Below are 144179 nucleotides of genomic sequence, written 5' to 3' on the forward strand. Positions count from 1 at the left end.
ACAATCAACTTGATGAACCCTGCATCTGTGGAATACCTGGAAAGACAACAAAAGTTCCCAAATTTGAGGTGGTGGACTTTGGGAACAACTGTAGACTTAAGGTTTGCTGTCTGTGACAGATTTGTTTCTGATTTTTATGTTTATCTTAGTTTAGTTTTAGTGCTTGTTATCATTGGTGAATTTGTTTATTGGTTTGTTTGCTCTCTTCCTTTTGTTTTTAATTTTTCTCATTAAATTTTATTATTTTTAAATTTTTATTTATTTATTTTTCTTTTATTTTCGTCCTTTTCTCCTGAGCCAAGTGGCTGACAGGGCCTTGTTGCTCTGGCCAGGTGTCAGGCCTGAGCCTCTGAGCTGGGAGAGCTGAGTCCAGGACACTGGACCACCAGAAACCTCCCGGCCCCATGTAATATCAATCAGCAAGAGCTCTCCCAGAGATCTCCACTTCAGCACTAAGACCAAGCTCCACCCAACAGCCAGCAAGATCCAGTGTGGAATGCCCCATGCCAAACAACTAGCAAGACAGGAACACCACACCACCCATTAGCAGAGAGGCTGCTAAAATCATACTAAGTTCACAGACACCCCAAAACACACCACCGGACGTGGTCCTGCCCACCAGAAAGACAAGATCCAGCCTCATCCACCAGAACACAGGCAGCAGTCCCCTCCACCAGGAAGCCTACACAACCCACTGAACCAACCTCACCTACTGGGGGCAGATACCAAAAACAACAGGGACTACAAACCTGCAGCCTGCAAAAAGGAGACCCCAAACACAGTAAGTTAAGCAAAACGAGAAGACAGAGAAATATGCAGCAGATGAAGGAGCAAGGTGAAAACCCACCAGACCAAACAAATGAAGAGGAAATAGGCAGTCTACCTGAAAAAGAATTCAGAGTAATGATAGTTAAGATGATCCAAAATCTTGGAATTAGAATGGAGAAAACACAAGAAACATTTAACAAGGACCTAGAAGAACTAAAGAACAAACAAACAATGATGAACAACACAATAAATGAAACTAAAAATTCTCTAGAAGGAATCAATAGCAGAATAACTGAGGCAGAAGAATGGATAGGTGACCTGGAAGATAAAATAGTGGAAATAACTGCCCCAGAGCAGAATAAAGAAAAAAGAATGAAAAGAATTAAGGAAAGACTCAGAGACTGCTAAAACATTAAACACACCAACATTTGAATTATAGCGTTCCCAGAAAAAGAAGAGAAAAAGAAAGTGTCTGAAAATATATTTGAAGAGATTAGAGTTGAAAACTTCCCTAACTTGGGAAAGGAAATAGTAAATCAAGTCCAGGAAGTGCAGAGAGTCCCATACAGGATAAATCAAAGGAGAAACACACCAAGACACATATTAATCAAAAATTAAACATTAAAAACAAAAAATATTAAAAGCAGCAAGGGAAAATCAACAAATAACACACAAGGGAATTCCCATAAGATTAACAGCTGACCTTTCAGCAGAAATTCTCCAAGCCAGAGAGAGTGTCAGGACGTATGTAAAGCGATGAAAGGGGAAAAAATACAACAAAGATTACTCTATCCAGCAAGGATCTCATTCAGGTTTGATGGAGAAATTAAAGCCTTTACAGAAAAGCAAAAGTTAAGAGAATTCAGCACCATCAAACCAGCTTTACAGCAAATGCTAAAAGAACTTCTCTAGGCAGGAAACACAAAAGAAGGAAGAAACCTCCAAAAACAAACCCCAAACAATTAAGAAAATAGTAATAGGAGCATATATATTGATAATTACCTTAAATGTGATGGATTAAATACTCCAACCAAAAGACACAGACTCACTGAATGGATACAAAAACAAGACCCATATATATGCTGTCTACAAGAGACCCACTTCAGACCTAGGGACACATGCAGACTGAAAGTGAGAGGATGGAAAAAGGTATTCCATGGAAATGCAAATCAAAAGAAAGCTGGAGTAGCAATTCTCTTACCAGACAAAATAGACTTTAAAATAAAGATTATTACAAGAGACAAAGAAGGACACTACATGATGATCAAGGGCTCAATCCAAGAAGAAGATATAACAATTGTAAATATTTATGCACCCAACAAAGGAGCACCTCAATACATAAGGCAAATCCTAACAGCCATAAAAGCGGAAATCGACAGTAACACAATCATAGTAGGGGACTTTAACACCCCACTTTCACCAATGGACAGATCATACAAAATGAAAATAAATAAGGAAACACAAGCTTTAAATGACACATTAGACAAGATGGACTTAATTGATATTTATAGGACATTCCATCCAAAAACAGCAGATTACACTTTCTTCTCAAGTGCTCATGGAACATTCTCCAGAATAGACCTCGTCTTGGGTCGCAAATCAAGTCTTGGTAAATTTAAGAAAATTGAAATTGTATCAAATATCTTTTCCAACCACAACGCTATGAGACTAGATATCAGTTACAAGAAAAACTGTAAAAAATACAAACACATGGACGGTAAAAAAAATATGCTACTAAACAACCAAGAGATCACTGAATAAATTTAAAAAATACCTAGAAACAAATGACAATGAAAACACGATGACCCAAAACCTATGGGATGCTGCAAAAGCTGTTCTAAGACGGAAGTTTATAGCAATACAATCCTACTCAAGAAACAAGAAAAATCTGAAATAAACAACCTAGCCTTACACCTAAAGGAATTAGACAATGAAGAACAAAAAAACCCAGATGTTAGCAGAAGGAAAGAAATCATAAAGATCAGATCAGAACTAAATGAAAAAGAAATGAAGGTAACAATAGCAAAGATCAGTAAAACTAAAAGCTGGTTCTTTGAGAAGATAAATACGGTTGATAAGCCATTAGCCTGAGTCATCAAGAAAAAAAGGGAAAAGACTCAAAATCAACAGAATTAGAAATGAAAAAGGAGGAGTAACAACTGACACTGCAGAAATACAAAGGATCATGAGAGATTACTACAAGCAACTATATGCCAATAAACTGGACAACCTGGAAGAAATGGACAAATTCTTGGAAAAGCACAACCCTCCAAGACTGAACCTGGAAGAAATAGAAAATATGAACAGACCAATCACAAGTAATGTAATTGAAACTGTGATTAAAAATCTTCCAACAAAGAAAGGCCCAGGACCAGAAGGCTTCACAGGCGAATTCTAGAAACATTTACAAAAGAGCTAACACCTATCCTTCTCAAACTTTTCCAAAATATTGCAGAGTGAAGAACACTCCCAAACACATTCTATGAGGCCACCATCACCCTGATACCAAAACCAGACAAAGATGTCACAAAGAAAGAAAACTACAGGCCAATATCACTGATGAACATAGATGCAAAAATCCTCAACAAAATACTAACAAACAGAATTCAACAGGACATTAAAAGGATCATACACCATGATCAAGTGGGGCTTATTCCAGGAATGCAAGGATTCTTCAATATACATAAATCAATGAATGTGATACACCATATTAACAAACTGAAGGATAAAAACCATAAGGCAATCTCAGTAGATGCAGAAAAAGCCTTTGACACCCATTTATGATAAAAACTCTCCAGAAAGTAGGCTTAGAGAGTACCTACCTCAACATAATAAAGGGCATATATGACAAACCCACAGCGAACATCTTTCTCAAAGGTGAAGTCATTCTCAAAGGTGAAATTTCCTCTAAGATCAGGGACAAGACAAGGTTGCCCACTCTCACCACTATTATTCAACTAGTTTTGGAAGTTTTAGCCACAGCAATCAGAGAAGAAAAAGAAATAAAGGAATACAAAGCAGAAAAGAACAACTAAAACTGTCACTGTTTGCAGATGGCATGATAATATATAGAGAGAATCCTACAGATGCTACCAGAAAACTACTAGAGCTGATCAATTAATTTGGTAAAGTAGCAGGATACAAAATTAATGCACGGAAATCTCTTGCATTCCTATACACTAACAATGAAAAATCAGAAAGAGAAATTAAGGAAACACTCCCATTTACCACTGCAACAAAAAGAATAAGACACCTAGGAATAAACCTACCTCAGTAGACAAAAGACCAGTATGCAGAAAGCTATAAGACACTGATGAAAGAAATTAAAAACAATACAAATAGATGGAGAGATATACCATGTTCTTGGATTGGAAGAATCAACATTGTGAAAATGACTATACTACCCAAAGCAATCTACAGATTCAATGCAATCCGTATCAAACTACCAATGTCATTTTTCACAGAAGTAGAACAAAAAAATTCACAATTTGTCTGGAAACACAAAAGACCCCAAATAGCCAAAGCAATCTTGAGAAAGAAAAACGGAGCTGGAAGAGTCAGGCTCCCAGACTTCAGACTATACTACAAAGCTACAGTAGTCAAGAGAAGATGGTAATGGCACAAAAACAGAAATATAGATCAATGGAACAGGATAGAAAGCCCAGTGATAAACCCACACACATATGGTCACCTTATCTTTGATAAAGGAGACAAGAATATACAATGGAGAAAAGACAGCCTCTTCAATAAGTGGTGCTGGGAAAACTGGACAGTTACATGTAAAAGAATGAAATTAGAACATTCCCTAACACCATACACAAAAATAAAATCAAAATGGATTAAAGACCTAAATGTAAGGCCAGACACCATCAAACTCTTAGAGGAAAACATAGGCAGAACACTGTATGACATAAATCACAACAAGATTCTTTTTGACCCACCTTCTAGAGAAATGGAAATAAAAACAAAAATAAATAAATGGGACCTAATGAAACTTAAAAGCTTGTGCACAGCAAAGGAAAGCATAACCAAGATGAAAAGACAATCCTCAGAATGGGAGGAAATATTTGCAAACGAAGCAACTGACAAAGGATTAATCTCCAAAATATACAAGCAGCTCATGCAGCTCAATATCAGAAAAACAAACAACCCAATCCAAACATGCTCAGAAGACCTAAATAGAAATCTCCAAAGGAGACATACAGATTGCCAGCAAACACATGAAAGCATGCTCAGCATCACTAATCATTAGAGAAATGCAAATCAGAACCACAATATACAAATATCCAATCCTTATGTTCTATACTGAAGTGAATATAATGTTTTATGTAAAAAAAAAAAAACCCACAATGAGATATCACCTCACACCGGTCAGAATGGCCATCATCAAAAAATCTACAAACAATAAATGCTGGAGCGGGTGTGGAGAAAAGGGAACCCTCTTGCACTGTTGGTGGGAATGTAAATTGCTACAGCCACTATGGAGAATAGTATGGAAGTTCCTTAAAAAAGTAAAAATAGAACTACCATATGACCCAGCAATTCCACTATTGGGCATATACCCTGAGAAAACCATAATTCAAAAAGAGTCATGTACCACAATGGTCATTGCAGCACTACTTACAATAGCCAGGTAATGGAAGTACCCTAAGTGTCCATCAACAGATGAATGGATATAGAAGATGTGGCACATATATACAATAGAATATTACTCAGCCATAAAAAGAAACAAAACTGAGTTATTTGTAGTGAGGTGGATGGACCTAGAGACTGTCATATAGAGTGAAGTTAGTGAGAAAGAGAAAAACAAATGCCGTATGCTAACACATATGTATGGAATCTAAAAGAAAAAAAAGGTTCTGAAGAACCTAGGGGCAGGACAGGAATAAAGACGCAGATGCAGAGAATGGACTTAAGGACATGGGGAGGGGGAAGGGTAAGCTGGGATGAAGTGAGAGTGGCATTGACATATATACACTGCCAAATGTAATGTAGATAGCTAGTGGGAAGCAGCCACATAGCTCAGGGAGATCAGCTCGGTGCTTGTGACCACCTAGAGGGGTGAGATAGGGAGGGTGGGAGGGAGATGCATATGGGGATATATGTGTACACAGAGCCGATTCACTTTTTTATACAGCAAAAACTAACACAAATTTTAAAGCAATTATACTCCAATAAAGATGTTAAGAAAAAAAGAGAGCGTGCTTAGAATGGAATTTATGTGGAGTGGTTGCAGGATTTTGCAGTGAGAAGTCATACCATGAAAACGTATGTCAAAGGTAGGGTGAGGACAAGATCATTGGAAGAAAAAACGTCCAGAGCTTGAGAGACTAGGTATTGGAATGATAATCTACATTAAGAGTTGGCAAACCACAGCCCTGTCTGGCCCATTCTGGCCCAGTGCCTGGTTTAGTATGGCCCCCGGCGCTGCTGGAACTGGCTAGCATTGTGAGCCACAGCCGGTGCATTCCTTCACTCTGCGCACCTCCACTCCAGTGCCTGCCACCCAACTGGTGACCACACCCCATCACTGCTTAAGACTCATGCTATTCATCACCTACCTACTGGACACTTCACTGTTGGCAACTGCCAGGCACCAGGGTGTGGAATCTCAGCCCAGCAGGCAGAGATTCAGTGAGTTCCCTTACCTCTGGCTAGCTGCCCAAGTTGAAATGGCTGGGCTCTCCAGGAAGAAGAGGATTCTAGGATCTGGGTCACTGGGGCAGAGGGTGAAATTGACTCTGATGGCATCTCAGGTAGGAGTTTTCTGCTTTGTTACATAAGTAAGTTGTTTTGTCTCTTGAGCCACAAAGCCTGCAATATTTACTACTGGCTAGTCTCTGATCTACAGACTTCACCAAGAATTGAGGTAAAAATAGTGCTGGAGGGTGTGACAGTGAGATAGGAGTAAAAATCTTCAAAAAATAAGGGAAAATGGACTAATTGACTGCACCAAGGAGGGTAGTAGATGGAAGAGTCTAATGACATGAGATTAAAACTGGGTCCTGGGTCCCACACTTTTTAATATTTTTAGAAAACCTGGAGGGAGAATGGCCACGAAATGTCAAAGGTTATTACCAGGAATAAAAATAGAGTTTCAAATGAGCTTTAAAAAGTCACCGTCTCGCCATTATCATTATGAAATATAAATGGTTATTGTGTTGAAGTAGAATTCAATAGACACTTGAAAACTATAAAATAATTAAGTATATAATCAAGAGTGAACCATAAATGTAGAATTTTTAACAAATTTTTATGCAGTTCTGAAACCAAACTGTCCTATGAAACTATTCTAAGTGTCCTTGGATTCAACTCTAGTGTCTTGCTCAGAAGTAAACTTGCCATGCAAATTATTCATTGCCTGAAGAAACAGGGACCTCAGGAAGCCAAAAGTAGAACCACCATCCAAGGAATTGTTATTAAATATTTCAAACAACTGATGCTCTCCTCCATCTCAGTCACGACAAGGTACTTAGAGGGACAATGGAATAATTTTTAATGGATGGATACTCTTCTATGCTATTTTTTTTGGAAAATTATTTCCAAAGGCTGAATCACACTAATGAGAGGCAGCATGAAATGGTGAAAAGCCCTGAATTTAAGTAGGAACCCCCAAACCACCATTTCCCAGTGGTACAATATTGGGAAAATGACTAACCCTCTTTGAATCAAAGTTTCCAAAACTGTAAAATGGGGATAATATTATTAAAGCACATTGGATTTTTGTGAAGAAGAAATGAAAAGTCTGTGAAAGTTCTTAACGCTGTGTCTGGCATATGCTGTGTAAACTCTATGAAGTAAGCCTGAATCTGAACCAACAAGACGTTTCACTGATCCTTAGACAATATTCTTCCAGGCTCATGACTTTTACAGATGAGTTTAAAGATTCCTGGGAAGAAAAAGCATTTTGTTAAAATATTTCAAATGGCTATTCTGTGTTGTTTAAGCAATAGGGTAATATAGTTAATGGGTGTCTTTAGGGGGAACACAAAATGTTATGTATAGAAACTTAATTCTTCATACTCATTTATTCTATTATGTAATAGGCCAATGAGCCAAAATTCCAAAAAAGAACGCCAGTAGCTGAGGTATCCTGGAGAGTCCATGTCTATTTAACAGATTTCAAATGCTTTTTGACAATATGTTCTTTCCTCCCCCAAATCGTAAGACTTAGCTTGTGGGCCATAATTTTGTGACTCTGTGTAGACCCTTGGTTTTGCTGAGAGAAACATCCAGATCTTTATGAATCTCCTCTTAATTCTGTTGAGAGTCACAAACTTCCTATGCAGCTCTGTCACTGATGCTAACTGCATGCATTTTTTTTTTTTTTTTTTTTTTTTTTTTTGTGGTACGCAGGCCTCTCTCTGTTGTGGCCTCTCCCATTGCAGAGCACAGGCTCCGGACGCGCAGGCTCAGTGGCCACGGCTCATGGGCCCAGCCGCTCCGCGGCATATGGGATCTTCCCGGACCGGGGCACGAACCCGTGTCCCCTGCATCGGCAGGCGGACTCTTACCCACTGCGCCACCAGGGAAGCCCTGCATGCATTTTTAACTTTCACTAAAACTTGATCTTTCACTGTATGGCCATTTGTCATAGAGAAACAAAGCTTTTGTCACCTCTTGGGAATTCTGCACACCTCCATAATGAGCAGAGAACAGCAAAGGCCCATTGAGATATGACTCCTGGGTTAAGGCTGACTTCCTAGCTAAGTGGTTTGTTCTCATAAGTTATGCCCCAAATTGTTTGAGACTCAAATTTCTGCCTCAGCAAAATAGAGTGACTACAGTATGGCTGAAAGTTTGGGATCCCTGACTATAGTCATGGGATCTGGTTCAGATCCTGGTTCCTTGCCTTACTGTCTGTGTGACTTTGGATGAATTGCTTAATGTCTCTAAGACTTGTTTCTTCTGGGAGTTTCAGCTTGGTCAGACCAGTAATCAGTAGTAATGGCCAAAAGGGGTGAGAGGTCAGGGTGCATTGTGGCCTTTGAACTCAATTTATCTAGGGGAAAATGAGTTCAAAGCAGAAAAATAATATTGTCAATGCAAAAAGCAAGAATGGGGTTAAAAATCTGAGCTACAACCACAGAGATCAAGAGCCAGATAGAAGCAGGAATGGAGTAGGCAGCAGAGTGAAGGTGGGGCAAAGCAAAGCAAGGGGTGCCAGGCATTTCCCAAGAAGCTTGAGGCTATTCTCTAAAGCTTGGTTTTATAGGCTGCTAAGTGCTTTCTGATTTGAATCCCAGTTGCTACAGTTTAAAGCAAAAATTGCAAATTGAAGCCCCAACTTTCAAATTCAGCCCACCAAGCCAGAGGTAATGAGAAGAAAAGTAATGGCTAATGTATATTGAACACTTACTACACATGAGGCATGTTCTAAATATTTTATGCATATTAGCTCATTGACACCACTCAGCAATCCTTTGAGTTGGATACCACTAGTATCCTTAGTTTACAAATGGGGGAACTGGGTAAACAGCCAGTTAAGTTTTAGTGCTGGTCTTTAAACCTTCATAGACTGGTCCAGAATCTATGCACTTAACCACCATCCTACAATAGGGACCATATCCTAATGTCAGGGGGAACACATTCAGGGGATGTGGTGGCAGAATGAGACCCATACTCTGGGCTGGTGGGATGGTGTTCCTACTGACCACTGTCATGGTGACTGATGGAGCAGGTGCTATTCCCCAGAGCCCTGCAGTCCCCACCCATGTCTGCTGCATTGTTCATTTATGTCACCCGCATTTCTTTGGTAGGTCTTTGTGACCTCAGGTTTAAAGGTCTCAGGTGGACTGGAAACATCAGTGGTAGTAGAGTGGTGCCAGAATTATCCAGAGGGCCATGAAGAAAGCAGTTGAATTTAAAATTAAAATAGTGGTACTTAAGCAACTGAAACTAAACTACCCAGCTATGAACATCTACTTATATGATTTTAGAGCTTTGATTTTTATAAATAATTGCTAGCATCTACTGAAGTCTTTCCAGTGACAGGGAGAATGCTATGCTCCACTAAACTGGTTCACTTTATACCAGTGCACATAATGACGGATCTGTTGACCAGTTCCCTGGCATCTAGGAAGAGTCCTGAGACTGGCTCACATGTCATTACTAGGCCTAGCTCCTAAGAAAAGCTTCCAGATATAATTATCCTCTTTCTTCCCCTTCCGTGGAATCTTGGATACCAGGTGTTAAAGATGATAGCATTACAAGATAGGAAGAGTTTGATCCTGGAGTCATTACCTGGAGAGCAGCCATTTGGCAAGGACCATCTGTGCTGGAGAAATAACTTTTATTTTGTTGAGCACTTTATGTATAAACACACACTGAATTCTCACAGCTATCTTATAAGTTCTCTGTTATCCCATTTTGCAGATGAGGAAACTGAGGCATGGAGCAGTAACTTACCCAAGGTTACAAGGCTAGTCAACAGCAGAGTCAGAATTTGAACACAGGCTGACTGGCTCCAAAGTCTTACTATTGCCCATACTGCCTCTTAAAAAACATCTACTGAGCATGTATGAAGGTCTAAGCAGGAAGTAATGCTCTGGGCATGCAAAGTCCATAAACACACATCATCTTTGTACTTAAAGAGCTCATGGTAAAAAAAAGTGGAAACAGCCTTGTGAATGACTTCAGTGATTTGACATACTTATTGAGTGCATACTGTGCATCTGAGTGTTGTAGGGGAAGAAGCTCATCCACTGTGAAAGCTGGTAGAGGTAAGTCAGGATGGAGAGACAGAGAAGGGAGGGAACCACTTCACGCAGGGCACACTTCTCTTGGGAGACAACAGTCCACTTGGCTTCTGAGGGTTGCTTAAGGTTTTGCCAGCATTAGAACAGTTCTAGGGGCCTTGAGGCATGTCCTATTTCTTCTCAAGTACATACACCGGCACTTCTTTCCCCTATCACTTATGTGAACATTTTCTTCATCCAGTGAAATGATCATCTTTGCTTAGTTATTTTAGGAATAGGAACAGAGAACAATTAAAAAATTATCAATTACTGTAAGTAAACTTGACAGTCAGTATCCCTCATGATACCATAAACCCATGCAGCTATTGACTCACTAACAGGTGAATAATTCTCTAGGATCAATGGTGACAATAATGCTTTGCTAAATTTAGAACCGTCAAAATAAATATACAGGTACATAGGGTCAAAACCATTCCTCATGTCCACAAGGGAAATTTTCATCAAGTTAATGTGCCATGATAAAGCAAAAACAAGTAGAAAAAAATCCACTTCTCCTTGAAATGTACTTTTTTTCCTGAAGAGGATTCTCAAATTATTTTCTTTGTTCCTAAACTGTATGATATTCTGTGCAGCAATGATATTAGCTGAGAAAAATGATGACGAGTCATTATCAATACAGAGGCACTCCTTTTTAGATATTTGTGAAAGAGTTCAATAATCTTTTGCATCCCAAGACTTCAGCTTGGTGATTGCAACAGTTGTTTGTATTCCTTTGTTTTGCTATTTTCCTATTATAGGTCATCGTGGCATTTTGGATATTCCCTACCTGAAATATATAGTGTTTAGAAGTTTTTTTTTGACAGTGGGGTTTACAGTAAGCTGAAATTTATATGGGTTTATATATTCAAATACTTATTACCATACATTTTTATGTACATAGATGCACGGAGTTATGCTCTGTGATTGAGTGAGTCCAGAGAGACCTGAGTTCTAATCCCATCTCTCCCTGGCTTTGACCTTGGGAAAACTCCTTTACTTCTCTGTACCTCCTTTTCCTGATTTATTAAGTGGAGCTAATAAGAGAAGTTTCCTCATAAGATGGAAGAGTATAAATGAATGAAAGGATAGGTTTATGGAAAGAATATAGATAAGGATGAGCATAATAAGGAAAAAGGAAAGGCACCGAGACTTGAGTTGAGAGAACCCAGAAGACTCATGACATTTCCTTCCTCAGCATCTTGAGTAATTTTCTGTCACTTACAAAATAAATACTGAAGTCTAAATTCCTTAGCTGGACTTCAGTATTCTCACTCCAGTGTACTTTTTGAGCTTTATCTTCCTGTAGTAGTCCAGGCTTAGATTGAAATATCTGGGTTTTAGCCCAGAATCTGCTATTTATTAGCTGTGTGGTTTGAACAGGTTGCTGAACCTCTCTGAACCTTGGTTTTCTCAAATGACTAATGTAGATGATGATTATCTTACAGGTGATGAAGAGGGTTGAATAAAACATTTAGCATAGAATCCCACACGTCATATGTACCCAGTAAAATATTCTCCCTCTTCTTTCCTTGTATGAACAGTCCCTATAAACTGTAAGGCATTTGGAAGAGCTATGTATCATCATCGTTCTGACAGAGCAGCTGGCTAGAAGAACACTGCATTTATGCTGCTTCATAGACACTGTATAAATACATAAATGCCTATGTAGAATGCAGATAGATTTCACTTCCTAGTGTCATCGAGTTTCTTAAAGTCAGCAGCCATGAGGGAAAGACTATTCCAGTAGGATACACATGAGAACAATGTTATTTCAAAACTTAATTATGACAAAAGTATGGAACTGAGAAGATTAAAAATTCCATGCAGCAGAACATTGTAAATTGGTCAGAAAGTATAGTGGGAAAAGAGTGAAAAAAAAAATTCTGCATAGCACAGATTTTCCATTTGGGAGAGAGCAGTGACTTCTCCCTGGAGAGCCCTCCCTACAGATAGCACTTTGGTCTTGGCCTGCATATGCCTTCAGCTCTGCCAACCTTTCCCTCTCATGAACTCCTTAGATTAAATCAATTGTCACTTCTTCCTAGACCCAGTAAATACATTTCTCCACCATCTTTTAGAAAAGCAACTTTGTCCACCATTCAAAGCAACTGCTGCCCAATCCCATTATATGTATGGGTGTTGGTCAGATTTCATTTAGTAGCTACAGACATCAGTATTTTAAGTTCTTTTAACATCCCTTTGGTTCTGTTCAAATGACCTATGAAAAGTACCTACCGATCCTTGATCGGACAGTCAATTTACTTTTTCATTCCAACACCAAAAATTTTCCATTTTGGTATTTATAAAAATTACTGTGATAAATCATGTTGAGTCCCAGTTCCATTTCGGTTCCTATTAGACCCCATGCCAAATCTTGTCAGACCGGCATTCAATCTGCTTTCACATAATAGAAACCTTGTGCATTTGAGGAAGGAAAGTGGTCTCTATTTTTCTGATGGTAAAAAAAACGAACTGCTCCTTCTCACACGTGTCAGGGGAAGCGGGTCCTCTTACAAATCCTCCAGATCCCCTGTAAGAAGGTGGTTTATGTTCCTGCTGATAAGTGACAAAAGAAATACAATAATTCAAAAGTTGTTATGAGACAACTTCTTTTGAATACTTATATTTTTAGGCAGTTTAGAATCACGTTCTTTTAAAAAATAGTAATAGGCTAAAGAGACATACTACTTATTAAGTCCATACCAGGTACAAATAATGTGTTCAGCACTTATGAGATTTATCTTATTTAATCTTCCCAACTTTATGAGGTGATATGATGGATATTAAGTAACTTCTCCAAAGCCATGTACTTGTCAAGTTGTAGAGCTGATTTTGAATCTAGGTCTGGTAGATTTCAAAGCCCAAATTATTTTAACTCTACTCTGCCAGCTCCCTCTAACTAGAGAAACTTGTAAGTAGAATCAGCTTTGCATTGGAAAATTTCATATCAAACATTTTTTTGCCTGGCTGTCTTTTTGATTCTAAAAAGGCTTGGTAGGGCTTCCCTGGTGGTGCAGTGGTTGAGAGTCCGCCTGCCGATGCAGGGGACACGGGTTCGTGCCCCGGTCCAGGAGGATCCCACATGCCGCGGAGCGGCTAGGCCCGTGAGCCACGGCTGCTGGGCCTGCAAGTCCGGGGCCTGTGCTCTGCAACGGGAGAGGCCACAACAGTGAGAGGCCCGTGTACCGCCAAAAAATAAAAAAAATAATAAATAAATAAAAAGGCTTGGTAAGTTATGGTGAATCAGAAAGAAGACAAACCTGGTTTTTTACTCCAGGCTCTGTAACTTGCTAGCTGTGTGATCTCAATCAAGCATCTTAGATCCTCGAATCCTCAACTTTCTTGTCTGTGAAGTGAGGGTAATGATATCTGCATCGCAGAGTTGTGAAGTTTTTTTTTTTTTAGTTTATTTATTTTTGGCTGCGTTGGGTCTTTGTTGCTGTGCGTGGGCTTTCTGTAGTTGCGGCGAGCAGGGGCTACTCTTCCTTGTGGTGCACCGGCTTCTCATTGCGGTGGCTTCTCTTTTTGCAGAGTGTGGGCTCCAGGTGCCCGGGCTTCAGGAGTTGTGGTGTGCGGGCTCAGTAGTTGTGGCTCACAGGCTTTAGAGTGCAGGCTCTGTAGTTGTGGTGCATGGACCCAGTTGCTCCGCGGCATGTGGAATCTTCCCAGACCAGGGCTCGAACTTGTGTCCCCTGCATTGGCAGGCAGATTCTTAACCACTGTGCCACCAGGGAAGCCCAGTTGCTGTGAATTTATAGATAATACATGCAGCTCTTCCAGCTGAAGATCTGGTGAGTTGTTCAACAAAAGGCAGCCATTCCTCTTTTATACTGAGTGGATATTTACTTGGTGCTATTGAAAACAGTTACTCCAATTGATATTAATGTTTTGAACCAGAACATTAGAATGACTCATTCATAAAGGCTCTGGACAAAGAAATGCTGAGAAATAGTTTCTTCATACACATAACTGCTAGCAATTTTAGTAGATGTTGAAGAATTACTAATGCTACCTGCAAGACAAATAGGTCTGTAAAAGGTCAAAATAACAAATACATTCTTTTACTTTCTCAAGTTTAAAATGCTTAAGGTAAAAATAAATTTGTAGTTTTCCACTGAAACTTTTTATTCATTCCTTTTTTTAAAAGTCAGGCCATAAATTTAACAGGTCCTAAACTATAAGTTAGAGTAATTTTTAAAGTGGTAGGCCAAATTACAGGCTTGCCACCTAGTAGCATTTTTCTGAAAACACTAATATTGCACTAAATAGTGTCAAAATGTGCAATTTCTGAAAAGCAGAAAAGAAATGTTGCAAGCATTTTATTATCACATTTGATAGTCTCTCTGGCTGGAGACTTTCAAATTGGGATTATTCTGGGTAATAAAAGTAAGTGAAAGCAAACAAACATTACTCTATAGATGGCTTCTCTTTCTTCTTATTCCTTGGGAGCAGCAAATATCAGAAGACACTGAAAATTTCAATAGCAGGCTTTCATCACAGTGAAAATCACTCGGTACTCTGCCTAATGGAAATTACTGCATCCAACTACAGGAGATCAATGGGTCAAAAACTTTAACCTTGAACTTTAGAACCTTTTGTGACCCTCAGAAGTACATTTCCCTATATTGGTGTGTAATAACACCATGGGAAATGGAGGTTCGTGATTTCGGGCAGTCTTCGCCATTCCAAGTCTAGCACAAAGTCTAGAGTGGATGTTGGCATTTTAACCATTGTCCTCCTTTCAGTTGTCTGAGACAACATGCATTCAGTGTCTTAATGGGTAACAATCTCCATCTTTCTCTCTGACAAAAATTCTCAGAAACACAGTGGACTGAAATTTACATATGAATTTGAGACGCTAAGCCATCTAGTAACTTATTCAAAGCTACACAGCATCTGAGATAGAACCAAGACTCAAAGCAAGTCTTTGGACCATCAGCCTATCACTTTGTCTTCCATGAGAACCTGAAAAGAGAGTTAGTTTTGATAAGAGGAGAAGCAAGAGCAGCATGTGAACTGGATCCCTAAGCAGGTGCCAGGAAGAGCAAAGGATGAGGTGAGACTAGTCCAGTTTTGTCCCAGTTCACCCGGAGCAGCTCAGCTTCTGGGCAAATGAGATCCAAGGTGTACTATCTGCAGAAGCCAGCAAACTAGGGGAGCACACAGGGATGAGCAGATTCGCCCTAGTGACTTGGTGAGACTGAAGAGAGCAGGACTGTCTCCCTCTGGATGTTTCTCACCTCTGATGATAGTTGTACCCATCTCACAGGATTTTTATGAGGATTAGCTGATCCACATAAAGTTCTTTGAACAGGGCCTGGCATGGAAAAAAAGTACTCAATTAGGGGCAATAATCATTGCTTTATAAAAGAATATCCCTTCCTTTCCATTATAGGAGTGCACATGTCCATGATTGCAGACTTGGAAAGTATTTTATTTAACAAACACTTAAATAGTGCTTAACATGTGCTTCACAAATATAAACTCATTTCTTTATAAGTAAGTATTATTACATCTTCATTTACAGGGAGGTTATAAAACTTGTTTAGAAGTCCCACAGTTGGTGAAAGAGCTGGTTTCAGTGCCAAGAAAAGCCATGAGTCAAACCATTACCTTATGTTGTCTCTCAAATAGAAAAATGAACCCACAATATTCATAATCTCACCACCCAGATATTTTAATTTTGTTTCTATATTTGTTACTTTCTTCTCTCTTTTGGTAGTTCATTTTAAAGACAGGTCATTTTTTAATTTGATTATTTTACATTTTCAGGATTATCATGACGTGATGGAACAGCACATCTTGGTGACCTACAACATCCCAGACATCATGCTAAGTACTCTGCATGTACTTTCCAATTTGACCTTCACAGCAATCCTGTCAGGTAAGTCTTATTTTCTCCATATTATTGATGAAGAAGAAAGGAAATTATCTTTAAAAAATTCTATTCTTATAGGCTTCTCATTCAAAAATAGCTATGCAGCAGAGATTAACAGCAATATAGAAGCAACAAGGAAGCATAAGATGGCCTGGCCTGATTTTACAGATGAGCATGGAGAGGGTGTTTTGACTTTTTCTGTGTCATGCATCGGGTTGGGGACAGAGAGAAGACTAGGACTCCAGATCTATTCATTCTGTTTGAATGCTCTAAGACCACCCCATATCTCCCCTTATCCTCACTTGCATAGTGATTTAAATAAGAGCTTTTTGTTATTGTCCCTTTTTTTTTTTTGCCATTCATTTCTTCTAAGCAGTGTGTGACAGAGAGTCAATGTTTCTGAGCTGATTGGTCCCTTAGCATTCTGCCTTATGATGCATTTGACTGTCTATTTGTCTGCAAGAGCTTCCACAGTGCTGTTGATTCTCATGACTGCTTCCATCTCCATGAATCACCCATGATATCAACATCCTTCTCTTGTGGGACCTACATTATATGCATAGGGAAGTTAACTTTGAGCTGAACAAATTGGATTTGGGAGGATATATCTGATCCATTTTAAGGTAACAAGGACTTAAACAAAATAAAGAAAATGCAGTGTGGTTGAGCAGAGATAATATGGGGGGACATGGTTAGAATTTTGTCAGATATAATACAACAGAGAATTAGACTGTGGACATCTGACTGATTAGGTTGAGAGTATATAAAATACATTTTAAAAATAGTGTGTATAATGTCTCTGGAAATAGGAGTGAACAGAAATGTAGTAATAATAATAATAACATCTCATTTATATTTAGGGCTTATTATGTACTAGGCCTTGTGCTAAAACACTTTACCTATATTATCTCTTTTCACCTTTATAACCACCCTAGCTATAATCACTACCCTTATGAGAAAAATGACAGTTTATGTAACTTTCAGCTTATGTAACTTCTAAGCACTTAGAGCTTGTAAATGACAGAGCTGGGAGCCTTTTTTTTTTTTTTTTCTGTACGCTGGCCTCTCACTGTTGTGTCCTCTCCCATTGCGGAGCACAGGCTCTGGACGCACAGGCTCAGTGGCCATGGCTCACGGACCCAGCCGCTCCGCGGCATGTGGGATCATCCCGGACCGGGGCACGAACCCGTGTCCCCTGCATCGGCAGGTGGACTCTAAACCACTGCGCCACCAGGGAAGCCCCCCATATTTTTTTAATGGACGCATTTACAGGCATACCTTAGAGATACTGCAAGTTTGGTTCTAGGACACGACAATAAAGCAAGTCACACGACTTTTTGGTTTCCCAATGTACATAAAAGTTATGTTTACACTATTCTGTAGTCTATTAAGTGTGCAGTAGCATTATGTCTAAAAAAACAATGCACATAATTTAAAAATAATTTATTGCTAAAAAATGCTAACCATAATCTGAGCCTTCAGGGAGTCATAATCTTTTGCTGATGGAGGGTCTGGCCTCCATCATGCTGATAGCTGCTGACTGATCAGGGTGCTGGTTGCTGAAGGCTGGAGTGGCCGTGGCAGTTTCTTCAAGTAAGACAACAATTATGTTGGCCACATCAATTGACTCTTCTTTGCCTGAGTGATTTCCCTGTAGCAGGCAATGATGTTTGATAGCATTTTACCCACAGTAGAACTTTTTTCAAAATTGGAGTCAATCCTCTCAAACCCTGCTGCTGCTCTATCAACTAAGTTTATGTAATATTCTAAATCCTTTATTGCTATTTCAGCAGTCTTCATAGCATCTTCACCAGGAGTAGATTCCATTTCAAGAAACAACTTCCTTTACTCATTCATAAGAAGCAACTCTTCATGCGTTAAAATTTTATCATGAGATTGCAGCAATTCAAGTCACAAATTCAGGCTCCATATCTAGTTCTCTTGCTATTTCCACCACATCTGCAGTGACTTCCTCCACTGAAGTCTTGAACCCCTCAAAGTCATCCATGAGGGTTGGAATCAACTTCTTTCAACCGCTGTTAATGCTGACATTTTGACCTCTTCCTATGAATCATGACTGTTCTTAATGGCATCTAGAAGGATGAATTCTTTCCATATGGTTTTCAAATGACCCTGCTCAGATCCCTCAGAGGAATCATTATTTATGGCAGCTATAGCTTTACAGAATGTATTTCTTAAATAAGACTTGGAAGTCAAAATTACCCCTTGATCCATGGGCTACAGAATGGATATTATATTAGCGGGCATGAAAACAACATTAATCTCGTGTGTATCTCCATCAGATTTCTTGGGTTACCAGGTGCATTTTCAATGAGCAGTAGTATTTTGAAAGGAATCTTTCTTTCTAAGTAGTATTTCTCAACAGTAGGCTTAAAATATTCAGTAAACCATGTAGTTAGCAAATGTGCTGTCATCCAGTCTTTCTTGTTCCATTTGTAGAGCACACAGAGTAGATTCAGTATAATTCTTAAGGGCCCTGGTAAATGAGCATTGGCTTCAACTTAAAGTCACCAGCTGCCTTAGCCCCTACCAAGAGGGTCATTCTGTCCTTTTTTTTTTTTTTTGCGGTACGCGGGCCTCTCACTGTCGCAGCCTCTCCCATTGTGGAGCACAGGCTCCGGACGCGCAGGCTCAGCGGCCATGGCTCACGGGCCCAGCTGCTCCGCAGCACGTGGGATCTTCCCGGACCGGGGCATGAACCCGTGTCCTCTGCATCGGCAGGCGGACTCTCAACCACTGCGCCACCAGGGAAGCCCCATTCTGTCCTTTGAAGCTTTGAAGCAGGCATTGATTTCTCCTCTCTAGCTATGAAAGTCCTAGATGGCATCTTCTTCTAATAGAAGGCTGCCTTTTCAACACTGAAAATTTGTTTTTTAGTGTAGCCACCTTTATTAATGATCTTAGCTAGATCTTCTGGATAACTTGCAGCAGGTTCTACATCAGCACTTGCTGCTTCACCTTGCACTTTTATGTTATAGAGACACCTTCTCTTCTTAACCCCCATGAACCAACCTCTGCTAGCTTCAAACTTTTCTTCTGCAGCTTCCTCATCTCTCTCGCCTTCATAGAACTGAAGAGTTAGGACCTTGCTCTGGATTATGCTTTGGCTTAAGGGAATGTTGTAGCTGGTTTGGTCTTCTATCCAGACCACTAAAACTTTTTCCATATCAGCAATAAGGCTGTTTCACTTTCTTATTATTCTAACTGCTGCAAGAGGCCTAGCTTTCAGCCCATCTTGGTTTTCAACATGCCTTTCTCACTAAGCTTAATCATTTCCAACTTTTGATTTAAAGGGAGAGATGTGTGACCCTTCCTTTTACTTAGAGGCCATTGTAGGGTTATTAATTGTCCTAGTTTTAATATTGTTGTGTCTCAGGGAGTAGGGAAGCCCCAGGAGAGGGAAAGAGATGGGGAAATAGCTAGTTGGTGGAGAAATCAGAACACACACATTTATTGATTAAATTTGCTGCCTTCTATGGGCGTGGTTTGTGGTGCCCCAAAACAATTACAATAGTAATGTCAAAGATCACTGATCACAGGTCACCATAGCAAATATAATAAAAATGTTTAAAATATTGTGAGAATTACCAAAATGGGACACAGAGGCATGAAGTGAGCAAATACTGTTGGAAAAATGATACTTACTTGATGCAGGGCTGCCACAAAACTTCAATTTGTAAAAAATGCAATGTCTGCAAAGCACAATAAAGTGAAGCATGATAAAATGAGGTAGACATATATTTCCCTTTAGAATATAAGTTCCATGAGAGTAGGAATTTTTTTTTTTTTTTTTTTTTTGCGGTACGCAGGCCTCTCACTGTTTTGGCCTCTCCCATTGCAGAGCAACGAGCCCAGCCGCTCCGCGGCATGTGGGATCTTCCTGGACCGGGGCATGAACCCGTGTCCCCTGCATCGGCAGGTGGACTCTCAACCACTGCGCCACCAGGGAAGCCCCAGTAGGAGTTTTTTAATTGCTGTTTTGTTCACTGCTGTGTCCTAGAGTCTAGAATATTGCCTGGCATTGATTCACAGTTAAAAAGCCCTTAGCGCCTGGATACTGTTATTCAATAGATCTTAACAGAGCTAAGCCATGTTATTTTTGTTTGCTCTGTAGAGCCAAGAATGATGTAGTTGACTTTTTTTTTTTTTTTTTTTTTTTTTTTTTGTCAAAACTATTAAGTACTCCTACTGGTAACAACAACTTCAGGGAAGAGATAAAACTCTTAACTAGGAATAATTATCTGGATAGACCCAAACAACCAGAGAGGTTGTAACTATATCATCATAAGCCTGTGTTAATGAGGTGGACAGAATGTGTTAGAGGGATGTCAGTATGAGCGGAGGTCAGCTGCCATTACATAATGGAGGAACCATAGCAGTGGCCAGATGCATTTGCAATGCATAGTTTTATAAAATGACAACCCAGCACAAATTGCTTCTATGGAGATAATAAGGATAATGGGAAGAGCATCTCTTTTACTCACTCTCTGTTTCCAGAATTTAAGATAATAATGATTGCATGCAAAGCATTTTGAGGGGCTACTTACTGCCATTCTGCCAAATGGGATTCCTCAACTCTCTGACTCCTGTGGCTCATCTAAATGGATACAGATCATGGCCTACAGAGGAAACTGTGATTGAATGTTTCATGAATCAGTCCAGGCTCTTGGACCTTGACCTTTTATAGATAACTCTCTGGAATTTTTTCATTAAAACTATAGTTAGTATGAGAGGGAAAGGAACTGGCATAGTAGTAAGATTTTGAGTCCACAGAAAGAGAAAGTGCACAATATGGGTGGGACAGACTAGGTATGATCTTTGGACATTGACAGGAGGATGGAATTTGGCTCTGAATGCTTGAGATTGCATGACTATTTCTTGACTGTAACATTCCATGATTCCTATGGTGAGATAACTGCAACATTTATATATAAGTGGCTTGTTATTCTCTTTTAGCATACAATTATAGTGGCAACAAAAAAGCCATTGGCACTTTGAACTGTTTCTTTATTTAAGAGAAGGCTGCATGTTGCAGTGATAAGGACATGGGTTTTGGAGATAGACAGACCTGGGTTCAAATTCAGCTCTGTCATTCACTTCCTGTGTAAACTTCAGTGAGTAACTCCAATTAATTGTTCCTTCAACTACAATTTGAAAGCTGTAATACTAGTACCAGACACACACTGATGGCATATAAGTAAGTGTATCTGTCCTTTGATGGCTGTTTTAAGGATTAGAGAAAAATATATATACATATATTTATACACATATATTTGTTTGTTTGTTTTTACCTACTATATAAAAGAAACATTAAGAATAGAAATGTGTCATTTCCATAAATAATAGTGCCGAATTCAAAAGATTCAAGAAAATTCTTAAAATTTTATGTTTAAAATAAAATGTTGGACAAAGAACATTGAGAAGCAAGTCATAAGAAAACGTAAATGCATAATATACTTCCAAAAGATTCCTCAACCTTACCTGTTGCCTGAGGGATGCAAAAATTTTAAAAAAATACTATATTTTATTAAATATATGGGAAAATATAATTTGATAACATATTACAATAAAGACAATATGGGAAATGGCATTATAAATTGTGTTTTTAGGGAAAGTGATTAGGCAATATCTATTTGAAATAAAAATGAACATATTCTTTGACATAGCAGTCTCACTTTAGAGATCAGTTCTATAAAGAAAAAACATATGCTGGATCATAAAAGAACACTTTAATAAATTTGAAAGGATTGAAAACATAGATTATATTCTGTGACAAAAAAGAATTAAATTAGAAATCAACAAAAGAAAAATATCAGGAATATCACTAACTGGAAATTAAATAACACACTTCTAAGTAACTGATTGAAAATGAAATTACAAGAGAAAGCAAAAACATTTTAAATTGAGTTGAGATGGAAACATAAAATATCAAAATTCATGGAACAGAGTTATCCAATTTGTGTGAAATTTGTAACATGGAACATTTATATTAGAAGAGATTTAAAAGATTTCAAAAAATGATCCAAGCTTTAACTGTAAGAAATTAGAAAAACACACACACAGAATAACCCAAAGTAGGCAGAAGAAAGGAAATAATGAAGATGAATGCAAAATAACAAAATAGAATTAGATAAATAGAGAAAATAAGTGAAACCAAAAGCTGGTTCTTTGAAGAAATCAATATAATTGATAAAACTTTAGCTAGACTAATCCAGAAAAAAAAAAGAGAGAGAAAACAGAAATTACCAACCTCAAGAATTAAAGTGAGGACATCACTGCAGATTCTATAAACATTAAAGGATAACAAATGAAAAATATTACAATAAATTTGACAACTTACACAAAATGGATAAATTTCTTGGAAAATACAAACTACCAAGCACACCTAAGGAGAAAAACAGATAACCTGAATAACCGTATATCTATTAAAGAAATGACATTTATTTTTAAGAACTTCCCCAAAAGTAAACTCCAGGCCTAGGTGGTTTCACTGATGAATTCTGTCAAGCATTTAGGGAAGAAATCATACCAATTTTGCATACTCTTACAGAGAATGGAAGAGGTGGGAACAGTTCTCAATTCACTTCATGAGGCCAATATATCAAAACTAGACAAAGAAGGTATCACAAGATAAGAAAACTACAGACCAATATAATCAAATCCATCACTATGTAAAATATATAAAATTATATATCATGATCAACTGAGATTTATTCCAAAAAAATTCAAGGTTCATTTAACATTTGGAAACCAATCAGTATAATTCACTATACCAACAAATTAAAATTTTTTTAAAGGTTTAATTTCAATAGAGTAGGAAAAAGCATTTGAAAAAATTCAACACCCATTCATGATTTTTAAAAATAATTGTAGCAAACAAGGAATTGTGAGAAAAACTTTCAACATAATAAAAGATATCTATGAGAAAAACCACAGACATCATACTAATGGTGAAATACTTAATGCTTTCCCCTTAAGATGAGGTACAAAGCATGGATGTCCACACTCACTACTTCTATTGAGCAAAATACTAGAAGTCCTTATCAGTACAATAAGGCAAGAAAAAAATGCATACATATTGGGAAGGAAAAAGTAACACTATCTCTTTCGTATAATCACGAGTTTATATATGAAAAATCCCAAGGAATCTACAAAAAATCTAATTGAACTTAGCATGGTTTCAGGATACAAGGTCAATATTCAAAGACCAATGTATTTTTACATACAAGCAGCGAGTAATTAGAAATTGAAATTTAAACATATTGCAATAAAGTAAACAACATAAAATTCTCAAATTTAACAATACATGTGCAAGGCTTTTACACTGAAAACTATAAATCCTTGCTAAAATAATTTAAAGAAGATCTAAATAAATGGAGAAGCATATGGTGGATTGGAAGACTTAGTACTCTTAGGATGTCAATTCTCTTCATATTGATCTGTAGATTCAATGTAATTCCAGTCAAATCCCAGTAGGCTTTAGAAAAAAATAAAATTGGAGAAATTGATTTCAAAATTGTATGGATGTACAAAGGACTTAGAATAACAAAGGTAACCTTGTAGAAAAACAAAGTTGGACCGCTTTTATCACCTGAATTAAAGACAAAGCCACAGTAATTGAATATAGCATTAGTATAAGCGGAGTCCAAAAATAGACATATTCGTACATATTCAACTGATTTTTGACAAAAGTACCTAGACAATATATTCTCCTTAATAAATTGTTCCATAATAAATGGATATCCATACTGTTAAAAAAGAAAACTCAACCCTTACCTCACTCCATACATAAAAGCCAACTCAAAGTATATTAGAGATCTAAACCTAAGAGCTAAAATTGTATGTCTTAAAAGAAAAGACATTTGTGATCTTGTTTTAGGTAAAGATTTGTTAGATAGGACACAAATATCACAAACCAGAAAATAAAAATTAATAAATTGTATTTCTTCAAAATTATAAATTTTGCTCTTCAAAAGACACTAAGGCCATGAATAGGCAAGACACAGATTAGGAGAACATTTTTGGAAAACATCTAGTTTATTATTTCTAAAACCTAAGTGAAAGAAGAAATGGCACAAACTATAGTCATAAAAGCAGATCAGCAGCTGTGGAGGGCTAGGGCTGCAAAGGGACATAGGAAACTTCTTGAGGGTGGTGGGTGTGTTCTACATTTTGCTTTTTGTGGCTTTTACATGACAGTACATATTTTGTATACATATTCTTAAAACATATCAGTCTGTGCACTTTAAAGGGGTGAATTTCATTGGTTATAAACTATACCTCAGTAAAGCTGATTAAAACAAACAGCACTTACAATGAAAGATAGATGTAAGGGGATTTTTAAAGACGGAAACAAAACAAACAAACAAAAAAGTAAAATCAAGGCTATAACCTGATTGTCTGTAATTTATCATTCAATACATTATGATATATTCAACATATACAACATAATGTATTTTTTTAAAGGATTACATGCATATTGTTGGCCTGGAGGTATATGCATGATATTTGTAGGATTCCAAAGTATGTATAGTGTACCCCTCTTTTAGTATTAGGAAAATTAAACTCTATATATTGAAGCAAACTTAACTTTTATTATTAAGAATATTTCAGGATGCTAAGACTAAAGATAGGGAACAAGGGAGATTATCATGTTTTTTATTAATATATCTGTGTATATATAATATTACTACCACCAATTCTCACTTATAGTGCTCATGTATGTGCATTGTTCTCAAAATCTATCACATTGCATTTTAGTTGTTGGTTTTCAAGACTGACTTAATGGATCATAAGCCATTGGAGGGCAGGGAAGAAATGTATTCATCCTTGAATCTCTGGGACTATTCATTTATCAATTATTTGTTGAATACCGACTAAGTGCTAGTCTGTGGCCATGCAGTAGTCATACTTCCCAACATGTAATAGAGCTGCAGTGCTTCTTAGTTGCTGAACTGAATTTAGGTATGTTATTTCACGGTGGGAGGAAAAGGAAGGCATTAAATGCATATACTGCTTTCTCTTCTAACAAATGTTAAAAAACAAAAAAACTGAACTGTAATATCTGTCCACTTATCATCTGGTTTAAAGTAGAATTTGGCTCTGCAATTTGGGTGTGAAAGAGGAATTTGAGAAATGAAAAATTACATAGAAGTCCAATTTAAATTGTTTTTTAAAAAGCCGTATGTTCGATATCTGGTGTTCCCTGTTTCCTCCCGTATCCATACAACTACAATTTAAGATCATAGATCACAAACCTAGTAAAAAATTAGGGCCACCTAATTGCATTAGAATTCATGTTATTATAAAAGTGAAGTATATAAAACTATCATTATCTCGGTAGGAGAGGTTTAATCCTTATGAACCAGTGTGCAAGAATTAACTCTTGAGATGGAACATTAATGCTTTCAAATTCTGCAGGCCGGTGTGCCCAAAGAGTCCTGAATCACATTCACAGTCATTGTACTTCTAATGCCAGTTTCATAAATGCCATATAGTCATAAGTGAAAAGCCAGCAACACTGACACCCCACAAATAAACACTGGCATAGAGGTTAAAATATGGATTCCAGAGCTGGCCTAGGTTCATAATTCATGCCCCATCATTTACTGTCTCTGTGCCCTAGGGTAAATTGCTTAATTTCTTTGTGTCTCAGTTTCCACATATGTAAATTAAGAATAATAAAAGCTTCCATCTCATAGGGTTGTTATGAGGGCTAATGAATTATGTTAATTAATTATGAATTTCCTGAAGCAACCCTGGCCCATGAGAAGTATTTGGTAAATAAAAGAAAATATAATCATGCCTGGTGAACCAGCTGTGCTGGCTTTACATCTTTGTTAGGGACATCTCAGAAAAGTGGGTAAGTGGGAGGGGCTTGGGGAGATCATCTCAGACCCAACTTAATTTCTTCCCCACTTTGCCTTGAGGTTTGATATTTTTACCTCCCTGCTTATAATCAGGGGTGCCTACACCAGAAACACCAGTGAAAGAAACTTCTAAATGAAAATATTCACAAGAAGAGAGTGTAAACAAGTCTATCCATGCCAAATTTCTTCATTCTAGGATTCTGGGGCTGGGACTTTGTCACAAATTTGAGCAATGGTGTTATAAAACAGACTGACAAGGCTGCGAATTGCAACAGTACATCAAGCTGGAGTCCTAAACTGTTACACTTTTTTTTTTTGCTTTGAGTTTTTACCCCATATGCTTACCATTTCTGCAGACATAATTTCATGCATTAAGATTTCTATTTTCCAAGGGAAAATGTACTGGGGTTTTTAAATCAGTGAGGATTTTGCTAAGTCTTAGGACACGAGAGTTATGGCATTTGGGACTTAGCAGAGAGACAGCTGTGGGAGGACAATCTATGTCTCTGTTCCATTCCCTTTCCAAAATCTGCCTGTACTGGCATTAGTTATGCCTGTTTCATTTTCCCACTGTATCTTGAGTCTTCTGAGGTAGAACTGTCTTACTTATCTTTGAACAATAACTGGTAACGAAAATAATGACGACAGGCAATATGTACCACGTGGTAGCTAGCATGCTGAGTGTTTTACACAAATTAGCTTGTTTAATACTCACAATCATTCTGGCTATTGCTTTTATTCCAGTTTAGCAAATGGGGAAACTGAGACTTGGAAAGGAAAATTAATAAGCTCAAGGTCACATGGCTAAGTGGCACAGTCAGGTTTGGGACTGAGGTTTGTCTGGCTTTACAATGCATTCCCTTGATCAATACCCTGTGATTCTCATGTGGGATACAGCTTAATGCTGGGAACCTACTAGGAGCTCAAAAAATAAATGTTCCCTCCTTGGAGGCAGCTGGATGAAAAGAGTGAGATTGAGAGAAGCCTGAGGTGGGAGCTCAGTAGAAAAGTTTGTGTTCTCCATCCTTTAAAAAATATATGTACACATATGTATGCATTCCTTTATAGAATTTCAGTTATTAACATTTACTAGTTTTTATTTTTTAAAAAGCATTTCCAAATAATTGGACAACAGAAAGTTTATTGTATCATAATTGCAAAGATTGTGGAGAAATCTTTTCAAACCACATTTGGCTGGTTTACTGACTATGTGATGCTCTTCTATGGGGATATCTGTGATGTCTTGGAAGGGCCCTGGAGCTGCGGTTGGGAGGACTTAGTTTGGGTCCTGAATACACTACTTACCTTCCATGGTCCTCAGGCAAGCGATTCAACTCTGTGATTTTAATTTTCTCATCTGTGTAATGGAGGTAAATACCTTATAAAACTGAGGATCACACAAATTGGAAAAATATGAACGAATTGTAAGTTATAAGGCACTTTATCTAAGTAAACCATAATCAAGTTCTTCTCCCAGGCTGCTATGGCACTGGGAACAGTGCAGATTCTTGTCTTTGATGAACCAGAGAGAGTAGATCAGAGATATACAAGACAGGTGGCAGAGATGTACAAGAAGAAAAAGGAGGAGGAATATTTCCCTGGAATGACACAAAATGCAACACGATCACCCCTTTGATCATGCACACTGCCCCTTTTCTGACCTCCTGGGTAACAACTGGCAGTTTGATGGGGGAAGACAGGAAGGGAAGAGAGCTGGAACCTCCTGGATGAATGCAGATGTGGCTGAATGGAGCCAGTGAAGGTGCAGCTCTGGTGATGGAGGAGGTGGATTTCTGAAGGATTCCTAAGAGTCTGAAAAGACAGAAGGAAGATTTACCTAGGTAAAGCTTTTGTTGAGTATGATGCACAGTTTAGTTCAACTCTAGTTTTACTGTCTGTTATGGGCTGAATATTTATATCTCCCTAAAATTTACATGTTAAGCTCCTAATCCCCAGTATAATGGTATACGGAAATGGGGACTTTGGGAGGCAACTAAGGTTGGATGAGGTCAGGAGGGTGGTACCCTTATCATAGGATGAGTGCCTTTATAAAGAAAAGACACCAGAGAAGCTCTCTCTCTCCTACATTCATTCACTAGGGGAAAACCATGTGAGCACATAGCCAGGAGGTGAGTCTGCAAGCCAGGACGAGGGACCTTACCAGAACCTGACCATATGGGCACTGGAATCTTAGACGTCCAGCCTCTAAAACTGTGAGAAAATTAATTTCTATTGTTTAAGCTCCCCCAGTTTATGGTATTTTGTTATGGTGATCCCAGTAGATTAAGTCACTGCCACAAAACTCAGGTAAAATTTGGGAGACTTGTATCAAATGATACAATGATACAGTGGAAGACTTGTATCAAAATGACGAACATGAATTTACCTCTTTTGTACTTAGAATTATCTCTTTTTTTTTTAACGTTTTTATTGGAGGATAATTGCTTTACAATGGTGTGTTAGTTTCTGCTTTATAATGAAGTGAATCAGTTATACATGTACATATATCCCCATATCTCTTCCCTCTTGCGTCTCCCTCCCTCCCACCCTCCCTATCCCACCCCTCTAGCTGGTCACAAAGCACCAAGCTGATCTCCCTGTGCTATGCGACTGCTGCCCACTAGCTATCTATTTTACATTTGGTAGTGTGTATATGTCCATATATACACCACCACTCTCTCACTTTGTCCCAGCATACCCTTCCCCCTCACCGTGTCCTCAAGTCCATTTTCTAGTAGGGCTGCGTCTTTATTCCTGTCTTGACCCTAGGTTCTTCATGACCATTTTTTCTTTTTTTTTTTTGGTTTAGATTCCATATATATATGTTAGTATACGGTATTTGTTTTTTCCATGCCCCCCTAGTGTGTGGAAACCTTTCCTCCTTCACAGCTCCCTCTCACTGGTGCGGGTTCTGTCCCTATTCCTTTGTTTTTTCTTTTTTCTTTTGCCCTACCCAGGTACGTGGGGTGTTTCTTGCCTTTTGGGAAGTCTGAAGTCTTCTGCCAGCGTTCAGTAGGTGTTCTGTAGGTGTTGTTCCACGTGTAGATGTATTTCTGATGTATTTGTGAGGAGGAAGGTGATCTCCATGTCTTACTCTTCCGCCATCTTGAAGCTCCTCCTCTAGAATTATCTCTTGAATGGAATCTCCCCCACAGTTCAATCTCTTTCTCTGTCTTCTTCTCCACTGCAAATATAATTCACTTCATATTATTTAGATTGCTAATTTTTGATTCTTAGTAAGAAAGAGTATTTTTAAACACTAAGACCTCTGTCTAAATACCTAAAACCACCCCCCACACCCCATACACAAAAAGCTTTGCTGAAGAGGATAACTTACTTTCCTACCAACCTGAAACTCACTAGCCTATCTATGAGGGGTTAGGTGTTGAAAAGATGACTTTCATTTTAAGATCACCCAGATGAACTAACTAAAGGCCATTTCACATTTGGAATTAATAATGAAAAAAGCTTCTCCTACCTTGAACTCCTACCAGAGGTTCTCTCTCAATTTAAAAAAAGGAATTGATGATTTACATGTGTTCCAACAAACCTCACAATTAGCCTTCAAACAATTGCAAGTTTTCAAAAGGACACGATAAAATGCTAGTAGGACTGGTGTATAAGAAATCAATAATGATGGTAATGAAAAGGTGTTCATTGTCTGGAGATCATAAATTCTCTTCTCTGTATCTTTCTTCCAACAAATTAGAAAAAATAAAGTGACTGAACATCAGATTCTCAGGAGTGAGGGAAAAAAAGAAGGCTTCAAATTAAATGTCCAATACCTGTGCCATGATAAGTTACTTCTGGCACGTTGACATCACTGATTGATCATGGCTTCAGCATCACCTCCTTTCTTGCCCAGAAACTTAACCTTCAGATTTGGTAGCAATGAAGATTGACTTTGTGCTTCTCAGAGCACAGTCAGAGTAATTCAAAGAGGAGAATTGCAGATCTTATGCCATTGTTCTAGGAAAGAAACTGATTTAGAAACCTCTTTGCAGAGAGCAGTTTTAACCAGATTATGGTCCAAAATTGGACTCTCTTTTTGAGATGGGATGAAATTTGATCCTTTGTCAATGACAAATAGAAGCTTCATTGCCCACATGATAGAAGCTTGTGTATGGTAGGTGATTCCTCAAAATTTCTCAGCAGTTATAAAGCAAACAAAATCAACTCTAGGTAATGTGATTGTGAGGAAGACTTTGCACAGTGCATGCCTCTGCTGTCAGCAAAGAGCCTGGCTTGACCATTACAGACATACACCTGTCCTCCAAAGCCTCTGATAAGTTGGCTTTCTGTATAGTGCAGGTCAAGCTCCCCCCTTGCAGTCAGGCTTACAGAAAGCCTCCAGAGGCCACCTAATTGACCACACTGGCACTCAGTGGGGCCATCCATTTATCTTGCTGCACTTTAAGCCCAATTTCTCTTTGTGTATCCTAACCATGGAAGACAAGTCACTCTTTTCTGTATTATAAATCCCCTTGACCAAAGGCAATTCCAAAAGTAGCTTTCATTGCTTTTTCTTCTTCTTCAGGCTGAGTAATCCTAAATTCTATATAGGCCCTGCTTTTGATCTAATAATTCATTCTATGATTAGCTGTGCCTTTCCAAGGTCTTTCTAGAGTTTTGGTTGGGCCAAACCAAAGACAACCATGATGAATGTGTCTTAACAATGAATATAAGTGTTGGTTGCCCAGAAGGCTGTCTCTCTAACTGGACAGTTTAGGCCTGGATCTTCTTAAATCACTAAAGTTATTTGTTACTCCTGTCTTCAAAAGCATCCCTGCTGAAATGCATAAGTAATTGGAAAGGAAGGGGAAGTGTTGTTCACAGGGATCTACATTGCAGATCAGTTTTTTGGGTTAACTGGCCGACAGCATGGTATAGGAGGTGGTGACATGGTGCAATGCAAAGAACACTGGACTGAGAATCCCCAGGCAGGTATAGCATTTTCCCCACCCTTGCCACTCACCAACTGGGTGATCTGGGGCATGTGTCTAAGCTTTGGATTTCTTATCTGCATCAAGGAGATACTGTAGAGGTGATATTTACAATCTTACTCATGTTTGAAGTTTGGAATTCCATAACTTAATATTAAGCAGGACTTTAAGAGGATATAATACAAATTGTATTTCCAAAGTGAAAGGGGTTAATTAAGGCCACCACAGAGGGTGCTCTGTGTGTGTGGGCTGCAGCAGAGGACAGCTGTGAATATCTGGGCATAGAGTATAGCCTTGGATGCTAGGAAACTGGGAAGATGGGGTGAGAGTGGGCTCCCATCTTGCAAGGGCCTCAGCCAATGTAGAAGACAATGTCTGAACTCTTCTGTGCTTCCTTACATAAGCCCAGCTGTGCTAAAATAGACCTCAATGATACTGGGGACAGTTAGTGTTTACCTTATATACACCTCTGAGGAAAACCTTATTTGTTGAAGACAAAATCATCTCCTCCTCTATGGTTGCCAAGATGATAAATATCCCAGCAGAAAGGCTGATGACTCTTTATCAAGTTCTGTAGTAAACCTAAGAGACAAGTAGGATTTATCTTTCCTTTAATTTCAAAACACATAAGTCCAAAGAGCTCAGCAACCATAGAAGTTATGACTTTATCCAGTGCTTTTGTCAGCGGTATTCAAAAGTAGCAGAGGAGTCTCAAATGAAATGAACAAGAAAACGTCCTTGAATCTTAGACCCAATGAGTTTGGATTTTTTAAATAGTTGAAATCAATAGAGCATAGTGGTTGTGAGCATACATTCTGGACTTTGCCAAATCTGGGTTGTAGTTCTGAAACTCTCATTTTATAGGCATATGATCTCAGTGAAGGCTGAGGCTTTTCAGCTTCTATTTCTCCTCATCTGTTAAATGGAAATAATAAGAATAATATCTGTATCATAGGATTGTCATATAGATTAAATAATAAAAATTTCTTAGTCCAATGCCTGGCATATGGTAAGTGCTCAGTAAGTGGTCATCATAATCAATTTCATCTTCCAGGAGGATGAAGTGACGATATCTTCCAGGAGGCTGAAGTGTTGCTCTAAAATGTGCAAAATTCACACTCGGAGAAAACAGATGCAGTCTTAACAATATGTTTCTCATTCCTGGCTGCTGGACATGGCTCTTGAAAATGAGCTGGAATGTGTCAAATATGAATCTCACAGAAATAGGGAGAGGATTGCTTGGAGCTAGATTCCCAAGCCAGGCCAGTGTTTGATATTAAAGTTTCCCTGCAATCATATTGAAGTATTATTACTCTGTATTGCTTTGAAAGCAAAAGCTGAGACCTGTGTCCTCAGAGTACCTTTTAGGCTATGTTAATTGGTCCAATAAATCTTCTCATTTTTTGGTGAAATCATTGTGGCTAAGAAGAGACAGATGACCAATTGGCCTGTGTAACCCATGCCCTAACTTGTTTCAATTTTCATGAACAAAATGAAAAACAAATTTTGCTCTGGTTATGAATTTGGACATCTATGGATGAGTCATTATAAGGGTTGATAAGAAATGGTTACATGTGATGCCATCACACCAAAAAACTTTATAAATTGCCTTATTTAGTGGAGGTTAGTGATTAGTTGAAACATTGTGTAGTTGAGTAAGAGATGAATGTATAAAAGTTGAACATGGGCTTTTCATGCTCACTACAATTTTTCCCTCTTTCAATTCAAAATTCATGTTTTTATTTTTTAATATTTTATTTTGTGAACTTAAACAAGTTCAAGCTGCAAAAATGACATCTGTGTTTGTACAAGACAACAGACATCATTTGAATTTATTAATATAAAGCATTTTACACCTAGAAGAGACTCAAATAACCAATTTAGTAAGCAGATGGGAAAATATAATAAATAGTCTGGTTTTCAATGACATTTATAACTGTTCCTTATTCAGCAATGGTAGGCTAAATAGGCAAATAGACTTTTTTATAGTTATAGTCTAGGAAAGCTTCTTTGAAGTTGCATTTATTGGAAGCTCATTTTTAACATGTTGGATTGAGTATCTAATCAAGGGATCTTCATTTAAGGATGCAGAAGTTTTAAGCCACTTTAGGGGGAAAAAAAACAACCGAATTTTCAAAGGTGTTCAAATGTAAATAAAAGCCAAAAGAGTTTTCTGAAATGGAGAATATTTTAGTGAAAACACTTCAACCTAAGGCATTTTAATCTAAATTTTGCTTTCAGATGTACTTGTTCTAATACATATAGTGAAAGATCCAAGAGGAAAGAACTAAATGGGTTTGGGGTTTCAGTTTGAAGGAGAGAAAATAAGGAGAGTTCAAATTAAAAACCTTTAATTTTAGAAAGTTTTGACTAAGAGAATGGAGATATATAGTTTTCTGTCTTCATTTACTTTAAGAAATGCTTAAAATTTTTAAGAAAACAAAGAGTCTGTGAAAATTATCATTTGGAGGTCTTCAATTGGAGAAGCCACCATTTACTGTTGGTGAGAGTTTTTTTGTTTTGTTTTGTTTTTTTAACATGGAGTAGAGAGTCTGCAGGAATTTGAAAGCTTTTTATAAGATCTTTCAAATTAGACAGCATTTCTTTTCCAGGTTGTTTAGAATTGCTCAGGTGTGTTGACTCCAAATTCATTTAAATCCTCTTCTTCCAGCTCAATTTGCTGCTTGGCAAGATGTATTATATTTCTCTAAAAAAGTAATTTCAGCCATGTGCTGTTCAATTAATTAAACCAGGAGGCCATTAGTCTGGTGTGGCTCTGTTGCCAGGCTGCCCATGTAAGCAAACCGAAACTAACGCCTAGGAATGCCTCAAAGTTATGAAATCGAAACCTAGGAACAACCCATCAGAGCCCAACTAGGCTTTAAACTATAGCCAAGAAATTTCCTTGTTCTGCTTCTGTACCTTCTCTACATAAGTCTTATCCTTCGCCACTGTCTTCAGAGTACCCCTAACCACTTCCTGTTTGGTGTTGAGATCAATCGGTTTTTACTCAAACTCCAAAAAATTTTTTTATACTTTTCAGTTTATCTCTTAACAGTTCTTAGGGAAAGATTAGTTACACAATAATCCCACTTAATTTTTATGCCCACCATAGTCACAAAGCAAAAGTTGACTGTTTTGTTCATGTCTTTTTTTTTTTTTTACATCTTTATTGAAATATAATTGTTTTACACTCTTGTGTTAGTTTCTACTGAATAAGAAAGTGAATCAGCTATATGTATACATATATCCCCATAACCCCTCCCTCCTGCATCTCCCTTCCACCCTCCCTATCCCACCCCTCTAGGTGGTCACAAAGAACCGAGCTGATCTCACTGTGCTATGTGACTGCTTCCCACTAGCTATCTATTTTACATTTGGGAGTGTATATATGTCCATGCCACTCTCTCACATCGTCCCAGCTAACCCTTCCCACTGCCTATGTCCTCAAGTCCATTCTCTAGTCTATGGCTTTATTCTTGTCCTGCCATCAGAACCATCATTTTAGATTCCATATATATGTATTAGCATACAGTATTTTTTTCTCTTTCTGACTGACAGATTCTAGGTCCATCCACCTCACTACAAATAACTCAAATTTGTTTCTTTTTATGGCTGAGTAATATTCCACTGTATATATGTGCCACATCTGCTTTATCCATTTATCTGTCGATGGACATTTGGGTAGCTTCCATGTCCTGGCTATTGTAAATAGTGCTGCAATGAACATTGTGGTACATGTCCCTTTTTGAATTATGGTTTTCTCAGGGTATATGCCCAAAAGTGGGATTCCTGGGTCACATGATAGTTCTATTTTTACATTTTTAGGGAACCTCCATATTGTTCTCCATAGTGGCTGTATCAATTTACATTCTCACCAACAATGCAAGAGGGTTTCCTTTTCTCCACACTCTCTCCAGCACTTACTGTTTGCAGATTTTCTAATGATGGCCATTCTGAACCGTGTGAAGTGATGTCTCATTGTGGTTTTGATTTGCATTTCTCTAATGATTAGTGATGTTGAGCATGCTTTCATGTGTTTGCTGGTAATCTGTATAACTTCTTTGGAGAAATGTCTATTTAGATCTTCTGCCCATTTTTGGATTGGGTTGTTTGTTTTTCTGATATTGAGCTGCATGAGCTGCTTGTATATTTTGGAGATCAATCCTTTGTCAGTTGCTTCATTGGCAAATATTTTCTCCCATTCTGAGGATGGTCTTTTCATTTTGTTTATCATTTCCTTTGCTGTGCAAAAGCTTTTAAGTTTCATTCGATCCCATATATTTATTTTTGTTTTTATTTCCATTTCTCTACAAGGTGGGTCAAAAAGGATCTTGCTGTGATTTATGTCATAGAGTGTCCGGCCTATGTTTTCCTCTAAGAGTTTTATAGTGTCTGGCTGTACATTTAGGTCTTTAATCCATTTAGAGTTTATTTTTGTGTATGGTGTTAGGGAGTGTTCTAATTTCATTCTTTTACATGTAGCTGTCAGGTTTCCCAGCACCACTTATTGAAGAGGCTGCCTTTTCTCCATTGTATATTCTTGCCTCCTTTCTCAAAGATAAGGTGACCATATGTGCATGGGTTTATCTCTGGGCTTTCTATCCTGTTCCATTGATCTATAACTCTGTTTTTGTTCCCATACCATGCTGTCTTGATTACTGTAGCTTTGTAGTATAGTCTGAAGCCAGGGAGCCTGATACCTCCAGCTCCGATTTGCTTTCTCAAGATTACTTTGGCTATTCGGGGTCTTTTGTATTTCCATACAAATTGTGAAGTTTTTTATTCTCATTCTGTGAAAAATGCCATTGGTAGTTTGATATGGATTGCATTGGATCTGTAGATTGCTTTGGGTAGTAGAGTCATTTTCACAATGTTGATTCTTGCAATCCAAGAACATGGTATATCTCTCCATCTGTTTGTATCATCTTTAATTTCTTTCATCAGTGTCATAGTTTTCTGCATACAGGTCTGTCGTCTCCTTAGGTTGGTTTATTCCTAGGTATTTTATTCTTGTTGTTACAGTGGTAAATGGGAGTGTTTCCTTAATTTCTCTTTCAGATTTTTCATCCTTAGTGTATAGGAATGCAAGAGATTTCTGTGCATTAATTTTGTATCCTGCTACTTTACCAAATTCATTGATTAGCTCTAATAGTTTCTGGTAGAATCTTTAGGATTCTCTATGTATAGTATCATGTCATCAGCAAACAATGAGAGTTTTACTTCTTTTCCAATTTGGATTCTGTTTATTTCTTTTTCTTCTCTGATTGCTGTGGCTAAAACTTCTAAAACTATGTTGAATAATAGCGGTGAGAGTGCAACCTTTTCTTGTTCCTGATCTTAGTGAAAATGTTTTCAGTTTTTCACCACTGAGAACGATGTTGGCTGTGGGTTTGTCATATATGGCCTTTATTTTGTTGAGGTAAGTTCCCTCTATGCCTACTTTCTGGAGGGTTTTTATGACAAATGGGTGTTGAATTTTGTTGAAAGCTTTTTCTGCATCTATTGAGATGTTCATATGTTTTTTATCCTTCAGTTTGTTAATATGGTGCATTATATTGATTGATTTACATATATTGAAGAATCCTTGCATTCCTGGGATAAACCCCACTTGATCATGGTGTATGACCCTTTTAATGTGCTGTTGGATTCTGTTTGCTAGTATTTTGTTGAGGATATTTGCATCTATGTTCATCAGTGATATTGGCCTGTAGTTTTCCTTTTTTCTGAACATCTTTGTCTGGTTTTGGTATCAGGGTGATGGTGGCCTCATAGAATGAGTTTGAGAGTGTTCCTCCTTCTGCTATAGTTTGGAAGAGCTTGAGAAGGATAGGTCTTAGCTCTGCTGTAAATTTTTTTTTTTTTTTCCGTACGCGGGCCTCTCACTGTCGCAGCCTCTCCTGCCGTGGAGCACAGGCTCCGGACGCGCAGACTCAGTGGCCATGGCTCACAGGCCCAGCCACTCCATGGCATGTGGGATCTTCCCGGACCGGGGCACGAACCTGCGTCCCCTGCATCGGCAGGCGGACCCTCAACCACTGCGCCACCAGGGAAGCCCTTCTGTAAATTTTTGAATGAAATTCACCTGTGAAGCCATCTGGTTCTGGACTTTTGTTTGTTGGAAGATTTTTTATCACAGTTTCATTTTCAGTGCTTGTGATTGGTCTGTCTATATTTTCTATTTCTTCCAGTTTCAGTCTCGGAAGTTTGTGCTTTTCTAAGAATTTGTCCATTTCTTCTAGGTTGTCCATTTTATTGGCATAGAGTTGCCTGTAGTAATTTCTCATGATCCTTTGTAATTCTGCAGTGTCAGTTGTTACTTCTGTTTTTTCATTTCTAATTCTTTTGATTTGAGTCTTCTCCCTTTTTTTTTCTTAATGAGTCTGGCTAATGGTTTATCCATTTTGTTTATCTTCTCAAAGAACCAGCTTTTTGTTTTATTGATCTTTGCTATCGTTTTCTTCATTTCTTTTCCATTTATTTCTGGTTTGATCTTTTTGATTTCTTTCCTTCTGCTAACCTTGGGTTTATTTTTTTGTTCTTCACTGTCTAATTGCTTTAGGTGTAAGGCTAGGTTGTTTATTTGAGATGTTTCTTGTTTCTTGAGGTAGAATTGTATTGCTATAAACTTCCCTCTTTGAACTGCTTTTGCTGCATCCCATAGGTTTTGGGTCATCTTGTTTTCATTGTTATTTGTTTCTAGGTATTTTTTGACTTCCTCTTTGATTTCTTCAGTGATCTCTTGGTTATTTAGTAGTGTATTGTTTGACCTCCATGTGTGTGTATTTTTTACAGATTTTTTCTGTAATTGATATCTAGTCTCATAATGTTGTACTCAGAAAAGATACTTGATATGATTTCCATTTTCTTAAATTTACCAAGGCTTGATTTCTGACCCAAGATATGATCTATCCTGGAAAATGTTCCATGAGCACTTGAGAAGCAAGTGTTTTCTGTTGTTTATGCATGGAATGTCCTATAAATATCAATTAAGTCCATCTTGTCTAATGTGTCATTTAAAGCTTGTGTTTCCTTATTTATTTTCATTTTGGGTGATCTGTCCATTGGTGAAAGTGGGGTGTTAAAGTCCCCTGCTATTATTGTGTTATTATCGATTTCCCATTTTATGGCTGTTAGCATTTGCCTTATGTATTGAGGTGCTCCTTTGTTGGGTGCATAAATATTTACAATTGTTATATCTTCTTCTTGGATTGATCCCTTGCTCATTTTGTAGTGTCCTTCTTTGTCTCTTGTAATAGTCTTTATTTTAAAGTCTATTTTGTCTGATATGAGAATTGCTACACCAGCTTTCTTTTGATTTCCATTTGCATGGAATATCTTTTTCCATCCTCTCACTTTCAGTCTGTATGTGTCCCTAGGTCTGAAGTGGGACTCCTGTGGATAGCATATATATGGGTCTTGTTTTTGTATCCTTTCAGCCAATCCATGTCTTTTGGTTGGAGCATTTAATCCATTTACATGCAAGGTAATTATCGATATGTATGTTCCTACTACCATTTTCTCAATTGTTTTGGGTTTGTTATTGTAGGTCTTTTCCTTCTCTTGTGTTTCCTGCCTAGAGAAGTTCCTTTAGCATTTGTTGTAAAGCTGGTTTGGTGCTGAATTCTCTTAGCTTTTGCTTGTCTGTAAAGGCGTTAATTTCTACCTTGAATCTGAATGAGATCCTTGCTGGGTAGAGTAATCTTTGTTGTAGGTTTTTCCCTTTCATCACTTTAAATATGTCCTGCCACTCCCTTCTGGCTTGCAGAGTTTCTTTCATCAGCTGTTAACCTTATGTGGATTCCCTTTTATGTTATTTGTTGCTTTTCCCTTGCTGCTTTCAGTATTTTTTCTTTGTATTTAATTTGTGATAGTTTGATTAATATGTGTCTTGGCATGTTTCTCCTTGGATTTATCCTGTATGGGACTCTCTGCGCTTCCTGGACTTGATTGACTATTTCCTTCCCCATATTAGGGAAGTTTTCAACTATAATCTCTTCAAATATTTTCTCAGTCCCTTTCTTTTTCTCTTCTTCTTCTGGGACCCCTATAATTCGAGTGTTGATGCGTTTAATGTTGTCCCAGACGTCTCTGAGACTGTCCTCAATTCTTCTCATTCTCTTTTCTTTATTCTGCTCTGTGGTAGTTATTTCCACTATTTTATCTTCCAGGTCACTTATCTGTTCTTCTGCCTCAGTTATTCTGCTCTTGATTCCTTCTAGAGAATTTTTAATTTCATTCATTGTGTTGTTCATCATTGTTTGTTTGCTCTTTAGTTCTTCTAGGTCCTTGTTAAACATTTCTTGTATTTTGTCCATTCTATTTCCAAGATTTTGGATCATGTTTAGTATCATTACTCTGAATTCATTTTCATGCAGACTGCATATTTCTTCTTCATTTGTTTGGTTTGGTGGGTTTTTACCCTGCTCTGTCATCTGCTGCATATTTCTCTGTCTTCTCATTTTGTTAACTTACTGTGTTTGTGGTTTCCTTTTCGCAGACTGCATGTTCGTAGTTCCTGTTGTTTCTGGTGTCTGCCCCCAGTGGGTAAGATTTGTTCAGTGGGTTGTGTAGGCTCCCTTGTGGAGGGCACTAGTGCCTGTGTTCTGGTGGATGAGACTGGATCTTGTCTTTCTGGTGGGCAGGACCGCATCTGGTGGTGTGTTTTGAGTTGTCTGTGAAGTTAGTATGATTTTAGGCAGCCTTTCTGATAGTGAGTGAGGTTGTGTTCCTGTTCCGCTGGCTGCTTGGCATGGGGTGTCCAGCACAGGAGCTTCCTGGTCATTGAGTGGAGCTGCATCTTAGCACTGAGACGGAGACCTCTGGAAGAGCTGTCACTGATTGATGTTATGTGGGGCCGGGAGATCTCTGGTGGTCCAATGTCCTGAACTCGGCTCTCCCACCTCAGAGTCTTAGGTCTGACAGTGGGCTGGAGCACCAAGACCCTGTCAGCTACACGGCTCAGAAGAAAAGGGAGAAAAAAAAAAAGAAAGAAAAATAAAATAAAGTGATTAAAATAAACAATTTAAAAATTATTTAAATAAAAAAATTTAAAAAGTAATAAAAAAAGAAAAAAAAAGAAGAGAGCAACAAAATCAATAAATAAATTCACCAGTGATAACAAGCACTAGAAACTAAACTAAGGTAAATATAAAAATCAGAAACTGGTCAGTCACATACAGCAAACCCGAAGTCTACAGTTGCTCCCAATGTGTACTGCCTCAAGTTTGGGATGAGCCACTGTCTATTCAGACATTCCACAGATACAGGGTACATCAAGTTGATTGTGGAGATTTAATCTGCTGCTCCTGAGGCTGCATGGAGAAATTTCCCTTTGTCTTTGTTTGCAGAGCTCCTGGGGTTCAGGTTTGGATTTGGTTCTGCCTCTGCATGTAGGCCACCCTCTGACACCTGTTCTTCACCCAGACAGGAGGAAGTTAAAGGGGTGGCTGATTAGGGGGCTGTGGCTCACTCAGGCCGGGGGGAGGGAGGGGTATGGAATGTGGGGCAAGCCTGTGATGGCAGAGGCTGGCATGATGTTTCAACAGCCTGAGGCAGGCCACGTGTTCTCCTGGGGAAGTTGCCCCTGAATCACAGGACCCTGGCAGTGGCGGGCTGCACAGGCTTCTGGGAGGGCTAGGTGTGGATAGTGTCCTGTGGTTGCACACATGCTTCTTGGTGGCTGCTGCAGCAGCCTTAGTGTTTCATGCCTGTCTTTGGTGTCCAAGCTGATAGCCGTGGCTCACGCCCGTCTTGGAGCTCATTTAGGCGGTACTCTGAATCTCCGCTCTTCGCGCACCCTGAAACAATTGTCTCTTGATATTTAGGCAGTTCCAGACTTTTTCCTGGATTCCCTCCCAACTAGCTGTGGTGCACAGAGCCCTTCAGGCTCTTTTCATGCAGCCAACCTCAGTCCTCTTCTTCAGGTCTGACCTCCGAAGCCCAAGCCTTAGCTTCCAGCCCCACCCACCCTGACAGGTGAGCAGACAAGCCTCTCAGGCTGGTGAGTGCTGGTCAGCACTGATCCTCTTTGCAGGAGTGTCTCTGCTTTGCCCTGTTCATCCCTGTTGCTATGCTCTCCTTCATGGTTCCAAAGCTTCCCCCTGCCCACCCCCCGTCTCCACCAGTGAAGGGTCTTCCTAGTGTGTGGAAACTTTTCCTCCTTCACAGCTTCCTCCCAGAGGTGCAGGTCCCATCCCTATTCTTTTGTCTCTGTTTTTTCTTTTTTTTTTCTGCCCTACCCAGGTACGTGGGGAGTTTCTTGCCTTTTGGGAAGTGTGAGGTCTTCTGCCAGTGTTCAGTAGGGGTTCTGTAGAGTTGTTCCACATGTAAATGTACTTCTTATGTATTTGTGGGGAGGAAGGTGATCTCCACGTCTTACTCTTCCACCATCTTGAAGGTCCGCATCATGTCTTTTTTTTTTTTAGTTGGAGTGTAGTTGTTTTACAATGTTGTGTTAGTTTCTACTGTACAGCAAAGTGAAGTAGAGTTCCCTGTGCTACACAGCAGGTTCTCATTAGTTATCTATTTTATACATTGTAGTGTATATATGTCAATCCAAATCTACCAGTTCATCCCTCTCTCATTTCCCACCTTGGTGTCCATACATTTGTTCTCTATGTCTGTGTCTTTATTTCTGCCTTGCAAACTGGTTCATCTGTACCATTTTTCTAGATTCCACGTACATGTGTTAATATACGGTATTTGTTTTTCTCTCCCTGACTTACTTCACTCTGTATGGACCTAGAGACTGTTCAAGTCTTTCAACTCTAGTTGAAATCCATCACAATCAAAGGAAACATTGGGAAGTGGTTGCATTTCTGGATGCTTCTCATTATACTTCTTTTTTTAAACTCTTTTTGATGCATCGCATAATAAGAATTCTTTCATTGCTGTTGCTTTAATTTTTTTTTTATCCCACTTCACAGATAAACCCAGAGGAGAAACCATCATACTAGGGACTAAGGGACATCATGCACATTGGTGACATTGTGTAGCAGACGTGATAACTCTATCAAAATAAAAGGGTGATCTGGATCCACACACCATTCTCACTTCATTTGGTTGTCAATATAAAACAATTTTATGTAATTTTTCAAAAGTGTTGCTTAATTAAAAGTAGGAACTAGCATAAGTTTGTATGTAGGCTTCCTTTTGTGAAGGCCATGTGCAATCACTCAAGGTACAACTCAGCTCCCCAAATTTTATCTTAACAGATCCCAGCTTCTTTAAGAGTGACAGTACACTTGCTGACAACTGGGAATTCTTTCTTCTTGTTCTTGTGTACAGATATTATGAATATTTTCTTTGGGAATATTTTTCCTAGTGGAAATGGGAAAAGGAGGCAAAATGGATGTTAGAAAAGGAGGTTTTTTTCATCAGAAAGTTAGTAGATAAAGCTGACTTTTAGATCTGTTAATTCAGGACAAGGATGAAAAGGGGGGAAGGTGACAGAAGTGGGACTCAGGATCTAGCCAGAACCACTCTAAAAGTCATAAAATCACAAAGTGAGTGGTCATTATACAGAGATATAAAGGTCTTTATTATGCATATTATCTGTAACCAGATGATACAAATGTATAAGCATTTCCTAAAAGTAAGGGAGGTGGTGAATGCTTTGGAGTTTGAGATAAGAGTTTGTCATTTACATTTTTCACATAACTAGAACAAAAAATTTTACAATATGTATGGATACACAAAAGACCCCGAATAGCCAAAACAATCTTGAGAAAGAAAAACAGAGCTGGAGGAATCAGGCTCCCTGACTTCAGACTATACTACAAAGATACAGTAATCAAGACAGTATGGTACTGGCACAAAAACCAAAATATAGATCAATGGAACAGTATAGAAAGCCCAGAGATAAACCCATGCACATATAGTCACCTTATCTTTGAGAAAGGAGGCAAGAATATACAATGGAGAAAAGGCAGCCTCTTCAATAAGTGGTGCTGGGAAAACTGGACAGCTGCATGTAAAAGAATGAAATTAGAACACTTCCTAACACCATACACAAAAATAAACTCACAATGGATTAAAGACCTAAATACAAGGCCAGACACTATAAAACTCTTAGAGGAAAGCATATACAGAACACTCTATGACATAAATCATAGCAAGATCCTTTTTGACCCACCTCCTAGAGAAATGGAAATAAAAACAAAAATAAACAAATGGGACCTAATGAAACTTAAAAGCTTTTGCACAACAAAGGAAACCATAAACAAAACGAAAAGACAACCCTCAGAATGGGAGAAAATATTTGCAAAAGAAGCAACTGACAAAAGATTAATCTCCAAACTATACAAGCAGCTCATTCAGCTCAATATCAAAAATCAAACAACCCAATCCAAAAATGGGCAGAAGACCTAAATAGACATTTCTCCAAAGAAGTTATACAGATTACCAGCAAACACATGAAAGGATGCTCAACATCACTAATCATTAGAGAAATGCAAATCAAAACCACAATGAAACTTCACCTCACGCCAGTCAGAATGGCCATCATCAAAAAATCTACAAACAGTAAATGCTGGAGAGGGTGTGGAGAAAAGGGAACCCTCTTGCACTGTTGGTGGGAATGTAAATTGATACAGCCACTATGGAGAACAGTATGGAGGTTCCTTAAAAAACTAAAAATGGAACTACCATACAATGCAGCAATCCCACTACTGGGCATATATCCTGAGAAAACCATAATTCAAAAAGAGTCAAGTACCACTGTGTTCATTGCAGCACTATTTACAATAGCCAGGACATGGAAGCAACCTGAATGTCCATGGACAGATGAATGGATAAAGAAGATGTGGCACATATATACAGTGGAATATTAACTCAGCCATATAAAGAACTGAAATTGAGTTATTTGTACCGAGGTGGATGGACCTAGAGTCTGTCATACAGAGTGAAGTAAGTCAGAAAAAAATACCAAATACCATATGCTAACACATATATATGGAATCTAAAAAAATAATGGTTCTGATGGGCCTAGTGGCAAGACAAGAATAAAGACACAGACGTAGAGAATGGACTTGAGGACACCGGGGCAGGGAGGGGAAGCTGGGACAAAGTGAGAGTAGCACTGACATATATACTCTACCAAATGTAAAGCAGATAGCTAGTTGGAAGCAGCTGCATAGCAAAGGGTGATCAGCTTGGTGCTTTGTGACCACCTAGAGGGGTGGGATAGGGAAGGTGGGAGGGAGACTCAAGAGGGAGGGGATGTGGGAATATATGTATACGTATAGCTGATTCACTTTGTTATACAGCAGAAACTAACAGAACATCGTAAAGCAACTATACTCCAATAAAGATGTAAAAAAAAAAAAAAAAGATCTTATGTCCTTTAAAAAAAAAAGTTTGCCATTTATTTGGCCAGTCACTTAATCTCTTTATGCTGAATTTCTTTATGGATAAAATGAAGATCATAATAGTATCTATCCCAAGGGTTTTTGGGACAATTAAATGCCACAGTGTACATAAATACTTAATATGGCACCCAAAGCATAGTAAGAGCTAAATAGACATTAGCCATTGTTATACTGAAAAGTAGTGAAGAAGAAATTGTAAATATAAACAAAAAGCAGTGACTATAATTACACAATTAATATGTTTAAAATGGTAGGATAGTCTCTTTATAAAAGGTGTTGCCTTTATAGTTTCATTTTACTAAAGGTAATGTAAGGTTTATATAAGATCTTTCCTTTTCCCCTTAGCACTATATTTATAGAAATATATATCTTCATAATTTATATATGTTTAGAAATACAAATGCTAAGTTAATCAACTTTCATGTCACCTACTTCTTAGAATTTTGAGGCTTCTAACACTGATGGCTGGAGTGAAACTCACACATTTGAAGGACTTTACAGCATTCTCTGTCTCAAAACAGTACCTTCTGAAAAGGACCTCTAGTGACCTGTGACAAGTAAGGCAGGAAATTACAGCTCTCCCATATACTCATAAAGGTTGTTTCGTTTGTTTGTTTCTTTGTTTGTTTTTGTTTCTTTTTGTTTGAGGGGTTAGGAAAAGCTGGAGTAGAGTTGGGGGCTAGGGGGAGAAATTTGGAGCAAATATGCTAAATAGGATACCATTATTTCATCACAGCAATTCTTTTGGTGAAATCTAATTAAAAACTCTTCTATACACTTAATTAACTGATAGATTTCATTTTGAGTTTGGCTTCAACATCAGCTAAAAATATATTGAATTGCAAGTCAATTCCAAATTCCAATCAAGCTTCTTTAAGAATCTGAATCATGTCCTAATTTCTATGACAACCAATTTATGCTTCTTTCTATCTCCTGTGAAGCTTCAAATGACACTGACCCAAATCAATGCCATCTATTAATATAGCAACAATAGCTTACGTTGTTTAGACTCCCTTTATATTGTTTGCATGCTAAAGAAATATATCTTGCTTTAAAATTTTTTGTTAGGTTATAAAGTGAGGTCATCTGATTATGAGGACCTAAATTTCAGTGAGCAGATATTTTATTTTATTGAGTTTGTATTCAACCATTTTTTAAATGTTAACATATCCCTTCCTTAACCCTGATGCTCTCCATGCCCCCACTTACTTTAGCCCTCACATCTTCCCTTTTAGCTGTGATAGCTGGATTGATTCAATTCAGTAATATTTATTATCTATTATGCCCAGGCTCTATAGAAGATTGGGAGATGTCTAGGTGAAAAGACAGATCCTTCCCTCACAGAGCACAGAGTAGGTAGGTGAAAACTAATAGTGGAGGAATTACTGTGTAACGGAGTCAGGACTCTGGTAGGGAAAACACAATGCTATGTCAGTACCACTCATATCCTGCTTCCTTGAGGCGGGATCAATTGCCTGTGTTAGAAAGACCTTGTCTCCTCTCTTTGTACTTTAAACTTCACAGCATGAAGACACAAGTGGTTCTAGAGATTATTTCTTAGTAATTGGTTTCAGGACTTAAGGCAAGGTGATGATCTTCTGTGTGTATGTGGTAGTGGTGGGGGTGGGCAGGTAGAGAGGATTGGGTCTATCACAGGAAGCCATGTTTCTTTCTAAAATAATAATGGCTCCACATGTCAAATAGCTTGCCAAAAGAAGTGCCAACTTTTTTCTTTTTTTTTTTACTCTTGCTTGTCAGCACTTCCTTAGACTCAACATCTGAACAGGAGAAACTGAGTTTGGCTCAGCCTCATACATCACCAGCAAAATTGTCAACACTCTACAACACAGATCTTATGAGAGGATCTGGAAAAGATAGGAAGGTGACTTTTCTTTTTTTACTTTAATTGATTTTCAACAATGTATAGCCAATCAGCTAACACAAATGAACCTGGAAATTTACCTATGATTCCAGTTGAAAAGGTTACATTTAAAAGCACAGGTCCAATATTCAGTAAGTAAATAATACAACAGATAAGGTATTGGATTAACAGAAAGACATCTAGAGCTAGCTGGACTCCAACAGTCATTAATGCAACATTTTTAAAGTCTTTTCACCTAAAACACAAGAGTTCACAAATTCAGAATTTCTTGGCCTCTCATTTCTCCTGAGTTTCCTTCACCTTTTACTCTTTAACCCTGTCGGAAGGATATGGATTTTCTGACCACATGTATAGTCATCTCTCTCTCCCCGCATGTCTGTGTTTATGGAAAATCAACAACAACCTAACAGTACAACAAGAAATTTCATGGCATACCTGGGAGAACACAAAACCAAAAGTTTTGGCCCTCATTTTGACACTTAGTGGATTTCGTGTCCCAGAGTAAGTTTTGTTACTTCCTTGAGGACCAATTTGCTCACATGAACAGTAGAGCTTCATGATCTATGTGTATATCTATTTTTCTTTTCTTTTTTTGCTGACAGGGCTTTCTGTCACCAAAACTCCTAAGTCACATAATTTTTGCATGCTGCTTTATAGTTTTATTTTAGTGAAGGTAGACATATTTATAAGGTTTACAGAAGATAACTTAATGGGTGCCCTCTCCAATAGGGGCTGCTGATTGTCCTACAATACTTCTTCTTTCCTCCTTCCAATTTTTAGCAAGGCTTATGATCACTTGCAGAAAGACAACATTTCCTAGTTTCCCTTGCAGGTCTTGTCATGTGTATAAGTCGTGACCAATGAGATTCATTCATTCATTCATTCATTCAGTAAATAGTGATTGAGCACCTACTGTCGTCTGGAGTCTAGAGATATAGCAGGGAATAAAATAAACAAAAATTCCAATAATCTCCTCCCCCCATGGAGTTTACAATCTACTGGGAGGAAATAGACAAGTTAAAATATATTATTCCAGGTGATGACAAGTGCTAAGAAGAAAAATTAAGAAAGGTAGGAGGATAGAGAGTGACAGATGCGGTGGGTGTTGCCTCAACAGTCCTGGGAATGAGGCTAGCCTGGGATTCAGGGATTCTTGTGGTAACTGGTATAAAAGGCACACTGTGGTAATGACAGGGCGGATAGTGGTGGTGAGACTATGAGTGCTGAGGAAAGGGCAGAGTGGGGTTTAGGTAGGAGCACACAGGAGCAACCTGTCCACATCCTGGAACCTGTCAATGTGATCTCATTTGTAAACAGTCTTTGCAGATGTAGTTAAGTTAAAAATCTTGAGATGAGACCTCCTGGTTTATCTGGGTGGGCGCTAAAACTGATGCTTAGTGTCTCTATAAGAAACACACAGAGAAGAGACAGATGGAGAAGAGGAAAAGGCCATTTGAAGAGGAGGCAGGGACTGGAGTTATGTAGCCACAAGCCAGGGAACACCTGGAGCCCCCAGACCCTGGAAGAGGGAAGAAAGTACTCTCCCCTAGAGCCTTCAGAAAAATCACGTCCCTGCTGACACCTTGATTTCAGACTTCTAACCTCCAGGACTATGAGAAAATAAATTTCTGCTGTTTTAAGACAGCAAGTTTGTCTAATTTGTTTCAGCAGCCCTAGGAAACTAGGCTTCTAGAATTACCTCTTTAAAAAATGTCTTACAATCTGATTATTTGTTTGTGACTGCCTCTCCCGTGTAATAGACTGAAGATCCTCAGAAAGACAAAACATGTGTTAGTTACCTATTACATCCTGTACCTAGTCTAGCACAGGACATGTGGTTTGAATTTATTAAATGAATGGAAGAAGAGATAAATAAATCAGAACTAAACATTCCTATGCCTTGACTACAAAGTGTTAAAAAACAAAATTTGTTTGGGTTTCTGAAAGATGCTTGTTTATAAGTGTTGGATTTTCCTCCCCTGCTGCCAGGGTGGTCCTGTGCACTTTAGTTCTTGCTGGGTTTTATTTAACATCATACCAAATTGAAGGAAATTAGATGTTCATGCCTTTCCTTGTTTCCTGGGGTTTAACCTTCCTCTTGTATAAGTCCTTCCTGGCTCTCACAGCAAGGTAGTGCCTGTGTGCACGCTAAAATTGTTGTATTCAACACCACGTGGGACCAAGGTCTAGACAGCTACTCTGTACTTCTCTCTCTCCCTTCCTCCCTCCCTCCCTCCCTCCCTTCCTTCCTTCCTTCCTTTCAAGCTGAAAGCAAATGTTCAGCTTTGGCAATAATTCAGTGTGGAGATGGATGTATGTTGACTCTAATGTGTTTTTCCAATTGTGTGGCATTTTCACAACCTGATGAAAGGGACCTTGACCACACCCTGAGCCCCAGCTGCAGGGTTTTATAATGAGGTTCCTTGTCTGTAGACTATAATTGGCTCAGACTGACTCATCCACCGTGGTATTTGCTTTGGTTTGATGTTCTCTGGAACCTCATTTTCATCCATTTGAAAAGCCAGACTCAAAGATTAGGGGACAACTGAACACATCTCATATGTAAAAGAAATACATTCATTGTTCACCAGTGGGAAAGCAGCTCACGGGCAGACAGTGGTGAGAAGGGTCCAGCATTCTTCTTTAGCTCTGCTTGTGGTCCCTGCTTCTACTGCCTCTCAGTTTTCTAGCTCATCTACAAAACTCACTCAGTCAACTCTTTATTGAGCACCCACTACATGTCAGGGCATTGGACTAGGTGTTGAGGGCACAGCCAAGAAAGAAACAATATTATTTCAATCTGAAATCAACATAAAATTATTAATGAGATATTTTATATTTTTTGTTACTAAGTTCTTGAAATCTGATGTATATTCTAAACAGCACATCTCAGTTGGACACTAAATTTTCATTGGAAATACTTGATCTGTATTTAGGCTTCATAAAATTAAGAGTTGACAACGTAGAGTCACATGCCCAAGCTGTTCCTTAAAACTTTTTCAATAACCAAATTGAGCATCAGTTTTTAAATTTAACTGATTTAACTTTTCAAATAAAAATTAAAATTTCAACTCCTCAGTCGCACTAGCCATACTTCAAGTGCTTGATAACCACGTGTCGCTAGACAGGGTGGCTATACATCTCCCTACATAATCAGCCAACAGTGGGAGTGCAATAGGAACTTTCTCTCTGTTCTCTCTAACCACAAGGTGCCTCTGCATTAGTTCTCTTAGTTTGGTGCAAGAGCTGTAGATGTCACTGGAACTCTTATTTAAGATGGAACGTGAAAATAATGCCCATTTTTGTGAGGTTCTTGAGGTTAGAGCTGGTGTTGGAAACAGTCCTGGATCCCACTGGGTCAGTGCCAGTAAGAAGAAAGCCCCAGGGTGGATGAAGTCTGACCAGAATTCAAGAGACTTGGTTGGAACAAGATGGACTCAGTAATTCAGCCAATTGCACTTCTGTGTAGAGAAGCCTGAAGTCCATTTGCCAGGCTATTTCCCAAATATTCAGTTGGTAAGAAATAAGGGAATGGCCATAGTCCTGAAACAGACAACAAAAAGGGAAAAGAAACTATGAGTTTTTTTTAAGTCTTATTCTCAGATAGAAAAAATAAAGCCTAAAGAGCTTTGGAGACAGATGGGGAAGCAGCGAATTTGGGGAAGGTGGCGGGATTTGTTCTCTGGGACAGTGGTGAGATGTTACTTGAAATACTAACCTGTCTTTAGCTCTTCTTACACTTACTGGTGGGTGGAATTCAAAGAGAGAGATAGTTAAGAGAAAGAATTTCCAGCTGCGATAAATGAAAAGACATGGAACTTGGAATAAAGGAGCCTAAAGAAGTCATAGTTATCCTGGGCAAACATGTCACAGATGTAATCATATAGCATCAATGTAAATATTTGACATCAAAGAGACACCACGATATAGAGTAATAATATTCAGTACTTTTGTTTGACCCCCCAAAGGCCTAATGTTAATAAAACTTTACAGTAACTAATGAGACTTAATGAATAAAGGGAAGCAGTGGTAGTTTTGCCCTTTGATTCCTTTAAAATTGAAAGAGAAAGGGCAATAACTCACTTTCCATGTAACAGCGTAGAGAATACAGTCCACTATACACCAGGTCACACCAGGGTGATCAAATTAGAATTCTCAACTCAAAATAGAACTACCATACGACCCAGCAATCCCACTACTGGGCATATACCCTGAGAAAACCATAATTCAAAAGGAGTCATGTACCACAATATTCATTGCAGCTCTGTTTACAATAGCCAGGACATGGAAGCAACCTAAGTGTCCATCGACAGATGAATGGATAAAGAAGATGTGGCACATATATACAATGGAATATTACTCAGCCATAAAAAGGAACGAAACTGAGTTATTTGTAGTGAGGTGGATGGACCTAGAGTCTGTCATACAGAGTGAAGTAAGTCAGAAAGAGAAAAACAAATACTGTATGCGAACACATATATATGGAATCTAAAAAAAAAGGTCATGAAGAACCTAGGGGCAAGGTAGGAATAAAGACTCAGCCCTACTAGAAAATGGACTTGAGGACAAGGGGAGGGGGAAGGGTAAGCTGGGACAAAGTGAGAGAGTGGTAGTGTATATATGGACATATATATACTACCAAATGTAAAATAGATAGCTAGTGGGAAGCAGTTGCATAGCACAGGGAGATCAGCTCAGTACTTTGTGACCAGCTAGAAGGGTGGGAGAGGGAGGGTGGGAGGGAGGGAGATGTAGGAGGGAAGAGATATGGGGATATATGTATATGTATAACTGATTCACTTCATTATAAAGCAGAAACTAACACACCATTGTAAAGCAATTTTACTCCAATAAAAATGTTTAAAAAATTAGAATTCTCTCCTTAGACATTTTTATGACAACTTTAGAAAACAGGTAGTTAACCTGTGTGTAAATAATTCATTTCTAAATTGAGTAGTCAAGTTTACATGAACTTTCAGACTGTTGTCATTTTGGGAGGACCTTTTATTAAGTGTGGAAGTCCTTTGCTCAATGCCTGGCTGAGAACAGACAAAGCTCAATAATTTATCCAAGACCAAACATGTACTTAATGGCAAATCTGAGACTGGAACTCAGGTCTTCTGAGTCTCTCATTTATCCCATGTTTCTCCAATAAAGAGCACTTGTACTTTCTACAATCAAATGTGTATTCTTTTAAAAATAGGGCAAAATCCAAAATTACTACCAGAATAGATTTAAAATGTGTCTGGCATTTAGAGTATATATAGAATAGAAATATAGTGTTGTACACTAAAAAAAAAAAACATTAAAGAATTTTTAAAAATGAAAAAAAAATTCCCTGTGAATGCATGCTCCCAAGTTATTCTGACCATGTATTCTAGAAATGTGATTGTAATTTAAATCACATACATTCCATTATATTCGTATATTACCATTAATATATAATGACTTTGGGCTTCCCTGGTGGCTCAGTGGTTGAGAGTCCGCCTGCCGATACAGGGGACATGGGTTTGTGCCCCGGTCCAGGAAGATCCCACATGCCGCGGAGCGGCTGGGCCTGTGAGCCAGGGCCGCTGAGCCTCCGCATCCGGAGCCTGTGCTCGGCAACGGGAGAGATCACAACAATGAGAGGCCCGCGTACCGCAAAACAAACAAACAAAAAAATATATAATGACTTTGTAGTCTGTTTTAATTAGGGCAGCATGGTGTAGGGAAAAGAGATTGAACTCTTCCAGTTGCTAATTGGGCAATCTCTGTGAAGCTCTCTCATTTCAATGGGAAGCTTCTCCCATTTCAAGGTGAGTAAACTTATCCTTTCCAAACGCCCCTTTTAAATTTTTTCTGTAGTACTTATCACTTTCTAGCGTATTATATAATTTCCTTATTTATTATGTTTGTTTGTTATCTGTGTGCCCCAACTAAAATTCAAACTCTATGAGAACAGTTATTTTCTGAGTGCTTCTGCTAAGCACTGTTCATGGAAAACACTTGATCCGTATTCAGATTTCATAAACTGAGCAGCTGAAAAAATAGATTCAACACACACAAGTTATTCCAAATATACTCAAAAAATGTTTGTTGTATTTAATGAAAGAATGAGGTTTCTTCTTAGCTAAGTATTAAAGTTGGAGAACAGCCTCACCCTTTAGGAGTTCCCTGGCACTGTGTGGAGAAACTGGGGGGTTAGGGGGATGTTGGTGGCCCTAGATAACCTCTTTTCTGTCTTTCCTAGGGAGTCTGACTCATTGGCCTGGGAGACGATGGGGCTTGAGGAAGAAGTGGGGAAGAAATACAATCTCCCTCTGTATTCAAGGGAGATTGCTTCCAGGATCCCCCGCAGATACCAGAACCCACAGATGCTCAAGTCTCTTGAGCACATCAAAAATATTTGAACTGCGGTTGGTTGAATTCACAAATGCTGAATCTGTGGCTACTGAGAGCCAACTGTAATCACAAGAGGTTGTGGGTTAGGTGACAGGAAGCAGTTGCAGGAGAGAAGTTGGGAGTCAGTTTTCTGGAACGGGAGAGGCTCCAAGCTGCTATAGTGTGAGAGATTTAAGAGAGGAAGGACAACTTAAAAGGAGATATTTTCAGACTTAGGGCTCCAGATTACAATTTTTTTTTATGCCAAACTCACTCAAATTTATTAACAGACATTTAAAATGTGAAACTATAAAAATTACAGAGATAAACATAGAAAATCGACATGACCTTGGGTTTGGTCTGGAGATCATGAGCTTTGAGGTTTGTTTTTTTTTTTGTGGTACGCGAACCTATCACTGTTGTGGCTTCTCGCGTTGCAGAGCACAGACTCCAGACGCGCAGGCTCAGCGGCCATGGCTCACGGGCCCAGCCACTCCGCGGCATGTGGGATCTTCCTGGACAGGGGCACGAACCCGTGTCCCCTGCATTGGCAGGAGGACTCTCAACCACTGCACCACCAGGGAAGCCCGAGCTTTGAGTTTTAACACACAACACAAAAAGTGAATCCACAAAAGAAAAAAGGAGTATTATGGACTTTATGAAATTAAAAAAATTTTTTTTGAATTTTATTATTTATGTTTTTATACAGCAGGTTCTTATTAGTCATCAGTTTTATACACATCAGTGTATACATGTCAGTCCCAATCGCCCAATTCAGCACACCACCATCCCCACACCCCTGCAGCTTTCCCCCCTTGGTGTCCATACGTTAGTTCTCTACATCTGTGTCTCAACTCTGCCCTGCAAACCAGTTCATCTGTACCATTTTTCTAGGTTCCACATACATGCGTTAATATACGATATTTGTCTTTGTCTTTCTGACTTACTTCACTCTGTATGACAGTCTCTAGATCCATCCACGTCTCAACAAATGACCCAATTTCATTCCTGTTTATGGCTGAGTAACATTCCATTGTATATATGTACCACATCTTCTTTATCCATTCATCTGTCAATGGGCATTTAGGTTGCTTCCATGACCTGGCTATTGTAAATAGTGCTGCAATGAACATTGGGGTGCATGTGTCTTTTTGAATTATGGTTTTCTCTGGTTATATGCCCTGTAGTGGGATTGCTGGATCATATGGTAATTCTATTTTTAGTTTTTTAAGGAACCTCCATAGTGGCTGTATCAATTTACGTTCCCACGAACAGTGCAAGAGGGTTCCCTTTTCTCCACACCCTCTCCAGCATTCGTTATTTGTAGATTTTCTGATGATGCCCATTCTAACTGGTGTGAGGTGATACCTCATTGTAGTTTTGATTTTCATTTCTCTAATAATTAGTGATGTTGAGCAGCTTTTCATGTGCTTCTTGGCCATCTGTATGTCTTCTTTGGAGAAATGTCTATTTACATCTTCTGCCCAGTTTTGGATTGGGTTGTTTATTTTTTTAATATTGAGCTGCAGGAGTTGTTTATATATTTTGGAGATTAATCCTTTGTCCATTGATTCGTTTGCAAATATTTTCTCCCATTCAGAGGATTGTCTTTTTGTCTTGTTTATGGTTTCCTTTGCTGTGCAAAAGCTTTTAAGTTTCATTAGGTCCCATTTGTTTATTTTTGCTTTTATTTCCATTACTCTAGGAGGTGGATCAAAAAAGATCTTGCTGTGATTTATGTCAAAGAGTGTTCTTCCCATGTTTTCCGCTAAGAGTTTTATAGTGTCCGGTCTTACATTTAGGTCCCTAATCCATTTTGAGTTTATTTTTGTGTATGGTGTTAGGGAGTGTCCTAATTTCATTCTTTTACATGTAGCTGTCCAGTTTTCCCAGCACCACTTATTGAAGAGACTGTCTTTTCTCCATTGTATATCCTTGCCTCCTTTGTCATAGATTAGTTGACTATAGGTGCGTGGGTTTATCTCTGGGCTTTCTATCTTGTTCCATTGATCTATGTTTCTGTTTTTGTGCCAGTACCATATTGTCTTGATCACTGTAGATTTGTAGTATAGTCTGAAGTCTGGGAGTCTGATTCCCCCAGTTCCATTTTTTTCCCTCAAGACTGCTTTGGCTATTTGGGGTCTTTTGTGTCTCCATACAACTTTTAAGATATTTTGTTCTAGCTCCGTAAAAAATGCCATTGGTAATTTGATAGGGATTGCATTGAATCTGTAGATTGCTTTCGGTAGTATAGTCATTTTCACAATGTTGATTCTTCCAATCCAAGAACATGGTATATCTCTCCATTTGTTGGTATCATGTTTAATTTCTTTCATCAGTGTCTTATAGTTTCTGCATACAGGTCTTTTCTCTCCCTAGGTAGGTTTATTCCTAGGTATTTTATTCTTTTTGTTGCAGTGGTAAATGGGAGTGTTTCCTTAATTTCTCTTTCATATTTTTCATCATTAGTGTATAGGAATGCAAGAGATTTCTGTGCATTAATTTTGTATCCTGCAACTTTACCAAATTCATTGATTAGCTCTAGTAGTTTTCTGGTGGCATCTTTAAGATTCTCTATGTATAGTATCATGTCATCTGCAAACAGTGACAGTTTTACTTCTTCTTTTCCAATTTATATTCCTTTTATTTCTTTTTCTTCTCTGATTGCCATGACTAGGACTTCCAAAACTATGTTGAATAATAGTGGTGAGAGTGGACATCCTTGTCTTGTTCCTGATCTTAAAGGAAATGCTTTCAGTTTTTCACCATTGAGAATGATGTTTGCTGTGTGTTTGTCATATATGGCCTTTATTATGTTGAGGTAGGTTCCCTCTATGCCCACTTTCTGGAGAGTTTTTATCATAAATGGGTGTTGAATTTTGTCAAAAGCTTTCTCTGCGGGCTTCCCTGGTGGCACAGTGGTTGAGAGTCCGCCTGCCGATGGAAGGGACGGGGGTATGTGCCCCAGTCTGGGGCATGAAGATCCCACATGCCGCGCAGTGGCTAGGCCCATGAGCCATGGCCGCTGAGCCTGCGCGTCTGGAGCCTATGCTCCGCAACGGGAGAGGCCACAACAGTGAGAGGCCCACGTACCGCAAAAAAAAGAAAAAAAAAAAGCTTTTTCTGCATCTATTGAGATGATCGTATGGTTTTTATTCTTCCATTTGTTAATATGGTGTATCACATTGATTGATTTGCATATATTGAAGAATCCTTGCATCCCTGGGATAAATCCCACTTGATCATGGTGTATGATCCTTTAAATGTGTTGTTGGATTCTGTTTGCTAGTATTTTGTTGAGGATTTTTTTTTTTTTTTTTTTTGCGATATGCGGGCCTCTCACTGTTGTGGCCTCTCCCGTTGCGGAGCACAGGCTCCGGATGCGCAGGCCCAGCGGCCATGGCTCACGGGCCCAGCCGCTCCGCGGCATATGGGATCCTCCCAGATCGGGGCACGAACCCGTATCCCCTGCATCGGCAGGCGGACTCTCAACCACTGCGCCACCAGGGAGGCCCTTTGTTGAGGATTTTTGCATCTATATTTATCAGTGATATTGGTCTGTAATTTTTTTTTTTTGTAGTGTCTTTGTCTGGTTTTGGTATCCAGGTGATGGTGGCCTCATAGAATGTGTTTGGGAGTGTTCCTTCCTCTGAAATTTTTTGGAAAAGTTTCAGAGGAATGGGTGTTAGCTCTTCTCTAAATGTTTGATAGAATTCACCTGTGAAGCCTCTGGTCCTGGACTTTTGTTTGTTCGAAGATTTTTAATCACAGTTTCAATTTCATTACATGTGATTGGTCTGTTCATATTTTCTATTTCTTCCTGTTGCAGTCTTGGAAAGTTATACCTTTTAAGAATTTGTCCATTTCTTCCAGGTTGTCCATTTTATTGGCATAGAGTGCTTGTAGTAGTCTCAGGATGTTTTGTATTTCTGCGGTGTCTGTTGTAACTTCTCCTTTTTCATTTCTAATTTTATTGATTTGAGTCCTTTCCCTCTTTTTTTTGATGCATCTGGCTAATGGTTTATCAATTTTGTTTATCTTCTCAAGGAACAAGCTTTTAGTTTTATTGATCTTTGCTATTGTTTTCTTTGTTTCTACTTCATTTATTTCTGCTCTGATATTTATGATTTCTTCTCTTCTGCTAACTTTGGGTTTTGTTTGTTCTTCTTTCTCTAGTTCCTTTAGGTGTAGGGTTAGATTGTTTATTTGAGATTTTTCTTGTTTCTTGAGGTTCGCTTGTAGAGCTATAAACTTCCCTCTTAGAACTGCTTTTGCTGCATCCCATAGGTTTTGGATCATCGTGTTTTCATTGTCATTTGTCTCTAGGTATTTTTTAATTTCCTCTTTGATTTTTTCAGTGATTTCTTGGTTATTTGGTAACGTATTGTTTAGCCTCTACGTGTTTGTGTTTTTAACGTTTTTTCCCCTGTAATTCATTTCTAATCTCGTGGCGTTGTGGTCAGAAAAGATTCTTAATATGATTTCAATTTTCTTAAATTTACTGAGGCTTGATTTGTGACCCAAGATGTGATCTATCCTGGAGAATGTTCTGTGTGCACTTGAGAAGAAAGTGTAATCCGCCGTTTTTGGATGGAATGTCCTATAAATATCAATTAAATCTATCTGGTCTATTGTGTCATTTAAAACTTCTGTTTCCTTATTTATTTTCATTTTGGATGATCTGTCCATTGGTGTAAGTGAGGTGTTAATGTCCCCCACTATTATTGTGTTACTGTCAATTTCCTCTTTTATAGCTGTTAGCAGTTGCCTTATGTATTGAGGTGCTCCTATGTTGGGTGCATATATATTTACAATTGTTATATCTTTTTCTTGGATTTATTCCTTGATCATTATGTAGTGTCCTTCCTTGTCTCTTGTAACATTCTTTATTTTAAAGTCTATTTTATCTGATATGAGTATTGCTACTCCAGCTTTCTTTTGATTTCCATTTGCATGGAATATCTTTTTCCATCCCCTCACTTTCAGTCTGTATGTGTCCCTAGGTCTGAAGTGGGTCTCTTGTAGACAGCATATATATGGGTCTTGTTTTTGTATCCATTCAGCAAGCCTGTGTCTTTTAGTTGGAGCATTTAATCCATTCACGTTTAAGGTAATTATCGATATGTATGTTCCTATGACCATTTTCTTAATTGTTTTGGGTTCGTTTTTGTAGGTCCTTTTCTTCTCTTGTGTTTCCCACTTAGGGAAGTTCCTTTAGCATTTGTTGTAGAGATGGTTTGGTGGTGCTGAATTCTCTTAGCTTTTGCTTGTCGGTAAAGCTTTTGATTTCTCCATCGAATCTGAATGAGATCCTTGCCCAGTAGAGTAATCTTGGTTGTGGGTTCTTCCCTTTCATCACTTTAAGTATATCATGCCACTCCCTTCTGGCTTGTAGAGTTTCTGCTGAGAAATCAGCTGTTAACCTTATGGGAGTTCCCTTGTATGTTATTTGTTGTTTTTCCCTTGCTGCTCTCAATAATTTTTCTTTGTCTTTAATTTTTTGCCAATTAGATTACTATGTGTCTCAGCATGTTTCTCCTTGTGTTTATCCTGTATGGGATTTGCTGTGCTTCCTGAACTTGCGTGGCTTTTTCCTTTCCCATGTTAGGGAAGTTTTTGACTATAATCTCTTCAAATATTTTCTTGGGTCGTTTCTCTTTCTCTTCTCCTTCTGGGACCCCTATAATGCGAATGTTGTTGAGTTTAATGTTGTCCCAGAGGTCTCTTAGGCTGTCTTCATTTCTTTTCATTCTTTTTTCTTTATTTTGTTCTGCAGCAGTGAATTCCACCATTCTGTCTTCCAGGTCACTTATCCATTCTTCTGCCTCAGTTATTCTGCTATTGATTCCTTCTAGTGTATTTTCCATTTCAGTTATTGTATTGTTCATCTCTGTTTGTTTGTTCTTTAATTCTTCTAGGTTTTTGTTAAACATTTCTTGTATCTTCTCGATCTTTGCCTCCATTCTTTTTCCGAGGTCCTGGATCATCTTCACTCTCATTATTCTGAATTCCTTTTCTGGAACGTTGCCTATCTCCACTTCATTTAGTTGTTTTTCTAGGGGTTTATCTTGTTCCTTCATTTGGTACATAGCCCTCTGCCTTTTCATCTTGTGTATCTTTCTGTGAATGTGGCTTTTGTTTCTCAGGCTGCAGGATTGTAGTTCTTCTTGCTTCCGGCCTGCGGTCCCCAGGTCTGTGGCCGCTTTGGCTGCTGGGGCCCCTAAGGAGCCAGCAGTCTCAGAGAGGCCACCCTCCCCTCGGGCTCCGGGGCAGTTCAGTCTCTAGGTTGCAAATTATATCCTTTTCATTTTCTTTGAAGAGAGGAAAGAATTCCTATTTAATTACTACGGGTGGGTTTTCCACCTGTAAATTGTAGATAATATCTGCAGTAAGGTGATGTGAGGATTAAATTACTCTTCCCTACCCTTTTTCCACTACTCCACTCCACCAAGGTCCTGCTCCATAACTATTGCCTCAAAAGGATCCTCTACTGGCTGTTGTTTATGTATTTGTAGCACTGGATAACATTCATCTGTTTGTAGTTGTGATTGTGAGCTCCTTGTAGGCAGTGGTCTGTCATATTTGTCTTCATGTCTTCAGTGATGGACACAAGGATTGACATCCTATGTTCTCAATAATGTTTGGTAAATGAAGGAATGAATGTGAATGATAAGCATTAACACAATAAATGAGCATTCCCATCCCTTCTCCTCAATATAATGAAAGCCAAATCCTGATATATTGAATTGTTTGCAACAATTTCTTACAATTCTAGTTTAGTTAATTTACTTAATTAATTTTTAATTAATTCATGTGTGGCATCAACAGATATTTACTGAACCCCTACTTGGCCTTATCTTTGTGATAGATGTAAAGTGTACAAAATTGATGACAGAGTTGCTCCCCTCAGAGAGCTCACATTCCTGAGAAAACCCAGACATGCAAACCAACATCTCCAGGGCAGTACTATAAGTGCTGTGATGGAGGAAGCACCAAAAATTATGGGACTGAAGAAAGAATATTTAAGGCTTCTGAGAGAATATGAGGAAGCATCTCCAAGGAAATAGTCACTAAGTTGAGATTCGAGGTTGGAGCAACAGTTTGGTATATCAGCTGGAGGGACATTCCTACAGAGAGAGCAGTGAGCACAAAACACAGAACCATGAGAAAGAAAGGAATATTATGGAGCTACAGGATGTGGTGATCGGGAGTTGTGGAGTTCAATGTGAAAAGTGGCAGGAGGGAAGGCTAGACTGATGGAGGTGAGATAATGCGGGATCTTGTGTTTATTTTGAGAAGCTTATATTTTATCCTGAAGACAATAAGCAATCATTGTAGGATTTCTAGCAGAGGAGAACAGAATTGTGTATTCTGGGGTACTGGGGGTCAGGACTTCAATATCTTTTGGGAGGACACATTTCAACCCTTAAGAGGTGGTTACTAAGATAGAGAATACAGAAGAGGGAATTGATTGGGTAAGGGTGGTGGTAGGGAGGAAGAGGATGTGTTTGCTTTGGATACATTAAATGTAAGTTGCCTGTGGAATATCTAGGAGGTATCATTCGGACATCATTGGTTAAATGGAAGTGGAATTCAGGAGGGATCTTGGTTGTAGATATACATGCAGGCATCATGAGCATCCAGGTGGTAACTGACAGTGTGAACATTGATTTGGATGAGAATGTAGGGGCGAAAGTGTGAGGGACAAGGTCAGAACCAGAGACCTCAATGTTTAAGGGAGAGCAGAAAAAATGGAGGACCAAAAAGTCTTGAGGAGGAGAGAACAGAGAGGCAAGGATGCCATGGTGGCGACCATGTCAAGTGAAGCTCTTTCTGTTGAAAGTGACCAAAAAGATGCTCAAGTTGGTTTAAGCAGATGAAAGGAATATACTAGATCACATAATCAAAGTGCCCAGAGGTAGAATTCAGCCTAGATTAAATCAAGAGATGAAATAAACACAGCATGGTTTTTCTTCTCTCTTTTCTACATTTCTCCTCCATATTGGCTTCATTCACAGACTCTGGTCAGTGTCAAACTGGCTGCCAACTTCTATAGTCCTGTTGGAAAAAGTCTCTCTCAGTTGTCCCAGTAGAAGTCCTGGGATAGCACCTTATTGACTTGGATTGGGCCATTTGCCTGTTCCTGAACCAATCACTGTGGCCAAGGACAGATGACTCGCTGATTGGTTAGGCCTAAGTCACATGCCCAGTCCAGTTACTGGGGATAAATGTAACACCACTGAAAGTGAGGGAGAGAGAAGTGTTCCCTAGAGGAAAACCAAGGGCCCATACCAAAATAAAGTTCTGGGTGACAAAGCAACAAATGTCCATCACCAGATCCAAGGGAAGAGGGAGCTTGAAGAATAAAAGATGCATCAATAGTATGGAATGCTACTGAGAAGTTAAATAAGGATAGGATTTTGACAATGGAAATGTCATTTTTGGCTTTTGCCAAATGATGATGGAGTGGTGGGGGCAGGTGTTAGGCAGCAGCAGGTTAAGATTTTAAGACTGGAAAAAAGAAACATGTCTTGGAGATAGTGTAGTTAGTGTGCCCAGTTACTTGACTATGAATGGGAAGAAAGATAAGGAGGGGTAGGTAGAGGGAGATCTGGCATCAAGAGAGGGTCTATTTATTTATTCAAGCCATGGAAGAAACTTGAACTTGTTTATATGCTGATATATAAAATCATATGAGCATTTGCACATGAAGTGGAAAACAGAGTTGCAGTGATGACAGACATGGTGGTAGGATGAATAATGGACCCCCAAAGATGTCTCCATCCTAATCCCCAGAACCAGTGAATCTGTCACCTTACAAAGTGAAAGAAATTTTGCAAATGTAATTAAATGAAGGATTTTGTGGAGGAGAGATTATCCTGGATTATGCTGGTAAACCTGATGTAATCACAAGGGTCCTTATAAGAGGGAGGCTAGAGGTCAGAGAAGAGAGAAGATGCTACACTGCTGGCTTTGAAGATGCAGGAAAGGGACCATGAGCCAAAGAATGCAGGTGGCCTCCAGAAGTTGGAAAAAGCAAGGAAAGACATTCTCCCTGAGAGCCTCCAGAAGGAATGTAGGCCTGTGGACCTATTTTTAGACTTCTGCCCTCCAGAACTGTAGGTTAATAAATTTGTGTTGTTTGAAGCCAGTAAGGTTGTGATAATTTGTTATAACAGTCATAAGGAACTAATACAGTCATAGAAGTGAATTTCTGACATTTACAAATACAATGTTGGCATACACATTTAAAATATAATGGCCTCTATTCTTGCTGAGAAACTAGCAGGTTTAGACATGTTTCTAGGGACAATAGACTGCATGGTCTATATATATTATAGACCATATATACTGCATGGTCAGATACAAATATCTTATGTAACAGTATCCTCAAACATATAACAGGCCTTGTGATTCACTAAGAGATTTGCAAGTTTTGTTCATTCTAACTGTCCACATTTAAATGCAATTCCAGTACTCTGCTAGGACATTATAGAACTGAGCAGACTTCTGTATTTCTATACATGGACTCTCTAAGAATAGTTAGATATTTTTTTGTTTGTTTGTTTTTTTGTTTGCTGTACGCGGGCCTCTCACTGCTGTGGCCTCTCCCGTTGCGGAGCACAGGCTCCGGACACACAGGCCCCGCGGCCATGGCTCGCGGGCCCAGCCGCTCTGCAGCATGTGGGATCTTCCGGGATCGGGGCACGAACCCGTGTCCCCTGCATCGGCAGGCGGACTCTCAACCACTGCGCCACCAGGGAAGCCCGATAGTTAGATATTTTTGAAGTCAAAAATAAAATCAACCTGATGAGGTAGGTAGGGCTCCCATATTTAAAATTATGTGTAGGATCACCAGAGTTCAGGGAAAGCTGATTAATTTGATCTTTTCTTATTACCAGTAACCATAGAGGTATTTCTATTGTGAGAACATCCTTTTATGAAGCAGAAACAAGATTGTCTTGTTGCCTCCTTTAATCTTTGAGCTTAGATTTCCTGTATCATTTTCTTGTTTGTTTTGAGGGTCACTTTTCAACACAGGAGCACAGCTTTATGAGAGGCCTCCTTCTTTGGAAATACAAAAATAGCACAACTTCCCATTATATCTCAGTTTCATTATAAGACAATTTTAGGCTGACCCAGGCTGTGTGATTCACTAATGTCCAGTCATCATGTGCCGTGGAGGTAGCTGAGCTAAGAGCCAGCCTCTCCTTCAACTGGAAAATTTTCAGACAAATGTTTATTTTATGAGGATGCTTCCTCTTCCCCATTGAGCTTATAGCATATAATGAATGCTGGCTGAATTGCAGCACTAAAGGCAACATCCAGAAACCACTTACATTTCCTGATTTTATTATTTACTGTGGGTACATGCACCGCATTGTTTACTTTCACACACATAGATAATTACCCCATTGTAAATTCCTAAGCCACCAAATGGCATTGCATTTAAATTGTGTCCCCGCCCCACCCCGAAAATTATGTAAAAGTGTTTACCTTTAGAGCCAGCAGACTCAAGAATAGCCTGGAAAGACTCTGACAAGTGTCTCCAATCTAAATGAGAAACCCCTACAGCACCATTACTACTCTTATAATGCACATGTTATGTCCTGTTATTGTGGCTTTATGTATTTACTGCCTGGCTTTGCAGTTTTTGTTTAGAACTCATTCTCCCTCTAATCTCATAATCTTGCAGTTTAGGGGTTGTGTTGGAAGACTTTTCCCCCCCACCTCCGAATAATGCCTGGCATTATCACCAATTCATAGCAATAATGGTTTCCGTGTTTTGAATGCTTACTATGTGCCAGTATCTGTACACGTTATCTCCTTGTCATCCTCACTACAATACTGTGAGGTGGATATTATCAAACCAGTATTACAGATGATGAAAGGGGGGCTCATAGAAATGCAGCATCTTGCATAAGGCCATAAAGCTAATCCAGGAAATAGGATTGGATATCAGTCAGTCAGAACTCTCCACCCTGACCCTATGGAGTCTTTCACAGTGTTATTAGCACAGAATAAATAATGAATGGGTCATTAACTTCCTGAAGTTCACCTGCATGACTTTTAAAATAGGAATAAATGTTATATATGAAAAATAGTAGAATGATTTAATGTTGGAGTGCTGAGTCCATTAGCATTTCCTTACCATGCAATAATTTTTTTCCAGAGATTTGTTTGATGTGGACCATTTTTAAAGTCTTTATTGAATTTGTTACAATATTACTTTTGTTTTTATGTTTTTTGGTTTTTTGGCCACGAGGCATGTGAGATCTTAGCTCCCCAACCAAGGATCGAACCCGCACTCCCTGCATTGGAAGGTGAAGTCTTAACCACTGGTCCGCCAAGGAAGTCCCTCCATACAATAATTTAGACAATCCAGAGCTAAGGGTTATCTTGTTAAAGGCCAATTCAATCTTGGTCAAGTTTCTACAGCAGCTTGATGTAATGTTTTTTCTGGAGAAGAAGGTTGGAAAAAGCTGGGCAAGAGCAGGTAGAGGCTCTGAGTTTGACTTCTTAGTAAACTTCTTGAAGTGGGGACTTCTAGGCCTTTCCCCTTCAGCAAGTGATCAAGCTGAAAGGACAGTAGGGCTGGCCTCATGAGATGTGGCCAGTGCAGTTGTATACGACCACACCCTTAGATGGGGCCCCCATTCTTGGCATTTAATGCTCTGTGGTTGCCATCTTGAAATTCTTAATAATTTTATCTTTGAATCTGTGTTTTGCAAGTGAAGCTTGATGACAACAGAGCAGGAGCTGGATCTTGGAGTCTTGGCTTACAACAGGCTCATCTGCCCCAAACTGGGTCCTGGCTGCTGACCCTCTATCTTGGGGGTGGCAGTGGGGGGCTTTGGTGCATATATAGAGAGAGTCAGGGTACAGAGAGGTCCCATGTGCTAATTATGGGTGGGCCCTGGGTGCCTATGAGCACCCTTGCCTTGTGAGTATCCCCATGACCAAGAGAATGAGAGGTTAAATACAAATTAAGAAAATACTGTGACAGCTCTGCAGGAATGACAGAAGGAAGGCAAAAGCTTTTTACCTGGTTTTTGTTCAAAGGGTCTCACATTTTCATTGTATACTCTGTCCAGCAAATTATGTAGCTAACCCTGAAGGATGATCCAGATTTTTTGGAGGGAAAATATTCTGCAGAAACTGAATGGCTGTTTTTTTTTAACTTGTAACTCTCTCTCTCTCTCTCTTTTGTTTTTTTTTGGTAGCTATTGGCTAGATGCTCATCAATCCTCATTTCTTTACTGGGCTCTTTTACAGGAAGTTATATTTCTCAGCCTCTTTTGTAGTTAGTTCTGGCCCCTAATATGTGGGTTCAAGTGTGGCCTGGCCATGAGAAGTTCCACATGATCCTCTTCATTCTCTCTTTTTACTCAAGGACTGTCTGGATGGAAAGGATCCAGCAAGGGTCTCCAAAGAACCCTTAAATGTGGGATTGCCACAAGATAGAAGGAGACAGAATCCCCAAAGCACCATTGGAAGGCTGCCCACCAGATTCTGTATAAGAAATACACATTGATTGTGTTACATCATTGAGAATTTGAGCTTGTTAGTTATAGAAATAGTGTTAATTAACCCAGCTATAGTATTTTCAACAAAAGATATTTTTCTTAAGCAGGGTCTGTAAGCTATAGCCTTCAAACCAAATTGGGCCACCACCTATTTTTTAAATAAAGTTTTATTAGGAACACAGCCATGTCCATTTGTTTATGAGTTGTCCATGGCTGCTTTTATGGTATTGTGGCATAAAATGTGACAGAGAGTTTGTCCCATAAATCCTAAGATATTTACTATCTGGCCATTTATAGAAAATGTTTGCAAACTACTGGTTTTACGAATAACTGATGTAGTGGTTCCATTGATTTTATCAAATGTGTCTATGCTGACTTGGATGAGCCTTTTTAAGATAAATAGTGATATAACCTGAACAATATGATTTTAATTCTTACTCTTTCCCATTTCTACCATTATAGCAAGTTGTTTTCCAAAGAGATGTAAGATTAAATCCAAGAAGATTCTTGCTATTGTGCAGTTGATTATAATGATAATAACAATAATAATACTAACAATTAAAATGATAACTGCTAGAATGTTCACTGGAATATATACAGCCAACACGTTCAGTATTATATGTACATTATCTGCTTTAATTCTCATAACACCCTATGAAATAGGAATTGTCATTTCATTTTACTGATAAGAAAACTGAAGTTCAGAAAGGTTAATGACTTGCCCAGTATCACTAGGGAAGTGGAATAACTCCTGTGAGTCCTGGAGTTATATACACACATGCACCCAATGGTGAGAAGAGCAGCATCTTTCAAAGCTCTGCTTCAGAATCTTGGTTATAAGGATTATACACTTCAGGAAAGATAATGAAGGAGTCCTCTTTGGGGAAACAGAATCTCCCAAGAATGAAAACCTATGGACCTTGACATTAGAGGGTCACCCAGTACCATTCCCAGTAACTTTACAGTGAAATCTACTGTCAAACTGACCTATGAATATATAGCTTTTTAGTGCTTCATTTTAAAATATGACCAGATAGCCAAAAATCTGCATATTTTTGAGGAAATTCTCTAATATTTCATACATAAAGAGATCAAAACAAAGAAGCAGATTAAAAGGGGAAGTGAAGGAAACAAAACATATAGCAAAATAAAAAAACAAATAAAAAACATCAAATGATTTCCTTAAATAAATAAAAACAGGAGGCTACTTTAAAAAATAGAAAATCTTGGACTTTAAAAGCTCTTGGACATTAAAAATAAATGAGCACAACATTTTAAAAATCAACAGAAAAGTTGGAGATAAAGTTAAGAAAATCTTCCAAGAAGAAAAAGAAAGATGAATCAAGGTTCAAGAGGTCTCCCAAGAATTAACACAAAATGCAAATTGGTAGTTACAATTTTTTTTTGTCAATAGTGCTAGAATGAGGGAAACTGAGGGAAGTGGAGGGAAATAAATTATAAAAGAAATAATGATGAGAATTTCCAGGAATTGAAAAGCATGTGTATAATTATTGAAAGAGCCAACTGAATGCCCATTTCAGAGAATGGGATAAAATATACAGGATGGCACATTATCATAGAGTTTCCCAACACTGAACATTAAGAGGATCAGGAATGAGAATGAAGTTGGACTTCACACTAGCAACACAGTAGGCTAGAAAAAGAGGAGCAACACTATTATAATTCAAAGAGAAGATGATTTCCAACCTGTAAGTTCTCAAAAAATATATTTCATATCCATCTTTTTCAGGAAGCTACTGGAGGTGTATCCATAGAAATAAGAGATTAAATCAAGAATGAGGAAGCTATGGAATCAGGTAAGAATTCAGCCCAGGGGACAGGGATACATGGAATTCCCAGGATAGTACTTGTATAGTAGGCCTTGGAAATCAGGTGGTCCAGAAAAGGGAGATGGAGGGGACTTTAGGAAGGAATGTCACAGTAGTACTGATATTATTTATAATAACCTAAATTGGAAGCAACCCAAATGTCCATCAGCAGTAGAAAAGATAAATAGTGGTATAATGATGTAATAATATAGCAATATAACAATTAAAATGAATAGACTACCACTAGCTACATGCAACAACGTGGATATATTTGTCGAGTGAAAAAACAGAAATGAAAGAACACAATATATGATTTCACACAACCAGACAGAATTAATCTATGGTAATAGAAGTAAGAACAGTGGGTACTTTTGAGGGGATTGTTTAACTGATAGGGGGTTCAAGGGAAACTTCCAGTGGGCGGGGGAAGGATCTGGTAATGTTTCTGGTTTTGACCTGGATGATGGTTACATAGATGTGTTTAGTTTGCAAAAATTAATCAGTTATGATTTGTTAATCTTTCTCTGTATACATAATTTTTTCAATTAAAAGGTTTACTTTGAAAAAGGAAGAAAACAAAAGCAGGTTTACAGTATAATCCCAATTTTATTTTAAAAAGCTATAACATTAAAAAATAATGTAATGTAGAGATCTATAGCAGAATGTTGATAATGTTTACCTCTTGGATGTACCATTATTGAATGAGTTTTATTTTTGATGATTTTATAGACTTTTCTCAATTCTCTATAATGTATAAATATTAATTTATTATCAGGAAAAAAGGAAACATAAAAAGAACTACATTGAGATAATATTTTCCCCTGCTTATCAGATTGTCAAAGATTAAAAAGGTGGGCCTCCCTGGTGGCGCAAGTGGTTGAGAGTCCGCCTGCCGATGCAGGGGATGCGGGTTCGTGCCCCGGTCTGGGAGGATCCCATATGCCGCGGAGCGGCTGGGCCCGTGAGCCATGGCCGCTGAGCCTGCGCGTCCGGAGCCTGCGCGTCCGGAGCCTGTGCTCCGCGACGGGGGAGGCCACAACAGTGAGAGGCCCGCATACCGCAAAAAAAAAAAAAAAAAAAAAAGGTAAGAGCATGAGGGATGGGTGCCCCATACCCTGTTGGTAGAAGCTATAAACTGAGACATGTATGATTATTAAAATGTGTCCACCATTATACCCAATCAATTTCACCCCCAAGAATTTATACAATAGCGACAAATGGGCAAGTATGTAAAGATCTTTATGAAAGGGTGTTAATTTTAGCTGTTTTTTAGTTAAAATGGAAACTGTTGAATGCTCATTAAAAGGAGATTGGTTCAATACATTATGATATAAACTCAGAATGGAATGCTATAGAGTCATTAAAAATGAGCAGCTGGATCTATATTTATTAACATGGAATGCATTTGGATTATAGAACAACATATACAGTTTGATCATATTTTAACAATTATAATAAATATATGGATATATATGTACTGAGATAGAGCAATAATGGTTATCTCTGGATGGTGAAACTGTATTATTTTTACTTTTTCATCATTCTTTTCAGTATTTTGATTTCTCTTTTATAAATGTATTAGCCTACTTGGGCTGCTAAAACAAAATACTATAGACTGAGTGGCTTAAACAGCAGACATTTATTTCTCACAGTTCTGGAGGTTAAGAAGTCCAAGATCAAGGTGCCAGCAGATTTGGTTCTTGGTGACGGCCCTCTTCCTGGCTTGGCGATGGCTGCCTTCTTATTATGTCATCACGTGGAGGTGAGAGGGAGGGAGAGAAAGAGAGAGAGAGTGAACTCTGGTCTCTCTTCCTCTTCTTATAAAGGTACTAAGCTCATCATGGGGGTCCATTCTAATGACCTCATCCAAACCAAACTTCCTCCCAAAGGCCACACTTCCAAATATTATCAGATTGTGGGTTAGGGCTTCAACATACGAATTTTGAGGGACACATTCAGTCCATAACAAACAGCCTGCATAATCTTTCTAATAAAAAGGAATGACCAAGGTATTTTCATTTTGGAAGGAATAAAACTAGCTAAGAGGGAGTGAAGCATTAGTTGTGCCAGAGAATAACCATGTTTTATTTAATTTTCTTTTCCACTTGAGTTGTTGTTGGTATTTGTTGTGATTTTAAGATAGATTTGTTCTATAGACCTCATAGAGGAGAATAGAACTGTCTTAAAGAGAACCTTGAATTTCTTACCTATTTTTACTGTTATCTAATACATTGACCTTGGAGGGAAGATGCGATAGGTGTTAAGTCATAGCTTGGCCACTCATCAGCTACGTGATGATGTTAGGCTAGTCACGTAGCTTCTCTGAGCCTGAAATCTTTCAGCCTGTAAAATACGGATAGTAGTATTCCTAATGAGTTGAGAAAATGTAAGCAGTGTGTGGTCAGGCCTTGGCAGTCCTATTTACTGCTGAATCTGCCTCCCACCCTCCCAATCTAGAACAGTCCCTGACCCAGAGTAGGTCAGCAGTTACTTGTTACATGAATGAATGAATAAGTGCTATTGTTCTGTAAACTCTAAAGTGCAAAAATGTAGGCGTTGCTTTCATAGTCATTAAACATGATCACTCAGATCTGTATTTATTATCATGGAACCAGTTTGGGTTATAGAATAGCATGTATTGGGTGCTTGCTAACATTTCCTTTTAGTTTGCAGAAATTATTACAATATTCAAAATTACACTTGAAATACTGGGGGAAAGTCCAGGGATTTATGGGATGTGTATTAGTAAAGCTATGATCTTATAAAAGTGAAAGTTTGGGGCATATGTAAAATCAAGTTTTCTGCTGGGTTTTGTGACTATATAAATGGAAAAACAATATTTTTCTTCCAAAAATGATTCATCCAACAAAAATTGTGGTATGGTGGATATAAAATAATTTTATGGATAGCAGTAAATCTTTGTGGAATAAGATCCTAATCTTTTTATGAAAACATAGGACATGCATCTAGATGCTGATTAGCTTTATGCAGAAACTACAGAGAATGGTAAGTATTCTAGTCATCTATTCTAATTAAAATTGAAATTGAAATCTGGGTTCTAATGAAGAGAAACTTAGTGCTGGCCCTGTGGGAACTCTTCAGAGGGTAAGAGGAAAAATGCACAAAGGCATAAAAAGATTTCACACAGACATTTTCTTCCCACGTGTTTTATTTGAACATACAATTTATATTTTATATAGGAGCATGTCTTTCCCTGATGGAGGCCAAACACTGTCCTTTTGAAATGGACATTCTTAAAATTGTGTCATATCCCAAGAGTGCAGACCCAACTATGTCACTGTGGACACATTGGCGTTATCCCTCTGACACCGTCTCAGGGAAATTAGGTGACAGCTCAACTCCACCTGAGAACTGGATTCATTACTACCAATTTTGGGCATATGATTTGGCAGACAGGGCTCAATGTCAGAGGTTACTGCTCTGTTGAAGGAAAAAAAAAAGTTGAGTTGCTACAGAGATAATCAAGGAAGAATAAAACTTGAAACTCCATACAAATCTTACTGGGCAACTTTAAAAATTAAGTCTGGTTGTCAAGTTATTTTACAACATCCCTTTAAGAGCTACTTGTTAAATACCACACACAAGCACAAGCCTAGAGAACTCATTCAAAGAGATAACTTACTCAAAACATTGACAAGAAATAAATGTATAAAATAAAGACATTTCAAAAGAAAGATGTCAAAATGGTGATTTCTTAAATGTGATATTGTCATAAACATAAGGTAAATATAGGAAATGGAAACACTAAAAAATCCCTTATTGTATTTTAAAAGACATATTTGCACCACTTCAAAAAGATGTGATTTCAACCAGACATTTGAATCAAATTCAACTATTTTTTTAAACTTTGTACTGCATTTGTTGCTAAAACATGACACACTAAGTGTGTCATTCCTCCATCTTATAGAATATTTCCTGCTGTATTTCTCCACATTTATTCTCTTAGGTTAATTGGGGAAGTGAAACTAATTCTCTATTCAGGATTCCTTCTCAGTGAAGAACAAAGGCATTTCAGCCTCCAGGAAACTATCTGAAGGCAGAAGTGGTTCTAGAAAGGTAATAAACACTGTGTTAAGGCATCTTTCCCTGGCTGTGAGCATTCTACAGATAGATGAAAGTTAGCAACTGTCTGTCGGACACTGTGAGTGGTAGGTAGCATGCCAGAGAGAGAGAGAGCTCACAGCTAATCTATTGTGAACACTATGCAGCATCTCCTCCTCAACCTCCCTTGGTTACTATGCAGAGAGGGGGCTGGGAGAGGAACATCTCCCCAGCAACACTTGAAGGAAGAGCACGCTGAAAAAACAGAACACAAAATGACAAGGACAGATCTGACACGGACTACCAGTGGAGTTTGATTAAAATGTACCCAAACTGTAATTTTTCCTTTCCTATTTAACTGTAAGACACAGTCAGTGTTGCTTAATGTCAAGGCTGTTAATGAAGTTGTCAGGCTTGTCACTTTCGTTGAATACCAACTTTACTAAGAAACTGGTGCTACAGTTACCTCCAGCTGTATACAATTAAATTCATCAAAGTATGCCCAGGATCCAGACCGTTGGATCTTTGGAGAATTTCCCTATGGCTTTGGAGTCTGCCCCCATCAGAACAACTCAACACACCCTGTGAAAGACAGAAGCTTAAAACACTCATCAGAAACACAAAATTTATTTCAAACTTCCTCCAAAATGGGCCAAATGGAAATTGGAGGATTCTATTCTCCTATAAGAAGAACCAGTCTCGTCCGCAGATTTTGTGGCACTTTTTGAGGCACTCCAAGACTCTGTATCCCTACTGTCTGTCTTCTTTATTCCTTCCACAAGTGAAATAAAATCCCACCATTTTTCCTTTGTTCCTTCCTTCCTTCCTTTATTCTCTTATTCAAGAAATGTTTGAGTGTCTGGATTAATATTGCATTAAGTACAGGAGGTGATAAAAAGAAGAGCAGATTTTTAAGAATTGGAAATTCTAATAGGGTAGAAAAACTTGCGCATAAATAGCTAACATCCAAGATATAAAGTAGTAAGCACTGCAAAGAAGATAAAGTATTATGGGCTGAAATTCAGGTGGGAAGATAAGGAAAAGTTTGAGGCTGAGGCTGCATCTGAACTAGGCCTTCAAAAGTGGATACTATTTGAATATTGGGGGTACTTGCTGAGTGCTCTCCCTGGAACTCTCTGATCTTCACATGACTGGCTCCTTCCTGATATTTAGTTTGAGATCAAACATCAGCCACTCAGAAATATCTTGCCCTGAACACTCAGTGAAATGACACATCCCACTCACTTTCTATCACATCACTCTGTTTTATTGTCTTCAGAGCACTTATCACTCTGTGAAATTGTTATGTTTATTTATTTACTCTTTTCACTCATTAGAATAAAACCTCCATGGAAGTAGATATCGTGTCCCACTTGATTAATGCTGTATTCCCAGGGCCTAGAATATGAGTGGCTTGAAGCAAAGGCTCAAAAAATGTAAATGAGTGAAATGAGTGAACATGATGAGGAGAAGAAAAAGACTCCAGGTTTAGGGAAGAGTATACGAAACAGTGAGGAGGCTGGAGCACGTGGATGTGCATAAGAAACAGTAAAACAGGTGTGAAGTCATGGCAGAATACACATCCAAAAGGTAGACTGACGCAGATGTTGAGAGTATCAAATGCTGGTTTAAGGAATTTGAATTTTTTTCTATTGTAAGTGGGCAGCCATAGATTTTGGAATAGGAAAGTCACTCAAAGCAGCATTGGAAAAGCTTAGCCTTTTGGCTGTGTCCAAAATAAAGGAACAGAGACTGAAGTCTGGAAGAACAGTTAGAGAACTATTTAGTAATTTAAGTGGGAAGAAATAAGATTGATTACTTTAGGGAAAGACCATGGAATGATGATTAATCCTCAACACCTGTGTGAATTTTTGTCTCCAATCTCTCTCACAAGAATTAAGTAAAAACTATTCAAGGAATAAGTATTCAGTAACAGAAAGACATGTGATGGGGATAAGGAAAAAGGGAGGAAGGAAGAATAATTCCTAGACCTTTATGTCCAAGGAAGCCAGAGCTGGTTGGAAAGGCCTTGCAGGGAGGAGAAGACGATCTTGAAAACACCTTCGCATTGTTTCTAGATCTGGCCTTGTCTTTGAGCTGAGAAAACCCAATTTGAGTTCGGATATACCTTTCCATGTTTTATTCATTCTTCAGGACAAAGAGAACACTGTTCCATTACACACTAGCCACCTCATGTCTACTATTAGACCACACATTATGGTCCTCACATTCTGGTTGCTCTTTAAGAAGATCTGAATTTATAGAGAACAAACTAGGGGTTACCAGTGGGGAGAACGAGGGGAGAGGGGCAAGATATGGGTAGGGGATTAAGAGGTGCAAATTACTATGTGTAAAATACATAAGCTACAAGGCTGTGTTGTATAGCACAGGGAATACAGCCAATATTTTGTAATAACTTTAAATGGAATACAATCTATAAAAATTTTGAATCACTGTTATACACCTGAAACTAATATAATATTGTAAATCCACTATACTTCAATTAAAAATGTTTTTAAAAAGAAGATCCGAAAATGTAGCAGACTGTGGGTCCTGGAACCAGAGCAACAGGGTTCAGATTCAGTTGTCTACCCTTGGACAAGTTATCTAAGTGTTCTATGCCCCAGTTTCCTTATTTGTAGACTTGTGATGATAATAGTAGCACCAATGACATAGAGCTTTTGTGAGAATGAGTGAGCTAAAACATGTAAAGTGCTCAGAGGAGTACCTGGCACAAAGAGAATGCTCAGAAAACTTAGTTGTTACTATTAATGCTACTGTTGCTAGTCCTCATCACATTGCTAGCACCTAGCATAGTACTCAGTGCATGCTCACTATTACTCATTAATATTAATGAAAAAAAGTATGGCCTTCATTTATGTTCTGGGTTATAAAGAAATATTCTAGTAAGCCACTTATTTGTCAGCTTCCATAATGTCAGGAGTCCGCTTTGGATAGGGGACTAGCTTCAACAGCTTTCCTATGAGGTTACCAGCTCACTTTCTTTCCCATGAGTGACTCAGTTTGCTAGTCCACGGGTACATCATCATCATTATTACACCATCATCCTAGTTATCATATAATGAACACTCGCGAGGTACCAGATATTTCCGTTTGGTGCAAATAGTAATGTGTGCCAGACATTGTTCTAGGGCCTAGGAATATAACAGTGAACAAAACCCTTTTCTTTTTCCTCTAGGAGTCAGTACTTTTTTTTTTTTTTATTGAGGCATAGTTGATGTACAATATTTTGTAGGTTTCAGCATAGAGATTCAAAAATTTTGAAGGTTATATTCCATTTATACTTATAAAATATTGGCTATATTCCCTGTGTTATTCAATATATCCTTGTAGCTTATTTGTTTTATACATAGTAGTTTGTACCTCTTAACCCTCTACCCTTATCTTGCCTCTCCTCCTCTCCCTCTCCCTCTCCCCCCTGGTAATCACTAGCTTGTCCTCTATATCTGGGAGTCTGTTTCTTTTTTGTTATATTCACTGGTTTGTTGTGTTTTTTAGATTCCACATATAAATGATATCATCCTGTATTTGTCTTTCTCTGTCTGACATTTCACTTAGCATAATACACTCCAAGTATATCGCTGTTGTGAAGTTAGTACTTTATAAATGTAATTTCATTTAATCTTCCCCAAAGTGATGATGCATTATCACTCCTCTTTTATTTATGAGAAGTTTGAGGCTCAGCATAGCTATTAATACATGTGAAAAATCATACAACTATTAGGTGGCCGATGTAGGATATTACTCCAGGTCTGTCTTTAAAGTGTGTTTTCTTTCCAATAAGCTTCAGAGCTTCTTAAACATTCTGAATCTATAAAGTAACAAATATTCTTTTGTAATTGCTTATGTTGAGTGAAAGTATCTTTATTAGAAGTTCCGTCAAATTGACATTTCTGAGAAAGATTTAATATAAAACTGGGCTAAAGGGTTGATCTAGATAGAATTCTAATAAAACAGTTCTAGATGTCTCTTAGCAAGTATTTTTATCAATATATAAGCATTTAGGTATTACTGAATATGAAAGTGGGGTCAGGTTGTTTTAGTTGTGATGGAAAGCCAACACAAAGAAGCTTAAGCAAAAAGCAAGGGACCTTATTGATTCATATAACTCAACCATAGGAGAGGTTGATGGATTCAGGTGTGCCTGGATCCAGGTACTCAGAGAATATCGGCAAGGCTTGTCTTGTTCTCTCTAGTTCTAAGCTTTCCTTTCTCCCCTACTGGCTTCAGTTTCAGGCAGGAAACTCTTCCTGTGGTTGACTTGTCCTTTCAATTTCCAATCCCGTAGAAATGAGCACCTCTTTTCTTATGGCTCTGGTCAAGCTCCTGAGGAAGACTCTAGTTGAACCAGCTTGGGTCATGTGTCCACCAGGTATAGGGCAGAGGAGCACCCTGAGTCTAGATCATGTGCTTGAACTTTATGGGCTGAAGTGGATTTTTATGGAAAGCTAGAGATCTAAACATTCCCCAAAGAAAGGGACGCTGCAACAACCAATATAGTCAGGAAAGTTCAAAGCTACACAGGACAGAGAGTAAGCAGAGAGTGACAGAGTCCAGTGAAAATCACCAAAAGAAAGCTGCAGTTAATCACTGGAATAAAAGATTACTGTAGTCACTCTGGTAATTTCACCATTTTGCCACAAGGTTTAAATTACTGATCTGAAACGTAAAACTGGAAAATTTATGTGGAATTAACATTTTACTGAGTGATAAATAAATGCTGGAAATAATCCTTCAAATGTAAACGTATGCTCCTTCTGGGTTAGGCCATAAAACCATTGCACTAAAAGAATATTCTTCTTTGCATGTTGCTAGAAACTTGCACCCTTGCAAATTTTCAATCTTCCCCAAAGCAAATCCTCTTCTTGTATAAGTTTATGATAGAAGCGAAGAAAGCATCCAGGTGATAAATGCTATGCGCCCTCTAAACTCATGCTTTTTCTTTTAATTTCTCTATTTTTCCATTTCCCTCTCTCTGAGCTTTCCTCCATCTCTTCCATTCTTCTCTCCTGCCATATACCAATGTATTTGTCGATAACACTTGACTTGTTTAATTGTTCATAAGCCCCTGCCATCATGCAACATAGAACAGAGCGAAATAGTCGCCCTAGAAAGATTTCCAGTAAAAGGCTGTATCAAGGTAAGATTTTGCTAGAGAACAGGTACCTTTCCTGATGACATAGTTTTCTCACATGTGGAGGAGAAAAGAAAGAAAAAAGACTAACAGTTCTGAGCATTTCCTATGAACTAAACCTTGTGTGAAGTAGGTTTGTCTATATTCTCTTACTGAAGTCACCCTTGCTTCAACTTCCATGAGCCAGCTATAATCACCATCTTATAAACAAGGGAACTGGTCTAGAAAGGGCAAAATAACTCAGCCCAAGTCACCCGGAGAACAAAAACCAAAACTTGAACCATGTCTACCTGATTCCAGAACCATTGTGTTTTCCAAGTCCAATAACTATATGATTTTTATGTCCTGATACCACATCCTCTCCATTCTTTCTCCTACATAGTTCTTTAACTTCCAATTCAATGTCATCTACAGTAGTCTACTTTAGCCTATCATCAGCTTCCTCCTGGACTAAAGCAACAGCCTCTCAACTAATCTCCTTGACTCCTTCCTTGGTCTCCTCCATTCCATCCTCCACCTTGCCTAATGAACATTCTAGAGACAGATCTCATAAGATCCACTTTCTTTAAAACCCTTAAAAGGCTCCCAACACCCTTAGGGTCAATTCCAAAGACTTTAGCATGATCTCATCTTCACCTACCTCCTTAGCTCCATCTTTCATTCCTCTCATTTTGTGTTCTAGCTGTACTGAATATTTTCTAGGTCCTCAGATATGACGCACTCATTTTGCCCACCAGCCTTTGTGCTTGCTGTTCCCTCTACCATTGTCTCTTTACTTTGTTGACTCTTATTATCCTTCAGGACATATTTAATTAATTTATTTTTTCATTGCTCCTGGGAAGCTTTTGCTGACCTCCTAGATTATGTTAGATTCTGCTTAGCACCATGCATTCCCTTAACATCGCATGATCTCTGGATGGAGCATTTATCACATCACAGACAGTTGTATGCCCAGGGAGGGCAGGCATCATGGCAGTCTTGCCTACCAGTGACTACCTAATACTTAGTGTGGTGACTGACACTTCACAGTAGGCACTCATTTTATATTTTTCAAATGCTCAGTGAATTCAAGTTATGCTTCTTGACTGTGAGTCTCCCTGAGTCTCTCTCAGTAGATGGGAAGTATCATATCATTTGATATAATACTAAATGAAATAAATGAATAATGAAGAGCTATATACCATAGTTATATGGTATATAGTTAAACAGTTTGTGCAATTACTTATTCACTCTTCTGGTAACACAGCATTTTTGTAGATTATATGACATACGTAATGCTGTGCCATGTACAGAGGATATAAAGAAATCATTTCTCCAGGATCCAACAATCTATTATTTAGGGATGTAGGACACACACACAGAATATTTACCAAAATGGGAAACATTATAATAATTGCTTTGGAAGGCCAAAGCAGAGGAAGATCAATATGAGTTGGCATGTCAGGGAGTCTGAATGAAAGAAATGGGCCTGGATAAGTAGCTAGGATTGGAGAATCAGAAGGGATTGGGGGAGGTATTCTGGGTGAGGAAAGAGCATGATCAACAACAGTTATAGATGGGAAGTGAGTTAGCTGGAGTGGAGAGTGTGTATAGAGAAATGAGAGGCAGGATTAGACAGATTGGAGGGGGTTTGATTTTATAGACTCATGAAGCCAAACTGAGGGCTTTGCGCTTTACGCTACAGAAGGCAGTTAAGAATTCTCTTCATATGGATGTGACATAAAAATATTAATATTTTTGAAAGATGAAATCTTTCCTGAGTCTTTCAGAAAGGCCAAGGTGTTTCTTGTTCTAAGTTCCTACTGATCCTAATGATCATTTTGTAATTGTTGGGTTAGTATTCTTATTTCCCACTAGACTGGTAACTTCCTTGAGTAAGGATGGATGCAATTTTGTTTCACATCCCCAGTGTCTAGCACATCGCCTGGTACATAGTCAGCATACAATACATACTTACTGAGTGACTCAATGATGAAATGAATTAGTTAATCAATCAGGCATCAAGGGGTAATATTTGAAAGTAGGAGAGAAAAGATACAGGTGATTAGTAGGTTAATGACAATAAACTAGGCATGATAGCGTAAATGATTGGAGTGGCTCCATAGGCACTGATGTGAGAGATATTTGGAAGAACTGATTATACCATGTGGTTTATGGTAGCCCAAAATGGAGATCCACCAAGGCAGCTAGAGAAACAGGACAAGATCTTGATTGAGGTATCGGGGTTAATCATTCAAATAAAAGCTTTTGAACAGAATGAGGCACGGTTTCTAATGATTCTTATTTGGGCCCTTATCAAAGTTTTACAGCAGAACAATCAAAACAGTGTTATGTAATTAATATAGAAGGGGATATATAAAAAAAATCTTCAGGACATAATGTTAAATAGAATCTACTGAAAAGTTATATCCCAAATACTGATTTTTTGCCTATGGCCATTGCAATTATAAGAGATTTTGGCTTTGCTTTTGCCTATCTGAATTTCTTCATTTCTCTGAAAAACTATAAATACCTCTCATGAGGTAGTTATGATGAATGCTGAAACCATTATAAAATTGTTACAGGGATAATTCAGTACACTCTCTATGTTTTCTGAAATTGCCTTATCTATTAAGGCAAGATTCCAATTTGGGAGCCACATATACATACGAGAACAAAACCATCTATTTGTGAACTGTGAAGATGAAAAACACGCCCAACTATCTATTCTTATGACCCTCAAGCTCCTTTACTTTACAATATTATTTTCAATTACATCCTCAAGTGGCACTTTTATTTTATAATTTAAAAGAGCACACTGGATAATATATAAACCTGAGAGTAGCTTTACTACATCCTAGTCAATGGAAATAAATCCTGCCCCTTTCCACTCTAGTGTACTTATCTTGCAAATCTCCATCAACCGGACGGAGGCATTATGCATATGAGAAGTGGCATTTGTTTTTTTATTACCACTTGGTTGGAGCTCATGCAGGCTTTCTCTGCATACTGGTTTCAGCATACAGTGTGTAAAATGGAATCTTTCCAAATCCCATCCTCTCTGCTTAAGTGTGGGCCTGCCTGTTGCTCACCCTGCAGTTTCTCCTTGGTTTCCAAACACCCTCCCACTGGTCCCTGGTAGAGCAGCTCCAGAGAACAGTATCCTCCCATCAGTTTAGCGAATAGCTGGATTTCCTAGGCAGAACTTTTGGTTGTGAGTAACTGTGTGAACTCCAGTGACTCACACACTCATAATTATGTGCACACAGGGGCTCTCCATCCTGCATTTGTTTTTCACTTCCTGTGGTGTTTAAGTCATAAAGAGAAGACTTTTCCCCATTTTCAAACCCAAAACAACCTGCTTGGGGCAGCCCTTGCAAGTCCTCTTGTAGGTTTCTGTTTTCCTTGTCCCCGCTGATCCCTCTGGCTTTCAACCAAGGTTTAACCGTAAGACTCTCATCAGAGACCTTAAAGAATAAAGGTTTCCAGCATGGGTACACTATATTAATAAATGAAACCCAACCTTTTAAAAATTACATGGTCAGAAAAACCCATTAGGCTGTGAAAGAGTTGAAGTAAATGTTAGATTTTAATATCTACTGCTGCTTAGATTTTTCTGAACTGAAAAATCCCCGGTGAGCACTTAAAACTTCATTACTCCACTGAAAGGTTGTGAAAGGCTATTCAAAGGTTTTCAGTTTTGTTGAAGTCTAGAGGTTATTACAGCTGGAAAGAATACAAACCCTAATATTACAAGAAATGAAAGGAATGAAATTTATGTTCTCATCTTCCCTGCAGTTTAATCCAGGTCTATAAGATTCATTGGTAAAAATTAGGGCAGGTTGAAAATTTTCTACAGGTTTGATGAAAAATAATATTTGGACATTATGAAAAGTATCGCTGTCTGCATCACACTCAAAGAAATGCTTTATCTCCCAGTCTTCTGGTCCGAAGTTATTTCAAGACCGGCCTCTGCTTGAAGCCCCTTAAACAGCTTCAAAACTCACATTAAAAACTTAGAGCAAAGCTGTGAATCCTATCCCAAAAGCCAACATGTGAAATGAAACCTGCAACTCAAACTCATAAATACAAAAACTTGGTGGTTATGTTCTTTTTCCATGACTTTTTTAAAAAGTATCCTATTTTTTTAATGGAAGGAATTTGTCTTAATTTCCTTTTACTTTGCCAAAATTGGTATCGATATATTTAACCAAGTAGTATTAGATGCTTTGTACATCCCTTATTCTTCTTTCAAAGACCTTTGTGACTCTCTCCAATCAGTCTCTGTGCTGCAGAGTGGCTTTGAGCTTCATATAACATTATTCTCCATATGTCCTTCTAACCATTCATCCACCTGCCCATCTATCTATCTGTCCAACAAACATGCCTGGCACTGTGCTGGGTGCTAGGGAGCCAGGGAAAGATTGCTGACTGTTTTGAGGTGGACAAGTTAACAAATTGTAGCATAAAATGGAGTGACAAGTGCTATGCTGGAGGTGTGTTTAAGGAGCACTAAGCTCTCACAGGAAGAGCCTAGCTTTACTACCTGAGAGGAAGGTTTATTTGAGAAGGAGACATTTGGGGGTAGGGGTTCAAAGGATGAGTCATGGAGGAAATGGGAAAAAGGGAACACCATAGAGGCAATTTTATACTTGGAAAGGCATGGTGGGATATAAAAGCACAGCATCTAGATCAGGTTCAGAATGAGTGAGTGTGGAGGCTTGGCATAAGATGAATCAAAAAAGTGGTCTGGAATGAATGGTGAAAGCTATTGTTGAAAGGTGTATTGGATTTGGTTAGGGAATTTTATGGTTTTTTTTCTAACTGCAAAAATATTGATACAAACTTACTGTAAAAATTGAAAATTTAGAAAAGTATAAAGGGAAAAAAAATTTAAATCATTCATAATCTCATCATGTGGTAGAAATCATTGCTAATATTTTGATGTGTTGTGTTTATTTCCAGTCTTTCTCCCATGCTTTAAAGAATTTTTTTTGTTGAAATGAAATCTTGCACACAATTCTATATATTGCTTTTTCCAAATAACATTATAACTAATACATAATTCTCTATTACTCCTTCTTCATAATCGTAATTTCAATGGTTGCATTGTAATCTACTACAATGAATGAAACTGTTCCTTGGCTGATGGATTTTTTTTTTTCATGTTTGCAGGTGGCTTCTTCAAACCAGTTTTATTACATGTGTTTTTAAAAACTTTACTACACGGATGACAGAATGTTTATCATCTCCATTCGTCGAAATAACACTATGCTGAGCAAACCTTGTAAATCAGTTGTTAGAAACATCTTTATTTGAAATGTCTTAAGCAGATATTTGGCCCAGATGTCAGAGTAATAAGACCCTGAGCTCACCTCCTCTCATGCGCACACAAAAATTACAACTATTTACAGAGCAACTCTTGATGAGAAAGACTGAAATCTAGCAGAAAAGGTCTTATACAACTAAAGATACAAAGAAGGAACCACAACCAGACAGAGAAGAGGGGCAGAGTCACAATATAGTCAAGCCCACACCCCTGGGTGAGTGACCCACAAATGGGGGGATTATTACAATAGCAGAGGTTCTCCCCAAAACAGATTGAGACAAGTACACTAAAAACTACAAAACATTGCAAAGGAACATTAAAAGCTAAGGAAAAGGAAAAAGATTTTTCACAAATTGAAAAATTCAATATTGTTAGATGTAAAATTTCCCCAAAACTATACACAGGTTCAACAAAATCCTTGTAAGAATGCCACTAGTGTTTTAAGAAAAACCACATTCTTTTAAACTTTATAGAGAAAGAAAAGGAACCTATAATAGCCAAAAGAAAAACTTAAAGAGGATTTATCCTTCCTGATGTGAAAACTTACTACACAGCCAGATTAACCAAAATAGTGCATGGTTAGTATTAAGATAGAAATGTAGATAAATAAACCAGAATAATATTCAGAAATAAGCCTAGCATATGTAGTCAGTTTATTTCAACAGGTGCCAAGGCAACTGAATAGGAAAGGATATAACCAGTGCAGCAATTAGAGCTTTAGCTACAAAAAAAAGAGTAACAATCCATATTTCCACACCATGTAGAGAGATTAACTAAAAAACTCAAAGGCTTAAATATAACCTAAACCAAGAAAATTTCTAGAAGAAAAATACAGGAAATCTGAATGACCTTTGCTTAGTCATATTCTTAAACAGGAGAAAAAAATAGAATCTGAAAATAAAGCAAATAATAAATTGGACTTCATCAACATGAAATCCTTTTGTCCTATTGTTTAGCAAATAAAAAGGGCAATCACAGATAAGGAGAAAAAAATTCCTAAAGGTGTATCTTATAAAAAGTCTTCTACCCAGATTGTAAAAAGAACTCTTTCAATTGAATTATAACAAGACAAAAAACTCAACAACACAAATAGGTTGAGGATATGAACACACTTTTTATAAAATATACATGAATGGCCAAACAGCATATAAAAGTTGTTTAGCAACATTAGTCAAAGGGAAAAGCTAACCAAAACTCAAGTAGATAAAACATACTCCCACTACAAAGATCAAAAGTCATCAGGTTTACAACACAAAATAATGGTGAGGATGTGAAGCAACTAGAACTACTGTAAGTTGCTAATGCCCATGTAAATGACACTTGCACTTTAAAATCATTTAGCAGTTGGTTTTTTTTTTTCTTCATATACAGGCATACCTCAGAGATACTGCAGGTGTGGTTCCAGATCACTGCAAAAAGTGAACATCACAATAAAGCGAGTCACAATTGGTTTCCCAGTACATATAAAAGTTGTGTTTACACACAGAGTAGACTAATAAGTTTGTAACAGCATTATATCTTAAAAAACAATGTACATATCTTAATTTAAAAAACACTTTATTGCTAAAAAATGCTAACCATCATTGAGCCTTCCATGCACGGTAATCTTCTTGCTGGTGGAGGGTCTTGCCTCAGTGTTGATGCTGCTGACTATTAATGGTGATGGTTACTGAAGGGAGGGGTGGCTGTGGCAGTTTCTTAAAATAAGACAACAATGAAGTTTGTCACATCAATTGACTCTTCCTTTCATGAATTATTTCTCCATAATACGCAAAGGTAATTGACAGCATTTTACTGACCATAAAACTTCCTTCAAAACTAGAGTCAATCCTCTCCAGCCCTCTCACTACTTTATTAACTAAATCTGTGTAATATTCTAAAATCTTTTGCTCTCATTTGAAGGATCTTCACAGCCTCTTCACCAGGAGTAGATTCCATCTTAAGAAACCACTTCTTTGCTCCTTCAAGAAGCAACTCCTCATTCAGTAAATTTTTATCATGGGATTGCAGCAGTTCAGTCACATCTTCAGGATCCACTTCTAATTCTGATTCTTCTGCTTCTTCCACCACATCTGCAGTTACTTCCTTCACTGAAGTTTTATACCCCTCAAAGTCACCCATAAGGGTTGGAATCAACTTCTTCCAACTCCTGTTCAGGTTGATATTGTGACCTCTTCCCATGAATCACAACTGTTCTTAATGGCATCTAGAATGGTCAATCCTTTCCAGAAGGGTTTCAATCAACTTTGCCCAGATCCATGGAGGAATCACGATCTATGGCAGCCAGAGCCTTGCAAAAGGTATTTCTTAAATAATAAGACTTGAAAGTCAAAACTTGATGCATGGGCTGCAGATTGGATGTTGTGTTAGCAAGCATAAAAACAGCACTAATCTCACTGTACATCCCCGTCAGAGCTCTTGAGTGTCCAGCTGCATTGTCAATGAGCATAGTTTAAAAGGAATCTTTTTTTCTGAGCCATAGTTCTAACAATGGGCTTAAAATATTCAGTAAACCATGCTGTCAACAAATGTGCTGTCATCCAGACTTTGTTGTTCCATTTATAAACCACAGGAAAAGTAGATTAAGCATAATTCAAAAGGGTCCTAGGATTTCCAGAATGGTAAATGAGCAATGGCTTCAACTTAAAGTCACCAGCTGCATTAGCCCCTAACAAGAGATTCAGTCTGTCCTTTCAAGCTTTGAAGCCTGACATTGACTTCTCCTCTCCACCTATTAAAGTCCCAGATGGCACCTTATTCCAATAGAAGACTATTTCATCTCCAGTGAAAGTCTGTTGTGTCATGTAGCCACCTCCATTAACTATCTTAGCTAGATCTTCTGGATAACTTCCTGCATCTTTTCCTGTAGCACTTGCTGATCGCCCTTGCACACTGATCTTACAGAGATGGCTTCTTTCCATAACCCTCATGAACCAAATTCTACTAGATTCAACCTCTTCTTCAGCAACTTCCTCACCACTCTCAGCCTTCACAGAATTGAAGAGAGTCAGGGTCTTGCCCTAGATTAGGCTTTGGCTTAAGGGAATGTTGTGGCTGGTTGGACCTTCTATCCAGATCACTAAAACTTTCTCTATATCAGCAATCAGGCTGTTTCACTTTCTTATCATACAAGTGTTCACTGCAGTTAGCACTTTTATTCTCTTTCAAGAACTTTTCCATTGCATTCACAACTTGGCTGACTGGTGCAAGAAGCCTAGCTTCTTGCTATATATCTTGGCTTTCAACACAACTTCCTTATTAATTATTTCTAGCTTATAATATAAATTAAGAAACATGCAACTCTTCCTTTCATTTGAACACTTACAGGCCACTGTAGGGTTATTAATTGGCCTAATTTCAATATTGTTGTGTCTCAGGGAATAGGGAGACCTGAAGAGCAGGAGAGAGATGGGGGAATGGCCAGTAAGTTGAGCAGTCAGAACACACACATTTATAAATTAAGCTTGCCATCTCATATGGGCTCTGGCTGATGGATTTTTTTTAAAGTTTTTGACATTATAAACAGTTCTGTAAAGACCATTTTTTGCATAAATATTTTTTCTAATTTTTGGATTATTTTCCTAGGCTTTATTCATCAGAAAATGTAAATGAGGTACTTAGCACAGTAGTTGGCTCAAATATTAACAATTATTATTGTCAAAAGTGGAACCATTGGGTAAAAAAATAAGAATAGTTTTAAGAGTCCTGATACACATTATTAATTTTTTCAAAATTATTTTAATGAATTATTCTTCTGCAAGAGATAATGTTAAAACCCCTCTTTTATTGTATCTTTACCCACTGTAAATACTATCACAAAATTATCAAAAATTAGCTTTGTTAATTTGATAGTGAAACATAGCATACCAGTTTTAATTTATATTTCTTTGGGTACCAGTGATGCCAAATATAAATTCAATGTTTATTGACCTTTTGTGTTTTCTCTTCTGTTTTCATGTTCTTTGACCATTGTTTGTAAAGGATTTGTAAAGTCCTGCTAGAAAACTGGGAGTTTATCCAATTGGCAATGGGGAGTCACTGGCAATGGGGAGCTTCTCAAGTTTTTGCAATTGCACAGAAATGACCATTGCAGAAATATAATTCATTGCTCTTTGATTATTAGCTCCATAATAACATTGTTCGCATATGGTTTTAAGAGGCATGGTGATAATAATAACATGATAAATAATAATAGTAGCTGCTATTTAGTACATGCCTGCTAAGCAACAGCATTTTGTAGGCATTTCCAATATTATTTTAATTAATTCTCATAACACTGTAGGTAGGTATTATAATCTCAGCACCATAGCTTGAAGTTTGAGGAGTGCCAGTTATTCATCTTTCCTCCATCCCAATTCTATTCATTAGAGAACTAAAACAAGGAACACAGCTATGTTGTAATAAAATTTCTATACAACTCTAAGGATATATCTGGGGTTTGCCATATGATATATTTAAATGCTCAACATATAAACAATAAATATAAACAATTTGTACTCTGTTTATACATATATAAACAATAATATATAAATATATAAATAATATATAAATATAAACAATTTGTACTCTGTTTATACATAGCTACACAAATTGATTTCAAAAATATTATTATTATTGAACCTATTTATAGAGTGATTTAATGGATGACATTTTATGGAAATCTTAGTTAAGTTATATTAAGTAGTTAGGCTTGTTTAGGTGTGGAAGCCTCAATGATTTCCCCAGGAAATTTCTTAAAACTCCTCAGTTTTAAGAGAGATTTTGTGGTATACATCCAATTTTAAAAAAGACTGAAGCATATCTAAATCAAGCAATGAAAAAAAAAAAGGTGGGATGTTCACAGTTCTGGCTTTGAATTACGGTTCATTCTTCAGCATCTAATCATTTTTCATTCAAAAATATAGAGGGAGGAGATATGGGGATATATGTATATGTATAGCTGATTCACTTTGTTATAAAGCAGAAACACACCGTTGTAAAGCAATTATACTCCAATAAAGATGTTAAAAAATATATATATTGGTTCCTCTTAGGGATTATGAATTGGGTATATACTTGAAACTTGTCCTCATACAGGAGGAGATAAGCACAAATGATCTGACAAATTCCATTAGAATTTTAAATGGTAATAAGTGCTTTCAAGGAAACCTGCAGGAAATCTAAATGAGTAGTAGAGAAGACAGCTCTGAGGAAGTGGTATTTAGCCTGAGTTTCAAAGGATGAGTTAGAAATAGCCTGACCTATATTAGGGAGAAGGTGTTTGGGGAGAGGTCATGAGCAGAGAAAAATGTGGAGGGTTTGAGGAACTGAAAGATGAGTGTGGTTGGGACTCAGGCTAGGCGGAGAATGAAAAGGAAGTAGATCATGCAAGACCCTGTGGGATGTTGGCATTTCTGGATTTTACTCTAATGATAAATGCAAAGAGACATTTATCATTATGATCATCATCATCATCATCATTAATTAATTTATTTTTAGCAGAGGAGTGAAGAATGCCTCCAATATTTGGTATATATGTAGGTGAAAGAAGTGGTATTTGGCAGGAAATGAGAAAGGGTTTTTATTCTGTTTTAATTACTGTGATCAAAGTTCCTAAAAATAATAGGGACCCACGGCTTAACAAAAGATTTTTTCTGTGCTGCTGCAGGAATAAGAGTCCAACTGGCAGTTGTTGACATTTCTGGGGAATTATAATAACAATAGGGAGGATATTTTACAATTGGGACTTGTCAGGAAAGTAGTATTTCTATGATACCTTTATGTGTAGCAGGCTAGGGGGTCTGGACTTGATTCTTCTGGCCATAGGGTGACATTGGAGGTTTGTAGGCAGAAAGTGATGTGATCCGATGTGTTCTAGTGAGGTGATTGGAGACACTGAGGGACTGGATCGAAGAAGAATGAGACGGCAGTTAGGAGTTTACTTTAGGCGGCCAGGCAAGAGATGATGAGATTTGGCTAAGACACTGGGGTGGGTTTCATTTACATGTTCCTGAGATAATGTGTATTCTTCTCACACAAGGTCATAAGTATCTGGGAAAATGTTACTATTTATGTATGGTTAGGGCAGATCTACAAAGAATCTGAATAAACGCTCTTTTTCCAAGAAGCTGGGTGGCATATGGATCACTCTTGTCTGCGAATTTTTATACTTTATTAATTGTGTCAGCAAGTATAAATCAAGCCCCAATTGCCTATACCAATGGATACTGGAGTCATAATTGTTTACCTGAAACAAGGTAGGGGTAATTATGCTATTAATGCCATTTGTACAACGAAAGTCAAAGTTCTCAGCAGCGACAGCTTCTGTATGACTGCCAAATAGTCTTCAGTTTTTGACAGGGCAGACTTCAAGTGTGGGTAGTCAACCACATGCCTTGAGGGGTAGAAAGGAGGTATCTTTTGCCAGCAGAGCCATATGTCTGGAAGGTTGATGTCTGGAACACCATCCTCAGTGATTCTCTCATACCTTTGCTCTAAGCATTGCATTTCCTCTATGGTCCTTTGAGAATGGGAATGTATCTGGTGGGGAAAATCACTGGGTTGAGTCTATAGCACAAAAATACAGTGAGTTAATTAGGTTGCTTTTCTTTCTTGCTTTGGAGACAGTGATTGTGACTGTACTGCTATGGGATAGGGGACAGGGAGAATTGGTACAGAGAAGAAAGGGGACATTGAAATAAAGTGACTGATATAAAGAAAGGAAGAAGTAGGAATTTGGGGGGGAAATGTTGTCAGCTCATCCATAGTTTTGACTAGGACTGGCCCTGGTAACTAACTTAATCAATATTGTATATGTTGTAACTCAGATCGTCTCAGATTTAGAAAGGATATTAAATATCACTTTATCCACACCTCATCTATTACATGAGAATTACTTACAACACTCCTAACAAGTGACCATGTGCCTTTTCCTTGAATACTTCAAGTGACATGCATCCCTTGACTTCCCCAGGCAACCTGTTCCCACTGAGTCCAAGATTGGAATTTCATTATAAGTTGTTCCTTATGAGGAGCCCAGATTTGTGTTCTTGAAACTTTGTTTTGACTTCCAGACCCACACTTTCTTCGATTATTCATATTTGTATTTTCTTTTTTTCTCCCTCCCTCCCTCCCTCCCTCCCTTTTTCCCTCTTTACCTTTCTCCATCCTTCTTAAAAAAAAGCACCAAGCATTGGGCACAGAACAAGTTTAATTTTTCCTACATGCAATCCAAGTTTTAAAGACATATCATCACAGCCTCTCTAAGTCCTCTCAAGAGTTGAACTCCTTGTTTTCTTTGTTTTTCAATCACAGTCAAATTACTTTAAATTTCATATTATAAATGCAATCTACTGGTTGTGCCTATATTTCACACCAGGGTGGCAGATTTTCTAAAAGCATTCAGTAGGGGAATATTCATTTCAACCCAAACAAGATAAAATGTATGCTCTTGCGAGTTTCCTTTGCCTCCCAAGTATTTGATTTTTCTCCACAGGTGATAGAAAACTCCTTGTTTTGATAGCTTCTTACAGAAAATAACTACACCTCAGTTGCAAGTTATTGGATTCCCAATTATAAATTGTTCCTTTAATAACACGACATGTTTGCCCTATTCAGATTATCTGCTTCTCAGGGATATTACTATAAGAAAATAAGCAACGTTGTTGTGATTGTATAGATTTTCTTTTACCAGAATGATAACTTTAAAGGTACCAAACAAATTAATGGTCTTATGAGCTGGATGTTCTCTGCTGGATTGCTTGTCACAGAAAATACCCTTCTCCCAAACTTTCGGGACCTAAAAGTGTATGCACACTCAAACTCTCTCTACAGATGTCTGTGAACAAATCAGGTGCTTGAGGTGACTTCTAAAGTGTCAAATGCTTCACTATGAGGACGGGGTCAACTCATCTAGCATATTTAGAAATCCTACTAATAGCAAATGTGTTTTTGCTTTGAAATTAAATGCCAGTCGTATGCCAAACCCATCATATGCCAATGCCAAACATATAAAGTTCTAATTTCCACAACTTTGTAGCTATTTCTCCTCTCACTTGACTTTCATTTTATATAAACTTTCTTAAATTTTTTGACTAATTTACTGTGCATGTTCTCACAACTTAGTTTTCTCTCTCTTTGATATCAGAAGGCCTTCCTCTCGCTGATAGCCAATTTACTAAATAACATTTCTTTCCACCTGCAAAACTCACTTCATTCTATAACTTTTCTAGACTGAACTTGATCCTGTCCAGAAAATAGTGAATTAAGGACTATTGCCAGAGGCAAGGAGAGGCAAAAACAGAAAAAATAAAAAATAAAATAATCATAATGGATCCAAACATCATATAAATATGTAATGACTTTATATACACTATCTCATTTGCCAGGGATTGTCTAGGGAGGCTGCATGAATCAGTCACAGCCGGTGAGACACAGAGTGAAATCAGCTAGGAGCTGTCTGAGAGAGCTTATGCTGCTGGTAAAATGCTGGACCAGTAAGAGAGGCTTTTTTTTTTTTTCCCCTCTTTTCCTTCCTTTATCTTGTGGTGCTATAGTATAAGAAGGTGACGCTTGAAGTTTCAGTGGCCATCCTTTAGCCATAATGGAGCTACTGCTAATGATACACAGTTGACGGCAGGAGAGAAAAGCAGAGCCTACTTCCTGGTGACATCATGAAGGTGCTGTATCTGCTAGCTCTTGTTACTCCAAAAATATTGCTTAAAACAATAACCATTTATTTAGCTCAAGATTCTATAGGTGGCAGTTTGGGCTGGCTGAGCTGGATGGGTCTTCAGGACTCAGCTGGTCTGATTCGTGCATCCGTGGTCAGCTGCCAGGTCAGTTGAGAGTTGGTTGGTAGGCAGGGGTGGGGAGAGTACACAGCTAGAATGGCCCATTTCTACTCACATAGTCTCTCACCTCCTGTAAGTTAGTCCAGGAATATTATGGTTAGTTGGAGTACAAGAGTAAAAGTGGAAGTGCATAAAGTTTCCTGAAGCCTAGTCTCAAAACTTGTCCAACAATTCTTCTGCTGCATTCTATTAGTTCAAGAAAGCGACAAGGCAATCCAGACTCAAGAGGTGGTAAAGGCTCAGTCTCTTGGAAGGAGCTACAAAGAATTATACCCATTTTTCCATCTGCCACAAGCACCAAATCAATGTTGGGACCACTCACCTTTGGACCAATGCATATCTTTATGGGTTAAATTACCACGAGGCAGTTTTTCTGTTATTTTCTGCCAACATATTCTAACAGATCCACACTGTCCTCCAACATTCCAGCAGCTGACCCTTAAGCTGAAGAAGTAGCCTTCACTCTAGACAAAATTACAAGTTAAACTCTTTAATTTTCAGAACAAAAACACCCTGCATACTACTTGGAAGGCTGATATACTGAGAAAATTATCCTCCTTTCAATCAACACTACAGAAAATGTGCATTTCTGGGGTGTGTGAGTGATTCCCACTTTTAATTGTCTTCCACACAGTTCTTGTCAAAGATGAGCTGAGACAATCAGCATCCCACAGGGATTACCTATTATATCTTCTTCTTCTAGATTCTGTAAGCCTCAATTTATTCTGCCTTGCTTTCCAGGTAGCTGTTTGCGTGTTGGTCTCTCCCATTAGGTAGCAAGGAGTGGGGTGGTCAGAACTGTGTTATAGTCATTCTTCCTCCGTCACTCCCTGTTCCTGGCACGTTTCCTTCCCCATCTTCAGCACTCACGGCTCCCTCTGGCAAGTAGCAGGTACTCAGAGTTTTGTTGAATTGAATAATAGGATAAATGCTGATAATACCATATTAAAGTCTCTACTCTGGAGAGTCACTGGTGTTAAAATGTATCTACTCTTCAAATTCAAGGTAAAGGGGTTGTAAGTAAAGTATATCTCACTCTGAGTTTGTAGTAACTGTGTTTCTAGTGTCTGTAAACTTGGTGCTTTAACATCTGTCCTGCAGGCCTATGTTGGGCATGCCTTATTCTGGACAACCTGATAATAAGTCTGCGTCAGCTTGCCTTGACCTCCTGCCTTCCTGGTCAACCCCCCACCTCCTCCAGAGAAGTTCTCCTCCTGGGGACGTGCTTTTCAAATATAAACCAAACAATCCGGAGTCCACGCCCCCAACCACCTTCCTTTTTGGGCTCTTAGTCTCTGAGCCACTAGCTACCAGCCCTAATCACCCCAGAGGAAGGTACCAGATAACCAGGAACAGCCGCCATGCTCCAGAACCCACTGAAAATATTCAAACTAGCCAATCGTAAACCTGCTTACTCTGCCTTGTCTTCTCCTTCCCACAATAAAAGCTCTTGCTCATAATTCTTGCCTCTCTGCCTTATAACTTACACCAAGCCTTTCTCATATGGCCTTCCATAGCATGAAGTGTACTCCCTCTTTTGGGATCTGTGAGTATAATAAAATAGCTTTTCAATGACAATCATCTCCTGCTCTGTTGGCCTTATAATGCTTATATTATAATAATACCTACTGAAACAGAGTTGATTGTCCATACCTGACCAATATCTAGCCAGAGTCTGAAGTGGAGAAATAAAGGTTTTCTTTTTCCTTAAGAGGACTGGAAACAGAAAAAAAAAAAAGTTTAAGGAAAATAGAATTTATGAGCTCTTAGAAGAAGAAGAAAAAACAATATTTGTCAGCAAAGTGAGACCTGGATAAGAGCTCTACGCACTTGGAGTGAGAAAGTGGAAACACAAAAGGGAACAAAAAGGAACAGGGGAAAATATAAAGCTGCTGTGGCCATTTTGCCACTGTGTCTTAAAATACTTGCTGAATATGTGAATTGGGGCTTGGAGGAGCTTGTTTTCTGTATTTCTCCTTCCTGAGCTTCAAAAAATCCCACAGTAATTCTCATGGCAGCCAAGGCTGAGAACCAGTGTACTAGAGTCTTCCTATTCAAAGAGGGATCCTTGGGCCAGCAAGGTTGGACAACACTTTGGGGACATGGTGTCCTATTGCCAGCTTGCACAGGCTTCAAAAAGCCAATTGTACACATCTCTTTCCAACATCACCTTCATTGGCATGATGTTGACAGCTTGAAATAGGCCATGGTGGGAGTATTTATACCATGGGAATTGGAAAATGCCCTTCTGATCCCTGGCCCCAGAGCCAGCTGTTAAATATTTACCAGCATTCCACTTCTTAGGGGCTTGTAAGAAATGCAGCATCTCCAGCTCCATCCCAAATCTACAGAATTAAATGAACATTTTAACAAAATCCCCAGGTAATCCACATGCATATTGAAGTTAGAGAAGCACTGATAAAGTCCAATTTCTTGACACAGCTTTCAAGGCCCTTCAAAATGCAGCTTCATATCCTCCCACTACCCATTTCCAGACACATGAAATCCCCCTCACTAGACGCCCTCCAAAATCCTGGATTCTCACAACTCCCCATGCTTTCCCCTTAGCCTGGGAAACCCATTTCTTTCTTTGCTTTCACTGTTAAAATCAAATACCATCTCTTCCAACTGTGCAGGCAGAAATAATGATTCTGTTTTTTTGCTCCCTAACTTGTCACATAGCACTCTCTCAGGGTAATTCTTTTATTTTATTGTCATATTCCATCTACAAATCAATCTCTGTGACTTGCAAGATCCCCCAAAGGCAGGCACTGTGACTTCATCTCTGAACCCCTACAAACCAGCACATAGTAGGTGCTCAGCAAATATTTGTTAAATCTCTAAATTGCTTCATCAAAGAGATTTAATCTAAAAGTTTTGAAATTCTAGTCAGTTCTGATAACATATGCATCTAGGACAAATGTGAAAACCTCAGGAACAGGCATAGATGACAAAAATAAAAAGGGCTTTTCTGCTACAATTTGTTCCTAAGTACTTAGGAATAACTGAAAATTAAAGGCCATTTCTGCTTGTTTTGTTGAATAATACATCTGCAAACTAGCAAACTGCATGTCTATTTTATTTACCAGCACAAATGCCCATTTGCTCACACACATAGCTGTTTGCAAGCAAATTTTGTTCCCATGCAAAACAAATGTAAATTTGGCATTAAACAAGTGCCAATTATTTCGTGACTGTGGAAGGGAAGGGAAGGGTGATTTAACAGATAGAGGCTCTGGACTAGGAAGCAGAGGAGGCGGCCTAGCTCAGCTGCATGGGGCTTTCTCATCACAAGGAGTGAATGTTTAATCTGCTTAATTGGGTGGGCATTCATCGCCGATGAGCAGGGACCCAGTGTTCCACGTCATTTTCTTTCTCTACGAGATGGCCTGCTATGACCTTCAGCAGTCTCCTCTGCTTGCTGCTGGAAAATAGGAAGCTAATTTGGGCTTGTTCTCATGTTTCTTTCATGTGGTGGAGAGAATTCATTTGATAAGCCCTATGTCCGTTTTTATTGTGAGGCCTGATTACTGTGATTAATTTCAATACAACTAGTTACCGTTTATTAAGGACCCACTAGGTGCCAGGCACTAAACAGAGAAGCTTCAAGCTCCCTGTCTCGGGGAAGTTTTAACCCTCACCACAACCCGGTAAGTGATGTTGTATTGGCCTTTTTTGAGGCTCAGGAAACTTGAGGTTCGGTGTTCAGTCACGTACTGGTGAGTGGCACAGACCGAATTGTACATCAAGTCTGTTGGCTCTAACCAACCCTGGCATCCTGTTCTTTCCACTGTGCCATGGTCCCTCAATTTAATGAAAACTACCTAATTAATCATTTTCACAGCTTGACCATGTCAACAACTGTTCTGGAGAAGAACTTTATTCCTTTCTTTTGGCTGTCTTAGTGGAAAGAAGCAAAGTCTACTTTTCTGGCAACTCTACCTGCCTTTTTCCTCCTGCTCTCTTCTCTCCACACCACCCCCCATTCCCAGGAGTTTGGGGTCTCCTGGGCTCCCACTTCACTTCCCAATGCAATCCTGCAGCCTTCTGTTCTGGGCATGTTCTGCCTCTTCCTTGAGTCCCCAGTTGCACTCCCTGCTTATACAAAGCTCCCTTCCTTCCTCCCTGCCCCTGCCACACACACAGACACTGAAAACTTACTTGTCTCCAGTCTCATACTCCAAGCATTCCAAGCCACAACAGCAAAAATGATTAACTATTTCCTGCTCAGGTCCTCATGAGTTTCAAATGACTTACATTTAGTTCTGCAAAGAGTTATACATTCAGCAAAAGAGTAATGTGTGCCATTGGGTGTCAGGTACTGTTACAGGCTCTGGATATTCAGCAGTCAACAGCACAGAAGGTCCCTGCCCTCATGGAGCTTATTTGAATACCTGCTATACAGCAAGCACTGTTCTGTGATCTGAAGGTACAAATAAGACGAAGACTTAGCATGTGTGCTTGGGGGTTCACAGATAACTGAAAAAGCATAGTTTAACTTCCACTGGAGGAAATTATATACAGTGTTTATTGAGCATTTATTATGTATCAGATACTTTTCTAGGCCCTTTCAAGATATTATGTTAACTAAATTTCATAACTTACCCCATAGCATTGGCTGCTAGCATTATCCTAATTTTGAAAAACAGGAAATTTGTGACAGAGAGAAGTAAAGTAACTTGTCTACAGCCCCACAGCTAATGAATGGTGGAGGTAAGATTAAGAAGAGGAAATCTGAATGCGGAGTTGAAGCTCTTTATTCCACCAGGAATCTCTCTCAAAGAAAATATCTTAATGTGGAAAACCTTTCATGAGTAAAGATGTGTATATAGATGTATTTATAAGGGCAGGAATTTGGGGATCACCAACATGTCTAACCACAGAAGAATGTTAAGGGAATGGTAGTACACTGAAATCCTGAGGAATTTCAATAATCATTTGGAAACTCAGTAACAGCCACACCATTTTCCCCAGTGCCAGCATCTGTAGGAACCCGGCAGTATCTCCTCAAGGCAGAGTAGTGTCAGATGCCTAGATTTGTATATTTTTCTGCTCCTACTTTCATTCCTTCTGCAGTCTCAGCTATTTTTCCATTCTTATTTTTTTCTCATAGATAAACATCCCCGCAGATATATATATAAACTATATGTAATTTGAGATGTTCAAAACACAAAGCTGAACACAATTGGTGACACTGTAAATCTTGAAATCACAAAGAACCATCTAAGGTACCAGAACAAGATAGTTTCTGGGACCTTTCCTCCACTTAATTACGTGGGTTTCCATAGCAATGGAAAAAAGGAGCAGAAAAGAGATGGTAGAAGACTCTGGTATTGGGATTTACATAGTCTTGGTGAAAGTTTCTTTGGGTCAGACTTCAACTGGACATTGCCTTATTACCAATAGCCCAAGATTATTCCAGTCAGTCTCTTTTGTATTATCCCATAGACGATAAAGAAAATGAAAAAAGGAAGAAAAAGTGAGATTCGTGCCAGTGATACCATAAAATGGAACACGAAGGGACTTTCAACAATTTTATTATGGTGACAATATAATAAATAGTAAATTTTTATTATGTAGATTAAAGTCATAAAAGTAGAATAAAAAATTGTATAGGATAAGCTGAAGGCCAGATTTGTGCTTAACCTCTGGCAAGTGTATCAGGTTTTATGATAATACATTTTGAACATCACTCAAATTGATAACTTGATCCAAGAATTCTAACTGGTCTTTTCTTTGCCAGTTTTTCTAACCTTGTTATAAATTTTTGTATCTGAAAATGCCTTTAACTTTATTTTAGAGAAAAGTACGGTATAAATTAATTAACGGAAACATTATTTTTCTATCTCTTACTTCCTTTCGCATATTCTTTGACCTATTCTGGGCTTTAGTGATTTCCCTCTTCCCAGTAGAATTCTGCTTTCTCAGATCTAAAGAATTATTATTATTTTTTGACAGGTAGTAAACAATCAGGAGTTGAGAGGAAGAAAATGCTGAAATTACTTGCCTTTGGTGTCAAGTTTCAGATGAAGTCTAAGTTGGGGAGAGAGGAGTGTGGGAGAGCTGATGTCTTGAAACGGGCAAAAGCTAGAGAGCTGAACCCGGTGTCTGAGTTCTAAGAGCAAAGACCAGTTAGACAGGAATTGGCTGGGGGCTAGAGTCAGAGGTCACGACGGGAATTGCAAAATTGAGAGTCAGGTAGCCAAATTAAGTAAAGAGTAAAAAATAAAATGGGCCTCCCTGGTGGCGCAAGTGGTTGAGAGTCCGCCTGCCGATGCAGGGGATACGGGTTCGTGCCCCGGTCTGGGAGGATCCCATATGCCGCGGAGCGGCTGAGCCTGCGCGTCCGGAGCCTGCGCGTCCGGAGCCTGTGCTCCGCAACGGGGGAGGCCACAACAGTGAGAGGCCCGCATACCGCAAAAAATAAAATAAAATAAAATAAAATAAAATGAATTCTCAAGGCAAGACCCTGAGAGTCCGAGTGAAGGTGCTAGAAGGGCAAAGGCAAGATTTTCTGAGGTTCATTAGGGCTGCAATTGTCTTTGCCTTCACCAAAACGTTTGCCTTTTCCCCATTTCTTGGGGCCTCATGAGCTGGGCACTGTGACTGCGTCTTCCTGTGGCTTTCATAGATTCATCCTTTGGAAGCATTTTAACTTTGGGCCAGTTGTTGATTATACATTATGATCGTGTACTCTTTGTGTAGTCAGTCCTGTGCCTCAAGGCTTTCAGGGAAAGAGGCTGGAGTATGTAATAACAGACTGATTCTTCTAAACAGGATCCAAGTTAGCTCTTTGTCTCTCCCTTGCCCCTGTGGATGGCACATGAAAGCACACATTGAAAAGGAGCACTTTTCATCCCCAAACTGGCCCCAAGCAATTTCTGTGAAATGGTTGTCACTTTACAACAAATGGGCCCAGCATCACTCATAATATTAATAAAATAATTATGCAAAGTATTTGCTTTTCAAGTCAACTGATAATTTTCTCTTTTCCTTTAGACATCAAAAAGATCTAGTTCCTTGCTTCCCTGGTGGCACAGTGGTTAAGAATCCGTTTGCCAATGCAGGGGGACACGGGTTCAATCCCTGGACCGGGAAGATCTCACATGCCACGGAGCAACTAAGCCTGTGCACCACAACTACTGAGTAGGTGCTCTAGAGCCAGCGAGCCACAACTACGGAACCTGCGAGCCACAACTACTGAAGTCCACGCACCTACAGCCCATGCTCTGCAACAAGAGAAGCCACCGCAATGAGAAGCCTGTGCACCTCAACAAAGAGTAACCCCCTCTTGCTGCAATTAGAGAAAGCCCGCTCATAGCAGTGAAGAACCAACACAGCCAAGAATAAATAAATAAAATTAAAAAAAAGAAAGTAGCTCCTACTACTGATTTTAAAACGTACCAGCCACCAGGTCTCCCTTGGAAATTCTAGCAGTTTATGCATTTTATCCTGTGATGAAAACATCCAACATCTATGTTTGTTTATTCATTCATTTGTTCATGCATTTATTCATATACCCAAGAGACACCACTTAGTGAAAACTGTGATGCGATGGGTACTATATCAGTTCCTTTATAATTTATTAAATACTAAGGAGCTACTACGTGTCAGTCACCATCCTAGTTTCCATAGATCAAAAGACCATCCTGAAAAGTTCATGGGAGAAGAATAAATAAGTTGAATAATGTCAAAGTGGGGACCTAAAAGCAGACATGGACAGTAATTCCTGGGTTCTGAAGAGACCAGGTTTCATAAAGGAGTTTTGAAAGGGTTAGGTGTTGACCAAACTTCTGATAACTAAACAAAAACCAAAAAAACAAAAGCAAAGTTTTCAAACTTTAGCAGGGGAAGACCAAAAGATTAAAGAGAACTTGTCCTTAGGCAACTAAGCTGCTATCCCAATAGAAAACTGAAGTCATTCGCTGGAGCAGAAGTGCAGTCAGATAAAAAGCAGAGGAGGGCTTCCCTGGTGGCGCAGTGGTTGAGAGTCTGCCTGCCGATGCAGGGGACACGGGTTCGTGCCCCGGTCCAGGAGGATCCCACATGCCGCGGAGCGGCTGGGCCCGTGAGCCATGGCCACTGAGCCTGCATGTCCGGAGCCTGTGCTCCGCAACGGGAGAGGCCACAACAGTGAGAGGCCCGCATACTGCAAAAAAAAAAAAAAAAAAAAAAAAAACAGAGGAGGTGGAAGACTGGAAGTATAATATCTACCCACAGATATGGTCAGGGAAGCAGATTTTTTGAGAAGGGACTCTAATCACTAAGAAGAGAGTCGCTGCCTGTCACTGTCCTATAGCAGGAACCATTGATAACACATGCTATTGTCTTAAGGAGCTAATGGATTAACAGAATTCTCATTAGACTATGGCATCTGGGGGCCATTCTAACATCATATCATCTGTCACCTTGATATAGCTTCTTAGGAGGAATCCACCACTCAGGGTGGTTTTTAATAGGTGAAAACAACTAAAGGCACCTTCCTTAAGTAGGTAGAAGGGAGGTGACATGACATTGCTCCATTTCTACAGACATATAACATCCAGAATATGGAGTTTAGACTGATGATTTTTGTACACAGAAATCTGTTAGTCAGCTGTTAAGGAGAGTCTAGATTAAATGTCTTAAGGTCTGAGTAAAAGTTGTGGCAAAGAACGTTGGATGGAAGGAATGTGTGAAGACATTTATCAGATATTATGATCAAGGTTTGATGGCGGGCGGGATATAGGTGGCGGGAAGCAAAGGAAGGGTGTTGTTGAGGTTCTTTGCATGGGAGACTTTATAAACAGTGTGTTTAGCTACATACTAAAATTTGGGTATTTAGCCTTTCAGGCTGGCCTTGTGCCCTATTAGTCTTAATTAACCGGGTTCATCTGGAGAAGCAGTTCCCCTGCTAGTATGCCACCATGGCCTCTGCTGCTTTCTCCAGCTGACGCTTGCTGCGCTGCCACCTTTTCCCTGCAGCCCCGTTCTGGCCCAGGGAAGAATGTTTAGGCTGCTGGCTCAGTGGCTACTCGAAGACTGCTGTTCAGTGACATGGCAACACTCTTCCCCTTCTGCCAGGCACCAGCTGCTGCCTTGCTGGGAAAATAAGAACTTAAAATCATTCTTGGCTGCATCTTCAGTTCCTTCACAGCATTGAACTCATAGACTTTTATATCCAATCCCACCCTCCCCACCCCACCTGCATTTTCTTGACTGATACTATAAGATTGCACCTGTTACCTTCTGGCAAACATGACTTTTCTAGTCTTTGCTTCTTCTTGTCTTTTGCAATGGGTATCTTATTTTGGAAGTTAACAAACGTGTGTTGGGTGCCCATTGGAACCATGCCAAACTTATGTAAGATGCTATAGATACAAAGATGAATAAAGCATATGCTGATCTTAAGGATCTCCCAGGCTGTTGGGAGAATCAGGGTATTAAGATCGAGTATAAGTACAACAGTGGGAAGTAGAGGATGGAGGCACTGTGAATAGATGATATTGGTTGAATAGTAGGGGGACTGTCTAGAAAAGCTTCCCAGAGTACTAGGCATCCAAGATTGGAGAGGCATCATTGAGACATGGAAATGTTGCTTAGGTAAGAGCATAAGTGGAATGGTGATGCTGGGTCAATAGGGTAAAAGAATGTATGTTCAGAAACAAGAAATAGTGCTGCTAGTCTAGGGACCAACAAGCAGTTCCATATGTCTCCAATGCAGAGTACAGGTGACTGAGGATGGGGAAAGTTTTAGGAGAATATTGAGGGATAAGTCTAGGGGGAGAGAAAAGTGGTAAATCATTCATAGGCTTGAATATCATGATTTGGAGTTTGGAATTTATCCATGAGATAACAGGAGGACCTTAACCTTAACACATTTAAATAGGGGTGTGATGTGGCCAGATTTGCTTCTTAGAACTTATTTGACTACAATGTGGAAAGTCAAGATGAGGGCATGGGATTCTGTTAGGAGGCTATGGCAGCCAGCCCAAGTAAGAGCTATGGAGAATTACACAAAGGAAGTAGCATTGGGAAAAACACGGAGTGAAGAGGTTTATAAGGTAGATTTAATGAAAGTTGGTGACTGACTGGATTGGGAAAGAAAAGGAGAACAACAGTGTCTCTAGGTTATTTCTTGGGCAATGGAGCTTGACCCTGTCTTTGAAAATAAGTTCCAAAAAATATACTTAATCTCATTGCCACATTAATCCCCTGAGACATGAAATTTAACTTCCCTCATACTCCTTGTTTCGAGTCTTGTAGTTTTTGTTTGTTTTGGAATAATGTCCTCTAATAATATTAAGTATACTTTTGAACACCAAAGGAGATTCTGTCATTGGCAAAAATCAAACATCCTGATGGGTTTTTACGGATTATCAGTGGCAACAGGAGCCCTTCTTCCTTCACAATTCAGGAAACTCTTCAGTGTACAGTGCTTTGAAAAGCACAGCTGTCCCCCTTGGGAGTGGATCTTGCTGGTTTTGACACATCTCTATGGCGAGAAGACAAATAATTCTAAAAGCCTGTTAAATCTTCTCTCCATCAAGACACCTACCAGCTAACTGGATAACTGAGTCAGGATCCTTCTTTTTTTTTCAATGAAAATGGCATAATTCTTCAAATACTACCTAAATTGCCACCACATCCATGAAGCCACACCCAGCAACACCAGCAGACTTTGATTTCTTCTCATCTCTCTTAGTGTCAGTCCCATCCATTTTGTCCATTTGTTTCATTAATTGAAGGATTTATTGAGCCACTACCATGTACAGGGCACTGGCATAGTCCTTGGGAATATAGAAGGGAATAAACCAAAGTGCCTGTATTCCTAGAACTTACATTTGGTGGGAGAAGGAAGGCACTGGGCAAGTAAACAAATAAATAAAACAATTTCAGAGACTGGAATGGTACAGAGAAAATAAAAAAGAGAAAGTGTTACTGGTGCTGGAGAGGGCTGGATAATTTAGACTGGTTAATGCAGAGGGCCTTGGGACTTCCCTGGTGGTGCAGTGGTTAAGAATCTTCCTGCCAATGCAGGGACACGGGTTTGATCCCTGGTCTGGGAAGACCCCACGTGCCGCGGAGCAACTAAGCCCGAGCACCATAACTACTGAGCCTGTGCTCTAGAGCCCGTGATCCACAACTACTGAAGCCCACGCACCTAGAACCTGTGCTCTGCAACAAGGGAAGCCACCGCAATGAGAAGCCAGCGCACCACAGCGAAGAGTAGCCCCTGCTCGCCGCAACTAGAGAAAGCCCATGCGCAGCAACGAAGACCCAGCGCAGCCAAAAAAAAAAAAAAAAAAAAAAAAAAAACAGAAAGCCTTATTGAGTCTTGAGTGATCAGAAATAGAAGCTAGCTATTCCATGGCTTAGAGATAGAGCTTTCCAGACAGAAGTCCTAAAGAAGGAACAAGTTTGACTTGTCCAGTGTAGATGAATGCTCCAGTGTGTCTAGAGCATAATTTATATCCAGATGACTTATTTTATTCCCTACTTTTCCATGTTTGCACTCTGTGGGTTTCCAGGCTAATTGGATTATTTGCATACATATTGTTTCTTCTTAAAATCCTACACTCCTCGAGGGCAAGGGTATATCATACACTTCATTTATTTTCCCCACAACCTCTAGCACAATGCTAAGAACATTACTAGGTGCTCAATAAATTCTTGCTAAATTCAATTGAATTTGCAGTAATTGGATCGTTTTTCATAATACACAGAGCAAACAAAAGAAAAACCTACCAAACAACCCAGTGACACCATACAGAGGTTCAAAAACAGATTATACGTTTCCCCCCAAAGACTTGAAAGACACACTTTCATTTCAGTGATTGTCATCCTCTGATTTATTAAAGAGTCATATGAGTTTAGGAAGTCATTTTCCATGACAGCTGTCCACATTTTTGAGAGAGAGGAATTTACCAGCACATGGCTTTGGTAATTACAAATGATTTCACTTACTGCTGAAAGACAAGAGCAAGAGGGAAAAGAAAATTTATTTTCTGTATTCAACACCTAACTCTCTGGGGACAGAGGCAGGAACGGGGCAGATTGTAGAACCTTGAGTCCAAGAAGGAGTTGATGAGAGGGACTAAATCTGACAACAATAAGCAGAAGGAGAGAAGACATTGATGAATAAGTGGATCCAAGGCCAGAGGAGCTGATAACCCTAGGTTAGCTGAGTCAAAGATAGAATGAAAAATAATGGGAGGCCAAGGAGTGTGGTTAGACCTAAGCAGTCAGGTCTGAATGCCCAGACATTCATCTTGGAAGAAGAGTACCAGACAGAGTCACAGCATCATTTTTATCCTTATCCTTTGGCAGACGTAAGGATGCACATTCTGCCCAGAACAACTCACAGTACCATGTTTTATTTCATGTTCATAGAAAAGAACAATGCATATAAATGCATAAAAGACCTTTACATAAGAAAGGAAGCTCTACTTTACTCATAGTCAGAGAGATGCAAACAAAACAATACACCAAGATACCATTTTTCATCTTTCAGATTGGCAAAAAATTCACTGTTGGCAAGACTGTGGGGAAACACCACTTTTACACATGGCTGGTGGGAGTATAAATTGGCACAATCCCTATGGGGTGGGGAGAATTTGATATTATCTATAAAAATTATAAATGTATGTAGACATTGAACCACCTTGGGGAATTTAATCTACAGCTTTATTTACACACAGATAAAATAATGTATGTACAATGTTACCTATTTATTAAATAGGAGAAATAGAAAACTCCCAAACGTCCAATAAACTGTGGTATAGTTATATAATGAAACACTAGGTGGCTGTAAATCAAACAATCCAAAGACTCTAAATCTCTAAAACAAAAGTAAAATGAAGACTTTCGCTATGCACTGCTGGGAAAGGTCTGCAACAGAAGAGCAAGCCCAATTGTGTGTTTAATATGTGCCCTTTTATGCAAAAAAAGAAGAAGAAAGCTAAGAATATGTATTTGTATTTGCTTATATTTGCATGGGGAGCCTGGAGAAATACACAAGAATTCAATACATGTGGCTGTCTTCTAGAAGAGTAACTGAATGAATAGGGGACTGCAAAACTTTATATTGTACATTAAAATTATTTGGTTTTTGAAATATATGCAAGAATTACTAAAAGATATTGTAAAGTCTTTGTCCTCTTGGCACTTATAGTCTAGTAGATGAGACAGAAAATAAAGAGACAGTATATAACATAGAGTCTAATAACGATAATTACTAAGAATAAAAAGTAAATTTCTGTAAGGGGATGGATAGTGAAAATAGGTGCTATTTTAGATAAGGGATCAAGGAAGGCCACTCTAAGAAGTTAAGAAGAAAGGAGAAAACTGAATGAAGTTAGAGGGGGCCATGTAGACTACTTGGGAAAGAATGATCTGGGCAGAAGAAGCAGCAGTTGCCAACATCATGCAACAGGACTATACCTATTACACTAGTGAAGATATCGCTTGGGACTTTTGGAGAGGTAGCCAGGGGCAAGATCGTGTAGGACCTTATGGGTATTGGTCAGCGCTTTGGATTTTGTTCTCTATGTAGTTGGAAGACAGTGAACTTTCCATTGACACCCAATGCTCTGCCAGTTCTTCTAGTCCCTTCTCTATTCTGGCTCTATTTGCCTTCCACCCAGCCATGGTGCCATGCTCACAGAACAAATGCTCCCTTATCCTCCTGATGCTCCCTCTTGCCAATCTCCATCCTTGAACAACTTCCACTATTCATTTTCTTTTCTCTGGTGGCAGAACAAAAGACACCCAATGAGACAATGAGCCCAATGCTAGGCTCCACCACAAATTCATGTTCTCCAACCTCCTTTGGGCCTGAGTATACAGCCATGATTTTTTCACCTTCTATTAATTTCAGATTGCATCCATCACAGCAATGTTTCAGACCTCCTCCACTCTCAGCCATGCCCTCAGTCACCATACATTAGCAGACGACCTTACCTCCTGCTTTAACAAAAATTGAATTTGCTGAAGTTCCCTTAATTGAACTTGCAGCTGTCTCCTCTTCCCCTACAAACCCACTCCACCACCTGTTAACCTCCCTTTGTGAGTGGCACCATCATTCACTCAGTTACCCAGTCAGAACCCTGGGAATCATCCCTGATCATCCCTGATCCCTTCAATGCTTACATTCAAATAGTGCCTTAGCACTGTAGATTCTACCTCCTAAATATATCTTAATATTGGTTCCTCTCCTCCATTCTTACTTCTTCTGCCACAGATTAGCTCCTCAGCATCTCTTGTCTAGACTGTTGCACTATTCCCTGACCCTAATCACTGAACACACACACACACACACACACACACACACACACACACACACACACACACACACACACACAAACACACAGAATTTCCAATAAGTATGACTGCTTATATTCTTCCTTAGCTTAAATATTCCCTCAGTATCTTCAGGATAAAATTAAAATTCCTTGATAAGGAATACAAAGTTCTTTATAACCTGGTCTCTCTTTACCTGTCTGGGGAAACATTTCTAAACTTCTTTCCACTTCTACTTCCTCATCTGCAAAATGGGGATATTAATAAAAGTAACATCATGTAATTTTTTATGGACACAATGTTTGTCTCTCCCCCAAATTCCTATATTAAAACCCTAACACCCAACATGGTGATTTGGAGGTGGGGCCTTTGGGAGGTAATTAATGTTGGATTAGGTCATGAAGATGGGACTCTAATGATGGGATTACTCACTTTACAAGAAAAGGAAAATCTTCCTTTCTCTCCCCAGCTCCCCACCAATGGGAACACACTGAGGAAAGACCAAGTGAGAACATAGTGAGAAGCTAACCATCTGCAAGCCAGAAAGAGAGCTCTCTCAGGAACTGAGTCAGCAGGTACCTTGATCTTGAACTTCTCGGCTTCCAGAATGGTGAGAAATAAATGTCTGTTGTTTAAACCTCCAGTCTATGGTGTTTTATTATGGCAGTCCAAGCAGACTAAGGGTTGTAAAGATTAATGGGAAACAACACATGTAAATTCCTCTGAAAAAAACTTGACCATGGTAAGTGCTCTGAAAAGTTGGTTACTATGATTAGCATCCATTTTCAGCCCATGATCACCCCCTTCCCACCATATAACAGTCCCAAAGACTACTTGAAGTTTCTGACTAGTCTTTGCTCTCCTATGCTATGAGATGAATTCTGTCTGGAGCATCCATCCATGTTTTCAGGACTCAGCACCCTAGGGCCAGAGTAAATATCTGAGTCACACAGAACCATTGTATTGTCTTCATGCCTCAGTGGGATCCTTTCCCTTGTGTATAGGCAGAACCCGTGACTTGCTTGTAGACAGAATGTGTTATTATTTTGTAATTAATTATGTTATGCACATTTGTAGTTCCCATCTTGCTGGAGTCTCTCTCTTCCTTGCTAACCTAACTTTGAAAAAGCAAGCTGCAATGATGGAGAGTGCCACATGGCAAGAAACTGGAGGACATCCTCCAATGTTACCTGGCAAGAGACTGGGACCACTATTACTGCAGCCTACAAAGAATTGAGGGCTCTCAACAATCATGTGAACTTGGAGGAGGATTTTTCCCCTGTCAAACTTCAGATGAGACCACAGCCCCAGGTGACATCTTATTTGTAGCCTTGTAAGAACTTAGAGAGGACCCAACTAGGACCTGACCCACTGGGTGAAAATAAACATGTATCATTTTTAAGCTGTTAAGTTTGTAGCAATACTATATAGTAATAGGCACCTAGTACATTATCCATCTGTACTTTCAAAACACTACAACAGACCTTGATTACAGCTCTTATTCCTTGCTATTGGAAGTCTCTGCTTACTTTGTATCTCCCCTCTGGCTTTGGAGACATGTGAGGAGACGATTACATCTTTCTCTGTACCCTGAGAGCCTTGCCTGACACATAGAGACTCGTTGGTGCTTAATAAATGTTCATTGAATGCATTTCCCTCCTATAATAATTTTCAAATACTCGAAGACAATCAGTTAGATTCTTGATTGGGTGCAAGGGGATAAAACTTGTTTTGCAAGTGTATGAAACTGAAATAGATCACAGGGGGCCAGAAATGACAACTGCATGGTGATGTGTCCAATGTCAGCTTTTCAATGGAGTCATCTTGATTAATGAGGTCCTCCATTTGTGCAGTCACTAGGAAAAAGAAAAAAAAAGATCTATTTCCTCTTATGCCTTTCAAAGGCACTGGCTTCTCATTATGAATAATCAAATACCACTGTGAAAGAAGGGCAAACTTGAAATGACTAACTTTTAGCTTTTAAGGCCTACTATTCAAGTGAAGAGTAAAATATTCCTTTTATAAAACTGATGTTATGATTTCACTTGGATAATTTAATGCCTTGAAAAATGACAGTGTTCTTGTTCAATCTTCTGGTTAATGAATCTGTTTGAGGCATCTCCTTGCTGAGAAAATTCCAAGGGTTTATTTTTTAAATTTTTTTGGATTGAGTAGTATATTATATATATATATGTATATATATATATATATATATATATATACATATATATATATATTTGTAAATGTGTTTCTCATGAAATTATAATACAAATTTATGCAGAAACCTCAGTGACTCAGTATATTTATTTAGTGCTAATAGGTGATCAATACATATTTATTAAAGTAAATTAAATTCTATTGTTTTTTGTAAATACAGTGAAAAAAGCAAGGTCTTTGGAATTAAATGATGCAGGTGTTTGTCACAGCTCCCACTGTTGCAAACGATATAACCTCAAGACCTGCTGCTGGTCTGTGGGTGTCCCTACTCCTTCTCCTGCACTTGAAGCCTAGTGAAGCATTATAACAGGACTAGGATTGTGTGATATGGGAATAATATCCCTGTTACTGTTTAACATGATACAGAAGGTCCAGGTCAGTGTTGTGAGGAAAGAAAAAGAAATTAGAGAAATGAGGATTGGAAGGAAAGATTAAAAAAAAAAACCTAAAACCTGACAAACTGTTAGACCTAATAAGAGTTTAGCAAGATAGCTAAATACAAGACCAAAGTACAGAAATTAATAGCAGTTTCTACAAAAGCAATAAGCAACCAGAAAATTTAATTAAAGTAAAAACCATCCACAACAGCAACAAGTACAAAGAATTTTATCTTAAATGGAACATGCAAGACTTCTATGGAGAATATCTTAAAACTTGGATAAAAGAGAGAGTTGTTCTGAATAAATGAAGCGACATTTTATGCTTTTTGGTGGTTTTATCCCTTATGGAAAAATAAATTCTTCTCCAGATTAATTCACACATATGCAGTCTCTAAAATCTCAGTTGGATGTTTTGAAGAACTCGATAAACTTAGTCTAAAGTTTGTATGGAAAAACAAATGTCCCCAAACAATCAAGGCAACATTGAAAACCATAGTTAAGAAAGAAGGAATTGTCCTATTGATATTGAGACATATCATCAAGCCATGGTGAATATGTCAGTGCTCACTGACTTAATCTATGGAGTTAAGGTCATCATATCATTGTTTTGTTGTGTTGCATTGTGTACGTGAATTGTGACATGCTGATTCTAAAATCTATATGGAAGGGCAACAAGCCAATAATAGCCACAATACGCCTGATGGAGAAAAACTATGCGGGAGTGTGGCACACAAAATGTCAAAACTTATTATAAAGCTTTAGTAATTAAGATAGTGTGTCATTATTGCAAGGATAGACAAACTGATCAGTGGGGCAGAATATAGAATTCCTCAAGCAGACTCACAGATACATGGAAATCTAATGCAATTAATGGTGCTGGGAGGATCATTCATATGGATAAAAAAGACATTGAGTTTCATATCATACCATATACAAAAATCAATTCCAGGTGGATAATACACTGTAAAACTTTGTGATTAAGAAGGATTCTTAAACAAGACTTTAAAAATGTAAAGCATAAAGGAAATTATTGATATAGTCGTTACATTAAGTTTAAGAACTTCTCTTCATCAAAAATGCTCATGAAGAAAAGGAAAAGACAAACTATGCACTGGCAGAAAATATTAACTGCTATACCAGTCAATGGACTAGGTGTCAGGATATATATACATATGAGAGAGAACTCCTAAAAATCAGTAAGAGAAGGACAAACAATAGAAAATATATGCAAATGACAGAGGAGGTGGTATGAATGAACAGTAGGAATGAACAATAAACATACAAGAAGACATTCAATCCCATCAGTAGTTAAGGAAATGCAACTTAAAAACACAACGTCGGGCTTCCCTGGTGGCACAGAGGTTGAGAGTCTGTCTGCCGATGCAGGGGACATGGGTTCATGCCCCGGTCCAGGAGGATCCCACATGCCACGGAGCGGCTGGGCCCGTGAGCCATGGCTGGGCCTGCGCGTCCGGAGCCTGTGCTCCACAACGGGAGAGGCCACAACAGTGAGAGGCCTACGTACCACACACACACACACAAAAAAAAGCACAATGTCAATCCATAGTACCCAATAAAATGGATAAATCATAGTAAGTTCATACAATGAAATATTATAGAGAAAATGAATGAACTACAGCTACATAATACAAAGATGCATTGGCATAATGGAGGTAAAAAGGGCACACAAAGTGTTCTGTTTCTTAAACTGGATATTGTGTACTTAGGGGTTCATTGTGCTGTTGTTCTTTCCATCTTATACATACCTTATAAAATCCTTTTGTGTTTAATAAACGTTTGATCTAAGCTATTTTTTAAAAGAAGGCATGAGTGTTTCCAGGTGTGGAAATCTTCATAGAATTTGTCCTGTGGGTCTGCATAGATGAGCAAGTAGGCCTGGGTAGGAATGCTTAATGTGAACCATGGGACTTTGAGGGCCCAGGAAGAAGTAGCTTTTACCTTAAATAGGCCTCATAAATTATATACTAAAATTGAGATTATATTTTATGGCTTAAAGTGACTATAGGAGTTTTGCTTCCTTAAGAGAAGTCAAAGAAATTATGGAGCCTGACCATGTTTCCAGGTGGGGTGGAAAGAACTTTCTCACTGTACAAATTTTAAAGAAACATTGGGAGACAAATGAAAATGCTTATGATTATACCCGATAAGTCCCACTCATTCACCCCCCTTCATAGGGTGGTTAAGAAAATCAAATGAGATAATGAATATAAAATAGACCTGCTGCATGGGTAAGTGCAACAAATATTAGCTCATATAGTTATCATTACCTTATTATAGGGTGGAATTACAAAATTATTTATTTATTTGTTTTTGCAGTACTAATAGAGAAATTTTCACATATATAGATGTACTAAAATGTAATCGTTGGACTTAGGAGAATTAAATTTACTAGATTTACCATCCATGAGAAATTGCAGGTATTGAAGTTTTTAATATTTGCAGTGTTCAGACAATGTGCTTAGTTCAGAACAGCCATCGAGGCATGCACCTTCCCCAGGAAGGGAACTGTGGAAAGAACAGTCATTGTGTACAAGTTGCCGCTACAAACTAATAGCTGACCTTTATTCTCAAGTGCAGCCATCATCTCATTTTAACCTTTTCTTCCTAACTTATGTCTTCATTTATTACTTATTTACTTTTTTAGGGTGACAGGCAAAGGGCTACTTGTGAAATTAAGAATTTATTTCACAAATTTTAGTTCTAGTTTTCATATGTTGTTTTGCTAAATTGGTCATAACACAAAAAGGCCAAAAAAACAGATGGAAAAGAAAACAGAAATGTGGAGCAAATGCCAAGCCTCCCATGTTGAACCTAATACAGGATCACTGAGTAAAGTCAGGGACCTAATGAGAAATGTTAGGTATTAGTAATAATAATAAAATAAATTAAAGTAGAGATTTGGGGTACTAAATTGCATCTGTCTGTCCCTAGGGGATGACATCAGGGTCATCTGAGGAAAAGGGGACAAGAAAAGATTTGAAGTGATTTATGTAATAAGTAATTTCAAAAGAGGGAAACAGATAGCCTTTTAAAATGTAAAGGAAGAAAAGATAAACTCTACATAGTGTTCCACCAAATGAGAGTTTGGCAAGTTAACATCCCTTCTGGGAAAAACAGTGCTTGGTATCCAAACGTTAGGAACTAAATATAGCCAAAATGTACATTTGTTTGTGTTACTGTTTTACCTCTTCCCTTATAGTCTTATTTTTATGCCTGATGCACCTTGATTATGTTCATTTTGAATCTTTATAGCATTGTGCATAGAATGGATAAAAGACAAAACCATACGTTTGTTGATGACTTGGCTCCAAGATGAGAAAGAGAAATGATATTTTTATGTTTTATGTATTTCCTATGACTAAAAATGTGATTTTCAAGCTGTTATTGTCTTACAGAAGTATTTATTCCCTATGGAGCAAAATATGCTTCTCTTCTGATATTATTGAGATGATCTGCTGATTCTGATCAACCCCAGGTCCCAAGTCTGGCAGAGAATTATTCAGATGATTGCCTTGATTTCAGGATGTGCCTAACCTAGGAAAACTCAACACTAAGCTTCTCCCTGCAAATCACTCTTGCCTCCGATTTATTCCCCAGGTCACAGGTCCATAATCCACCATTCTAAATCAATGCATAATCGAAGCGTATTATTCTCCATTACTGTCATAGGGTATCAATTCTGTAATCTGTTTGTAATTAGAACCACTCCAAAAATCTATCTTTTCTTTATCTCCTTCCCTCATGAACTTTATAGAAGAATAAACATGCCAGTGTTATTCTTACCCACAAACAGAAATCAATCTCTACCAAATTCCCTGGTGTAATATGTATTAGCCTGTCACCAAGGACAAAATTTATATTTACTTAAAGAGGAATTTCTCCACACAAAGCTTCTCAGATCTGCAGTAAATAAAAATGAATGCCAGTTTAAGCATTAAAAAAAAAAGAATTATTCTGAGAAATATAACCCACTTGTACAATGAAAAGTCATGGCATGAATGTACCATATGCCAATAGTGATGTGCCTCGAAGAATAATGAGTTCCGTTTTGGTGAGCTTGTTTTAAAGTTCATTGACATTATAACCAATATATTTACTGCTGGCTGGTGAGCAAAGCCCTACTCCCAGGTTTTTGAATAATGGTGTAAAAGAAAGATGTGGCAGAGAGATGCTGTGTGCAATTTAGTATTTTTTTTAATTGTGGCAAACTGCCTGGCTAATATCATTTTTTTCTTTTTACATGCTTTGGAGTAATTTAACTTACAAAATTCCATAAATAAAATGTTATTTTAATAATTAATCCTGACATGTCAACTTCAAGGCAAGTCAGTCCATTTTTAAGAAATCCCTTTATGTTTTTAGTTCAGATTAGATAAGCTCTTCTTAGGGGATTATCTCTTTGAAGATGCCTATTAAAAAATAGCAGGATATAACACATGTTATTTTCCTACAACCATTTGTATTATTTTTACTTTTTGCTAGAATCATGCATACAGTAGGAGCAGGATAAATGCCCACGTCTGAGACTAAAGTATTTATTTAACTTGCAAAGTGTTATATTTTCTTGATTAGAGTTTACATAGTGTGCTACCTAGATTTTTCTTTTTAAATCACTGTTTGAAGCAACACAAAGCAGAAGTCAGCATAGGATGACAAAACTCAAAATGAAAAGTTAAATCTAGAGTTGGATAAAATAGATTGTGTATTGTCTACCCTAAGTACTGTGAAATGTAATTAACTATTCAGGAAAAAAACCCAACAACAAACAAAAAAAGAAAACTAATTAGAAAATGAAAAGATTTCCTAACCACAAGCTTCAAGAAACTAATTATCAAAAGAAAACATTATATTAATGTTAACAATATCCATTTACCAAGGTATTTTTTAAAGTGACATTCACTACAATTACAGCAATTAAACTAAAGTCAGATTTCTTTCTGAATTAGATTGAATAAAATTTTGCTTTCCTTTGAATATTTCATAAGCCAATTTTCAAAAGTCTGGTCTTAGAGAATAATGGAATACTAGCCTGCCTTATGGCTCATAATTTGCTTTTTGTATTACTGAAATTTACATAAGAAGTTAGAAATATTTGAAAGAGTGAGTGTCTAAATTTTCTATACAGCCTTAATGTGTTTATCATGCAAAAATATTTACATTCACTCAATTTTTGTTGAGAGCTCACCATGCTCCAAGAACTGTGCCAGAAACAGGGTATACAATGATGAATGAGACATATAAGGGTCCTGCTCTTGCTGAGCCTAAATTCTAGTGGTGAAGGAGAGATAACAAATGAGCAAACAAATGCATAACAGTATTACTGATTGTGTTGTGTTTGAGAAATAAATCCATAGGGTGTTTTGGTAAAGAATAAAAGAATGGGAAGAGCACCAAGATATATAAAGCAAATATTAACAGACTTAAAGGGAGAAATTTAATGCAATACAATAATAGTTAGTGTCTAACATCCCAGTTACATGAATGGATAGATCATCCAGACAGAAAATCTATAAGGAAACATTAGACTTAAACAACACGTTAGGCCAGATGGACTTTAGAATATGTACAGAACATTTCTTCCAAAAGTAGCAGAATACATATTCTTCTCAAGTGCAGATGGAATATACTCCAGGAGAGATAACATGTTAGGTCACAAAACAAATCTCAGTAAATTAAAAAAGATTGAAATCCTATCAAGCATCTTCCCCAATCACAATGATATGAAACTAGAACTCAATCACTAGAAAAAAATAGGGAAAGCCACAAAAACATGGAGATTAAACAACATGCTACTGAACAAATAATGGTTCATTGGAGAAATCAAAAAATATTTAGAGACAAGTGAAAACAGAAATACAACATACAAAAATCTATGGGCTATAGAAAAACTGGTTCTAAGAGGGAAGTTCATAGTAATACAGTCCTTCCTCAAAAAATAAGAAAAAACCAAGATAAACAGTCTAACTTTATAATGAAAGGAACTACAAAAAAGAACAAATGAATCCCCAAATTAGTAGAAGGATGGAAATAATAAGGATTACAGTGGAAATAAATGAAATAGATACTAACAAAAAAAAAAAACAAAAAAATCAATGAAACTAAGAGCTAGTTCTTTGAAAAGATATACAAAATTGACAAACCTTTGACTAACCAAGAAGAAAAGGGAGAAGACTCAAGTAAATAAAATCAGAAATGAAAAGAAGTTACTATTTATATTATAGAAATACAAAGATCATAAGAGGCTACTACAGAAAATTATATGCCAACAAGTTGGACAACCTAGAAAAAAATGGATAAATTTCTAGAAACATACAAACCTCCAAGACTGAATCATGAAGAAATAGAAATTTTGAATAGACTGACTACTGGTAAGGAAATTAAAGCAACATTAAAAAATCTCCAAATGAGGGCTTCCCTGGTGGCGCAGTGGTTGAGAGTTTGCCTGCCGATGCAGGGGACACGGGTTCGTGCCCCGGTCCGGGAAGATCCCACATGCCGCAGAGTGGCTGGGCGTGTGAGCCATGGCCACTGAGCCTGCGTGTCTGGAACCTGTGCTCCGCAACGGGAGAGGCCACAACAGTGAGAAGCCCGCGTACCGCAAAAAAAAAAAAAAAAAAAAAAAATTAAAAAAAAAAAAATCTCCAAATGAACAAAAGCCCTGGACAAGACAGCTTCACTGGTGAATTCTACAAAACGTTCAAAGACATTCGATATGTATCCTTTTCAAAATCATCCCCAAAATTGAAGAGTAGGGAAACCTTCCAAACACATTTTACAAAGCCAGCATTACACTGATACCAAAACATGCATTTCCTGTCCACCAAACCAGACAAGTATACCACAAAAAAAGAAAATTAGAGGTCAAAATCCTTGGTGAATATAGATGAAAAATTCACAACAAAATATTAGCAAACCAACTCCAACAATACATTAAAGAAAATCATACATTATGATCAAGTGGAATTTTTTCCAAGGATGTAAGTGTGGTTCAACATCTGCAAATCAATCAACATGATACATCACATTAACAAATGAAGGATAAAAACCATACAATTATCTCAGCTGATGCAGAAAATGCATTTGACAAAATTCAACATCCATTTATGATAAAAGCACTCAACAAAGTGTGTGTAGGAATGGACCTCAATGTAATAAAGGCTATATATGACAAACCCACAGCTAGCATCATACTTAATGGTGAAAAGCTGAAAACTTTTCCTCTGAGGTCAGAAACAAGACAAGGATGCTCACTCTTTCCATTTTCATTTAGCATAGTATTGGAAGTCCTAGCCATAGCAATCATACAGGAAAAAGAAATAAATGAATTCAAATTGGAAAAGAAGGTGTAAAATTGTCGCTATTTGCAGATGACAATACTATATATAGAAAACCCTAAAGACTCCACACCAAAACTGGTAGAATAAATAACAGTAATTAGTAATTTAGAATTCAGTAAACTTGTAGGATACATCAGTATACAGAAATCTGTGACATTTCTCTACACCAATAGTGAACCATCAGAAAGAGAACTTAAGAGAACAATTCCATTTACAATTGCATCAAAAAGGACAAAATACCTGGGAATAAATTTAACAGAAGAGGTGAAAGACCTATACACTGAAACCTATAAGAAACTGATGAAAAAAATTGAAGAAAACAAAAACAATGAAAAGGTATTTCATGTTCATGGATTGGAAGAATTAATATTGCTAAAATGTCCATACTACCCAAAGCAATCTATAGATTCCATGCAATCTCTATCAAAATTTCAATGGCATATTTCACAGAACTAGAAACAATATTTCTAAAATTTTTATGGAACCATGGAAGATCCCAAATAGCCAAAATAATCTTGAGAAAGAAGAAGAAAGCTGGAATTATCATGCTCCCTGATTTCAAACTATAGTACAAAGCTATCATAATCAAAAGAGTATGGTACTGGCACAAAAACAGATCGATGGAACAGAATTGAGAGCCCAGAAATAAACCCCCACACATATCAACAATTAATTTACAACAAAGGAGCAAAGAACATACAACAGAGGAAGGACAGTCTTTTCAATAAGTTGGGAAAACTTGACAGCCACATGCAAAAGAATGAAACTAGACCACTGTCTTACACCATACAAAAAATTAACTCAAAATGGATTAAAGACTTGAATGTAAGACATGAAACCATAAAATTCCTAGAAGAAAACATAGGTGGTAACATCACTGACATCAGTCTTAGCAACGTTTTTGTGGATCTTACTCCAAAGACAAGGAAAACAAAAGTAAAAATGAAAAACTGGGACTACATCAGACTAAAAACTTCTTCATAGCACCAGAAACCATCATCAAAATGAAAAGGCAACATACTTAATGGGAGAAGATATTTGCAAGTCATATATTTGATAAGGGGTTAATATTCAAATATAAAGAACTCATAGAACTGAACAACAACAACAAAAACCACCTGATTAGAAAATGGGTGGTGGATCTGAATAGACATTTTCTAAAGAAGACATGTAGATGGCCAACAGGCACATGAAAATATGCTTAACATCACTAATTATTAGGGAAATGTAAACAAAATCACACTGAGATATAATGTCACACTTGTTAGAATGGTTATTATCAAAAAGACAAGAAATAACAAATGTTGGAGAGGATGTAGAGAAAAGGTAACCCTCATACACGATTGATGGGACTGTATATTGGTATAGTCACTATGGAAAACAGTATGGAGATTCCTCAAAAAATTAAAAATAGAATTACCATATTATCCAGCTATTCTACTTCTAGATATTTATTCAAAAAAACATGAAAACACTAATTCAAAAAGATATATGCACTCTTATGTTAATTGCAGCATTAGTTACAATAGCTAAGATATGGAAACAGCCTAAGTATTCATCAGTGAATGAATGGATAAAGAAGATGTGATATATATACACACAATGGAATACTACTCAGCTGTAACAAAGAGTAAAATCTTGACACTTGTGACAACATGGATGGACCTTGAAGGTGTTATAAGTAAAATAAGTCAGATGGAGAAAGACAAGTACTGTATAATATTAATCATATGTGACATCTTAAAAAAAAGCAAACAAACAAAATGAAATGAAAACAAACTCATAGATACAGAGATCAGATTAACAGTTACCAGACAGGAAGGGGGTTGGGGATGGGCAAAATGGGTGAAGGCAGTCAACTGTATGGTGATGGATGATAAGTAGACTTTTGGTAGTGATCATTCTGTAGTGTTTACAGAAGTCAAATTATAATGCTGTATGCCTGAAATTTATATAATAAAACAAAAATATATATGTAGGAAAAAGGCAGAATAAGCTACTGAATGAGTTTTAAATGTTTGCTTCTCTGAAGAGGAAATTGAAGTGAGGTAAGACATGAGATAGAGAAAAATAGCTTTTGTTTTGAGCCCTGTAAAAATAATTGACTTTTAAAATTATGTAAATATAGTGCAGTCATAAAATTAAATTCAAATGAAGTATACTATCATATTAAAAAAATAAAAAGATAGGGCCCTACTTAGATTTAATGCTTAAGGAAAGACTCTTTAAGTAAGTAGCATTTAAGATGAGGCTTGGATAAGAAGCTGGTCATTTGAAGAATAACCCAGATAGAAGAAGAACCTAGTAAAATTGTCTGGAGACAGCTAAGAGCTCTCTCCAGAGAGTGCCAGCAGAAGATCATGTGGCCAGAGTGGAGAGTGAGGTATTTATGGCACAAGTGGAGGTTGAAGAGCTAGTTCAAGTCTCATCCATGCATGCAGAGCCCTGCAAACAGGGTAAAGAATTAGGATGTGATTATTTTATTCTAAGAGCACTAGGAAGCTACTATGGTCTTTTGCAGGTGTGGTGGAATAGTATAAATGAATTTAAGTTTGACATGATTACTCTGACTACTTTGCAGAGAATGTCCTGAATATCAAGGGAGATCTCTTCCAGCATATGAGGTTACAGCAAGAAGACGAACATATATGAACCAGGAAAAGGGCTCTCACCAGACACTGAATCTGCTGGTGCCTTGATCTTAGATTTCTAGCCTCTAAAACTGTAAGAAATAAATTTCTGTTGTTTGTAAGCTAAAAAAAAAAAAAAGTGGAGGGGAAAGATCAGTTAGGAGATGCTGTAGTGGTCCAGGTGGAGGGATTTGGGTTTGACTTGGAGTGGGGCCAATGGAGATGGAGAGAAATAATTGATGTGCAATAACTTTAAAGCAGAATTGACAGGACTTAACACCAAAGGCTTTAATGTGAATTGCAAGGGATGGGATTAAATGTAATACCCAGTTTTCAGAAGACTGGGTATTTTTCTCACTTGCAAAGGAGAAAGACAAACTTTCCTCTTCCATGTAAATTACATGACATTTGAGTTTGGTGAATGGAAATGCATCAAAATGTAATACAACTAAGTATTGATAATTTCAGAATAAATATTACGGACAGTCGTATATTATACTATGAAGAATAAAAGTACTGTACATTTTAATTAGCAGAGCGTTTGTCCTCAATTCTATGATTTTCTTTGTTATTTGGCAAATTAATAGCTTTGCATTAAAGTTTCTTTTTCTGTAACAGTGTTGATAATGACATTTTTCCAGGCCCAAGTGTGAATGACAGAAAACAAATGTCATCATCGACCTATTTCATACTGATAAAATCATTACAATAATAATGTCAAACTTACCAAACTATTATGAAATGCTTACAATAGTATGTATGAAAGTGTAACACGAAGTACTAAGAGAGAAATAAGCTTATTTTGATATGGTCTACCTGACTTCCAAATTTGAGCATTCTATTACATCAACTTATAAAGACAGTTTTTGTATCAATGACCAACAAGAGTTCATATTCATTTTTCTACCAGGAGACGGCCTCTTAATGCCTTGTATTACAAAAGAAAACATTCACTGAAATAATAGTAATTAGCTTTTCTTTTTTGGCCTGGTGAAAAATTTTTTATGAATCCTTTATAAAAATACTATTATATAAAATAACATTTATATGAATAAAATGTTTTACGTTAGAATGTGTAAAAGTGTATTTTATTTTATTATTTTTTAACATATTCTTTCCCTTTTTAAAAAAATTATTATTAATTTTATTTATTTATTTTTGGCTGCATTGGGTCTTCGCTGCTGCGTGCGGGCTTTCTCTAGTTGCAGCGAGCAAGGGCTACTCTTTGTTGAGGTGCGCAGTCTTCTTACTGCAGTGGCTTCTCTTGCTGCAGAACATGGGCTCTAGGCACACGGGCTTCAGTAGTTGCAGCACATGGGCTCAGTAGTTGTGGCTCACAGGCTTTAGAGCACAGGGTCATAGTTGTAGCACATGGGCTTAGTTGCTCTGCAGCATGTGGGAACTTCCTGGACCAGGGATAGCACCCTTGTCCCCTGCATTGGCAGGCAGATTCTCAACCACTGCACCACAAGGGAGGCCCTAAAAGTGCATTTTAAAAAAAATTAATGTATTATATTTTTTTCTAGACAAGAACGTTTCTCTTTTACTTCACTCCAAACACACAACATTTAATGATGTATTAATGGGGTTTATTAGTAAATTTTCCTAATATTTCTAAACCTCACCTGATTTTCAATCTATTGACATTTTTCCACCACAAGGTAAAAATAGAAATTAAAATAGAAAGCACTCTCTGAAAGCCACAAATTATGATCATCTAAAATGAAAAATTAAGTGTGTGTGTATATATGTGTGATCCAGGCACAGCAGAGTGCATAATTTCAGGAGGAAGAGGTCTTAAAGGGAACATAATTCTATGTTGGACCAAGTCTTTATGACTATAACCCCATTAACTAATTATACTGTGTGCTGAAACACATTACTGAAATCTATTATGTGAAATAAAACTTAGTACTGAAGCATAATTTCCACATACTGTGGAGAGTTAATTATTAAATATATTATCCATTGCACAAAAACAGTGTGGATAATGATGTTTTTGCAGGGCCCAAGTGTGAATGACAGAAAACAAATGGCACCATCAACTTAGTTCACACTGATAAAATCATTTTATTGGATTTTACTTCTGTCGTATATACCTTTTTAAAAAATACAGAAAGTAATACATTCTCACTGTGTAAAATGGAAAAAACATAGGAAAATATTGCCAGTCATCCCTGTCCTCACCCTCCCATCCCAGTGTTAAAATTTTGCAGTATGTTTTTAGATATTCTGTATGTATTGCTCCTGTATTTTATTTTATTTTATTTATTTATTTATTTATTTATTTATTTTTGGCGTTATGTGGGCCTCTCACTGTTGTGGCCTCTCCCATTGCGGAGCACAGGCTCCGGACGCACAGGCCCAGCGGCCATGGCTCACGGGCCCAGCCACTCCGCGGCATGTGGGATCTTCCCAGACCGGGGTACGAACCCGTGTCCCCTGCATCGGCAGGCGGACTCCCAACCACTGCGCCACCAGGGAAGCCCTTGCTCCTGTATTTTAAATTTATAATTAAATTTAATTTTAATAATAAAAATGTAATTTAATAATAAAAATATATTTATTTTAATAATTTAAATAAATTAATATTTTATTTATTTTATAAATAAAACTACAGTTGATCCTTGAACAATGGGGGAGTTAGGGACGCTGACCCTCCAATGAGTTGAAAATCCAGGTATAACTTACAGTCAGCCCTTCACATGCATTGTTCCACATCCATGGATTCAACCAACTACTGGTTGTATAGAACTGTAGTATTTACTGTTTAAAAAAATCAGCATATAAGTGGACCCATGCAGTTCAAACCTATGTCATTCAAGGTCAGCTTTACAGGAGCAATACATATAGTGCATATAGTTTTCTATTCTACTTCCCTCACTTCACATTGTATTGAGAAAATTTCCCCCTGTAATATAATATCTTTTAATTATGATTTTATTTGGTATATAATTTCCTCAGAAGTTCTCTTAGAATTTCATTGAAGTTATTGATTTATTTGTATAAAATTAATATCTTCATAAAGAACATTATCTCCATCCAAGCAGATAGCATTTTCTTCTTTATTTAAACATGATTTTAGAATCTCAGTGACATCCTATTCTTTGTTTCACATAGGCTATGCACATCACTTGTTCAGTTCATTGCTAGGGTTTTTCCTTGCTCTGTGGATAAGAACTCTTATTCTATTATGATTTCTAACTGGTTATTGCTGGTAGAGAAGAAAAGCTATTAATTTGTCTATTTATTTTGTCAGCAGCCACCTTCTTAAATTTGCTTACAAGTTGACTCTCTGGGGTTTTCTGGGTAGAAATATGTATCATAAGTAAATAATAAATTATTTCACTCATTTTAGGTATTTGTGTCTCATACTTTTCTTGACTTACTGCATTAGCTACAGTTCCTAGAATAATGTTAAATTATAGCTATGATAGCAAGTCTCCTTGGTGATGCGATTAATGATAATTCTGCTAATGTTTCATTGTTGGATATGATATTTGCCAGCTATCTTTACACAGCTATTCTTTCTCTTATTAAAGAAATTTTTTCAACACCTTACCTATAAGAATTCATATATTTAAATAAAGAAGAGTTGTTAGATTTATCAAAATATCAAAATTTCTCTGGATGATCATATACTATCTTACCTATAATCTATAATAATAATGTTAAGAATAAAAATGGCCAAAATATATTCAAAGTTAATACTTACCAGCTACTGAGCTAAGCATTACATAAAATATTTCATTTATGGTTACCAAAGAGGAAAGGGTGGGGAGATAAATTAGGAGTATGGGACTAATAAATACAAACTGCTATACAAAAAATAGATGAGCAACAAGGATTAACTGTAAAGGACAGGGAAATACACTCAATACTTTATAAGACTCTATAATGGAAAATAGTCTGAAAAAATAGATATATATGTAACTGGATCACTTTGCTGTACACCTGAAACTAACACAATATTGTAAATCAACTATACTTCAATAAAAATTTTTCATTTAATCCTTATACCAACTCTATTAGGTATATACTATTATTATCTCCAAGTAATGGTGACTGTATTCACATTATAGACCTAAGTTTCTAGTAATGAAGTATGCTTACATCAGGAAATAAACCCTACTTGTTTGTAGTGAATTATTTGTTTGCTATATTACTTGACTCTGTTTACTAGTATATTATCTATATATTTACATCTATAGCAATACAGACCTCTGCTAATAACATTACAGACATTTAATTCTAATCACCATCCTATGAGGGAAATAAAATAATCTCCATTTTCCAGGTGAAGAAATGGCAAAATGAGAGCATAAAGAGGTAAAAATTTTTTCTAAAGTTGGCTAGCTAGTAAATAATGAAGCTGAGATTTCAACCCAGGTAGTAGAAAATAAAAAATAAGGAAGAAAATGAAAAGAACAATAAAAACCTTTGAAAAGCTCAGCGTTATGGATTGTATGTTTGTGTCCCTGCAAAATTCACATTTTGAAACCTTAACCCCCAACATGATGGTATTTGAGATGGTGCCTTTGGGAGGTAATTAGGTCATGAGGGTGGGGCACTCATGGTGCAATTAATGCCCTTATAGGAAGAGACACACATGAGAGAGTTTGTGGAACATTTTCGGTAGCTTCCTAAAAGTGAGTTAGTTAGTGGTAAGTATTTTTAGGGAGAGTTCATGTCTGAAAATCTATTTATTTACTCTCAGACTTACAATGCATGGATATATCTATCAGTAACCAAAAAGGAAAAAAAATTATGAATACAAGCTTTTGTGTCCCACTGACTTTGAACCAGTAAACCTTAAGTGGATCAATTTAACCAAGTTAAATATAAATAATACTGTTAGAAAATAAGTACAAAATATTTAATGGAAGAAGTGTTTTGTCCATGGTATATAAAGAGCTCCTAAAAATCAATAAGAAAAAGACAAACAAAAGAAAAGAAAGGAAAATAATGCAGTAGTTTCCCCTTATTTGTGGTTTCACCTTCCAGTTTTAGTTACTCACATTCAACTGCAGTCTGAAAATATTAAATGGAAAATTCCAGAAAGAAACAATTCATAAGTTTTAAATTCTTAGTAGTGAGATGGAATCATGCACCATCCTGCTGTGTCCTGCCTGGCATGTGAATTGCACCTCATCACAAGAAATAAGAAAAGTGAGTACAGTACAATGATGTATTTTGAGAGAGAGAGAGAGAGAGAGAGACCACATTCACATAATTGCTCTATAATTGTTCTATTTTATTATTAGTTAGTATCATTAATCTCTTACTGTGCCTAATTTATAAGTTAACCTTTATCATAGGTGTGTATATATGGAAAAAAAACATAGTGTATATAGGATTCAGTAACATCTGCAGTTTCAGTCATCCACTGGTTGGGCGGGGGGGTGGTGTCTTAGAAAGTGTCCCCTGTGGATAAGGAAGGGATGGGATACTGTAACAGAAAAAGAATAAGTGGTTTTGGTGCAAATTACTCAGCATTCAAAGAAATACAAATGAAACCAAAAATAAGAGAATATTGGTCTTATCAAATTTGCAGAATACTTAAAAATACTTAAAAACTGATGGTACCCATACTTGTAAGGGTATGTAGAAACAGGCACAAACTTTCAGAAAACAATATTGAGTATCTATTAATTTTTAAAAGAATCAACCTTTCTAGAAATTTTTTCCTATAGAAATGCTTCCACATTTTACATATAAATACATAAAAGAATATTCATTGCAGTATTTTTTGTACTAACCTCAAGATGGAAATGACAGAAAAGTTTATCTCTATGAAAATTGTTAAAAATATGAGAAAATTCTTTTAATGGATTACTTATATGCAGCCATTAAAAAAGGAAAGAATAGAATAAAAGAGAGAAAATAATATTGATGATATGAAAAGATGATTAAGGTAATTGATAAGTACAAAAATCAAGTTGCGGAGCAATTATGTAATATGATCTCATTAAAAAATAATAATAAATTAGAGAGGAGCACCTAACTTTTCAGAGAGTTACCTTTGGGAGTGATTTTCACTTTTTATATGAGTTCCATAATGTTTGCATTTTATATAGCTGTACAACATTTGTATTCTGAAGGAAGAATATGATGATGTTAAAAAATAACAGAAGTGATTTCTGGGTCTTCTTTGATAATCTTTTCTAGTATTTTAGTCACTCTTGGGAATATCTCTTTTCGTTTTCACTGTCTCATGGTAAGCATGCATGCTCTTTGTTTTCTTACGGAGTTGAGGTGAGAATAATTGTGTCCTCATTTGATATTTGAAAACAAATGTATCACAACTCCTTTAACTTTTCCTTTTGAATTTTTAGTATTTCATGATTTCAAAGAAAGGTGACAAGAAGCTGTAGGATTCAAGCTAACTCACTTATTTTGGATATTAAATTGTATCTTTACTTTCAAGTAAGGACTAGAATAGGAAGTACCTTAAGAACTAATCTAACTTCCCCATTAATTAGTTTTGTTCTTTGAGCAATATTGACCTAAATCTAACTGTAAATAAGGAGTTAGCAGTAAAATTTTTCCTCAGGCAAAGTCTCATTTAACTCTTTAAGGGCAGGGTTTATAATATATAACTTGAAATGTATAGCCTCTAGATACTTTCAAAAATAAATGAGAGTAAATAAAAGGAATTTATATTACAAATCATGTTTTAATATATATCCCTTTGTGCAAATATATCATTATAGAGCTTATGTGTGCACTTCCTAAATACATTGTCCTGGTTGTTCCATTTTGGTAAAATTGTGATGTTTTGGTAATTTTCCAGTGGACCAAGAAATTGGTTGGATTGCCAATGTATTTTTTTTTCTTCCTTTTGTATAAATCTGGTCATCCTTGTTCAGAAATAGCTGCTGCTAGACTTCAAATTTAAATATGTATGAAGGGGGAATTTCAAAACATGTTCTGTTGTGGAAGGAAGCACACATTCTTGCCTGATTTGTCTCATGAGAATCTAGGAAGCGCTTTTCCCACCTTGTTTTCTCATCTAATTTGTACAAATACAAATTTCATTAATATTTAAACGTAAATATTAAAAGATACCAAATTTCATACACAAAGCCTTTGATGTGCAATGTTTTTTTGTGGATCTGTGCTTGCCAGGCTTGTTGTCTGCATCGTAACTTGACAAACCCATCAATTTTGACTAGAAATATTCAACTGGAACTCAACCTAGGCCTCTAGGGGATCATGTGATGCAAACATGGGGTAACAACTGGGAAGCCAACTGTTCTAAAGAGAGACTTGGGAGTAGCTTGGGTCCAAACTGGGAAGAATAGTTTAGATTCTGAGTGCTTCTTAGAAGTGAAGAGAACCATGTGGATGGCTCCTACAGGCAAGCAGTCTAGGATCAGCTTTTAGGTAGTGAAAAGCTAACAGACAGAGATCAGACAGCAGGCTGAGGGTAAAGATCTGGGGTCTGATAAAAATGGGTGAGTTCACATGATTCAGAAAGTGTAAAATTGCTCAGCTTTCCTCTGATGCTCTCTTCCAAGGACATATGATATGGAAATCTCTGTCTAGATGTGGGGGACAGCTGTGAACAGAAGACACATAAGCTCTGTCTTTGTGGAGCAGACGTGCTAGCAGGAAAGAGGCATCAAACAAATAATCATAAGGTGCTGTGAATTTAAAAAAAGAAGAAGAAAGAAAGAAAGTACAGGGTGCTATGGAAATGTAAAACAGATGGACCTATCCTTGGCTGCAGGGTCTCAGACAAAGTGTCTCTGGAAAAGTATTGTTTAAACTGATATCTGAAGCATGATCGGCATTAGCTAGTTCAGAAAAGGAAGGAATGGGCATTCCAGGAAGAGAATGTCCCAATATGCTCCCTGTCTGGATAGGGAAGTGTTGGTACAGTCTCACAAAAAATTCCATTGGTCTCTGTCATATTGTGCTTTGAGTGTCTTCGCTGACAAACAGTGAACTCCTGGAGGAGAGTGTGTGTTAGTTATTGTTGAATCTCCAGCACCTAGGACAATGCCTGTACATAGTAGACCTTCATTAAATGGTAAGTGACTATATAAAATATTTCTGTTGATTGAGATGGCTTCAAGAAGGTTCATTTTCTCCCTGGTACTAAGTCTGAACTTTGGGTAAATGTCCATTGCATAGACAATAATGCCTCAGCTTTGTTTTCAAGATCCACGTTGTTGGGTTTCTCAAAGGTATGGTTAACATTGAGGACACGTTATGGAATGTAATTTTTTATTCATTTATCATTAGAACTCTAATACAGTATCTATGAATAAGATTTATTACTTTAAAATAAATTAATTAACATTTTGAAGTGTTGTGCACATGTCACAGGAACATTTTAAAGTATAAAACTGGAAAACAATAGAAAATTTATTTTAAAATATGTATTGATTTTATTGATTTTTTGTTTCAACATTTCCTTAATTTGGGCTTACAGATTCATAGAGCAATCTTTGATAGTCGTATGAATTGTGTTTTAATGATAAAATCTGAAAGTCCTTGGGAAATACACCTACACACACACATTTATATGTATATATATTTCTAGTACTTTGGGGTTTCAGAGCTACATGGAATCAAAATTTTAAAGAAATTCTCTCTCTAACAATAAGAACCTAAATACTTTCACACTTATCAGAAAAAATAGATTAATTGTCTTAGTAGTAGTCTTTTTAGGTATTTGACTATATCAATATTCCCTTTTTTTCTTATCTGAAATTGATGGAAAAATGACAAACATATATAGTGTGAATCACTGGTCCAAATATAAACCTCATGTTGGTCTTTGTTTTCTAAAGCATAGTTTTCTTCAAAGCTGTTAAGATAACCAAAAAAAAAAAAAAAATCCAATTTGAGATGTCCTCCAAGTTTCTCTCACTCATACCTTAAACCAAAAATACCCTTAAACAGAATATAGGAAGATTTTTTAATGATCTCTCAGTTTCTTCCAAATGACATGGTTTTCAGAAATCATCTTTGCTTTTTTATTTTGAAATCTGCATCCCAAGAGGTTCTGTTTTTAATTATGCTAAATAGGAGGTTCTTCAGTGTACAGAGATTACTCTGCAGGTTAAAGTAAACCAGACTTTAAAATAGTTTCTAATTAAATTTTTCTCCATACCAACTGATTCACATAAGGCTTTGTCTTGGCCTTATTCATTTCTGAGTCTTCAGGGCTGAGCTCTGTATCTAGCACATAGTAAATGCTCAATAAATGCTTGTTAAATAAATGAAAGCATGGACTGTGGATACTAAAATCTTTTAGAATATCTGCATTATTGGAATTTTATGTAGTTCAATTAGAATGTCATTTGAGCTTCTCAGTTAAGAGGTCCTATAAAGACATCATCAATAATAGTAACAAGCTTTATTGTTTGGGAGTGAAAACGTATCTTGCTGTTTCTTTAATGACTCATATGGCACAGTACATAATGTTTCCGTTTGATAATGAAACATTGCATCTTCTAGACAGTATGTGAGACGTGATGACTGAAGTGGCTGTGTTTAAAAATAACTTCCAAGCAGCTTCACTAAATGAGCATGCCATACAATGAGGACTAAGTGAAATGTTTGGTTTTCAGGATGAAATTATTGGTAGCAAGTCTAACTTATTTTTATTGTGTGTAAAGCATTTATATGCCTATAATTTCACTCACGGATTTAAAACAAAATTTCATTACAATAAAGTATGGGATAAATGACTATTCCTTATTTGTTTTTTTAATGTACTATTTAAGTCCATAGACAGAATGGATAAAAAGTGTCTACTTTTGGTAAGTAAAATATTGGGTCTAAGGAAAACCACCAAATACTACACTCAAACAATGTTTATTCATGCAAGTAGCATGATTGTATTAACAGGATAGCCAAGTGCATTTTAACAAGGGAGGGGATGAGAAGGAAACTCGGATTTCTTGAACACCCGCTATGTGCTGGTTTTATTGAAGTGTTTTAGTTGGTTCAGGATGCTATAACAGAAATAACATAAACTAGGTGGCTTATAAACAACATTTATTTCTCACAGTTCTGGAGGCTGGGAAGTCCAAGATCATGACACCAGCTGATTTGCGGTCTGGTGAGAACCTTCTTCCTGGCTTATAGACTTCGTAGCCTTCTCACCATGTCCTCCCATGGTGGAAGGGGCAAGGATCTCTCTGAAGCCTCTTTTATAAGGCACTAATCCCATTTGTGAGGGCTCCACCCTCATGACCTAAGCACCTCCCAAAGGTCACACCTCCTAATGCCATCACTTTGGAGGTTAGAATTTCAACATATGAATTTTTGGGGACACAAATGTTCAGACCATAGCACTCATAAAATCCTCATACCTCAGGTGAAATCCAGATGGATGAGTACAGGCCCTGGGTTATAGGCTTGGAGCCACAGACATTGGGGGATGTTTGATGGAGAGTGTAAAGTACACACGTACACCTGAATCATTGGCATGGGCTCCTGGGGGCCACAGTACATCTGCCATCTTCCAAGCCTGTACCATCGCAGTCTCTCTGGGGCATAAGATCCACTCTTCTTTCTTGGATCTTTTCATTGTACGTATTGGTGTCTGGCACCTTGCTGGCCAAAGTGAGGGCTGATCACCAAGCAGTGCTATCTCTCTGCTAGAAGTCTTCAAAGAGATTACATTTACAATGATTTAAAGTAAGCTGGGACTTTTAAGAAACCTCTGCTGAAGGAACACCTGCAGGTAAAGCCCATACTCATACTAGCCTCTGAAGTGCATACTATCACTGTTTGGTAGATAAGGTAACTGAAGTTATAAAAGTCTAAGTAACCTGTCCATGTTCACACAGCTGGCAAGCAGAGGAACTAAATTCAAGCCTGAAGATGGCTCTGTTTCTCCACCTCCAGTCACTAATGGGGAGCCTTGAGCCATTCATGACACACCAGTTGCCTGAAAAGAGGTGAGGGAATCCTCCTATGTCTAATGCCATATCAAATTGAAAAACTCCAGTTTCGACCCCACTTGCTTAAGTATTCAAGTATTTACTTGAAGCGACCTTTCATTGCTCCGTGGAATATTGAAACAGAAGGTGGCATCAAGAACACACCTTTTGCCAAGACAGCATGGCCTCCCACCTGTGGGAAGAATGTAATGATGAGTAGTGATAAAGAGCTGTGACCAGATTCCAGGACTGTCTTGTCCTCACCACATCACAAGCAACACAGAACTAATTGTCCAAATATCTGCCCACCAATCTTGTCACCGTGTACGCAGTTCATAAAGTGTGTCTTCTCAGGTAAGATCACAAGGAGGGCCTGCCTGGTAAACAAATCTCAGCTCCACTAAAAAGTAGATTAGAAAGAATGGTCCAGGTCAAATGGGAAAGGGGCTTGAATTGCACACTGTTTGGAAGAAAACCTATTCTAGCTCTGTGTTTATGCTTCTGAGCTTAATTGGCTGCTGCCAATATATATTTAAATGCCAAGGGGTGTGCACCTACCCAGACTCTTCTTACAACAAAAAGCTACCTTGCATTTAGATAACCTTTCCTCATTTACAAAGTATGGTTGCGTAGCTGGTATACTTAGAAATATAGTAGAGCCTGGGCTGAAAGCTATGTTGTCAATGCACTTGAGTTTCTTCCTAATTAATCCACCCCTCTTATTCCACAGAATTTCAAATGTAGAATTATTCTCTTATTCTCAACCCCTGGACTGAGGTAGAAGTAAACAAAGATATCTAACTCCCTGCATTAGAGACACATACAAAATATGTACCTTCCTCAGAAGGAAGGAACAAGGGAAAGCCGTGTCACCACCATCCTAATGCAAAACCAGACATGACATGCAGCACACACTTTTCTCTTTCACTTCCTGAAGTTAGTTCCCCATTGCTCCCTTTACTTCATCACTTTCTCACATGCACGATAGGTTTTGTATTTCATTATCCAAAAGAAAGTCAAGATGCCACTCGGCACTTGATGTTAAGGCAATAAAGACTTAAAGCATAATGATATTAGATATAGAGGTGTTTGGTTTTGTTTTTGTTTGCAAGTTCAGGGCTATGTTGGGTAGTGGGATTTTCAGGGTGCTGAAAGAAGCCTTTGTCTTCTTCAGCTTCACCCCATCTGGGTGACTCAATATGTCTGTTTATCACACAGCACAGTAGAGAGCATGTAAAACAGAGTGGGTTAGATACACCAGTCTGGGTTTAGCAAATTGTGGCTACAGGCATCTCGAGGAATCTATTGGGAAGTGTCAAAATACCTGTCAATTGATAAAGAACACTTAGAGTGAACTTTATGCCAACACATTTGCAGGGACTGAGAGTTATCTGCAAAAAGAAATGAAGATTAATACAAGGATACTACCAACCTCAGCACAGATTGTGAGAAACATACACAGGAGACCAGGAGAGTCTGAATAAAGAAGCCTGAATAGGTGAAACTTTTCTTTTGACCTCATTGGTTAAGGGTTGTCATCAGTTTCTAAGTGAGGACAAATTGGTAATTTATCTCAGAATTTAATGGACATAGAATTTATCATTTGTTATGTATGTATAATGATGTCCTAGTCTTTTTATAGTGTGTATTCATATTATCCTGAACCATTTCTTTTGTCTTCCTGAAGTCTAGAGTTAAAGCCCCTCCTGATGGTATTTTATGTTGATTCCTCTAGAATAGACTCTCAAAGCCTACTTCAGTTAAACTTCTGGGATCCAGAGTGGGTGGGTATAAGCAGTTAAGCAGCCCTTCCTTCAAAATGTTGCCATAATGGGGCTTAATTTTGTGGGTGTGCTACCTGCACATCAAGGCACTTAAACTTTTTATGGATCTGCTGTTGTTTAGTATAACAAAAACATGTCATCATAGAATTTTTCGTCCCGTTTTCTTCTGATATTTAAATAAGCTAGCATCTTTATCTGCTTCCAGGAGGCATAGGGATTATCTCACACATTTTAGAAAAGGGTAAACAGACAGATAGAAGTAAAATGACTTGCTTAGAGGCACAGTGGATTCTCTGAAAAATGAAAAACTGATATCAGAAATCCTTCCCTTCAGGGCTAATTCTCGATTGCACTTTCTTCCTGAGCAAATATACCCGAATCAAATCATCTCTCACCCTTGTCTTAACAACATCTACTTATGTAAGCTCTGTAAATTCAAAATCCCAACAAGAAAAAGGACAGAGCATTTTTAGTTGTGACCCACATGATTTAAAGTTAGCTGGAAGGCTGGCAAAACACAGTGTCATGCTGAAGTTATTTCCAGAACAGCAGGCATCTCTTCACGCAAACCAGCTAAAAAGATGTCAAACTTGCCAACCTATTTTCTCCAACACAGTTCTCTTAAGATTGAGTGAATGGTAGAAAAATTTCATCTTTCCATATATTCAATTTAATTAACTGAGAGTTATGAGTCAGACTATAAAACAGAGATCTCAGAAGCTGCATGGAGTCTGCATTTGGACTGTATGGGCTAGAAACCTGGCTCCACCTCTTACTGAGCAGCCTTAGGCAAGTTATTTAACCTCTTTGTGCCTCAGTTTCTTCATAGGTGAAGTGCTGCTAATAATACATAGTACCTGCCTCATAGCTGTAATGGAGATTAAAAGAGTTAATTCTACTTTAAGTGCTTAATGAAGTATGTATCTGATAGTAAGTGCTCATAAATACTAGCTGTTATCGTATCCCCAGCACCTAGTCCAAAGACTGGCACATTGCTGTCTTTTAATAATGTGAGCTTTACCCTTGAACTCTCAAGAAGTTTTTATTCTAGTTGGGAGACAATATATACATATAAGACAAGAGCAACCAAATAGTGTGGACAATATACATGCAAGGGTATAATATTATATAATAGTGGAACAGATAAAGAAACTGTTGCTGGTGGCAAAGTACATATAGAAGTTTCCATGGGAGCAACAGGTGATCTTGGATTAACCAAGGTGTTTGTGTGGAAGATTATTTATTCAACAGATATTTGTGGATCATCTACAATGTTCTAGACACTGCATATGAAAGTTGACTCCCTTGATATCAAAATTATTTTAAAACTTTTGTTGAAGGAAATGAACATGGAACAGCCATGAGATATCAATTGTAAATGGCAAGTTGGGTCCGGTTGGGTCTCTTGAACCTGTGTTTTTTTTTTTTTTTTTTTTTTTTTTTTTTTTTTGCTGTACGCGGTCTCTCACTGCTGTGGCCTCTCCCGTTGCGGAGCACAGGCTCCGGACACACAGGCTCCGCGGCCATGGCTCGCGGGCCCAGCCGCTCCGCGGCATGTGGGATCTTCCGGGATCGGGGCACGAACCCGTGTCCCCTGCATCGGCAGGCGGACTCTCAACCACTGCGCCACCAGGGAAGCCCTGAACCTGTGTTTTTATATTGGGCTTGGAGAAAAGTCTGTAAGAACCTCCCCAGGAGATTAGAAGTTGGGAGAGGGGAGTGAGATGGTACGTGCTTGAGGGCATTCCATTTTTACCAATGAATTATTTTATGTTTTAGAAAACAGTTAAAAATTAATTGAAAACAGGGCTTCCCTGGTGGTGCAGTGGTTGAGAGTCCGCCTGCCGATGCAGGAGACACGGGTTCGTGCCCTGGTCTGGGAAGATCCCACATGCCGCGGAGCGGCTGGGCCTGTGAGCCATGGCCGCTGAGCCTGCGCGTCCAGAGCCTGTGCTCCGCAACGGGAGAGGCCACAAAAGTGAGAGGCCCGTGTAACGCAAAAAAAAATAATAATAATAATTGAAAACAAAACAAAAGACATGACTATGAGTTTTAAGGATTCTTTACCTAGTACCTGGTAGAAAGATGAACAAGTGGTGGGCCCCCAATATATTTTTGTTGAATGAATGAATCAAATAATCTTTAAGTGAATTAGAGAAATATCATTGCCAAATCTCTTTACCCGAAATACCAGAGAAGAAAAACATTGTCTCAAAGGAAACCAAAATTGACTTAAATGAGGAATAAACACAAAAATTCACTGATGTGAGGATCTCTATCTTATATTCTAGATGGTGCTACAGGAAGTGGCATTTTCCCTTCTTCCCTAGAGAGACCAGGGAACGTAGCCTGTGGGGGAAGACTAGCTAGTGAGTGGAAAAAGGGGTAGGGTATAAAAGATAAATTATTCCAACACTTTTTAAAAAATGACAAGGAAGCCTTTATTCAAAGCTATTGCAGTAGGGGTCAAGACTATTGCAACAGGGGAGAAAGACTGAACTCAATTCCAAACACAGCAAGGACAGCCAGAGATTTATAGGAAAGTTAGAGGGTCAGTAGGCAGAAAATTACTAAGAGGTAATACCAAGGGTGAGGAATTATTGCTAAACTGGCCTAAGAGAATTCTTGCTAGAGGCAGGCCAGGGTTGAAGCTTAGTCAAAGAGGGCCTAGAGGATCCTGACGTAAATTTGGTCAAAGAAGGAGTCTTTATCAGGGGGCATCTCTATGGAGAGTTTTGGAGTCTAACTGTGCAAAATGTTTTCTACGCTCATAAAGCTTTACGCCTTTATCTTTTGTGGTCCCTCTCCTAGAAATCTTCTTTTAAGACATGATGTTTCTGAGAAGGTTGAAACATGAAGCCAGTGTATTAGGCAGATTTGGGTATCTTGGCATCCCATATTCCTCTCTCTGGGAAATAAGCCCATCCCCAATGTCCTTGGGCACATATAGCTATTTTTTTCTGTTGTGCCTCCCTCCCTCCTCCTGTGGCACCATCCAGAATATAAAGCAGGGGTCCTTATACAGTGAACATTTGTGTCTATTCCTCATTCAAGTCACTTTTTGTTTTCCATGAGATCATTGCTTCCCTGACATTTTGGGTAAAGAGGTTTTGCAATGATATTTCTCTAATTCATTTAAAGTTTATTTGACTCATTCATTCATTAATTCGACAAACATATATTGATTGAGTGCCCACCATTTTTTCATCAGCATGCTAGGGATTAGGCATAGAAGAGTCCCTTCCTGGCCAGTCCTGTTTAGACCAGGGGATGATGTTGGAAACACTCCCAAAATTGAACAGAGTGAATTGGATTATCTCTATGTGAATATGGGCAAACTAAGGTCGTATTGGGCCATGGGCAAGAAGAGAAAAAACAGTTGCAGAAAGTCCTTCAGTCTTGAGGCTCCATGTTTCCAGGGCCGGTCAGTATAAAACTTAGCTAAACCTCCTACAAATGGGTACCATGAGCTCCTCTGTATTCTTAATTAATTTAGCAAAGTTTTTGTTCTTTGTGATGAAATGTGTCCCAATCAGTCCTTCCAGTGGCGCCATAATGGAAAAAGTTATCTACATTCTCATCCTGGTATGGGAGAGCCACAGTTCCTTAAAAACAAAAGAACAAAACAAAGCAAAAAACCATGAATGGTGTCTTAAAGATAGCTCACAAAGATAAAGTATAGATCACTGTATTTGTGCACCCCTGGCTCCATCTCCACTGCCACTTATGCCTTCAAATCCTAGAATTTGTCCGGGGAAAAAATTATTGCTAAGAATGGCTCAGTAGCGCCCTCTTACATCACAATACCAACAATCAAGGATCCTAGGGATATGCTAGAGACTGTCTCATCCTCTCTACATCCAAGCCCCAAGTGGTACAAGACTCCTGATTGTCCAGGAGAAATGAGTCCAAAATAATACTAACTCAGATTTCTGCCCCATAGTCACCCATAGCATTTGACTTGCAAGTTTGCACTGAAGACACTGTACAGCAAGGCTTCCCTCTCTTCTCTTTTTCTTGTGAGGTGTTACTCTTCAGGCCAAATTTAACATCTGCCATATGCCAGGATCCTAAGCATTCATTCCATGTATTCTATCTGTATATGTAAAAATGTCTTTTGCTTTAGGAAATAGGGGGAATTCCCTCCCTCCTACCAACTTTAAAGGTATGGTATACTCACAATAGCCCTGATTTTGAACTTTCACAGAGTGGGGAAAATAAGTTTAGTGTCTTAAAATGTGACTCCACAATGGCAGTTCAATGTAAAAATCATGTCTGATGATTGTCAGCTGTGTGATTTCTCTGCACTTAAAAGCCCTCTGAATTGGGTCCGTTTCTGAATAAAGACTGTACCTACTCTCCCAAACACCTCTGCTCTGCTGGAGATCCAGTCCTTAAGTACACTTTCTGGTCTTTTTAGATTCTTACTACACTTGCTCCTCAAATTCCTTTTCTTTCATGAAAGCCCAGGTGATAAAGTGTAGGTAGCAAATATAACCATGGGTTTCAGCCATGAAAATGCAAGCAGGGGAACAGGTTTCCACCAAGGACAGCTTCAGCAAGCTTTCTCTGTGAAGATTCTTTCCTACTGGGATACTAATGAGAAGATGGCACCCACAATGAAAGGGGAAAGATGGCAAAGAATAGGAGCAAATGGAAAATTGGAAAGACACTGGTGGCATTACAGTTTCTGAATAATAGGACATTTTCTGTTAACAGAGCTGTCCTATGTCAATCTGTTATTCAATCAGGTTTCTTGGCTTTATTTGCATGTGGATAAGCAGAGTATAGTTGGCTGTCCTGGGGCTGGAAACAGGAGGACCTAAAACTGGAAATCAGACATTTATAACAGAATGAGCTTGCTGATGGAGGGAGCAGTCCTCAGACAGGAAGCAGAAGTACCAGGATATCATGATGGTTAACTCAGCAGTACAGCAATTGTATTTATGAGTCCAATCTGGGATTGTCACAGTCCAGGCACATCTGGTATTGTGAAATCCAGTTCCCTGTGTAGCCTCTGGAGGATGGAATTTGTTATTAACAAACAATAACTAAAAGAATTTGCACATTGATCAATTATTAATAAGGAAAATTTTTATGTTAGTTGACTAAAGATAGTGTTGTACATTGTTAAAATTGTAATGCATACAGGTGAAGATGGAATCGCATAGGATGTTAAATCTGCATTGTCACTTCTGGTTGGAGTAGGGTCAAGAAATGAATTCAAGGAACAGCCAATGTCATAAGTACAAAACCTTGGTCCCTGGAACCCTGTGGGTGGATGTACCTGAGAGCACTCTTAAAGAGTTGTAACCTCTTAATGAACCAGAACAAGGTCTAATATTGACTGATAAAGCTAGGCAAGTGGGTGGCATCAGGGGAAAATTTCAGGTAATATCACAGAGCCAGTCACTAAGCACCAGTTCAAAGACTAGGCGACCATTGCTCTCAGGTATTGAGGCTCTAGAGGAGATACAAAGATGAAGGCACAATAGTAGAAAATCAGTCATTGGAGTGGAGCTCAAAGGCCAAGCTAAAGGAGTATTGAGGAAAACACAATACAAGGCTCAGGGAGAGGTAAAAGATTTACTCAAATCCCCCCTGACCTAGGTATGAACTGATCCCAATGGCAAGGATGTCTCCATTTGTGAGAATAGAGAGCAAAGGATAAGAAACCAAAAAGTGCTTGACATCCTGGGCAGTCCCCAAATGCTGCTTTGTCAAAGAGTAAGATGCCAAATATTTCAAGAAAGTCTTTCTGGACTTGAAAAGGGAAAATTCAAGCCAGTCTTGTCATTTGACTTTTAAATGATCTCCTGGAGGAAGGTTATCTTGAAAATAGTCAGCATAAGGAAATCTTTTCAAGGCCAAATGAAAGCAAGGATTTTCCCTTGACAATTACCTTTAGAAATACTACCTGAGCTAGAATATCTCAAGTCCAAAAGGATTGTATGTCAAAAGATGCCAAAATCATCATGCGATACTACAAATGATATGAGAAACCTGGCTCTCAAGTAATTTTTGGAAATGAGTGCAGATAAATGCAGAGTGTAATAAATAACTTCCTGCTGGGTGATTTATGTTAAAGGACATCTGCAAAGCAAAAATTGAGGACTCAGTTCTAAAAAACAACTGCCCAAAAGGCTAATAATTCTTCTCCCTAATGGTCATGTGACAACAACTACAAATAATCTCAATGCCATACTTTCTGATTTTTTTCACCCATGCAAAGGAATAGAAGAGAGATTTTGAGCTGAATGGAAACTTTGAGCTGAACAAAGCTCTTCCATTTTAATTTTTTTAATTATTATTATCTTTTAAAATTGAAGTATAGTTGATTTACAGTGTTGTGTTAATTTCTGCTGTACAGCAATGTGCTTCAGCTGTGTGTGTGTGTGTGTATATATATATATATACATTCTTTTTTTAATATTCTTTTCCATTATGGTTTATCACAGGATACTGAATATAGTTCTCTGTGTTATGCAGTAGGACCTTGTGCTCTTCCATTTTTAGAGGAAGGAAATGAAGTGACTTGCCCAAAGCTGAGCAGTTAATCAATTTCAATGCCACCACTAGATCCAGGATCTAGTTTCTAAAATTTCTATTATTTCAGTCTAGAGCCTTGAAGACTGAACCATATCATGTCTCCTGTTTCTAAAAGAGTAGTCCATCTTTCTTACCTTAGAGTTAAACTCACTCAGAGTTGCTCAACAGGTGGTTTTAGAAAATGTTAACTCACCCTTTATACATTGGGAAGGAGGGGGTCCCCTACCAACTCCTTGTGTATAGCAGTTAGAGGCCCTGCCTTATACTCCCTCTGACGGGCATCCAAAGGTCCCCTGGGGTCCATAAGAGTTCAAGTTCTCAACTTGCTCCCAAGAAATCATTTAGCACTGGATTATTAGTTATCTATTGAATGAATGTAAATCCTGCTTTTAGAGGGTTACTTCCATGCTTTAAAGTAAAAAACAGCTCAGGAGGGAAGGAAGTACTATATTGTTTGCCATAGCAATTAAACCTTCTCTAGCATTTGCTTCATGTTCAAACAACTCCAATCCTTTGGGGACTCTTATGACCCCCATTTTTGATTCAGCTTGGACTGTTCTAAGATTTAGCATAATTAAGGATGAAAAGTAACTCAACTGTCTGATATTACAACGTCAAGTCTGTGATATGTATTTCTCCATAAAGAAGGCAGTCTGGTTGTGATTGAAACACCTTCTCAGTCTTGCTCTTATCATGCGCTGCAGTCAGCGTCTTTGACCTATATTTGATTCCCTTTTGCAATATGCGCTTTTGATCATGAAACTGCTGGGAAAAGGTTCCTTCTAAACCACAAAACAAGGTAAGCTGTTTCTTATTTGTTTGAATATACAGGAAGCAGGTGACAACCAATTTTCTTCTTCTACATCTAAGAAATCGAAAGGTCAGGTGTTAGGAGAGATTATGGAGAGCTTATGAGGCAAACAGCCTGCCCCACTGCAAGCCTTATCAGGAACAAGCCCAGCTTTCTTTCATAAGCCTCTGGTGGGTGTCTTGTGCTCAGAGCCACCACGGCTGGCAGTCTGAGGTGCGCACTGCACAGTTTATCATCAAGCAGCATCTTTGAAATGCCAAACTTTATTTATTGATCTTACACCTCTATGTTATCTCCAGCAAGCCACAGGAAAAGTAATACATTTTATATGGATTAATCCTTGTAATTCTACACAACGTACACTCAGAGATAACTCAAGCTCGCTTTGTCTTCTCATTATCTAAACAGACATGTCTTTTTTTAAGTCATCAACAGAGGTCATCTCCCAAATGCCCTTGTGGAATATTCATTAATCAAATAACTAATTTGAAATGGACCTTCAAAGCATTATTCATTTCCCCATCATTCTCCCAACATCAGTTTAAATGTTTTGTGGGTATAATGATTAGGCTGATGTTTAATTAATTGTGAAATTGTGAATTAAGGCTAAGTTAAAAGAAAATCATTCTTCAGTGCATGAGAGAGAAAAGGAGAAAGCTAGAAAGAGCAAGTGAGTTTGATTGGTGGCTTTAGCTGGGGATTCTTAGCAAATATCCCTTTATTTGCAGCAACATGATGTTAGATTTTAAGGTTAACATTTGTGAGCAAAGTTTCTTTGTCCATTGTTTCTTGATGGATTTCAGTTTTATCACCATATCAATGAGAAGATGCTACAGGCCATCACACAAATAAGCAGATGTAGGTATAACCTGCTCCTGTTGACAAGTTTTTTTGTGGAAAAGGTAAAAGGAAACAATCACAACTATGATTTTGTTTACTGCATGTGATGATCAGATGCTATATATCAGATGCTATGATCAGTGCTATATTTTTAACCCTAGGAAGTAAAGGTTTGATTCCAAACTGAGGTCGTCCCTGATCATCCCTGTCCTGTCTTCATCCCTCACAGTGCCCTAACCCTCTTTGTCAGGTGCATTGTGAGGTCAATCAATCTAATCGTTTACATTTTTAAACTTACCAGTTTCCCCCTATTTGACTATTAACTCCTTGAGTTCAGGGTCCAAATCTGACTCGTCTTTTTATGCTCAACATGACATATAAAGCCTGTGTTCTTGAAGTGAACAGACACAGGTTTGTGTTTGCCCTCCCCCTCCTGGATCACTCTTCCTCTACATGTCCACGTGGTTCACACCTTCACTTCATTTAGCTGCTCAGATGTCACTTCCTTGGTGAGACCTTCCTTGATCACTGTCTTAGTCTGTTTAAGCTGCTATAACAAAGTACCATAAGTGGCTTATATATAATAAATGTGTTTCTCATAGTTTTTGAGGCTGAATTCCAAGGTCAGGGTGCCAGCATGGTCAGGTTCTGGTGAGGACCCTTTTCTGGGTTGCAGATTGCCAACTTTGTATTCAAAGCACTTAGAACAGTACCTGGCACACAGTACGTATGCAATATATGTTGCTATTATTGTTTTCAATAACAGATAGAACCTCCCCTCCAATGAGATGCCAGAAGGATGAAAAGACTTTATCTTCCCTCTTGTGTTTCGCAAAGCTCCATTGAAACCAAGACTGTCTCCTTTTTCTTCACCAATATTCATCCATGACTATATAAGATGCTCCTGTAGGGTAAGAACTATGTTTTGTCTGTCTGTGGCTCCAGCCCAGTGATGGTCATGAGTAGGCACTAAACCTGTGCTAGGATTGTTTATTAATATCCAATAATCAATAGTGATTCTTAATATCGATAAGTACAAATTTTATTAATGGCAAAACAGGGTGGTTAGTGACTTGTCTCTTTTCCCTTCTTTCCCAGCAAGATTTCCCTTGGGTTTAAGTTCCAGGAGACACACATGCATTCTTCCTGGACAGGCTTATGCCTTGAGTCCTTGTCTGCTTTCCTTCCCTGGGAAGGACTCATCAATGATGTGTTTCTCTCCCTTAAAATATTAGACCTGGAGAAAGCCCTAATCAGTCAGTTGGACTGCTTCACTTTTTCTGAAATAGAAGCCTGAAACCTGGTCAGCACTTTTGAGGCCAACAGGATACCCAAGGACCCTCAGGACACCAACAATCTCAACACTAGACTAAAATGAGTTTACTAAAAGCTCCTTTACTTTAAGTCCATTCTAATTACCTCTCTATCCAACGGTCCTAAGACAAGAATATCTTGCATGTAATAGTCCCTAATAAAATTTTGATTTTTAAAGGATTGATGACTGAATGTACCAACCAATCAATGAATACACCAGTGACTGAATAAAAAGTGGGTAAGGAAATGTAGAATGGATGGATGGCGGGAAGCAGCTGCATAACACAGGGAGATCAGCTCGGTGCTTTGTGACCACCTAGAGGGGTGGGATAGGGAGGGTGGGAGGGAGGGAGATGCAAGAGGGAGGGGGTATGGGGATATGTGTATACGCACGGCTGATTCACTTTGTTATACAGCAGAAGCTAATGAACCATTGTAGAGCAATTATACTCCAATAAAGATGTTGAAAAAAAAATAAGAAGTGGATAAGGGATGTTTACTATTTTCTCTGTTTTAAGGTCTGGAGGGTGAGGCATTGATCACGTACTAGATTACTCTTATTTCTTTTCTTTGCTGGCTTTTTAACATTGTTTATCTCCTTCATCCTTCAGGAACTGAACAAACCTAAAGGAAGCTGGGAGAGGTGGAGAGTAGATACAATAGGACCACCTAATGAAAATTCAGGTCCCTCTGGTTACCCCAGTGGATAGCCAATATGCCACTCTTGAGTATCTCTTTGCCTCCTGATTAGGCAAAGATAACTCACCCTTCTAAATTCCAGGAAAGAATTGTTTTATGTCTAACTAGTTCCTTAAATAAGCTTTCACAATGGCCCTCCTACTTCCAAACAGTTATTCTAACAAGAGTGGCTTGGATAAAGTGGGCCAGGAGTGCCTGTAGCATGATGGATGATGTACAACTCAGGGGTCACCAGCCGTGAAGTTTGGCTGAAACATGCTTATTGCTAACTTGGTGTGATGGCTGTTGTGGATAAACAAATCAAATTCAAATTCACAGATCAATTACTCTGAAGAATGCCCTGCTAATTTTCCTGTTTGAAAAAGTACGGGTAAATGTTTTCATATAAATCAGAGGCTTTCAACCAGCTCAGCTGCTTTGACCAACAAGTGGGTCTTATAGTTTTTGAACACTTGCAGTAATGGTGGTACGGTCTCTAAGCTACAGGATTTTAGGAAGTACCACATGCATGCTTCACTTTAGAATGGCACGTCCCTTAGCAACTAAAAATGCTGCTAACAAACTCTATCTCATCCTGAGCGAAAGAGGGCTTTCTTAAAGCATTCTAAACACAATAAAAATCTATTCAAAATCCAGGCTACCTTACTTTTTAGAAAATGAATGTTCAGGGAAGTCCTCTGTGATTTTTCCCTGGGGTTTCTCAGCTCTGGAGCTACCTAATGAGTTGGCCAAGATTAGGTATCCAAGACCTTTGGATTTCATGAGTTGGTAAAATCCCCTCCCTGTCCAAAAATATGAAAACCTACCCTGGGGTTGCCAACGTTTTCATTTGCCAAATACAGGCACAAAATTAAGTGACACAAAATAATAATTACTTTTTACTCTGACCATGGTTTAATTTAAAAAAATAGCTTAACAAATACCAAAAAAGTAGAAAGGATAGAATTTTGGGGTCCAACATGTAGCCATTTAAATTGAATTAATTTATGGGACTTCCCTGATGGTCCAGTGGCTAGGGCTCAACACTCCCAATGCAGGGGGCCCAGGTTCAATCCCTAGTCAGGAGACTAGATCCCACATGCTACAACTATGAGTTCACATACTGCAACTAAAGATCCCATGTGCCACAACTAAGACCCGACCCGGTGCAGCCATACAAGTAGTAAATAAGTAAATAAATGATTTTTTAAAAATAAATTGAATTAATTTAGCTTAAAATTTTCCACATTGTCTTAATTTTCTAATTTCACTGAAGATGGATGTAAACATGACATCAACGCAGGCCTTCAGAGCTGCCTCTGAAAACCAGTGGTCTAATTTTGAGCTCCATAGGTAAAGTGTTTAAGAAGACTAAGGCAGGGATAGCTCTAGGAATTATTGTAAAATGTGTTTTGAAGATCCATCCATGTCTCCTGTACTGGCCTCTCCCCATCTGATTTGTCTCATTCTCCGGGTGCTTCTTGCTCCCAAAATGCAGGTGTCCTCAAACAGAATGTCCTCAAACAGAATGTCCCTCACTGACTGTTAGGTCCAGGGGTCTTCAATCATTCTTGTCCTGTGCTTCTGGTTCCTCATCTGTAATAGGGAATGGAAGCCACTACACTAAACTCTGCAGTCCATTCAGTTCTGAAGCATAATGATTCCAAAGACCTTTCCATATCCTCCCTCAGAAAGCTCTGCCAGGAGCTTGTTCCAGCATCCTGTCATTAATGTGTCTTCTACTGTTCTGAGAGCAGAACATTTTTTTTCCCTTGAGAACTCACTCCATGTGGCTCTGGTGGGCCTAAACTCAACAGCCAATTCCTTCACCACAGATCTGGCACATGATCCCATCTGGGTCCACTGAAGGGGGACTTTGTACCATAGATAGTGGGAAAGATGACTTTGCTGGGTGTAGTGGGTTTAACAGTGTCCCCTTAAAATTCATGTCCACCTGGAACCTCAAACTATGACTTGTTTGGAATGAACTCTTTGTAGATATAATTGAGTTTAGGGTCTCAAGAAAGATCATTCTAGATTTAGGGTGCATGCTAAATCCAGTGACTGGTGTCCTTACAAGAGAAAGAAGAGGAAGATTTTAAATAAAGAGGCACAGAGGAGAAACACAGAGAGGACAGGGATGTGAGGTGGAGGCAGAGATTTGTAGAACGCATCTAAAAGCAAAAAAAAAAAAAAAATTGCCAAGGATTTCTGGCAAACACAAGAAGATAGGAGACAGGCATGGAATGGATTTTTCCTTAGTGCCTCCAGAAGGAATCAACCCTGCTGACACCTTGATTTCAGACTCCAGACCTCCTGAACTGTAAGAAAATAAATTTCTGTTGTTTTAAGATACACAATTTGTGGTGATTTGTTAGAGCAGCCCTATGGAATGAATACACTGGGTTTGCTGAGAGCCATCTTACCTGCCAGAGAGAATCTGTCATAAGAATGGAGAGAGAAAGATTAAACTCTGATTAGAACCTTGAGTCCCTGGATCCAGCTAGGCTTGAAGTCAGCAGCACCTCTGGACTTCCCAGTGTGGGAGCCTATAATGCTCTCTTTTTGTTTAAGCTCATTTGCATTAAATTTTTCTCATGGAGAGCTGAAAGACTTCTGATGAAAACGTGGCTCAGCACTGAGAAAATCATGCAACTTTTTAAAAAATTTTTATAGAATTTTGAAAGGTTACTTTCCATTTACAGTTCTTATAAAATGTTGGCTGTATTGCCCATGTTGTACAACACATCCTTGAGCCTCTCTTACACCCAATAGTTTGTACCTCCCACCTCCCCATCCCTATTTTACCCCTTTCCCCCCCTCTCCACTGGTAACCACTAGTTTGTTCTCTATATCTGTGAGTCTGCTTCTTATTTGTTATATTCACTACTTTGTTGTATTTTTTAGATTCCACATATAAGTGATATCATACAGTATTTGTATTTCTCTCACTGACTTATTTCACTTAGCATAATGCCCTCCAAGTCCATCCATGTTGCTTGCTGCAAATGGCAAAATTTTGTTCTTTTTTATGGCTGAGTAGTATTCCATTGTATATATACACCACATCTTCTTTATCCATTCAACTGTTGATGGACACTTAGGTTGCTTCCATATCTTGGCATTTGTAAATAATGCTGTTATGAACATTGGAGTACATGTATCTTTTTGAATTTGTTTTTTTGTTTTTTTCAGATGTATACCCAGGAGTGGAATTGCTGTGTCATATGGTAGTTCTATTTTTAGTTTTTTGAAAAATCTCCATACCGTTTTCCTCAGTGGCTGCACCAATTTACATTCCCACCAACACTGTACAAGGCTCCTCTTTTCTCCATATCCTTGCCAACATTTGTTATTTGTGTTCTTTTCAATGATAGCCATTCTGACTATGAGGTGTGAGGTGATATCTCATTGTGGTTTTGATTTGCATTTTTCTGGTGATTAGTGATGTTGAACATCTTTCCTTATGCCTGTTGGCCATCTGCATTTCCTCTTTGGAAAAATGTCTGCTTGGTTCTTCTGCCCATTTTTTAATTGGGTTTTTTGTTTTTTGATGCTGAGTTGTATGAGCTGTTTTTACATGTTGGATATTAATCCCTTATCATTTGTATCCCTTGCAAATATTTTCTCCCATTCGGTAGATTGTCTTTTCATTTTGTTAATGGTTTCCTTTGCTGTGCAAAAGCTTTTCATATTCATCTTTGAAGGCCCAGCCACGGTGGTATTTTTTACACAAAGCCTTCCCTGGGGTCCCCAGTCTGAAAGGCCCATTTCTTCCTCTGGATTCTTGTAACTCTGTTATCCTCCTACACATGATACTGTTACCAAAAATGGGGGTCCAGCTTCTCGCCACTCAAAAGCCAATAAAGAGGTAGGTTGGTGGAAAGGAAA

Source organism: Mesoplodon densirostris, chromosome 11, assembly GCF_025265405.1.
Source record: "Mesoplodon densirostris isolate mMesDen1 chromosome 11, mMesDen1 primary haplotype, whole genome shotgun sequence".
Lineage (NCBI taxonomy): Eukaryota > Metazoa > Chordata > Mammalia > Artiodactyla > Ziphiidae > Mesoplodon > Mesoplodon densirostris.